A 144,179-nucleotide genomic window follows, 5' to 3' on the forward strand; every position below is an offset into this window, starting at 1 on the left:
AATCTTTCTTACTTTCTCATGGCAGCTCTACAAATGGCCATCATATTACCTAAGGCAATATTTACATTTTATTTATTTTAATCATATTGTTATTTTGAGAGCACAGTGAACTGTTAATGTTGCATTTATGATACTAATGTAGAGCACTCTGAATAACTTGCACATTTGCTTTAAGTGAGCTGCCACATTTAGTTTTAATGTGTTGCATCCTTGGTTCGCTTTCAATGCCATTTTGAACTTATCTCCTTTATTTGAACTTAGGGCTGTTAGCATCTCCTCAGTCAGCACCTGGAAATTTGGACAATGGGAAGAGTGGAGATGTTAAAGGTACTGGGACAGGTGGAAGCAGGGAAAACAGCACTGTTGATTTTAGTAAGGTAAGTCATATTAAATGCCTTTGTTTTTAGCACAAGAGCTATGTAGCAAAAATCGCATTAGCTTTTACTGCAGTCTTAGTTGCATACAAGTTGTGTGTAATATCAGAACGTGGAATATGTTGTATATGTCAAATGTTCTGTAACTCAATGGGACTGAACTTTTAGTTTGGTGGTTGGTGAACTTTTTGATATTTTGGTAACTTAGTAAGTGTAGCCTCCTGTACTATCTCGTGTAGAAGGTGACTTTTTCAAGTCTGCTATAAAGGTGTATAAAAACAGTTTTATAGATAATGTGGAAGTGCGTTCTCCTAGGTGCTTTTATTTGGGGGCAAGCATGTGGCTTTTAGAGGGGATTCATTCTTTGTTTGAGTTTGCTATACAAAAGTTACTGTTCATCTTAATCACTAGGAGTTTATAATATCACATGCTGAATCAAATCTTTTGTACTACTTTAAATTCGTTCCATGCCTCTTTGATAATTAAAATTTGCTGGGTAAGTTGTGTTATGGGCATTACTGTAAAAGTTAGTCTGTAGTGTCATCTGTATTGTGTAACACTAAGAAAATTGGTTTTCCACGTTAAATAATTATGCTTAACAAAAGGAACTTGCACCATAGTTCTCATCTGATGATAGCAGGTGCCATTTATTCCTGCTTCTCTGTCACAGTTTTTGTGTTTTTGCTTGGCCTGTCCTTCTGTACACCTGCCTTGTCTCCTGTTGGGCAGGAGTCAGTCTCCTGGCACTGTAGTTGTGGCACACTTGGTGTGGGACTCAAGAGGCCATCTGTAAGTTCTCTAGATAGCAGTGTAATTGGTGCTTGTGCATGTATGTGTGTGAACAGAGTTCATGTGCTTTTCTGAAATTATGTGCAGAAGTAAAGCTTAGATCTCTCAACTGTCATTCTTCATGGATGAGATGTAAATATACAAATTCTTTTTCAAAATTACAACTTCCTAATATATTTGAAATACACAACTGTGAAATAACTAACTGCATTCCAGAAACCATGAGTAATTACATGAACTCTCCTTAGCTAATTATGCTTAAATTAAGTATGTCCTATCACAGTATGTCTGTCTTGATAATCTTAGAAAGATGATTATGCAGTCTGGAGTCTTTTAGAATATAGTAGGAAGTAGTAATCGTACCTTACACAAAATAATTTATTGTTAGTGATTGGCAGGCTGATATTTTATGCATATGTCTGTCTTTTCTGTATTTTGGAGTATTTATTTTGCTTTTGTATTTTTCTTTGTAGCTTTTATGTCTAGTAAATAATTGATAAGCAAAAATTTTATGTTACAGAGTTTATGTTAACAAATGCACTTGTTTCATTTTCACATGACTAGGTTGATATGAACTTCATGAGGAAAATTCCTTCAGGAGCAGAAGCATCAAATGTGTTAGTGGGAGAAGTAGATTTTTTAGAAAGACCAATTATTGCTTTTGTGAGGCTCTCTCCTGCTGTGCTTCTCTCAGGCCTCACAGAGGTTCCGGTACCTACACGGTAAATAAATGCCTGGGAAGTCTGGCTTTACTTTTTATATAAGTTAACTTGTAGTATAAGTTAATAATATTTCAAATCTCGAGTAGAATCCATACAAAATCACGGATTATCAGCTTTGAAAATCTAGACTTACGTTTAACATTGTAACAGGTTGTTTGATCATAGCTCAGCCCTACAGGAGATAACTTCATTTTCTGTACACATTGATGCACTGTTGCATACTATGATGTTTGTCAAAAGTCTGTAAATATGTGGGTTTTATTTACTTATTTAAGAAATTGCCAAAGTGTGTGTTTGTCTTCATTGTCTTCAGCATATATACTACAGGAGTGGGCAAAAATAATCTTGGCAGTGTTTTCTTCAACATGTCAGAATTTCTAGATGGTAGTTACCAAAAGAGCTCACAGTGTTTCTTGGGAAACTCAAACTCATTGTACTAATGGAGCTAAAATTTTCCTGTCTTAAATTTTTCAGAATTCTACAGACTGGCATATATGGAATAGCATATTTTATTCTGAAGATACAATCTCAATTTTGGTTATCGTAGTCAAGAAAAATAACACTGAGCTTTTAGTGCCTTGAAATGAAAATGCTACTTTTTTGACGTGCAAAAATTGTTTTCCCTCCTAAAATGTCAGTTTCACCTTTTTAAGTAAAAGTAGTCCAAAATGTAGAATCCCTTCCCTTCTGCTGATGCAGGATATTACTATAAGTATGTCTGATGTGTTGCTTAGAAATACATGTGTAATACAATGGATTGCTTGTTGAAATACATCTGTGTACTGTCAGAAATTGAGAGGGGTTTGACTCCATTTAGGGGTGGTCATTGCAAAACTGAGAGCAGGTCCTAAAGCTCTGAGGCCCTGACTGTGGGCTCTTGGCCAGTGAGAATGGCAGAAGAAATACTCATTGCATTGCATCCTGTGGATTTTTCCTCTTTTTTTTAAAAAAAAAAAATTAAATAAAATATGTAAATAAAATATGTATATATATGTGTGTATATATTTTAAAAAAAAGTATGTTTTCATATATATATATATTCAGCTTCTTACAATAAATATGTATATTCAATCTCTTACAACAAATGTATACTTATTTATTATATATTTATAATTCTATATAATTCTATATAATTAATAATTATAATTATAATATATATAATTATATATTTATTATTCTTATTGTTGTAAGAAGTTGAAAAATTATATCTAATTAAGATTTCGAAGTAATTTTTTTCAGTGTTGACTTTGAAGTCTTTTCTTAGTTTTGTGGCAGTGTGTAAGATCTGAAATGGTAATGAAGACCAGCAGATTTTCTTGAAACATTAGTTTGAAAGAAGCCTCTAAATACATTCACATGAGTAATCCGAAATCTTGTTGGCTGATTTCTTCACAGGTTTTTGTTTTTATTGCTGGGACCAGCAGGAAAAGCTCCGCAGTATCATGAAATTGGAAGATCAATAGCAACACTTATGACAGATGATGTGGGTGATGATCTGTAGTTAAAGACTCAAATGCTGCATTTACTGACTTGTTAATAAATGTTTTAGGGAGTGGCATGCTAAAGAAAGGGAATCATGCTGGCTAAATGAAAAATAGTAAAAACTTTTCTTGTGTTAGTGAATTAAATGCTAGTAAAATGTTTTTCCTGCTTTTCTTGTGGAATTGCATAATGTATTTCAGAAAAGCTATCTTAGGTTTGATTAACGTATTTTCATATTAGGGAATAAAGCTATTAAATAGAGCTGCATCTGATAAGAGTGCTGTTATCAAAAGTGACACCAAACTACATGAGTGTTTAAGACGAAATTTAGGGGTGCATTCATTTGAGTCATAGCAGGTATTTTCTATCAAAGTAGGATTGAATAATTAATGTGGGAATTTTACTGGGAATTCGTAGCGATATTCTTAGAGCCCTAATGGACAGTTTTGAAGTGCACAGTGACTCAACTATGGTCATTTTACTGAGCAAAATTAGGATGTTTTAATTCTCATCTTGTATTGAGCGCCATCTACTGAATTGAGAAATACTAAAGCTAAATATCCTAATAATTCTTCCTCTTATAAGTTTGGAAATGTAAACGAGACTGGTAATTTTACAATGGGCAACTGATCTGTGATACAGTGTTCGTTCAGCACGCTTTAATTGCAGATTCTAATTTTTAGGTGGCCTGATTTTCAGGAATATTGTAGATCACTGAAAAAATAGTGGCTAAAAAAGACATATAAAACCTAAACAGGCTTTAATTTATCTAATTTATTGTTGGAAATATTAATGGTTAGGTCTTTGGAGATTAGTAGTTCAAGCTTCAGTATGTGCAGATGCAATTTAGGATCATCTTCTGCAAATGGTTTTTAATAGCAAAACTAGTGGTTTTTTTTTTGTTTTTTTTTTTCCTGTGTGTAAAACGTAGAGTTTGTGTTGTAGTGGCCTGTGAAACAGTATAGCTTAGGTGGGTTATTTATTTATTTATTTTTGAACAGTAAGAAGATTGACTACCTGTGCCTCTTCAGAGGTTTTTAAGGTTGGATTGAGCAGGAAGGGGGACAAACAAAATTTCTCAAGAAAAAAATTTGTTTCTGTTTAAAGCTTGTTTGCAGCTTTCTGTTGTTAGTTTTTCTTGTTTGCTTTGTCCTCATTTACCACAGTATAGCATTGCAGTGACAGTAGGGCAAAATTTTAGGGCAATATGACACTAATTTGATTTACTGGATATTGAAGATGATAATTTTAATTAATTTTAGAAGTTTTTGTTTTTGAAGGTGAAACAGCCTTATTTTATGATCCATAAATGTTTGCATATGCATTGTCTTTAATGTAAAAGTACGCAAGTCTTACTGCTGAGGACCTTTTAGAAATTCCCGTGCTTTTTAAAAAATAATCAAGTGTTCCTTATAATCTTTTCCTCATTCAAAAATTTAAAGAAATAAAAAAAAATGATTGTTGGGTGCTTTCTCTTTGTAGGTTTTCCATGATGTTGCCTATAAAGCTAAAGACAGAAATGATTTATTGTCAGGAATTGATGAATTTTTAGACCAAGTGACAGTACTACCTCCAGGAGAATGGGATCCATCTATACGAATTGAACCACCAAAAAGCGTTCCTTCCCAGGTAAATAAATGGAAAAAATCTAGCAGGAAGCCTCCATATGTTTCCAAAATGCAAGTTAATTGTTCACTAAGTGTTGATGTCAGTAAAGTATCAAGAAGGCTGTCAGCAATTTGTAAGAAAAAGTAGATCATTTGTTCATTTATGAAAAAAGTATTGGATCAGTTTCCTGCTTTGTTTTTAAGAAAATTGTATTTAATCTATTTCCTTTTGAAACAGTGAAATGAGATTCTGAGGTGAAAGAAGAGTTGTAACATTGTACCTGTGTTCATACTATAAATTTTATTATTAACCTAACAGTGGTCAGTAAGAATATTGTAATTGTTATAAAAACTTTATTTGCGTGTTCACCATGGATTGAAAATAAATCTTAATGTATATCAGCTAACAAATAATGTTTACTGAATGTTTATGGTATAGATAAATGTAGGTCAAGAGCCACAAGGCTTAGAATTAAGAACAGTGGAGAGGTGTTGCCTTAGGGAGCCGTGGCTTCTTATTATCTACAACTTTCTTATTGTCTACAACTCTGCAGGGATCAAAAGTAGGGCAGAAGACTGATGCTCTTAATCAGAAGGCTGATGCTGGTGTTCAACTGCAATCTGAGGAGTCAGTGAAATGAAGCAGCAGTACAGTTTATTTCATGAGTAGTGCAAGCCTACCATGTATTTCCAAAAAAAACCCAAAAACAAACAAACAAACAAAAAAAACAAAAGATACAAAGGGTTATGTTTTTTGGTTTTTGTTTTTTTTAATTGTTTTTTGGGAATGTAAGATTGGCTAAGAAACATACGAGGAGTTTGCTGAACAGAAGAATGACTTCTCATTTATACTTCACTAAATACTGTATTTGTTATAAACTGAGGTCAGTTTCTGATACTAGCTGGAGGCTACTGCTCTGGAAATGACTGAGGGAAAAACAACAACTTTGATTTCTAGGCCACATTGTTGAGCCTTTACTGTGTTCTGAAAAGGCAGACTTTGTTTCGTCATATCTCAGGGGAGGTAATTCTTGTAGAAAGGGAAGTTTTACACCATTGTGCAAGCCACTAATAAGATCTTTTTGGGAGCCTTGTACATCTCTGTTCATCTGTATTTAATAAATAATGGGTTTGGCAAATGAAAAAGTGATGATCAGCAGGGGATATGGAAAAGGTTTGGAAGATGTGGAGTTTCTCAACACTCAAATTGTTTTTAGTTCAAAAGCAATCTTTTCAAAATGTGTTTGTGTTGGGTTTTGTTGTTATAGGAGAAAAGGAAGATACCTAAGTTTCCAAATGGATCTACCCCTACAGGAGAGACTCTCAAAGAAGAAGGTCATCATGCTGGACCTGAACTTGAAAGAACTGGAAGGTGTGTTCTCTTCCCTAAATACTAGCTACCACAAAAAAATAGATGTGATAAATCTTCACAGACTTTAATGATGAGATTTGAACAGAAAAAAATACAGTATGCATCCATTTTCCTTTTCAAGTGTTGGGTTCTTGCCTGTAAATGGAAATCTGCTTGAAGCATTTTCAAGCCTGTGGCAATGTTTCTCAACACGTTTGTGAAGGATTTTGTATAAGATGCTGCCTAATTTAACTGAATTTTAAGTATTGATTTTTAATTTAAAATTATCAAGAGCATGCAATTATCATAATTATAGTAGGAATGTACAGTTTTCAATATTGGGCTAGCTACTAAAAATTTCCATTAATGCAAACCTGTTTTATTGAACATGTATGAAGCCAAACAACAAGGAATACAATGTGGTGGGAAAAAAAACCAAAACAGTTTTGGTTAGGTTTCTTTTAAATCTGAAATAAAATGGAAGGAATTTTTGAGTTGAGTTGTACTATTGTTCTCTATTAGTTCTGCAATACTTCCCAAAAAACTCTAAAATACTGGAAATGTATCTGGATAAGATTTCGCCTCATGTCATACAAGTAATTATACTAACTGAAAAGATCTGGAAAAGATGTAAAAAGTTTTTATCTTCAAAATGATAAACGTCCAAGTGATTTGCACCATTCTCATACTTTCACAAGAGGAACCATTTTGGCTTCATTATACTAATTTCTTTCCTTTTTAACACAGTATATGGAGCTGAATGATTTCTACCCACTGTTATCTCTATTTAAAACTATTATGTATTACAAAAGTCTTTAAAAAAAAATAGAATTCCTACAACAATAAATACAGTTTGGTTTTTTTTTTTTTTTTTTTTCAGATACAATTTTTACTTAATATTATATTCTTGAGATAAAAAAAAAAAGCAAAATGCATTTTGATTTCTTGGTAATAACTTTCTCAGTTCAACTGATGAATATATATTTGTTTTCGTGTTTGTACCATTTAGAAATATCTCCATAACCCAAATTTTTCGCTGTTAAATAAATTCAGGTTTATTATCTTTACGGACTTAACCATACCCATGTACAGAATTTGGATCAAAAACAGAGCTACAGCTACCAATTGGAATATTGATATGGAAACATAATTATCAATGTGGTGGTCTTGGTTGAGGTTTAGCATATAACTCGTTTCTTGTTCTGAGTATCATAAATCAGGTTTACCTTTAAACATTACTTAGGTAAATGTATTTGTACAGGTATCTTTTCAGTATCTAGCCCATTATATGCATATCTAGCCAGCTTTTATAAATGTGGATGATCTGTTCGATTATATTTTGGAAAAATACTGAATTGGAATAGATAAGATTATCATGTATATTTAAACTGTGTTATGATTTAATCTGGATAATGAAATAGCTAATTTGTGCTGGCAGTAAGCACTGGCAGTTTTGTGTAGCCCTTAGTTTTGAACTAGCTAGAATCCTTTAGTGTACAGTTTGACGAGTTTCATCTCACCTATTTAGGCTTTTTGGTGGTTTGATACTTGACATCCAAAGGAAAGCACCTTTTTTCTTGAGTGACTTCAAGGATGCATTAAGCCTGCAGTGCCTGGCCTCGATTCTTTTCCTATACTGTGCCTGTATGTCTCCTGTAATCACTTTTGGAGGGCTCCTGGGAGAAGCTACACAAGGCAGAATAGTGAGTACAAAAAAAAATGGTAGTGGCCAGGCTTTTAGACCTTCAGAGGCAAGTCACTGTGTGCATTTGTCTCGTTTATTTATTTTTGTATTTGAAGAATTTACCCACAGCACTTGATTAGCCTGCCCCAAAGCAGATCTTCCCCAAAAGGTAATTGCTGTGGAAAATGTGGGGAACCCATGTGAACAGGAGAAGATGCACAGTGGAGGTAAAAATAAAATTATAAAATTAAATTTAAAAATGTTTATCCTGCCTTATTGGAGAGTATCTTCATGAATTGAGAAAGGGCATTGCCTTCTTTTTGGCTACTTGAATAAAATGAATGAATAGCAGTAAAGGTGCACCATCCCACTAGGCCTACTTTAGGCAAAGTCGGAGGCTCAAGGTGGATAGTCAAGAATATGTACTGGCCTTGAGTAGTAGGCCTATGAGGATGATAATGCCTACAGGGTTACGGGTAGCAGTCAATTCTGTATATTTAAACAATGGACAGGATATGTGTTTACTTTCACTAGTGGTGTGTTATCAATAGAAATAAAAAAAGATATAAGTTTTAAGAGCTGAAAATACTCTTCTCTGAAAGTAACGTGGATATTATCCATAAACTTCTGGTACTGCTACATTGGCAGTGCGTAACACCAACACTTTTTTAACCAAAATGTTCAGTTGCACTTTAGGTTTTGGAGTGAGGAAGGAGTACTCCTATCAGCAACGTTAATAACTTATAGTTTGTGTTAAATCACGTGTGAGTAAACTAGTCTGAAGTGTATTTTGTGTTTCTAAATCTATTGCAAAGAAATAAGGCTCTGTCCTTTTGGGTAAAGGAAAGGGTAAATTCAGAATTGTCCCTTTACAAACTTAAAATTCTGGTAAAGTTTACAATACTGTAAAATTCTTTGTGATACTTAGACCAAATTTTAAACATGTACTCAATTAAAATTTAGTTAACCTTTATCAATTTCAAGTAATGTAGCTGACTTGAGTATTTGTTTATTGATGTATTTCTAAAGCTGATAGTGCACGGAAAAAATGTGATTTACTTCTGCGTTTGTTATTTCTGCCACTGTAAATGTAGGGATGGGTTTTCTTGTGATTATCTAAATGTTGATGTAATATATTAATGTACCCCATATAATTGTGAAAATATTCTCCTTTTAAAGCTTGATTCTTAAATACCTTCTTTCTTTTAGCTATCTGGAATTGTTTGCGGGTTTGTTCCTGCCTTCAGATTCTTGGTGTGCATCATTGAATATAAAACTTAGTTACTGCACACACATGTTCAAGCACTGTAGCTGACACTGTAAGGTACACAGTTTGTGTTTGAAACTTTTCCTCACATTCCCAGAGGTCATCACCTCCACAGTATTCCTGTCCCTGCCACCTTGATTGACAGCCCCCAGGTTAATGCATTGACTATGCCAAAAGCAGTAGTTGAAAGGCAATAGCTAAATAAGAGATTGTATTTATATATATATATATATATATATGTATATATATATATTTCTACATAATGAAAAAAGGATGCATGCTTTTTTATTTTTAATAGCCCCAGTTCAGCAAACACCTTTGACCTGTTTTAGATGTTTTTCTGAACGGGGCTCAAGTTTGCATAATTTTTATTTTCTTAAGCTCATGTTGTTACAAAGTAGCAAATGCATGAAAATTCCACAGCAAACCCTATAATTTGTGATGTATTAATTTTCATAGTTCTAAGTGGTATATTTAGATATTTTACAACAACATCATTTTAGGTTCTAGAAAGCCCAGTCTTTCTCTTGAGGTACATTATAACATTTCCTTCTAAAAATAACATTTATAGTAAAACATGCAAATCAAGAACTAAAATACATACCTTTCTTTGATTAAAAGAAATGCATTACCAGGTGGGACATTGATTTACAGCTCATCTATTTATGGTGTCATGTATACAAAAATGAGTATTGTTCAGTAATTTCCCCTGCACCACCTTGTCGATTCTTTTTGTTTTGTTTTGTTGTTTCGTTTTGTAATGCTTGGCTGACTGATGCAAGCTTGATGCAGCACACTGTGCCATGTTTTAGTACAGGTGTGTTGTAATATGTTTATATATTTAGATATATATATTTTTTTTTTTTACAGGAAGAGAGAACTTTTTCCGTATGCTATGTATTGAGTAATTTTGTTTTTCAATTGGTAGTAATTGTTGGTATGTTTTTCCTCCTTAGTTAGCAGGACTAATAACTTGTTCTCATGGTTTTGGATGGCTTCATAATTCTCAAGAGCAAAGCTTTCCAAACCTTTTGTCCTTGGTATTGTTACTGCAAAACAGTGCTAACAATGTCTCAAACATTAATATTAATTGTAATATTTTTACATCTTGTCTTGTTTCTATGTAAACGCATCTTAAAAATGTATTTATGCAGATGTGATGCTACGTGCTAACCTGAAAGGCAGCATAGTCAAAGCGGTTTCTTTTCCCCTGAACAGAGTGCAATAGAATCCCTCTTTGGAGCCTCGTTAACTGGGATTGCCTATTCTCTCTTTGCTGGGCAACCTCTTACTATTTTGGGGAGTACCGGACCAGTTCTAGTATTTGAAAAAATATTATTTAAATTTTGCAGGTAAGTAGTGACATACCCAGATGAATGGTGTATCCTAAGAGACTGTAAGATACCTGTAACTGAAAACATATATTTTGAAAGTAGATGACCATGAAGATATCAAGGCAGCAGCAAGAAACTGCGCTGTGCATGTGGTTTGGCAAAGCTTTGAAGCACTTAGCTGGTGGGAAAGCCAGTGGTGAACTGGGTGGGACTTAGAACTTACTTTTCTTCTTTTTATGTGGGGATGCTGGCTTTGATTCTGCAGGGGTGGACAGGGATTGATCTTCCCTTGGTGAAGAACTATCCAAATTATTCTGGACAGAACATCCTCATGATGCTTCCTGGGAAAGGCAGTAGCACCCTCAGTCCTAGAGATACTTTGTGGTGTTGTTCTGTACCAGAGGAAGATAAAAGTTTCCACTTTCTTCAAAACTAGAGTCAGGGATGAGTAAAGTTGTGAACACCTGCAGAGCTTGTCCTCAGTATCCATTTTCAAATAGAATATGATAATAAATGATTTTAGACTCAGTTAATTATTTTAATTTCTTTCATACAGGGATTATGGGCTTTCCTACCTCTCCCTACGAACTAGCATTGGTCTGTGGACTGCATTTTTATGCATAGTGCTTGTAGCAACAGATGCCAGCAGCCTTGTCTGTTACATCACTCGATTCACTGAGGAAGCTTTTGCAGCACTTATATGCATCATATTTATTTATGAGGCATTGGAAAAGCTTTTTCATTTGGGAGAAGTGTATGCCTTCAATATGCACAATAATTTGGATAGACTGACTTTATATTCGTAAGTATCAAGTTCATATCTGTTAGTGCAGTATGTAAGGAAAATGTGTATTGTGTAGTGGCAGATCATTTATGAAACTGCAGTGTGTGCCTCTTAGTGGTAGGGCAGGAGGAATGCTGGGGGTGGCAGGAGCATGAGAAATCTCTGAAAAATTCTATTCAGGGTGCTGTGGAATTGAAATTTCTGTTAGCTATGTGTGGTTTAAAGGGATGAGGAGTGGTGACAATGCCTGATTTATCTGCAGCTTGATTAAAGGTCAGCTTACGTTCCATTAGCTAGACGGGAGCTTTGCCTTGGCTCTTCAGGAAATTGTGGTGGCTTCCCTCACCTGGGTGGGGATTATTTCCGGGCAGCAGAGGCATGGAGCTGTGCTAAAATGAGGAGTTAACATATTTAAGCACTGTTGCTTTCTATTGCAATTATGAGGGATATTTGACTTTTTTAGAATTTCTTTTTCAATTTTTCTCCACTCTCTAATAAAAGAAAAAAAATAATATAACCACTTCTAAAAAATATCCTGCCTTAGTAGAGTTACTGTTTCTTTTCATCTTAATAATTAGCAGTAAAACTATCAATTCATTTAAGGAATGCAGTAAGCAAGCTATTTAGATGTACCTTTTCTCATATTTGATTGATGTGAAAGTTGTGCGTCTTAATCTACTTTTCAATGTATAGCTGTTCTGTTTCTGAATTAGGGTAGTTCACTTAAACCGTCAAATCAGCATTAAGTGTCTGTCATACCATGTTCAGTGTTTTTGTATTTTTTGATGATCTGCTGCTTTCCTTTGCAATTCAGTGTACATTTTTCAAGCTTAGGATATGCTTTCATGAAATGCATTAAATTGAATCTAGAGCTTACTACACTTGACAGGAGAGACTGCTACCTACTAATGGTGAAAAATCTGCACAGTTCACATAGTTAAAACCAAACTGGTCAAAGCTGTTCTTTGATTCATCGTCAATGCATAGTTAATTGTCAGATAATGGTGTATTTTGGACCCAAGTTGTTACAAGGTGATATTTGAATTTTTGTCTTATTTCACATACTGCTTCACTGCTTCATTTATTTCATTCATGCGATAAATGAAATAAAATAAAAAATCCAAATGATAACACTTTCACAGTATGTGAATAAAGTATGCTCACTTTGTTTTCAGGTGTTAGTCTGTTTTAACAACTCATCTGCTAGTTTTTAATCAATATCTTATTTCTTCTAATTCTTTAAAAAATATGTATCAAGTTTTTGTCCCATCTGTAAAATCTCTTGTGTGGACTTCTTTGTGACTCTCAGCATCTCTTCACCACCTCCCCACTTGCAATCATAGTTCATTTTATGGTAGGAGGAGACTTGTACTTTGCTTCTTTCATACGATATTGGGATAAACCCTGGCTATGAATGTATTTCTAGTTTATGTTCAGCACTGAATCTGCACCCTGCAGTGGGGCATAGGAAGTGTGGTGTACAGAATCCTCCATCCTCAGTGCTGCTCTCAAGGGGCCCGAGGTCTTTCTGGTCAAGGCTCATTTTTTTTCTTTTCTTTTTTTTTCCCCTACCTCACCTTGAAAACTTTCCGTATGATGCCATATGATAAGGGATATCCTTCCGGCCATTCCCTCACAGCTCTGCTGTGAATGGCCTTGGCTCTGTACAGCACTGCTTAGCAGCAATTATACGCGTTAGTGTGTCATCAACATTGTTTTTCTCCTTGAACCAAAACATAGCGTCATACCAGACACTCTGAATGAAAGAACTCTGTCCCAGCTGAAAAGAGACTGCACTTATAAGCATATCATTTGGTTTGTTTTTTTTCTTTCCTTCCTTGCCCTCAGATGTGTATGTTCTGAGCCTCAGAACCCCAGCAATGAAACCTTGAAGGCTTGGGGGAAGATGAATAAATCTGTGGAAACTATTGCATGGAGTAACCTTACAGTAACTGTGAGTATCTAAAAGGCAGATATCTGTATCTGTCTCTTTGTTTTTATATGTAACACACAAACAAAAAACTAAATCTCACAACACTTAATACTTGATTAATATTTCTTATCTGATTACTTTTTCATAGCATTGTTTTATTTAAAACTGTGTTTGCAGTTCTTTTATTGCACCCGTAATGCTAAGCAGTCATTGTACTGTTTGGGATAATTGATTTTGTGACAGTAAATACTGGTATGCTGAATGGGATTGCTTGAGATAGCTGCATGAATACTGGTGGCAGAGCAGTCTTCTTCCTGAAGTGCAGATGAATATGATGAGCATAAACAGGAGATAACTTCCTTTTATTTCCTGTAAAGGATGGATAAATATTTTTTAGAAAGTGCAAAGGTAGAAATTGAAGTTAGAATGTACTAGCAGGTACACGTCTTTAGATTATGATAGACATAGGTATAAAAGTGTGTGAGAAACTACTTAAAACTTGATGGGATGAAAATAATATTTTGGAAAATTGAAGGTTAAAAGAAAACATGTTTGCAAGAATAAGCGTGGAAGCAGTAATTTCTGAGCTGGATATTTTGCAGCCACATCTGGTTAATCCTTTGCGTGTGATCAGTCACCTAAATGTAGATGTTTACAGCCACTTTGTGTATCCTAGCATCTGCTCTACACTTACGTTTAATATAATTTGCATTTGCTGTAGATTTAGTGTTGAATTTGCTACCTGTGTGTGCCTCCTTAACCCTTCTCCAGATATTTAAAATGGCAGTAAATATCCTTATATGGGCTCTGCTGGTGTCTGAATCTGGAGGCTTACACTGAAATTAGGAGGTGTTCTGCACAGCAAAAATTCTTTTAAAAGCCTCAGTGTTGTACTAGAATTTTACCTGTTCTGTTTTCTGCATGTCACCTGTCTGCTCCTAATCTATTGTAATTACCCAAAAAGGCAATGAATGTAGTATTTAAAACTTATTTTATATTCCGCTATTTATTTTATGTAACTTTACTTTCTCTTGAGCAATTTTATTTTTCTCAGGCAGAACTGATTCAAAATTTTGTGGTGCTTATAATTAAATTCAGTTCTTAGTTGGGATAATTTTTTACATAGCTGTAACTTACTTATTTTCATAAGCCTGTTTAAAAACTAGGCTGTTGAAATATTACTTCCAGCTTTGTTGGCTTCATCTTTCCTTGTGCCCTGTGTCTGCTTCCCTTTGCCTTTCAGTGAGCCTTTTAGATAAGGATGGTTTGACTTTTTCTTTTTTACTCAGTTCTGTTACTTAAAATATTTTTCCGCTACATTAGATTTTTTTTTTTGTCATTTGGATTAATCTTATTTTCTAAGAATCCATTTTTCCTTTAATCATATCAGTATAAAACTTGAGAATAGAGGTGAAACTGAGGACATCTCGTTTTTATGTTCAGCGAGTTGAAAGTGAATAGTCTGCTTTTCCTGAACATAGTTCTCAGCCTTAATTTACGTGTTCAGTCTTTTGATGCATTGAGAATAGAATAGAAATTAGGTGAATGTGATTTAAAAAAAAAAGTTATTTGGTGCTTTTTGAGATCCTGAAAAAGATGAATAATTGCTACCGTGACTCTTCTGGAACAGACAGCTTTTTTGGGCGTTTCAGGCTGAGTTTTCTGATGGAGGAAAGAATTGCCAGATCTCCAAAAGAAGGTTTTTATATGTATTTGCTATTAGTAGGTTACAAGTTTGAGTATATTAAATGACTAAAAATTTAGAAACTGAAAGGATTTTTCTCTCTTTGCAGGAATGTATAGAATTTCATGGTGTGTTTCAAGGATCTGCTTGTGGCCATCATGGACCATATATTCCAGATGTTCTCTTTTGGTCTGTCATATTATTCTTTACAACGTTTTTCCTCTCCTCTTTCCTTAAGCAGTTCAAGACCAAACGCTATTTCCCAACTAAGGTAATTTCAATTAGAGATGACTGTGACTTTGTGGTAAATATGTTAGTATAGAATACATTAATATGGCTTAGTAGGATTGAATTTGTTTTGCTTCAGAACTTTGTTTTGAGAATGTAACTTTAACTGTATTTCCTCTAAGATAGAAAAGGATGTGGTAAGCAACACTTCCTTTAAATTCAAAAAATTAGGATATTAAAGAAATCAACTGCTGCAAATTCAGTACTTAGTATTCTTTCTTGCCATTGGAACAAGATGTTTGGGGTATAAGAATATCTGAGCATGTCTATGTTTTGTACTAATGGCTAGTGGCATCTGGAGGGATTATTTTCCTGGTTCCTTTGCCTAGTAGTGTAGAATAATTGGTTGCTTTCTCCAGCGTGATAATGTCTGAAGTGTGTTGAGTTGTTCCTGAGGGGGATTCCTGTTTCTAATAGAAGACAGTATAACGATAGTCCTTGGGCCAATTTGTATAATATATTTCTACTAGGCAAAATAAAGTGGGTAGATCTTCTCTGGACCTCACCTTGTACCTACAGAGTGTTCCTAATTCTTAACAAAGTCACCTTCAATAACCTGAATTTGTTAAAAAACATATTTCCCCTACAAATTGAACATCAGCTGCATTATTATTGATTTCTGCACAATTTAGTGGTTTTACTAAATTAAGCTCCAGGAGACTAGTTGTGCGGACCCCTCCTCTCAGCCAGGCTAAAAGGACAGAAAAATGAGGAAGAAGTTAATGTGAAGCAATCTGCTTTTTGTACTAGATAACTTTAAATGGGATTATCAGATGAACTATTGTACAGAATACTCAACTTCATGCTATTCTGGCAGGCAGCTTACATTTAAACATAAAAATAAAATGCATGTAATGTTCAGTGATGTATTCGCTGTTCTTCACTACACTTTTCACTATTCACTACACTTCAATATTTATAGGGAAGTAGATTTTCTTTCTGCTGATATGAATTCTGATGATGAAACAACAAGAGTTGACACAGGTTTTTCTCTTTATAGGTGCGTTCTACTATCAGTGACTTTGCAGTATTTCTGACGATTGTAATCATGGTTTTGATTGACTATCTAGTAGGAGTGCCATCTCCTAAGCTTCACGTTCCAGAGAAATTTGAAGTAAGAAATAAAGCCTTTTTTAAAAAAATGCCTTTTAAGTGCTTGCAGCTTCATAGACAGTAGAACAGTAGTATTAAATAAAAACAGGAATTTAACTTTTTGACTTGCGTTGTAGTTAAAGTAATCTCCCCTTTTTGTTCTGAATAGTGTCTCTCCTGGCAAAACACTGCTTCGTGCAGTAGTATTAAGGAAAAGTATGTAGTCTTTACTGCAAACATGCAGAAATAAAGAAATGGAATGGATGTTCAATTTTTTTCCATATCACATTCATATTTAGCAGTGAGTCAGTCTTTAGGTCAAAGCTACTGGGGGGAAAAAAAAATCAAAGCTCGTATTTAAGAGACTGTTTACATGTTCACTGCAGGTAATGTGTGTAGCAATAAAATCTTTACTTTGTTTTAGTGAGTATTTGTTTATTTTTTCTAGCCCACACATAAGGACCGAGGATGGTTCATAGACCCTCTTGGAGGCAATCCTTGGTGGACGCTCCTGGTAGCTGCTGTTCCTGCTTTACTCTGTACCATTCTGATTTTCATGGATCAGCAAATAACAGCTGTTATTATAAACAGAAAAGAGCATAAGCTGAAGGTGAAAGTCTATTCATTTTCACAAACCTCTAGTTTTGTATAAGTCATGTTTATTTTAAATCAGATCCATTCTGAGTCTGCAAAATAAGCAGCTACTAAATAGATGGGTATATTGACTAATATGGAGTGACTATACTTTTGCAGGCACATTAAAAATCTGTAACTTCCATAAGTTATATATAAGTAAGTAAGTAAGTGATAAATCTCATGTCATATAAATAGAAAGTTTACTGAATAATTCATTTCTTTGCTTGATTTCACAGAAAGGCTGTGGTTATCATCTTGATCTGTTCATGGTTGGCATTATGTTGGGAGTATGTTCCATAATGGGCTTACCTTGGTTTGTCGCAGCAACTGTCCTGTCTATAAGTCATGTTAACAGCCTGAAAGTTGAATCTGAGTGCTCTGCACCGGGAGAGCAACCAAAGTTTTTGGGAATCCGGGAGCAGCGAGTGACAGGATTGATGATTTTTGTCCTGATGGGGCTGTCAGTGTTCATGACCTCTGTGTTAAAGGTAGAAGTTTTACCAAAACACTTGGATTTTCTTTGTGCTTTTTATTTTCTTATCGGGATATAATATTTTGTAATGTCAGTGCATCTTCTTAAATGAAGTAATACATGTTTAGATCCATTATCAAACTATGTTTTTGGTGCTGGTTGAATGGAAACAACCAGTGGAGGGAGGTGTGGGAAAACTGAACAAGCTAAAAGTATAATGAGTAGAGAAGAAAGCAACCTCTGTCTGTGTTGCATGATTTTCTTGCTAGGTGTTTTTTGTTGTTGTTGTTGTTGTTTTAGATTCCCAAATCTGTTACCCAGAATAGTTCTATAATTCTTATGTGAATATATAAACAGAGGGAAAAAAGGAGTGTGTTAAAGTTACTTGTGCGGAAGTAATATAATGTGGCCAGTGAAGCAGACAGAAATCGAGTTCAAAAAGTGATAATCAGAAATGACATTGCCTACTTTTCTTTCTTTTTTACCTTTTTAAGCTGCTTTTGAGGTCTTGAAATATAAAGATTCTCTTTCAGAGTGTTGTGAAATGGAGGTGAAATAGAGATTTTGCGAGTCACATTAGGGCCTCTAAATTTCACTTTCTCTAAATTTCTGCTAGTTCAGTGAGCTTCCATTTCATGAACTCCAGCAGTTAGGAAAGAGAAATAAATTAAAAAAAACACCCACAATTGACTTTTAAATGACAGAGTAGTAGTTATGCCATGAAGTGCATAATTGCTAATATCTTTAAAGAACTTAGTAAAAGTCTCTTCAAAGAGAGATCACATCTCAGTTCTCAGATAGCTTCTAAGCTGTGCAAGAAAAGGTCGCAGTAGAAAATAAACCTGTGAACATACAGCCATAGTTCAGTAATTCTAATTACAAGTTATTAATAGTAATTATATAAATATATAACATATATATAAAATAGCTGGCCGTTTGTTGGGGACGTTAGGGATTTCAAAACAATAAGGTGATATATATAAACAAATATTTAGATCAAACAATCTCTGGTAGAAAAGCCACCAGGAGCTTAGCTGTATAACAGACTATCAGAATCAAAATCAGGAATACTAAAATGAATTTATTATTGCTCAAAAGCTGAAGGTGCTGATTGCTGAACCCTGGTGTTTACCCCTCTTTTTAGCAGCTGATTCTTGGAAAGCAAAACCTGCATTTGTTATGGGATCAAGGGTAATATGAATGGGATTACTGCAATTCATTCTGTGAAATACTTTTCTTTTTCACTGTGAGTGACTGTAATTGTTTAAAAGAAGAAAGGAAGACAATACCTTGAACTGCAAACTCTGTGCTTTTGTTTCATGTGTGAATGTATGCTGACTTAATTCAGTAGAAGTTAATGCTAATGAAGTATTAGCACGTCAAATTACGTAGCACATGGTAAAGAAGCCATCTAATACATGTACAGACAGTAATTAATCCCTAAGGCATAGTTTTATTCCACGGTATTTTAAGTTTCAGTGAAGGCTTTTGTTCAGGCTTGATGGCAGCAGTTTGTATTAAGATGTCTTTACTCAGAATTTCAATCAATTTGGTAGCAAAGTAGGCTTCATTTGCTCTGTGTAGGCTGCACATGTTTGATGCAGGTGCTACCGGAATCGGGGGACAGCTTCATTATCTTAATAAGTTTTAAATTGATTTTACTGCAAACTTAGCCCTGAAAAAATTAATAGTTATGGTTTCATATTGTTTCATGTGCTCTGGAAATACTGTGTTAGTGAGGAAAAAAGTTAAACTTCATATGATAGCTTCCCTGAAGTTGGTGGTCCCAGTATAGTTCCTGTCAAATAGAAACATAAACCAATATTGTTAGCATTAATAGAAACACTGGTTGCAACCTAGAAAATGTAATCCACGGGCAGTCAAGACTGAACTACTTTTTTAATCCTGATGACAGCCATATTAGCTCTAGGGAGATGACACAGGTCCTTCTGCAGCTCCCAGCTATTTTTGCTTTTCAATGCGGCATTTATTCCTTCTATAAATAGAGCATTGACATTTGTAGATTTTCACATAAGTAAAATAGGAATTAAGATAATTTGGTTCACTTCTTTCACTACTGTCAACTGCTAAGTTGTATCATGTTGATTCTACAAGTAACTCTGTTGGTATTGTTTTTGTCTGCAGTTTATTCCAATGCCAGTTTTGTATGGTGTCTTTCTTTACATGGGAGTGTCTTCATTAAAAGGCATTCAGGTAAAATCTGACTTTGTTGAACAACTTGCATTTGTTTAAATGAAAAGAGAAATATAAAATGTTATTTTACATCAGAATCAATGAAGTTAACCAATGTTGTCTGAGTAGGATGTAGGATAATTTCTGCAGTATCACATTCAGTGTTTGTTCTTACCACTGTCTCTACTTATTTTGCTTCAGTAGTGTAGCTGAATAGTAAATTTTCTGAAATATTCTAAGAAGTTGTACTAGTAATGTTTGAAAGGAACACTAACACTAGAGAGCCCAACTCCTTGAATTCACATGGATCTTTGCTAGTATTTTAATTAGGATTAATTTGCTTTTAGAGTTTCGTAAAAATGTTGTTTTATTTAAATATTTCCTTCTGGAGAGGAAGAAAATCATTAACTGAAGGATGTTTTTATATTTCACTGCAGTTTTTTGACCGTATAAAATTGTTTGGAATGCCTGCCAAGCATCAACCTGACCTGATATATCTGCGTTACGTACCACTCTGGAAGGTCCATATCTTTACAGTTATTCAGCTCACTTGTCTCGTTCTTTTGTGGGTGATTAAAGCCTCTGCAGCTGCTGTTGTTTTCCCTATGATGGTAAGTGATTTGTTCTACAAGTTAATCATTTGCCAAGAGTGTGTGCATCATCCAACATCTCTTCAGAATGTGTTTGCTACCTTATGAGGGAAGGGACTGAAAAAGACATAAACTTCAGTAGCTGTTCACTTCTGAAACATGAGAACTCCTGAAAGAAAGCAATTCAGTTGTGAAAAGCTACAAAAGGGGAAACGATCTAACTTGGCAGTAAGATAAAACTGGTACTAAGAGAAAAAGCTATGGTTAAGAACACTGAATGTACTGAAAGTGTGTGATAATATTTATTTCAGTGGTTTAATATCAGTGATTCCTTTTATGGTTCTCTTAAGGTTTTAGCGCTAGTATTCATTCGCAAGCTCATGGATTTATGTTTTACCAAAAGAGAGCTTAGCTGGCTTGACGATCTTATGCCAGAAAGTAAAAAGAAGAAAGAAGATGACAAAAAGAAAAAAGAGAAAGCAGTAAGTATAAAAATACTCAAACTGAACATGTTGTAAATTAATAGGAAAACACTACGTGACATTTTAAAATTCTTACACCCAAACATACCTTTTGAAATCCTTTACTAATGAAACTTACTGACTGAGCAACAGTTACTGGCTGTTGAGTCACTATTTTAGTGATGTCGTTATGAATTATGACTCTCCTTTGTAAAACAAAGCAAAGCAGAATGAAGTGCTTCTTAGCGCAGCATTTTGTTATCTCTGTCATTCATCAGGTTTGAAGGTAGATATGGATGGATGGAAAAGCAAAACTGAAGTAGGAATCTTGACTGGTTAGTTTAGTAGAAAAACTTTACCATATGAGGGACCTTCTCCTTGTGCGTGTATGCAGAATGATGGTTAAAACCAACTGCTAGTTGGTAATAATGTGTAACTGAGTTATAGGCACATAACTTCTCAGTAAAAGTATCAGCTGACTATACACCAACTAGCTGAATTTCTTAAGCTTAAAAATGACTTAGCTAGATGTCAGCTGCAGTACCTACAGAGAAGCATTTTGCCCCATAACCCTATTGAAATACTCTGTCAGTGTGCAAACTTGTTGGTTTCTTCTGTATGAAAGAATTTTACAAAATATTTACTTAAAATTTACAGGAGGCAGAGAGAATGCTTCAGACAGAGGACAATGAGAGCGTACACCTTCAGTATGGAGAAGGAAATGTTTTGAATTTTCCTGTAAAAACTCTAAAATACAGGTATAATAATATGTTGGTCTTCTTACTAAGAAGTATTCTGTCAAATGTCATAATTTACTTCATATTCAGTTGGTCATACCTGAGCTTAATTTTTTTCCTCAAGCTAGTAACAGCCCTGATTAAGGTATATCCCTTGGTGCTATGGCAGTGTGGGGCTTTTTTTGTTTGTTTTTGGGTTTTTTTTGTGGAAACACTTTTAATTATAAATTTACATGACCATCTTGAACAGATCTGATGACTCAATTTCGACCAGCTGTTCTCAAGGTGAAGAAGCTTCCTTGGTCAGTTTTTGTGGAATATTTGTGTGCTACTGTGCATGAAAAATTGAGTATTAAGTAACTAATAGCATCAGTTGAGCCATATGTTTACCAGCCACTTGGATTTTTCAGTGGTAGTCTAAACGTGCAGTTCTTCAATGGTTTATTTAAGTGAATGCTAATTTCTGTGACCTAAAAAAAAAATTGTTTTGCAGGCAGTGTTTTTGCTTAAGGAGGTTAATTTCTGAATGTACACTGTAGGACAACAGGTTATCAGCTTTTTTCCAGAAAAGGAAGTGCTGCAGTTTCACAGCAGTGGAAGGTGTTTTGCCTCTGTGTGAGTTTCTTGTACTCGTGTACAGTATTCTGCTTAGTTGTCAAGTATTTTACAGCTGTTCAACACCTGGAAGTTCTGACAAATGAATAGCATGCCAACTTTTTTGTCCAATACTAAAAATCCCTACATTAAAATTCAGGTGTTGGGTCTACCCTGATTCAATCATAGAATCACCAAGGTTGGAAAAGACCTCCAAAATCATCTAGTACACCCATCCACCTACCAATATTTTTCCACTAAACCACATCCTTTAGTATAACATCTAAATTGGCTTGGGAGCAGGCAGGTTTTCAGTTTAGACATATTCCTGCTCAGTCTTATCGTCTGCTCTAAGAGCAGGTTCAGTTCAACTTCAACTGAAGTGAAGACTGCAAAATCATTTAATTTTTTTTTTTTTAAATTGAGCAACTGCTGATTGCTCTCATGATAGAACTATGAATTCATCAATTGTCTGCATGTGTATTTACTATGTATTTCACTGTACTGCAACTTGTGGGGATTCCCAGTGAAAAATAAGCTTTGATGTGTTTCTGTGGTGCTTTGATGTAGTCTTATACATTTGGAGTAGATTCTGAAGCTTAGGCATTGTCTGTATGGACATTTAAGTTTGCTTTACCTTTAAGTGTGTGAAAGGCAAAGGTCAAAAACAGATTTTGAAAGCTTACTGCTTGTGAGACTGAACTTTAATAGGGGGGGGGGGAAAAAGTCAAGACATTCAAATTTCTGCTACTTCTTAATCTGAACTGAGTTACCACTTCCAGAATTTTATTAACATTTGGTTGTTTACTGGAAACAGCTTAAAATAATTCTGCTTTATGAATGCCCTAACAGAACTGTATGATTCATTTCATTATTTATAAATATACAAAACAATTTTCTGAAGTTAAAGATAATTTAGAAATGAGATACCACTAACAGATTGTGACTGTCTGTGACAAACTGTTGATGATACCATGAGATTAAGGTAGCACTAGTGAATTATTACACTTTGAAGTTTTCATTGAAGTACCGTGGTAAGTGATTAATTCAACTTGTGGCTGCGTAAACGTTGAGAGAAGGCGCAACTGATGTGATTTAGGAGTGACAACAAGTATAATGTGTTTGAAGGGCATTGAGTACTAACCAGAAAGTATGTTTGTTCTTTAGCATTGATCCCTCAGTTGTAAACATATCAGATGAAATGGCCAAAACTGCACAGTGGAAGGCTCTGTCCATGAGTACTGAGAATGCCAAAGTAACCAGAGCTAACCTGAGGTAGCTATAATTACTCACATGTTTTCTAACTTTTGTCATGTCTTTGGTAGCTAATTACTGTACTCATATTGATTGAAGTATATGTCAGATTATAAGCATACGTGGTTTATACATGGACTTTTGAGAGGAACTTGATTTTGAGCTTAATTTTTGCTCTCTGCTCTGAAATCAAACAATGTCAAAGGATGTTGTTAAGTGCATTATTAGTATTTTAGTGCTACTTTTAATTTGCTTAATACGGTTGTATGCTACTCTGATAGGTTTAGGGAATCTGAATGCTTTATTAGAGTGTATATGAGCATGTTTGGTCCTGAATATTACAAATGCCAGAGAGAATAAAAGGTAAGTACAGCATTTTCACTGCTGCTTGGATCTTCCACTGGGTTGGTGGGTTTGGATATTTGCCCAACCTAGTTTAGATTTCTAAAAATTAAATTGGCTCAGATAGTATTTTTATTGGATATGAAATGTACTTGAATGAAATACTATCTTGACGCTTGAGTATAAAATGTTTGATGACTAGCTTTGAGAAAAAAGAACAGTATCTTAAATGATTATCTTTGCTTTCAACAGCCCTGAGAAACCAGAAAGTGTGAAAATAAATGTGGAAGATTCACCTGTTGTGAAATACGTGGATGCTGAAACATCTTTATAGAACTGAACCAGGGGGAATTGTGTGTATTTGTGTGTGTGTATATATATCATTGTAGGATATTATACCACTGAAGTGTGATTTCCAATTTAAGGAGTAACTTGTATTTAATTCTGCCATTGTTTAGGGAACTGTAGATACGCTGACATGAAAAGATTTGCTTACAGATCAGTTGAGTGGTAATCACACTTCAGCTATTTATTTTATTGGGAATTTTATTTTCATTTTAAATAGGAATATTGTAATGAATGCCTATTATTTTCAATAATCAATATGTGCATAAACGTTCAGTCAGCCTTTGCTGATGATTACTGGTCCACATCGCTTAGAATTTGCCATTACCTCTGTTTATAACATGCGCTACAGAAGTTTGTTTTCCATGCAGGAAATTACTGCTTGTTTTTGCAGGGTATACCTTTTTTGTGATTTCATAGATCGGATATTAATGTCCTGTTAACATGCATTACTGTGTTTTGTATCTCCACTACATGCTAATGTGTTTTGGATTCTGTCACTCATATTTTACAGAGGAGTCCTTGAGCCCTAAGTCAGATGGCTAAATAACCCTTGAAATACATGTAAATATCCTGTTCTGATACTTTTAAATATACCCCTGATTTTTCATTTTTATCCAGTAGCCATTTAGTAACTGTAGTTACAGTCCCAAGTCAGTATTTGCCATTCTGAAATCTGTGTTTACTCAATATAAATTGAACTTACAGGCAGCAAGTTGTTCTGTAGGAAGTTATACTTGCAACACTAGTGCTCTTGATTTCTTTGGCTGTTTTTATTTACACTTTCCGTTGACTTTGAAAAACTGATTTACTCATCTCTAAGACTGACAATTCAGAGTGTTTCACGTCCTCATCAGAATATCTTTCTTGCTCAATTCATTTTTAAAGTTTATTATATATTTGATTAAACTAGCCACAGTTTAATTCTGTAATAGGTTTATGATCAATATTATTTTATGGATTACAAATTGCTTGTGGTATTTCTGTGTACAGGTCTGATTCTCTTCATTGTAAAGGGCATATGTGATAGCACACCAACTTATTTTAAGCATTTTATTTATTTTAATTAGTATAAAATTTTATCGTGTTAGAAGAATTGAAAAAGTAAATACTCATTTATTGAAGTAAATGGGATTTTGGAGGTTCATTGATTAAAAAGTGCATTTATTGTACTTACGTTTTTGAGGTTTAGTGTTTAACAGTGTAAAATCTGAGATGATGAGAATTTTATGTGCAAGTGAAAAGCTTGGTCAATTACCTGCTGCAGTTTCCATTGCTAATATTTTTTTGCCGTATGCCTTTGTTTTTTGGCTTAAATTTCTGAAGTAGTCTTTTTAGATTCTACCAGCCCTTTCTGGATGTATTATAAAGGCTTTAATTAGAATCTGTGCACATTTCAAACTAGAGCATACTGTTAGCTTAATTCTGTTTTGGTAGATTTGTGAGTTTTACTGTGGACTTCGTGGTAAAATTCTCAGTGAATGCAAAGGAGCAGATTTGGAGGAAGGCAGAGTTCATCTGGAAGTACCACCCGAGTTGGAATTCTGGTATTCTTCAGACGAGTAACAATGAGATGAAAGATAATTGTATATTATGAAAATAAACCCATCAGTTGGAATAAGAAGAAATATTTGAAAATAATGCTTAAGTTATATGGGCTGTTAGCCATTCCCATTACACACAATTTAATAGTTTATTTTTTTGTTTTCTCCATTTGACTGAATTGATAAGGCAGTTTACTGAAAATGCATAATAGAATACAGCAGTATGAAAGATCCAACCCAAATTCTCATGACAAAGGCTCAGTGGAAAAGCAAGCGAGGTCTGCATTACTAATTTGACTAGTACTGTGTATGACCTCTACAGGGTGATGCCCATTTATCCTTAGATAATGGCATAGCTTGTGCCTTAGCTTGAGTATTTGCTCTTTCAGGAAATAGCTATTTTCCCTCTAATGAAACTGAGATGCAATGAAAATATGGCAGGCAGTTGCATTATTTTAAAAAAAAAAAACACAACCAGAAAACCACAACAAACCAACTCATCTGCTCATCAGTTACTGGCTCTTAGCTGGCTACTGGTGAATCTAAGAAGGAAAATGCTGTTTTGAGCAGTTTATACATAATGTTATCCACAATAAGCTACTTCTGTACCACTCTTAGTAGTATTTTATACATCGTATTCAGAGCCCCATGATTGTTTCCAAAAGTCAGAAGATGATTATAAGCTTCTTAGGTTTTTTAACTCTTCAGTGCCAGAAATCAGGGTTCCCTGGTGCTATACAACTTTTATCTGGCTTCTGCTTTTGAAGGGTTAGAGAACAGCCAATACTGCAGGAAGCAGGTGTTTTTCTTGTCAAGTTTAAAAACAGCTAACAAACCACCAAAGTCCACAAGTCTAACTGCAGTATTTCTTTAATTCTAATTCTGTAGATAATTCCATCAGTGCCAGAAATCCCTTGACTTGCAAAGCAGTTTACAGTGACCTTTAGTTCCAGTGTTCTTTGTTAGTAGCGTGTCCTAGCTTGCACTTTTTCCCCCATGTGAATAGAAGACAACGTGGTATTGAGTGCATAAAAACCCATGGATAACGTATGGTTAATGACTTACTGCTCACTGTGTACCACTTTTGCTTTAAATTTGTGCGTAGTTGAAGTAAAGCTAAGATTATCGCGGACTGTATATCGATAAGTTTTGCCTTAATGGGTGTCAAAGAGCAGTGACAATAACTGTGCACTGATTCTTTCATAGGGGTTAAGCCCTATAAAAATTAAGCCAATATGTTTCCATTCCAGCAGTTAGAGGTAAATGAACAGTCCTGCACTTTTTTTTTTTTTAGATGCCTTGGTTTCCCGGAATGGAGCTTAGTGCTACTGTGTATCTGGCTGCAGAGCCACCTCAGGAAGTCCCCAGTCTTCTTTTTTTTTGGTTTGTTTTGTTTTCCCTTTTTCTAATTTATTTATAAATAAGAATGTTTACATGAAGTGTGGGTCTTAATTTTGACCACTCCATTTAAATTATCATCTAAAATATTTCACTTAAAATGCAGTCTTTTGTTTAAATTAAACTCTACAAAACTCCTTCTCAGTACTTCTCACGTATTACAATGACATGCTTTCATTCTGTTTACATATGCCCAAGTTAATTATACCTTCCTAGATGAATTTTGCGGCTACGACAGAATATGTTGTTGTTTAGGGAAATGTTCCAAATTGCCAAGTTAGATATGGTAAGGTCGCTAGGATAGAATTCAATGCCCTGTTGGGGTTTTTCAACCAAATGTACAGGCTGTTGGTTTTTTTTTTTCTTCTGTGAGTAATGAAAGCTTTCCCATAACTTTTCATTTGCTTCACTTGCATCTTTGTCTTTATGTGGTAGTTTCCTGCCTCGTGTCAGGCAGGTTCAGCTTCTGTAAAATACACCTGTGACAAACCTGTGGTGTCCTGTCACAGAGTCTGCACAGTTTTAAAGGATTGTCTTGTACATACGTTCTGTAAATCTAAGATAAATGACTCAAGATTTTCAGTTCACAGTGTAGCCTCTTAGATGAGCATCACGATGATTTTAGTTTTCCTTTTGCTTTCTGTGATTAGTAATGTTTTAATTACTCATTTAGGTAAAATTTATTATAAAGTACAGTACGACCGTGTGAAATACTTTGTTGATACCAACTAATTTATTTTACAGCAAATTTTAAGACTAGAAGCACACAGCTTTGAGTCAGTGTAAGACTAGTGCTATGAATACAAAGCAAATTGCTTAGAATTTTAAGTCCGTTTTATTCTGTAACTTTTTTTTTTAGGGAGAACTTACAGGAACTTCTTAGTTGGCATTGAAGTTAATCTAAAAGACATTTTCGTACTGAATTTAGTATAGTGAGTTTGACAACCAGTCCTTTTCTACTCCACAACGCTGGGGCGAGGCACACCCTTTGCAATACAGCCCCTCTGCTGCGGCTGCTCCGCGCAGCGCTGTCTTCCGAGGTTCAGCACCCGCAGCTGAGCCGCGCTCTGACCTCAGTGCCGCTGGTCGGAGGCGCCATCACACGCCGTACGGTCCCGCCTTGTACGACCGCTTTTCTAACGGCAGCGACGCTTTCGTACTTTGTAACGGAATCCCAAATGTAGAATCGATCTCCGGTTTGTACAGAGAACACCGATCTCAGACTCAGTCTTCAATGTGAAAGATCCAGCCTTCGTTGTTTTTAATTACTGGTAGAATAAAATTATCTTTTGTAACGTTTCAGAAAGTTGGCAAAAGCAATAAAAATCTACTGGACAATATCTCGCCTTCTTGTATTTGTGCCGGAGAGCGGGGCTGCCGCTCCGGCCGGGCGTTCTCGTTTCCATGGCAACGGCGGCCGGCGTCGGTGGTCGCTAGGGTATCCTCGCGCCTCCCAGCACTGCGCCTCGCGATTGGCTGCAGCGTCGTCCGTTGCCGAAGAAGACGACGTGCGATTGGCCGTCGGCTGGGGCCGCGTTCCGGACGAAGCGGTGAAGCGGTGGCGGAGGCTGCGTGCGGGGACTGCCGCGTGAGTGGGGCAGGGCAGGGGTGCCCCAATGCAGCCGCGTGAAGAGAGGCTGTTAGGCCGTGCCATGAGGGCCGACCGCAGGCCCCTGTCTGGGAGGGAGCCGGCCCGCGGGGAGGGCGGGGAGGTCGGGGAGTCAGATGGTGCGGCCGTTGTGTGATTAAAGTCGCAGAGAGGTACGATGTAAAGATGTCAGAGGTGTTAAAAAAACAAACTGAAACGTGATGTTAGCATTTGGGGATGCATGCAGATGTGCTATGTGGTATAAGACGCATTAAAGGTATCAAGTGCTGGGGTGGGCCTGCCCAGTCTTAAGTAACGCATGGGAAGTGTGGGGAACCGGTTTTGTGCTGCGTGCCATCCACCAGCCTGAGGTCACATCCAGCACTGGGTCTCCTCGGTGAGCTAGAAGTAATGTCTCTTGGGTAAGAGCTGCATTGTCCCCACCCTAGAATCATAGAATCAATGGAGTTGGAAGGGACCTTCAAAGGTCATCTAGTCCATCTCTGTGCAATGAACAGTTCAGGTTGCTCAGAGTCCCTCCAGTCTGACCTTGAATTTCTCCAGGAATGGGACATCCACCACTTCTCTGGGCAACCTGTGCCAGTGCCTCATCACCCTATTGTAAATAACTCCTTACTTATGTCCAATCTAAATCTCCTCTCTGTTAGTTTGAAATAATTTCTCCTTGTCTTATCACAACAAATTCTGTTAAAGAATCTGTCCCCTTCTTTCTTACAGCTTTAGATACTTGAAGGCTGCTCTTAGGTCTGCCTGGAGCCTTCTCTTCTCAAGGCTGAACACCCCCAGCTCTCTTAGCCTGTCCTTGTAGAGGAGATGTTCCATGCCTGGGATCATTTTTGTGGCCCTGCTCTGGACACAATCCAACAGGTCCACATCTCTGCTCTGCTGAGTATTCCACATCTGGATGTAGTACTTTAGGTGAGTCTTCACCAGTGCAGAGTAGAGGGGCAGGATCACCTCCTTCTATTGCTGGCCATGTTTCTTTTGATGCAAGCTAGGGTACAGTTGGCTTTCTGGGCTGTAAGGACACATTACTGGCTCATATCCAGCTTTCCATCCAACAGTACCCCCAAATGCTTCTTGACAGGATGCTGTGCTCTATCCTTTCATCTTTCAGCTTGTATTTGTAATAAAGGTTGCCTCGACCCGGGTGCTAGATCTTGCACTAGGTTTCTCAAGCCTGTCCAGGTCTCTCTGGGTGATCTCTTTCCCATCCCTCAGGTGTGTCACATCGCACAGCTTGTTGTCATCTGCAAACTTACAGAGGATGCATTTCATCCTACTGTTGTTGTTACTGATCAAGATATTAAAGGGCAGTGGTCCCAGTACTGACCCCTGAGAGACACCACTTGTCACTAATCTCCATCCAGACACTGAGCCATTGACCATTGGGTATGATCTTGCAGCCAGTTCCTTGTCCATCAAACAGTCTACTTATCAGATCTCTTTCTTTCAATCTGTAGAGAAGGGTGGATTTCATACAGCTACATATGGTTCTTGCCTTGGTGCAAGGCTGCTATCTACCCCCCCAGAAATCTACTTTTCCTTCATCTATGAGCTGCAGATTGGCATTGTGGGCTTAGGCAGAAAATGCAGATACAAGATACGATCTGGAAAAAAGCCCAGAGTCTCACACTGTGTGTGCCCAAGAACGTGAAACAGGCCTGGCCTTTTATGGCTTCCCTAGAACTGGTTTGGTGCAGAGGGAAAAGCAGGGGACTGTGTTTCCATTTGTTGGGAAAATGGGAGCTTCATTTGGAATCCTAGTTTATCTTCAAAGAATCTTCTAAGAAGTGACTGAATGAAATTCAAGAAGAAAATACATGCATATGGATGTTTTCATATAAACATGCAGATTTCCACATTGATTCAGGTGATGCATCTTGTGAGAAGAACTCTTCAAATGTTGTCTGTACATTTTCATGGGTTGGGAATTTCTAGGCTTGTACTGCCCCATGGTGTCTCTTCTGACTGCCGTGCTGTCCAAGAATGAGAGGGATGCAGTCCAGCCCTTTGCTGGAGAAGTAAAAGTACATCTTGGGAGCTTTTTAGTCTTCTTTGGTGCATCCTTAGCCAACATTTGACCACATTTGAAATGTATTTCTAGTGTGCTGATAGTTGCTCTTTTAAGGAGTGATTTTTCATCTGACCTCACACCCAGCTTATGGCATTAGATAAATTCCTATCTAACAACGACATGAAAAGTCTTCTACTCCTTTATCCAGCTCAAGCCAGTTAAACTTCTGTATATAGTTACGTAGTGGAACTCAGCCACTAGAGTGATTAAGGAAGGAGTTTGTGATCAATCAAGCAGCTAGTTAGATTACAAAGCTGTTTGTATCTGTCATCTGCATCCAGTAGTTACTGCTAATAATATTATGAAGAACGTAAGATATCTTTTTGTTCAAGAGTGTTTTTAAACATTACGCTGTAGTTTATGGAAATAATTTATTCTCCAATATGTCTTTGTGGTTTTGTTTATTTGGGGGTTTCTTTTCACCTTCTGAAGCTTTATGACCTTGTGTTGTCTGAGACAGCCTGGGCCACAGATCAAATCTTTGTGGTGATTCCTTTGTCTCCTGTTTCTCATCATGTGGATTTTTTCTGGCAGGGTTCTTGGAACGTTCCTTGTCCTATCCTGCACACCGACACTGTTAGAATGAATCCATTTTTCTATGTGATTGCGTTATGATAGCTAATTAAATGTAATTATCACTAGTTATAATAAATTAGTTAATATTTTTCTCATTTTATTGTTTTAAGTGAAGTTGAATAAGGCTCTATCTGTGCTGTGAGGATATTTTCCTTAATACATTTCTATTTTTTAAAGTTGTCCAGTCTCAATCTTTCTCTACCTGACTGAGATGCAGGTGTTGTTTTGTTTTGTATGCATTACTCATGAAGCCAGCTTACTAGCTAGTAAGATAGTTAATAGTCTGGCTCCATGGAAATTTCTTCTGGCACAAGTAAAGACAAAACACAGGGGTGGGAATGTACTTGATGGTTTCAAGAAGGGCAGGTAACTGTGAATCAATAAGGACATTTTCCACGTCTGTTTTCTCTCAGGGTTATGGCTGGTACATGGAAAACAAGGGGTTGTTTCCTGTGGTACCCATCACTCGGGGTGTGGTGCTTGTGCACCCACATGGTTTAATGACTGGCTCCTGATGAAAGGGTTTTCTGTGCTTCTCTTCTCATAGCTGCACACTCCTGTCCTTTCCCCCCCCCCCCCCCCAACCCCTTCTCTGCAAGCAGCTCATTGGGCTGCTGTAATGGTGACCTAAATTTGTAGCAAACTGCCTGTACGAAGAGAAGCACGTGGCTCTTTGCCTGTTTTGTTCTCTAAACTCTTGGATTTGGACCAGATAAACTGAATAAGTGAAAGGGAGTGGCAGATTTTGTGAGGGGTCAGTAGCTGCCATTTTCACCAGCAGACGGCTGTTCCATCGGTTTAACCCCGGAGGCAAATTGAAGGGCTCAAACGCTTTAAACCACAATGATAAATTCTTTGTTCTGCGTATTATCCCTGCCCTTGTACACCAACGGTACTTGGGGACAAGCTATAAGGTGATCAGGGTTAACACGGAAGATTAGTTGTAACCTGATTCAGCTTTCCCAGTCGAGCAGACGGTGCAGCCTTGTGATGCCATGCTGGCAGATGGAGATTGTGCAGGGTCGTTCAGCAGCTGTGGGGCTGCCCACTTTTCATTCTAGTAGTTACTGACTTGTGCACGCTCAGTGTCCTCTAGGAAACAGAGACAGCTTCAGGATGAACCCTCTGCGTTGGGTGAGGGCTGTGTCCCTGGGTGTGCTGCATTCCTTCTTTCTCAGACAGCAGTGAATGAAATTTGGCTTCACGTTGAGCATCTGCACCTATAACAGCAGTGAGCCTCTAAAATATTACTCAGGTGCTATTCTGTTTCTTCTTGACTAAGGCACCACTTTGTGGTGCAGATCAGTGGCCTGGCAGCTCTAAAGCAAGGTTGAGTGTGATCTGTGGATGTAAGGTTTCACAATTGTGAGGTATTTTGTAGATAATCATGAAGACCTCAGAGTTTTGAATGTAACCTTGACTGTACTGGAATCCTACTGTTTTACATGTTGAATTTTCTAGGATTTATCTGTATTTACTCATGGTTGGTTTGTGTTTGATTATTTGGTAAGTGATTGAAATCTGTTCTTTGTATGTATGTATTCTTGAGCAAGTTGATAATTTGGGAGAGTCACTGAACTGGTGTGTAACTATGAGGTGATGGTTGCATCATGCCATGCCTCAGCAATGTGCCAAATGGATTAGGATACTGGGGAGAGGATAAGAAACAAAAATATTACTAAATCAATTTGTGGAAATCTGTACTCAAGAGGTTTCTTATATATGCCTAACAATGTACCTGACTTCTCGTAACTTTCGCTGCTTTTGAAGGAAATGACATGAATTAATTGAGCTGCCTTCATTTAATCTAAGATGAAGGGTTTTGTCTACTTACTGGTAGAACTGATTATATTTCTTTTCATTCCCTAGTGATAGCTGGTACCATGGGAATGTTCTGAAGTGTTTTTAATATTGGTTTTGTGGGGATGCATGGAAGAGAATAGTGGAATTTCTTGGGGATCAAGATCCATTGTTCTATATGGGATTACCAGTGGTAGGATAAAGGCTTTTTTCGTAGAACAGAAACAGATGAACTGGTCTTATAGGACACTTCCCAGAGTGAATTAATGCAATGCTTGGGTTCATGCTGTCAGCAGTTGCATTTTGGTTAATTTTGTGTCTAACGTGGGAATGTATAATTGAGAAAACAACTCTGATTTTTCAGTAGGAAGCAGCATCTTCTGGTTTGTTTGTATTCCTTTTGTTTCCACTCTGGTTGTCTTTGTTTCTTTGCCTTTATGAGGAGGAGGAATAAAAATCAATAGCGGAACTCTACACTGCAAAAAGAGAGAAGAAAAAAAAAACAACAAAAAGTTGTCAGATTTCAGAGGGAAAGCCCTGGTAAAAGATACACCAGAAGGAACACCCAATCTATCCATATTTAGTGAGTAGTAGAATGGACAGGAAGAGTCTGACAGTGGTGCTATATTTTTATTTTTTAAATCATGGGTGCTCTACCGATATGATTTGGCTGTATATAGTTCTCTGAGTAATTCTTCAGCTCCAGCCTGCTTCTGACCATCTCCTTTTTTTTCCTCTTGGACTAAATGAATACTAAACCAATATGCTGCACCAACATAATTACCCTCACAGCAGAAGGAGATTCCACTTGATTATTTTCTCTTTCTATGACTTACTGAACAAATATGTGAAGGCAACAGAACATGGGTGTTAGTGGGAAGTCAGAGCTACTAATGTGACAAACAGACTGAATGTTTGACTGCAGTGGATCTAATGTATGGTATTGATTCTCCTGAGGCCAAGCCACTACAGCTGTGTTCACCTATTGAAATAAGCTTTATGTCCTACTTTGCAAGAGAAGCTGAGTGCTATGGGTATAAAGCATTCAACTGAAATTCAGAAGAGTCAGATTCCAACCTCTACAGAAAATTTATCTGATTGTTTTCTAGACATGTAATACATCAGCACGAGGTATTACATCACGTATGATTGTCAGATACCTCCTTTTTCTTTCCTCAATCCATCTTTTGTAATTACATAGTTAAGTTGTTGTCTCCTATATTGTCTGAACAATACCTTGTATGACACAAACTTAATGCCAGTCTCTAAGCACTACTTTAACATAAACAAGCCATTGTGAGAAATAATTATAAAAATAAGCAAGAAGAGGAAAAATATGAATAAAAGGGAAGCACAGTAGTAAGACAGCTAGTATTATTTACCTTCACCAAAAACTTGTTGGGAAAGTAAGTCTTCTGTATTTTACATTTATAAATTTCTCGTTCATATCTGGAATCCTAAAAGGTATCCTCATTTAATGCCTAAGGTTTCACGTTTACAGAAGGCTAGAGCTGGTTTTTTTTGTCTTGTTTTGTTTCTGGTTGTTTTTTTTTCTTTTCCTTTTCATTTAGTTGTGTAAGTAGACATTTGGTGCTTAACAGTCCAATGATATAGCTCTATCTTTTTTATTTTTAAGGAAATGAGTGCTTTAGTCGTGTGATGATGAGACTGATGCACAATGCCTGATCAGGACAAAAAGCTGAAGAGCACAGAAAAAGCAACAGACGAAAAACCTCATGGGATTTCTATGAGGTATAGTATCTGATGTCTTACTTTGTTTGAACTTCAGCAGAACCCGTGTGGAATTTGTACTGGCTGCCAAAGCAGAATGCTTTAATTTGAAATGCAGTATAAACATGACAACTGTTACTCTGGTCACAAAGTTTATTTACACCTCTGTTGACTTAAGGCATTCTGGAGAGGTTCTAAATTCTTTTCCATGCAAAATGAGGACAGTAGACAATTTTATTTTCTGTCAGTAGCACTGTTTATTGATTTTCTTTACTCTTAAGAAGTACTTTTATGTAACTATTAATATATATACTATGCTGTTGTGTTTTATTGTAGAGACTACTCTGACCTTAAAAGACTTCAGTCTCTCTTAAATGCTTCATCAAGCAAACAACAGGTATAATATATATATATTTATATAATAATAAATTATATAAAATAATTATATAATTATATAAATAATATTTATATAGTAATAGCTATTATTAAACATGCTGTATAACTGTATAATCACAAATACAGTTGACTAAGGTTTGTAGCACATGCTTGTGATATTGTTGTGTTCCATTATGATTAATTGTGTTAATAAAATCTTGTGTAGTGTATGTGGTGTCCTTTTTTTTCCTTCCCCCTTGGCAATAATATAGCATCTCTGTGAGATAAATCCTACTCAGAAAAGTTGGAAGAATGAAGCTGAGCCAATTCCTATCCTACTCTGCCATAATCTTTATTTAAACAGGAAAAAAATTTATTTATTATAATCTTGAACAGGTTGTATTCAGGTATTAACAGACATAGTCAAGTAGCCTTGTGAATTTATTTTCTTCAAAGCCCTTCCAACATTTCTATAGAAGGTGGGATTAGAGATTTATTAGTTACAATATGTAATAAACTAACATGTAATAAAGTAAGAGTAATAAGGTACAGAAAATTAAAAATCAGCATTTTAATCATAAGCAGTTCGCCTTCAGAGAATAATAATTCAGCTGAAACTCTTCTGGGCATAAATATTATAAGTGCTTGAAACTTTTAGGATATTGTAAAATCTTCACCTCAAATCATTTGATGGAGCTTGTGCTTACCATTTGAAGCAATGAAAACCAACATGTGAAGATGGGTGTGAGTCCTGGGAATATCAAAGCAATTTATTTCTTTCTATTCTGTAACAAGAATATCCCAAAGTAAGGGAACTGTCCATGGAATACAGGAGTTATTCATTTCCTTTCCTGGGTAGAGGCATGGATTGCTTCTGAGCCTAAAGCTGAAACTTCAATTTCTACAACCTAAAAGAAATATGGAAGCTGTACACATAGATAATGTGTGTGTTGGAGATTCTCTTGTTACAAATTTAAAAAGGCTGCTTTCTTTGCATTTCATATATCTCCATGTGTTTGTTTTCCAACCTTGCTTTGCATTGGTTTTCTACCATTTCAGTATCATAGGATGTATGTGTTTGTATTTTACAATGGCAGTTATAGATCAAAGATTTAACAGCATCTATAGTTCAAATGAAAAACTGAGAAAAGGTGATTTTGCTTGTTATCATTTTTGTAATAAAACTGTTTTGCCTCATCAGTGCCTCTTTCCTCCTTAGCTTTCAGCTACACATTTTGAAAATGGTCAAATCAGCACAACAAGATCTCTGCAAAATGTCAGAAGTGATGGACAAAAACTCCATCGTCAATGGCAAGAGTCAACTGAAGCTGTTGAGCTTGAGAACTTTAGGTAAAAGAAAGAGCCAGTATGATGACACTGTGTCATATTTCTGAACATCTTTTTGTGTCTTAGTCTTGTTGAGTTGTGGAAATCATTTATATTTTGTGTCTCTTACTTGTAGTTTCATGTCATCACCCGGGTGATTTCTGTGTGATTCTGTGTGTGATTCTGTGTGTGTGTCAACCTGCTGAGATGTTAATGATGCAATTCTATTTTTTCTAAACCGTAATGTGAATATTTTTGCTTTGTAAGTTTGACATGTGCTTCTATTCAATAGAGGGAACTGTTGAAAGTTAATATATTCAATTTAAATAAAGTAATGGCTTGTTTGGAAAGCTTTTATTATACCGTTATGATAGATTCACATTATGCAAGTCAGACTGTTCTTCAAAATTATTACTGTCTGAAAACCTGAAATTATGTTATTCTATTGCAAGTGCTTGTATGACACTTCTTCATTTTTCTTATTGGCGTTAAGTTTTGACTTGTTAAAACATAACTACCAGCTCAGCATTTTCCTTTTTTTTTTTTCTTTTTCTTTTCTGCCATTAGTGTGACCTACAAGAATGAGAGAAATTTTAGCAAACATCCCAAACACAAGCTGTTTCAAGACATTTTTACTGCTTTAGTTAAGAACAGGTTTAACTGCAGGTCAGTATATTAAACACATTCATTTCCAATGAGGAGAGATCACTCTTTCTTGCCTTATTCAATGAATGAACATGCATGGATAAGGCCTGGTATATATGTTTCATAAACAGATGTCTGTGTGGAAACTTGTAGCTTCATGTTTTTACATAATCTGAGTTATAATTTTAAAATGATGATTTTGGTATTAGCTTTGAAGTCAAAATGCTTGAGTGGCTGGAAGTGAAGAAGGAAGGATGGAGTATTTTGTTGAAATTTGAACGACCAAAGTTCTAAGAACTGCTTGATAGTTTGTAATCTATAGTTTGTTTTTCTAAATAATTTCATTTTATTTTGATTTTTTTTCATTTGCATTTTATAGAAAAAGCTCTTTCTTAGGCTGCTCTCATTTGGATGAGCAGGAAAATTTTGCATGATCTTCAAAAACGGAGGGGTAAAGAACGTTTGCTAAAAAGTACCTCAGAATTTCAGGATTTGTATTAATATTTACCACTGCTATATGCTGTATTTTCCCTTTTTGAATATCAGATACTTTTTATGAAGAATTCTCAGTGCAAAAATTTGAAGGAGGAATCCTAAAGCATTTAAATCTGCTGATATGTAACAAATAGATTTTACAGATGTACTTGAAAAATACCACAAAATTTGCATAGTTTGCTTGGACCCCTTGGCAGAATTAACCATCTTATCTTTGATAATTTAAGTATGATTACAAAGGTGATTTAGTTGCCCTTTGTAAGTATTTTATTGTGGATGCGATGGTTTCTGGTGTTTGGAACTACTGCCACTGCAGTGGGTCAGAATTGTAGAATGGTCTGCATTACACACTTTTGCAGGTGTAACTATGTTGATTGGGATGCCAAAAAAAATCCAGCACGCTTACTTACCAGCATCACTGTGTTGGCAGAAGATAGAGATGGTTCTGTTGGCAAGAAAGCTGTGAAAGCTTAGCTTAAGTTGTTTGGATATGAAGTTTAACAAAGCAAGCAGAAAAAAATCCTGCTGGCATATGCTGAGTATTACACTGAGTTCTCTAGTAACAGGGAATGTTAATGTAGCTATAGTAGAAGAGGCCTGCAAATGTCAACCAGGCTCAGAGAATTACTGTTTCTGCACAGAAATATGACAAATTATTTGCCATTTAAGATATTCACTGTCAAGAGTCAAAATGTTTTGAAAGAATAACTTTGAAGAACCACCAGTTAAAGTGAGCTGAAAATAGTTTTCCAATCTGACATACTAACTTTTGCCTACCAGTATATTGTTGCTGCCCATGAAAATTATGCACTTTTCTTAAATGGCTGTGTATGGAAGCATACTATTATTTTAGGCAGAATGTTGGCATAGAAGGAGTGAGATTTTGCTAGTATCTGTTTGCAAAACATTTTATTTTTATCAAAATATTTTTAGGCATTGGCATCTTTCCCAACTGCAAGTGATAAATTAAGAACTGCCATATCACGTAGACTTCTGTTCCTTGGAATCTTGCCCAGATACAGATTCTGTCCTCTCAGTTAAAAACAACAAAAAAATCCCTGAAGATATCTGAATTTAGGTTTATTTTAGATGGGAAAATGGTGATATATACCTTCAACAGACAATGGAAATAGTTATTCTGTTACTGGTATTTATACAGGACTGCTGTCCCTAGATGCTTTGTGCTTTCTTCCAAGTCTTGGTCTTGAACTGTATACCGAAACAAAAAAAGAGGAAATTCTATTAGGAAGTATAATCCTGTATCGAGAATATTTAAATGTATCACTTTGTCACTATGTTGGAGGATTGCTCAGAATGGGATAGAATTCTATGGTGCTGTATATTCTTAAGTTGTTACAGGTCAATAATCTTATAGTCATTTGCTTCCTGTATCAAAATCTTTTGTATAACACTGATGTGTTTGTACTTGTTTATTGTATTTGCTTTATGCTTAGGACATTTGTTTTACAGGGAATGGGTTAATCAAGCTCCATCCATCCATTTTCTTAGAGTATTAATCTGCCTGAGATTATTAGTAAGAGATCCACACTATCAGGTCTGTATGTCAAAGTATTTTTTTCTTGCATAAAAGGATTCATTTACGCATCATACTTACGGTTCTGTTGTTAAATGTACATATAAATGTGTACATTCTTGTGAATGCATACTTATTGCATATATGTGTGTATATACCTGTATTTCTATGTCTGAAGATCCAAGTGTGTTGCAAACAGGTTGCACATCTGAACTCTTGCTGCTATTGGATAACTTGCTCAATTTCTGATATATATTTTGTAGCTTCTCATGTTGCTAACCCTAATAAATAAGCTTCAAATTTCCATAACAGATAGACTATTGCTCAGAGCCCTAGACTGCATATTTACTTTACCTCTCTGTATAGATATGTAAGACTTTCATAATGTAGCAAGTGAAGAAAACTGAAAGCTGCCTATTTTTTCTAGCAGCCCAGTTCTCTGGGTTACAGACAGCTTTAAAATGTGTTTCTGACGATTATAGCCCTTATTCATATGACTAAACCCCTGACATCTGTTAGGATATTTGTTTTCATGTATTTCTTTTTAACGTGTACCAAAGATTATACTTACTGTTCTGATGCTAGAGCCTTTCAAATTTCATTTCTATAATTTATTTATTTACTTATTGTAAGTAATTCTAAACTCTGAAATTGCTAAGCATATCCAAAATCCATTGTCTTTTGTTGCTAGAATTACCATTTCTCAGCACTCATGACAATCAGGGTACTTATGTTCAAGTGTCTCTTACTGCAGTGTTTTCTGTATTTTGATCCTTTTTTGTTCTTTTTTTTTTTGTTTGTTTCCTTTAAGGAAATCCTCTACAGCCTGGGTGGGATTGAAAATCTAGCTCAGGTAAAATTCCTCATGGAAATGTTGTCTACAAAGCTGTATGCTGCTTTATTATGAGTGGAATGAAATACAACTGCAAAAAAGTAGTGTACATATGCTCTTGTTTTTTGGAAAGAAGTAAGTTGTATTCCTCTGTCTGTATATAACCAGTTGGTGTGCTTTTTCACTAGTTCATAAAGGATCTGTCCTTATAACTTAGCAGTATTTAACCCAAGACTTTTCAGCAGAAGGCTTAACAAAGGCCTCTTGAACTAAGAATTACAGAAGTCAGCACAATTGATTCATTCAAAAGAAACCGTAGACTTTTGTAGGAAGAGGTTTATAAGCCCCCTGAAATTAAGCAAATGACTTCTCAAAGGTAAAAGCATAGCAATAAAATGGTTGAACAGATTGAAATTTGTGAATATTATCGCTAATCAACTGCTGCGTTATTACTGCCTTATGTTAACATTGCTTTAGTTCTGAATTTTAATACTTGTTCTTCAGTGAGTAGGAGCTGCCCATGTATCAGTGAAATATGCTTGAAACTGGGACTGATTGTTGAGAGTTTGCATTCATGAAAAATCAGAATTTGTACATTTTGTTTAAACAAATGTATCTTTCTGGAATGCAACTATCTTTCATTCTTACTTACTGTGCCACGTGTTTATTTCAAATAAGTAGTGGTGTGCTACAGCTCCTAGTTCAGACAGTCACCTGTCTGAAATGTTCTTAATGTTATGGGAGTTAAAGATTGTTTCTAATATAGTTTTCATTCAGGTAGTTTGATGATTTTTGGTGATATGGTTTCACGTAACTGTTTTCACTTTCAAGTGCTTTGAGGTATATTGGTAGAAAGCACTGATTAAATTATTGTTACTGATGATATTTTACATAGTATACTGCTACTGTAATTCTAGCCTCTCTGTACTGAATGCTTGAAACCAATTTAGGTTACCAATACAGTTTTTTGGAGACTGCAAAATGCCACCTCATTAAGGATTTGTCCAATATTGAAGGATTGTAAATACTAAAAAAAAAAACCAGTATGTAAAGACCAACTTGTAAGTGATGCTGGGAATCTCATCATGATTTTGTGTGCTAACAGAAATTACACCCTTGTGATAACTTTCATTTCTCGGATGATTGTTTCACTCAGTAGCTATTAGAGAAATATAAAAAGGCAGACCATCGTTTCCCACCTGTTGGATTTGTTCAACCAGCCCCACAGCTCCTGCTGGTCACCATTGTATATGTTGTGTAGAGTCTGAACCTGTGGACTAGCTTTTCCAAACAGCAGCCAAAAAAATGCTTATGAAAAGCATGAGAATGGGAACATCAAGTGATAATTCAGTTCTACAGAAAACTCTTTTCAAGCTCACAGCTTGTAAAAAAGGAATTTTGGCCCTAGGAGTAATGTTTTTGTATTTGTTGCTATTTAACGGATTTTCCACTGGTGGAAATTTTTCATTTGATTTAGAATTCTTCTATATTCTATACTTGTATACTTCTATATTCGATGCTATTCTATACTTCTAATACCTCTTCTGTACTGTGGCAAGTTTTACAGCTAAATGTGAGTCACATTGCGAACGTACGTTTTTATGAAACAGATGCGCCATCTACCGGCTGTTATCACGCCTAACGCCCTGGATCTATGAATTAATTAATTGATTAATTTGTTTCCTTTCTTGTAGCATATGGAAACAGTAGCAAATGGCTATCTAGATTGTGGAGAAGAGAAACATAATGTAGACAAGTTGGTCAACATGACATGTAAGTGATTTTGCTAACATAAATAGTTAATAAAGCTTTATTAAGATAATAGTTAATAAAAGCATAATAAAGTGCTCTAATGGTATTTTTCTATGAGGTGAAAAAATGTTGAAAATACTTGAAATGCTTGAAATGCCTGTAATTAATATATTAGTAATATGTTACTAGATTCATCGTAGGCATCATCATGAATGTATGAAGAGAACTGAAATTTTTGTGTAACAGCATGTCTTGTTTTGATGCATGTGTAATATGTCTTAAGAAATTAATTGCTGTAAGAAATAAAATAACAGAGTAAAATGAGCTAGTCATGGTTCAAATAGCTTACTCTTCTTTTGTTATGAAATTAATAAAATGAAAAATACTAAGTGGTAAAACTCCAGACTCCCTTTGTTCCATAGACATTCTTCAAAAGATTGCTGCTGTTAAAAATCAAAGAGAATGGGTTATAGCAAGTGGAGCACATAAAGTAAGTGCTTTATAAAATTATTTATCAAAACCAATTAGCTACTTAACTAAATGACTTATCCACTTCAGACTTAGTTAACACTGAACTCCTAATAATGCTAAATTGGTATAGCAAGATAATCTAAATTCTGTTTTCTTGGTATGAGTTAGCATAATATATATATTTTTCTTGTATATGACATAATTGATCTAATGCATGGTTATTAGTTGTTCGAGGTAGTTGAATCCTAAATGTTTCAAATAAACCAATTCCAGTAATTGAGTTTACACTGTCCTGAGCTACATACTATTATGACATAACTTGTTTTTAAATTTCTTCTACGATTATTTGCTTAGACAATACTGTGTGTTGGCAAGGTATTGGCCAACCTTGCTAGAGATTACAGCTAACGTAAGGGTCAACACTTAATGTATTTTATTGCTGATTTCTAGCCAAACTCAGTGATGTTAGGAATAAAAATCAGTGTAACTAGTGATTTGTGATTCTATTATGTTGCAGTTGGAGATTATGAATAGGTAATATTTTTAGAAGATCTAGACAAATATGATTTTTTTAATTTGATATACATAATTAACAAAATGTGTATGAGGTCTTAAATTATGTACTGCATAAATTAAACACAGGCTTAAAAATAGCTTTTTACATCGGAAGGTCTTAATCTAGAGTTTTGAAGTGTTTTGCACAGGAACAGTTATTACAAAGTTACATTAAATTGGACAGACACTTGAACAGTCATGAGAGATACATCCTTAAATATGAAACATCTTTGTTTGGCCTAAGTCTCTTTGTATTTATATGTACCCGGAGCATATTTTAAAAGTCCCTGAAACTTTCATTGTATTCTTTAAGACACTTGTATCTTAATTTTCAAAATTTATGACTTTTCAGTACATCATTATTATTTTGTTTGAGTCATAAAAGAAAAATGTGAAATTTATATTCATTTATCTTGTTCCATATTTCATTTTTTAGACCTTAGTAAATTTGTTATCTGCCAGAGACAGCAATGTGCTTCTGGGTGCTCTCCTTGCCCTGATTAGCTTAGCAGAAAGGTAGGCTCAACTTCACATGCTGTTCACAATAAGCATTTTATTGTTTTGTCTTGATGTAATATTAAAATTGCTGCTTGTGTGGAAGACTTCTTTAAAAAAAAAAAAAGAGAAATCTTGTTCTGTAGAAGTCTAGGAAGTATGTTTCATATTACGTTAAATTAGTAAGAAAGAGAAATTAAAAAGACTTTACTAGCTTCTAAGTAGAAACCTCAGTCCTTGCATTAATTTACACTTCTCACTTGTGCGGAGAAGTTTGCAAGACTGGAGTCATAGGAATCCCTCTGTTGTCCCTGTGCAAGATTCTGTAATTCTTACTGATTTACACCTGTATAAAAATATTGTATATTAAACTCAGTAGAACAGAACTCCGCAATAAACAAAACTAATACTCTTCAGTGTAGTAAATTATCATATAATTGTTTGAGTTGGATGGGACCCATAAAGTTCACGTAGTCCACTCCCCCTGCAATGAAGAGGGACATCTTCAGCTACATCATGGTGCTCAGAACCTGTGCATAAGGAATACATACATCTATGTACATGTATCTTCTCTTTTCTAGTGACCGTTTTAAATAAAAATGTGTGTTTTTTCTCTTTTTCTCCTGTTGTGAGCAGGAATAGCAGAAAGAAAAGGAGAAGATACAGCATCTTTCATTTGTACTAACTTAATTCTTAATGTATTTCAGACTTATATAACAATTTTGTGATCTAAATGAAAAAAAAAAAAAGAGGGAAATTGTAAAACTGAAAAGAGTAATACAATTCCTTGAGATCAGTAAAAAGTTAACGACTAACTTTTCTGTTCCCCCCCCCCCCAGTGTATTTCATTCTATTTCTATTCAATTTATTTCTATTCAATTTATCTATTTCTATTTCAATTTATGGATTTTTAAACTATATATACATTTTAATAGTTGAAATAATATTTCAGTCTTGATGTACCCCATTTGCTTGATTTCTAGCATGAAACAAATTAAATACATTTGCACCTTTACTTTTATGCATTCAGATGTTCACTTTTATGGTTTTTTTTTCTAAGAGAGTTGGAAACCATTGCAGTGACAGACTTGACATAACATATCTGTGCCTCTAAGTATTTGTGATAGTATTAGATAAGATTGGAGGAAGAGATACTGGTCAAAAAAGTGTATAAGGAATGAGAATAAAGAGCAGTATGTTTTTGGTATACGTTAATTTGATATAAATGCCAGGAATAATCAATTTCCAGTCCAGAATGTAGGGAGAAGATAAGTGAGCTCACTATTGTTGAGAATTTGCTGGTGATATTGCGCGAATACGATTTGCTTTCTAAAAGGTGAGAGTTCACTTGTGGATTAATCATGTTGAAGTATTTTTGACTTTTTCTTATTTAGAGATATATTTGTTTACAGGAATTAGATAATGTGCCATTTTAATATTCTCAGGGTGAAGTTCTGAAACCTATGTATTTTCTGTCAGCTACAGTACATGTTAAAATAGTTGATATAGCGATGTATTTTCTATTAATTCTGTTATAGACTCACTTTCTGATGATGTTCTACAGTGCAAATAAATTGTAATGTTACTATAAGGTGATAGAAAAATGTTTGTTTTTTTTTTTTAATATATCTTCTCTTAACTGCTGAAACCTGAATGGTTAGATGGAAAGTATTGAACTCGTATACGTATACTCGTAAACGTGAACTCGAATACATGGAGCTGCTGTAGTTTATGTCAGAGGCTGTGTGAGAACCCACATCACTCTAATAAAAAGATTGTTATGATCCTTAAACACGCTTTAAGCTCAACTGAGCTTGTTAGCTTAGCGTGACATATCTGTAGTAAGAAATAGAACGACTTTCAAAGCTGACATTTCACATATGTTATCCACATTTAAAATCAGAATTTTTTTAAAAAATTGTGTTTAATTACTTCACCTATGTAAATTATTTTGCATATGATTAGAAATAATGAAAATGCCAAAATCTTTTTACTTCATTTCTGCACTTGAAATTACATAGATTATATGTAAACCAAAGGGTTTTAAGAAAAATTGGAATTTGAATGTTGGCAGGATATTGATGAATTTCATTGCTCATTACAAATAATTTTAAGTTCAGGTAGGGATTTTCATGTCTCATCAAACATGAATGCAACTTTTTGGTCTCAAGTGGAGATGGAAATCCCTAACCATAGTTGCTCTAGAAAATCCATCTTAATTACATTGAAATGAATAGAAATGCAGTAGGATTTTGTGAACATTTTATTCAAACCATACAGGTGAAGAATCCAGATTCGGGTTATTCACTTTCCACTGATGAAGTTTACACTTGTACACATAATTTACACATGCAGTACTACTTGTTTTACTTGTAATGCCATTGACAAGAAGTTTTCTTTAAACTCTTCTTCTTCTGTTTTTCAAATGTGGTCTATTTTGTTTTTTAAACATTTGCTGAATTTTGTCCTCTTTGCTGACTATACAAATTAACAATGAATCTCTTACTGAATTTTTTAGGCTTACAGCAGAGTTGTTGCGTCTTCTCTGTGCAGAGTCACAAGTCAAAGAACAAGTTAAAATTTATGAAGGAGTTCCAGTTTTGCTCAGTTTACTCCATTCTGATCATATCAAGCTTTTGTGGAGTGTAGTCTGGATTCTTGTGCAGGTTTGTGAAGACCCTGAGACTAGCATGGAAATCCGGATTTGGGGTGGAATCAAGCAGCTACTTCATGTATTACAGGGGTAGGTTTCCTTTCCTGAGCATTTTGCCAATTACATGAGAATGTGCCATCTTTTAAGATACATTTGACCACTCTCATTTCATCTAATAGCATTGCATCTAATAGTCTTGCTCAGATGTGTCTGATGTCTATAGAAATAAAAAAGCAATTTTAAATATAATGGAAAATCTGGATTTTTTTTTAAGCTATGCAAATTTCATTGGTCTCTTACAGTGTTTTTCATGTTTTTAATTTTAATTTTTTTTAATTATTTTTTTCAGGGATAGAAATCTCGTTTCTGATCGCTCTTCAGTTGGAAGTTTATCTAGTGCAAATGCAGCAGGGAGAATTCAACATCTTCATTTGTCAGACGATTTGAGTCTTGATGAGATACAAGAAAATACTTTCTCCCTTCAAGCAGGTTGGTTTACAAGGCATAGTTCTCTCTTCTGTGTTCACTTACACCTTGTGCACAGGGTTTCAAACTGTTCCAAAATTGAAATTATAAACATTTATAGCTGCTAGTATTTGTACTCCCACCTGACACAGCAGCACCACATCAGCTCTGTTTTTTTCTGAGTGTGCAATATCAGCACATATTTTTAAACACCGCTTTTGTTTTTTTTTTTTAAGAAAGGAGCAAAGGGGTTAATATCAAGCACACAGAAGTCATATATGCTTACATATATGTTCGTAAACATCTCTTATTTCTTAATTTATTTGTTTTAAGCCTGAGATTCATTTTATTTCATCATATTGCTCCCTCTGTTGAAAATTACTGTAGTATGTCGGTAATGAATTGATTATAATGGAACAATTTCAGAGTGGTATTTGAAGAAGAGAAGTGAGGAACTGTTTGCTGACTGAAACCCTCATGTATCATCCACCCTCTGCTTCTTGAGGGATGCAGTGTTAGAAGAGCTGGGCATGAAGATGATTCTGGGAAAAAAAGGAGGAAATAGAGTGAAAGTGTTTTTTTTTTTTTTTTTTTATAATCTCTGTTTCTCCCTATCTAAATCTAACTGGTGAGTCATTAAATTAATTTTCTCCAAAAAATTGATTCTATTTTGCTTGTGATGCTGTGATAATAACCGGTAAGCAATTTCCCAGTATCTTCACCCATGAGCTTTTCTGTCCTACTTTCTCTCTCTCTTCTGTTGAGAAGGAGGAGTGAATGAGTGGTAGGATGAGCACTTGGCTCTTACCTGCTATGCCATCTGAATATCTTTATGAATCTGGCCCTAAATATTACATCTGAATTTTTGTTCTAGCTTGTTGTGCTGCAATTACTGAACTGGTGCTCAATGATACTAACGCTTCCCAAGTAGTACAGGTAGGAAGACTTTATTCAGTTAAGTAGGACATTATAGTTTAGGATTTAATTTAATTAACAAGCAGAATATATTTTAATGTGATTGGACAATATTGCTCTATATAAATTTCATGTACATTTTTCTATAATAGTATATTTTTTCATACATTTATTAACACACAAATATACACAAAGATATCAACATATGTATCAAGATGTTTAGAATAATAATAGATAACTTTTGTTATGGATTATTTTGGTTGACATCTCCTGACATGATTTTGCTGCAATTTTGCTGCAGACCAGTGAGTGTCATCAGGGAATTATCTGAGAAATATGAACTCTTAGTTCCCAGCTGTGCAGCTGAGTGTTATGTTCTTTCACAGAAAAATTTCCATTTTCCTCAGAGTCTGGTGTTTCTGAAAACACCAGACTTCCTGGCTCTCCATTCCCAGGGGGGTGCTTCTGAACAGCATTTTGAAATGTAACATTTTAATCAGTTCAGGCTTCTGAAAATTGTTCTTTAAATCTCTGGTATGTATTGCATGCGTTGCCAAAGACAAAAATATTTAGAACAGTAATTCCAGCTATAATCCATCACCTACATATTAGCTTAAAATCCAGATAGAGATATTCCTAAAGGAAATGAGAGAACAGGGAGTCTTGAATATTTTAGGTATATGTCCAAAATATTGTTCAGGCAGAATGAAATGGAAGTAAATCTAGAAAAAATTATCTATATATTTAAAGCATTAAAATTGTTATTAAACCATAAAATTCCATTAACTTTAAAGCTTCACGTGTTTTAGGCTAGTCTGGTTTCATCAAAATAAAAATCTCTCTTATTTAAAGTTGCTACACTTTGAAAACATTGCGACTCTTGTGAATCCTACTGAAGACTCACTCAAGCTATCTTGTCTGGTGTCTCTCCAGCTTATGATACTGCTTCATTGTATGTTTGTAAGCTGTTTTGTAGTGTCTGTTAAAGTGTTAGGGCAGTCTCATTCTTACATAAGTAAGAAATGAAGTAAACTTCATTTAAGTTATTTCAGGTTGTAAATCCAGTATGGACTAGGAGGCTGAGATTTTGCAAGTCGGTATCAGGTTCTGATTTATCTGAAGAAACAATGTTTTTTATTCATGGTCTCTGTGGGAAGGAATTCTATTGATTCTTTTTCTGTTTCCAGGCAAATGGAGTATATATAATAGCAAAACTGGTTTTACCAGACAAAGAAAAGAATGCTGAAAAAGCTTATCTATTACAGGTAACTTCTTTTAGTATAACTACATGTTGAAATTCCAAAACAGTCCCTGAAGTTTTTTTGGTGTTTTGTTGTTGTTTAAAAGTTTATTCTAGAATGCAGTAGACATCTTGCTTGAAGAGAAAATAGAACAAAATCAGTAATAACAAGTAGTCCAAGGAGTAAAAACTCAATTGTAATTCAGTTTATGGTACTTTATTCTGATCTACTTTGTTTCTTGCACTTTATACAGTGTGAAGGGAAATGAATATTTTTCCTTTGATAATCTCTCCCCTACTTCTTCATGCTTCTCAGCATTAGATCCTTTTCTTGTGTGCTTTGGTCTTCATTGGTGTTCAGTGAAGTCTTGATGTTGTACTAATATCTGCTTCTTTCTGGAGCACCCCACTGCAGCTGTTAAATACAGGAAAACTTCACATGAAATAGAGCGAATTTAAATGTAGAATAAATAAACAGCAAGTAAGTGTAGAATGATTCTTGTTTTTGAAAGAGATTAATTCTCAGTTAGAGGGCATTTCCTTACTTCCACTGTTTCAGATGCCAATACCTTATTTCCATTTGATTTACTTCACAGTCATCTTTCTTTAGTCAGCCATATTGTATAGCAAGTAAAGTAAATGATTCTTGATGCGGAGAATTCAAGATGCATTATATAAAAGTGTATGTATTAACTACCTGTCAGTGGATGTTTTACAAACAAACTTTCTTCAGTAGAGATAATTTAGAAACTTTTCTCCATTTTTTTTTTCTTTTGTTCCCCCTAAATAATCTTGCCTACTTTTAAAGAATAGAATGTACTTAAGAAACTGTTTTTACTCTTTTCATTATCATGCTAACAATGTAATCTACCTAGAAATTTAAGGAAAGAGGTTATTGAACTGTTGGGAATCCCTGATGTTTATCATTGTCTTTTTTATTTATGTATAGATTTGTCATTAATTTTAGCTTTTTCTACGGTAGTGCTATGCTTTCAGAGCCCTGAGATTTCTCTTCAGTATGGAAAGAAATAGACATATCTTCAGAAGGTAAACTAATAAAATGTTTTGTGAAACTCCTTTACAATAGCTTTCAGAAGGTATCATTGCAATCAGAATGTTTTTAAATGCCAGTTATTTTCAGCAAAAATAATAAGTTGCAGGCAACTTCTGTCCAGTCTGCAGACACAGATAGATTTTCCTGCTTTGTATTAGTGCCAGCCTACAAGATGTACACATTCATTGTGGGGACTTCCATTGTTATGCATGCCAGAGAACCTAGCTCTGTAGGGCCTCTTTCTTCTCCTGTGAAGCAAGGTTTAAAATATGTAAAGGACATTTAAAACTGTTAGAGATAAACCATACTTCCATCTGAAGATTATCAGATATAATCAACAGCCCTGGATAGTAACAACTGACAAAATTATATTTTTTTTGCTGCTCAACCCTCCAGTCTTTCACATGGGAAGGATTTTACATGAAGTCAGTTTACTTAAGAGTGTTAAAAAAAGACTTGGATCAATAAGTGGAAAATAATTTCATCAATTAGCCATTTTTTCAAATTAGTTGACAGTTTCACCAGGTAGATTACAAAGGCTGTGTAAAATCTTTTGGGATTAGGGAAGTACTTATACTGCTTATGACAATTACCTGGCAGCAGTGTTTTTGAATGATTTTATTCTATGTTATATATTCCTCGAATTCTAAATAAAACATGTATCTCATTTTTACTTTTTTAAAAAAATGATTTTGTACTGAAAAAGGACCTCAGTTTGCAATCAGTATTGATGGTTGGTGTCAAGTTTTTAAAGTGATAAATCTGTCTGCTTGTTTATGATGGTTTTTTTTTTTTTTTTTTTTCCCCAACCCTAAATGACTTACTTTTCCATATTTTCACTTCTGTCAGAATATTAAAAGGAAACTGATCTCTAGTTAAGCATATCAGTAACCAAAATACAGTGTTGTATCTTCTAGCTTACACACCTTTCTTTTCATATTTTAGACTAGATTTCCTGGGACAAAAATTCTAAGATGCATATTGTGATTCTTTAAATGCAGAAAAATTTTAAACCTATCAAAGGTAGAAGGAGCTCAGATAAGTCAACTATGAGCATAGTGTAAAATACTACAAGAAAAAAATACAAAAGCAAATGGAAGTTTGGAAAGTTCATTGAGGCTTATAGTGTTCAGAGAACTGGCATTTATAGCAATATCCAATCCATGGAGGCTGAAGTCTAGCTTTTGAAAGATTCTTCAGTTCATATATGTGTGTGTTGTGTTAAAATAGTTAATATCTGAATACATCATTCAAGAATAAGTGTGTTATTTAGAAGATTTCGAAGTAGGAAGTAATAATAAACACTTGCTGTAGATTAATAGCTATTGTGAACATTTTCTGAGACACATAAAAATGTTAAATTTTTGTAGACTTTTTCCTCCTGACTTATTTGAAATCTTCATTGATATTGGACATTATGTGCGTGATATTAGTGCTTATGAAGAGCTGGTGTCAAAGCTGAATTTATTAAAGGTAAGTAAAGAGCTTTGTAGCTTTAAGAAACTATATTCTTTGCATATTCTTAGCACAAGAAAGACTTGAAATATTTTATGCTTACGTGTTTGTCATTTAATGTATAATCAGGAAGATGAAGTGAAGCAAATTGCTGAAAGTATTGAGAGCGTCAACCAGAATAAAGCACCTGCAAAACATATAGGCAATTATGCAATTTTAGAACACCTTGGCAGTGGAGCTTTTGGAAATGTATATAAGGTAAGCTTCTCTTTTGGTTCCAGTGTAGAGGTTGGAGAGGAGCCTTCATGATGAGGGTCTGATACCTGTTTTAAGCATAAATTTCCTTTGAATTTCAGTAGGAGAGCGTAGTTTCCAGAAGGCTGTTATCCCTCTGAGCTTGTTGTTAACAGATGTCCATTTTCCTTAGTGTTTGCTGTGATCATGTTTGTCCCTCTTGTATTTATAGGATTGATCGGTACATTTCCTAGATTTACTAGTTTTACTTTGTATTGATTTCTCACTACACAGAGTGCGTCTGTCTTCTGCTGTGTCTGAAACTGAGTTCAAGCATGTTTTATTTCAGAAAAAAACATTTGGTACTGGTAGCATTTCTTTAGACATGATGACGAGTTCACCAGCTTACTCCTAACCTGCATTGTAAAGCTCTTTTGAGTGCTCCAGTTCTTTTGACTAATTGCATTATATACAGAAAAGACTATGATTGCAATATTTGTGAGATGGTTTTGCACTCAGATAACTGATATGATAGCTATAATAATATCCTGTCTGTTCCCATCCTGTATCAACTTTACAAAGGTGTTATCTTTTTTGTAGGTTAGAAAACATAATGGGCAAAATCTTCTGGCAATGAAAGAAGTCAATTTACACAATCCAGCATTAGGAAAGGACAAAAAAGACAGAGATAGCAGAGTGCAGAACATTGTATCTGAGTTAACCATCATCAAAGAGCAGGTGGGTTTCATGGACTCTAGATTCACGTACTGGCAATCTGTTAACATTATCCTTCTCTTGCAGAAGGGCCTCCACCTACTGTTACTGTTTTCATCTGTTTAGTACAATGTTGCTACTTTTAACCTAAATGTTGTCAATATTCCAAAAATTCTTTCTGCGCCATTAGCAGAAGTGCAAGATGTTTGATACAAATAATTCTTCTGTTGTTGGAAGTGCATGAAATTTTATCAGGAATACTGTAAACAATTTTTTGGATTTAAAAGATAGCAGTTTTCTGTAATTGTAAATAAATATTAAAAGAAACTCACAACAATATAGACAAATCATTTGTTTTTTAACTATGAAAGAAAATACTTTGGTGCAGGTGTAATTGCCTTTACACTTCCTTTACTCTGTTCCAGTTGCTAACAAGAGTGTTGGTATGACTCTTGAGTAATTATACATACATACATACATACATACATACATATATAAACTTTATTATATATATAGAGTATTATATTTATTATATATATATGTATAATATAGTACATGTATAATATAATATATAAAATTATATATATATATATAATAAAAGTTATTATTATAATTATTATTTTTTACAAAAACATGTTTGGGGATTGCTGTGAATGTCTACTGCACTGCAGTTCGTAAGCAAGTTTTTGGAATCCTTGTGGGATTCTTTCTTCCATTATGTAGTTAAGCATTATAAATGCCATTCCATCAGTCTTAACTATTCTAAACAACTGAATTTCTTTCCTCATTGTAGCTTTATCACCCAAATGTTGTACGTTATTACAGAACCTTCTTGGAAAGTAAGTATAAATGTAAATAATTACTATATTGTACATGATGAAGTAGAAATATACAATAGGAGTATTTACCTTTTGGAAGGAGTGTATCAAATTTGAGCAGTAAGGTCCCTTCCAGTCCCTACAGCTCTGTGATTCTGTGATTCTACACTTTGGACAGGCTTATAGTTCTTTAAAATTAAAAAAGGATGAGACATAATAATTATGTTTATCTATTAGTCAAACGAATGAGTAAACATGTAGAAAGCATCTATCCTAGAGCTAAAGATCCCAAATTTACAGTTGGAATATTAAGTAGGGTGAAAAGGTTTGGTGACTAGTGGAATGAATAGTAGCATGGCTTAGCCATATTGTCTCCTTTTTCTTTCTAAGGAGTTGTCTACCTACACTTGCCCACTGAGTGATTATTACTGAGTGATTAACAAGCATGAAGTTCCTTCTATTTACTGTGATATAAATGCTTCAGTTCTTGCAGTGCAGTGCAGGAGAGAGGGACTGCACTCAGAGCTCTACTAGTGCTGGAGCTAGAAAAATGACTTCTCTGAAGGGATGGTGAGGCATTGGAACAGGCTGCCAGGGAGGTGACAGAGCTACCATCCCTGAAGGTTTTTGAGAAATGTGTAGATGTTGCATATGGTTGGTGGGGATGGGTTGACGGTCAGATTATGATTTCAGAGGCATTTTCCAACCTTAATCATTCTGTGATTTTATGAAAAGTTGGAAAAACATGGAATAGAATACAAAAAACTTAAAAATCAAAAAAGACAGCTTTAAAAAAATGTTTTAGCCTCAAATACTCCATTATCAAATGCCTTCTGTATAAATGTATTTTTTAATTGAAGTTTCTTTTGTGTAGATGACAGACTGTACATAGTCATGGAACTCATAGATGGGGTGCCATTGGGAGAGCACTTTCACTCTTTGAAGGAAAAGCAACAAAAATTTACAGAAGAAAGAATATGGAATATATTTATCCAAGTAAGTAAGAGGCACACATTTTTTTTTCACCAGGACATGTCTATCCGTGGTTACAAATTCCATTTATGTTTGTTAGGCTAATAATAATAATAAAAAATACTTATATCAAACACTAATACCTGATATTAATGTAATTTGATGTGATTTCACTTAGATTGTCATTACGAATCTTTGTAAGTCTCTTTCTGTTTCTTTGTAAGCTTTGCCTAGCTCTTCGTTATTTACATAAAGAGAAGAGGATTGTTCATCGAGATCTCACTCCAAACAACATCATGCTGGGGGATAAAGACAAGGTTAAAATTAGTAAGTAGAACTCCTTTACTTCAAGAGAATTTCCCTTGATGAAAGTGAGTAGAATTTCTTTACTGAAACTTACAGAAGGTTTCAGATTCTGAGGCACTGGCAACCATAGTTGGAAGCTAGTAAATTATAGTGTTATAATACTGTTTTGTGAAATATTTTCTATTATTTCTATTTCTATTATTTCTATTATTATACACAGCTTTTGTGATCATGTGATCATTGCCTCTAGATGTTATCAGCCATGTTTTTTTGCAGCTGTGATATCAAATATGACCAAGGAGATGATTTAGTCCTAAAAAAAACCCCAACCTAATAGTTATATATGTCAAGATAACTAGATTATATAGCCAGTGCTAATGAGCATGCAGAGTAAAATGACCATCTGTTCTATTCCACTCTCACCATACGACTGTTAGTATCCATCAATTGTTCTGTGATCAGCTGCAATGACATTCTATTTCTGAAGCTATAGTAATGAATATTCTTGTGTATTTCTATAATCTCTGTGCTGTGGAGAAAGTGACTCAGAGATGTGTAGGATTTGAAAGCTGTAGGTGTGTGAGCAGTGCTCTGCTGTATGTCAAAATTTTACTCTTTGAATGAATTAATACAACTAGGAATTTACATCCAGAATGACAGATGATTGAGATACTGTAGATTTTAATGTTCTCAAAGAATTCCTGCATGATTTTTTAATGCTTATGACACAGAACCAAGTAAACAATTGGAATTTTGCAGAGTTACTATGAGAATTCTTGATGCAAAAATTAATTTATCTCCTTTAAAATAATGGAGAACAGTAGATCTATGCATGCACAACCACAAAACTATGATTAATGATCTATAATAAGCAAATCTATTTAGCAGCTGTTATTTTGTAGTATTTATACCTGATGAGTTACATATTTAAATTCATTCGTGATAAATTTGTATTGCTTCAAAGCTCTGAATCTTATAGCTTTGAAATAAGGTAATTTAATGCAACATTTCTCCCTGAATGATAAATATAAATAATCAAAATATTATATTAAAGTAAAATACTATGTCGTTGTATCTTATACCAAGACACTGCCACCGAGGGGCACTCTTGTATTAGTTTAACACCTTTGCCATGGTCTAGCCTGAACGAAATATATAAAAGCATAAATATATTTTTGAATTTAAGCCCAAAATTAACTTTGAAAAACTATACAGCTAGAAAAGATTTACAGATATTGTAAAAAGGGGAAACACTGAAACTTACTTTCTACAGTGATTGGTTCAAAACTATTATGCAATATTTAAATAACCATTTTATTCATACTTTAATTAGTAACAGTTTTTATTGAATTTTCAGTGGGAGCTGAAATCCTTTTATCTGTTTCTTCTGGTACTTTCTGTTACTTACTGGTACTTCTTGCTTTACTGCCATAATGAAAATTAGAAATTTCCTTTCCACTAATAGCAAATATATACAATATGTTGCTGTATTACATGTAACACATGAAGTCCAAAGACTGGGGCATTTATGTATTGTGTTTGTGTACATTATCTGTGATTACTGATGATTTCAAGTGCCTCCAGATGAAAGTGATACAATTGTCAAACAAAGATGGAAGAATGTGCTCAAATATTGCAAAATGTTAAGTTTGCCTCTGCAGTGAATTCAACCTATCAGTTTTTATAAAATAAGAGGATTTTCTCCACAGATCTGCTCAGAACTGTAGTAGCTGCACAGTCATCCTAAAAAATGAGTTTGTTTTTCTGGAGTATTTCAGATCCTAAATCTGTCCCAAATTTGCATTGATCTTTCTAGAGTGATACCTGACTTTGTAATTACGATACAGTTCATGACGGTCCAAATTATTTTGCTTCATAAAGTAAGCTTGTGTATCTCACAATGCTGCTGTTTTTTCATCCTCCTCAGTAAGTCTTTCTGGAAATAACATCACTTATTAATCTTTTGCTTTGAGTATCACATGGCTGACAAAGGCCTTATTCCTTTCTAACTAAAATTCTTCAGATACGTTGTTTTGTTTTTAACAGTATGGTAGTTTAGCCTTAGCTTTGGACACCCATGCTAGACTTTGATTAAAGACATTGAAAGTATAAGAAAAATAAAGTATTAAACTAAAGCAAAGTGCTTCTATCCACAGAGATTTTCATTCCATACTGTGCATGGCTATGCAACAACCCCAACACAAAAGGTTTTAAAAAAGTAGTGGGACACACAGATATGTGTTATTTTTTTTAACATATGTGGGATCTGAGACACTCATGTTCCAAATTCTATGAAGGTGTCTTATACGGATTCTGAGTTTATTTTGGTTGCAAAGGAAAGGAGTGCATAGTGTTGGAGATGTTTCTACCTTGCTATTAGCACATGCAAAGAAAAAAACTGCTGAAGATTTATGCTTGTGTGTCTTAAAAATCACAGAGAAACTGTTGCATAGGGGAGGTTCTTGTGCAAAATTCCAGAATTACTTGGTAGGCAGGGATCTACAGTGAGAGGAATCTGAATGCTAGATCTTACACAGAGAACACAATGGCTGCTGTTGCACTATGTAAGATTAAGCTCTGAGGAGACTTTTCTAGAGATAGTCTTTGAGTGTCACTGCAACAGGTTTCTCACCAAGAAAAGACAGGTTTTCTTCTGTATGTTGGTGCAGCATTTGAATATAATTAACTGACCTACAAATACCACAAAAATAGAAATGTTAACATATAGATATGTCACTCTGAAAGTAGTGCCTCCTATTTATTACCACAGAAACTACAACAGATATGAAGAGCACAATAACACTATTTGATAGAGAAAATTCTCAGCCACAGAATACTGTTTTTCAACAGTCACCACCATTAGCCATGCATTTTTACCAGCGATGAACAAGAGCCTGTGTGCTGTGCTCATGAAAGTCTGCACCAGTGGAGATGACCTGCTGTTTCACAGTTGCTATGATGGCATCATTGCTGAAGTGCACCACTCACCACATTGCTGTGCTCACGTCCACCGTTTGGTCATATTCACCTTCAGCAGTCATCAATGACTGTCAGTGCAATTTTTTTCTGCATGGAGATATTCAGTGACTCACCTTTGCTTCATTTGTACTTCTGCGTCATGTTACATTCTGTCAGACTGTCCCTCTACTGCTGTCTGTCACATGACAACAGCATGTAATGAAATACTGATAGAAAGTTCAACCTCTACTGCCATACCACCAACATCTGCCTCTAACGTTGTGGGCCAACTCAGTTTAATATGAGGAATTACTTGGAACAGGCCTCATACTAACTTGTAATTTCATAAAACATTTCATTCTAAATTGGTAGAAAAGTAATGCTGAAATTGTATTCCTCTGATCAGGTTGAATATGTGATTTATAGTTTTTCATTTAAAAAGATGCAACAACATATCCAGAAAAATTTCAGATGCAACCCAAACAAAAGTTGTATTGTACATGTTTTGAACCCTTATTTACTGTGGCTGTCAGTTCAGTTTGCTGTGCTTTCTCTGTTAATTTAGAAGCTAGAGATTTCTGAATTTAAAACGTGTATCTGTTTTTATTGCAGCTATATTACTGCAGCAATATTTTGTTCCTAGCACAGCATATTTCTGTTTAGAGCTCCCTAGAGCTGTGTCTGTAGGACAAAACAAAAGACCACTCTTTTCTTCAGTAGCATTTACTTTCAGTTAGGTTTGGATCTTGGTGGTCCAAGGGGTGTATATGGAATCACTTTCACTCCTTTCAGATCTGTTATCTACCAGATTTGTGAAGGGTTTTGTATGCTCTTTGGAGTGGCATGCTCTTTTTGCTTTGTAGAAAGGATCTTTATGAAGCTGTTTGAAACTATTATTATTAATATAGTAGTGGAATACCAGGTTTGACATAAATCATCTGTCTGATGTACTAGTTCTAGAATGCAGCCAGGTTGTGTCAGAACAACTGAAACTTCAGGAGTTCCACTAATGCCAGTTGTGGGAAGAAAGCTTCCTGTTAACTACTTCAGAATGCTTGGTTGTTGAGTGCAATTTTTAAAAGACCTATCGCTTCCCAATTCTGTGCCATAAAGGCAGTATCCAAGAAGTAAAGTGATGCAAATAGAGTCTTTTGTGTTTGTCTCTACTCTGTGGAAGTGCTTAAAACAACACTAAATATTTCTGTAATTACATGACTCATTTAACCTGTCTTCATTAACAGAATTACTACTCTTCATGCCATGATTCAAGGAAGTGCTTCTAGTACTTAGTTCTCAAAGCTTCCTTCATAAGTTCAGTGAAATTATCAGCTTGTTTACATTCACACTATAAATCAAATGTTCTAAATGGCACTTATTGCTTGCATTAGCAGTGCAAACACATCGCTCTCCACAAGTCCCATTACTATGTGGGGAGCAATGCTAGTGTTCTTACTGCAGAAGTTACAAAATTATGAAGCATTGAGATTATGAAGCATTGACATTACCACACTGAAAGTTGAATAGCCAGGAAGGTGTTTTTGGGAATGCTGAGAAATGATTTCTTTTCCCAGTGTATTGATGGGGAAGAGTAGAGTAAGTATGTACTACTGTTGATTAAATTTACCTTGACTGTAGGACATGCTTTTATGGAAAATAAAGTTCTGTCTTTATGTTACAGATCTCTGTAACATGGTAACTTAAACATAAAGCCAGTTAAGGCTACTTATTGGTTTCACTTTTGCCAATAATTCCTGTTAAGCACAAGATGTACCCATGTGATTAGTACTGTTGTAAAGAATGATGTTATTTCTGCTAGCAAACACAGTGCTTGATAAGTAAAAATTTTAAGGGCAAATATCCATAATTATGAAGATCACTTCTGATCTTCAGTAAGTAAGTACTTCAGTATATATTTTGTGTTATTAAAATGAGCAGCCTAACATCTCAGGCTGTTGAAGAAAGAAGTAAGAGAAGATGAAAAACAAATACTGTATTTTTAGGATATGGAGCTTGGATAACTTATTATTATTTCTAGTAATGTAAGGATAGATCAGTGTACAAATAGAAAAGAAATTCATTTGTCTTTCTAAGTTTCTAGAAATATTTATTCTTTGACTTTTTCCCATGCAAGTTAATATTTTCCAGAACAATCTTATTTAAAAGACTTCAGTGTCAATTATTCTGCTACCCTAAAGACAACGTAAATGTGTGAAAACAACTACAGAAGAGTGTTTCAGAATCAGATTGTCATTGCATAATTTTGTGTTTATTTTTCTTCCCACTTGAAGACTCTCTAGCATGGTTGTCTATTTCCTGTGACTTAAAAAAAAGAAATAAAATCACACTTGGTTTTCTTGATTCCTGATATACATGCAAATACAGGGAAAAAAAATCACCACTAGACTTAAGTTTTACAATCAGAATGAAAACCTACTCAAATATAATAATACAGAAATGACTCTATGTGTGTTTAATTTCTGGTGAAATTGTATGTTTAATCATAATTTAAGATTTATCTAACAGTAAAAGTTTGTAAGTTTTCTATTGTCTTTGCAAATACTTAAAAATAGTCTCCATTTTCAATGAAAAATGCCAAACTTCCAGGCATAAGAGAAATTAGTGGTAAAGAAATCAAATTATTTCACATTGCCTACTAAACAGAGCACTAAAAACTATTACTGAAACAAAATTATTTTATGAAACTTAGCAGCTAGATTGATGTACCTACCGATCTCCGTAGCTTACAAAGTGTCATATTGTATTAGGATGGCAAAATAAGTTGCAATGAATGTAGTTCACATGAACCTGAGATATTTCAGGTGTTGCTTAAAATCAGAAATAGTGGCATTTTGGCCTGAGTTAGTGTAGGTGTTGTGTGGAAACAGGTAAACAGTCCAGTGCAATACTGTGAAATGTAAAAGATGAATGGAAGAAAAAAAAATCAACTAATAATCTCCCCTTGATGTGTGAAAATTTTCTTTTGTTTCCTTTTTTAATTTTATTTTTTCTTTTTTTTTTTTTGTAGCTGATTTTGGTCTTGCAAAGCAAAATGAAGAAAACAGCAAACTTGCATCAGTAGTGGGAACCATTCTGTACTCTTGGTAAGTACTACTGCATAGAACATTGTGGAACATACAACATTTTTTCTCTTGCCCGTTCTTGTGCATTGGCAGTAATGAGTTAAGTTGGAAGAAAAACGAAATGTCTCCTGTTCACAAAGTATCTGCCAATTAGGAGAAAAACCTGATGCAACATAATATCCTAAGTAAAACTGGAAGTGGCTTCATTCTGAATCATTTCTGACACCAGCCCTGTGTCTGTGGCACTGACAGAAGTTAACAAGCCTTTTCTAACATTGATCGTAAATCTTCTTTTCTGATGACCACATGTGATGGTTGTACACCTACCCAAATTCTTGGCTCATGTCCTCGTAATAGGTTATTAAAAGTTCTGAGCTATTAAAGGGACTACTAGTGGTTCTTCTCAATTAGGAGGAAAGGTCAAGAACTCAGACGTTTGCCATCTGAGAATAATGAACGTTGCCACTTTTGAGACTTTTAACTTGAGATTTCCTAGAAGTCACTAACTCTTAAATGGCTCCAGAAATGAGTCTTTGTAATGTGTTAAATGTTTAAGTCTATACCTTAAAGACTAATGCATAACCTGAAACTGGGTAAGGCAATTGCAGTGATGCATTAATTTGTTCCCTCTGAATTCTCTTGTAGTATAGCACAAATCATGAGCGATGGCTTGGGTAGTTAAGAGTTATAAGATTTTGGTGTGATTATCTCCTTATCATCTTTTTGGAGCTTCTTAATAAAATTGGTTTTTGTTCACTTCTCCCTGGGCAGCTGTTGATGGGAACCTAATGTGCTTTTTTTGGACAAGTTATTTGCAAATTGTTTGCAAGCTACAGCAATCTTTAGAAGTTTCAGGTTACAAACCCTGCCCCAGTGGTCCTCTTGGTCATAAGATAATTTTCTTGTCCTTTTTTCTCCTGTTCACTTCTGTGCAAAATGTAACTGTCTTTGGGTCTTTTCATGTTTTGTGGGAAATTACTCTTTGAGAGTAGCTCTGCAAATATCTTACAGATTTGAATATACACACACACAAATATCATGGAGGCAGTGATCCCTGCCTGCACACCATCAGAAGACAGAACAAGGAAAGGCTGTGTATGTCTTTGTATTTAAAATGTATACTGGCGAGAAATTTGAAGTGGTGGGTAAAGCACTAAAGTCTTTCCAGTACCACGGCCATTTAAAAATGTTGGAAAGGTTTTGCCGAGAACTGAATGCATGGATTGCCACTTTTGATGTATTTGGTTGGTTCTGTGCATGACAGAGGTGGGTTTTTTTGTTTTTTTTTTTTGTTTGTTTGTTTTTTGTTTTTTGTTTTTTGGTTTTTTTTTTAGATATGAACCTGTTCACAAATAACTGACTGTTTTTAACAGAAGTGATGAGGCTGAAGGACAGAAGTCAGAGTATAGAGTTATTCAGTGCTTGAACTTTTTTTTTTTTTCCTTTTCTTTTCTTTTGGATGATTTAAACTGAGGTGAATGGCTTGAAAGTAATCAAAATATTGGGATTGCTTACCTTGCAAGAGCAGCAATATTAGTTCTTGCAGATAAAAAGGTAAGGATGGAGAGAGAGAGCTATGTGACAAGACAGCATTGTCATTTTAGAGTGGCAGAAATTGGTTTCTTCTGAATTGACAGGAAAATGGTTGTGGGGAGTTTGAATTGCAACTTACCCTTCTTGGAGAAGTACAGAAACCAAATAATAAATGTCAAAATAAATAGTGGCTGATAATTATTTTTTGGACTTGGCTATACGTCATTATGCAGGCTTAGATAAAAATATATCTCTCTGTGTACCAAACATGACCTGTAAAAGAAAGTACTGAATCCATTTGTTAATCTATTTTATTAAAAACTAAATCATCACAAATAACAGCAGACACGGTTTCATATTTAAAGAGGAGCTTACAAATTATTTTTTCCAACTGTGATATATTCAAATTCTACTTCATACTATTCTTATTCTAACATCACATTAATTAAATTCCTTTTAATTCATTGTGTCCTTGAATTGAAAAACCCAACAATGTGTCCATTTAGAATACAAAATGTATCAGATGGATTTGTTTACACTTTATACATAAAAAATTGAGTAGATGACTGCTTTAGGGAATTGGTAATGAATTCTGAAGTGATTTTCCAGCTCATAAATCATCGGAAACAATCTGTTCCAAGTTGATGTTGACAGAGTCTTTATTATCCAGCTGTCTTGAACACCTACCCAAAAGAGGTGGCAAATTGTGCATTGTAAAAAGAAAAAAAAAAAAAAAAAAGAGAGAGAACACAATGGAACAATGTTTACTTTCATGTATACCCACCACTCACCACTTATTTGTTTCACAAAGTGGATTATAATGAAGGTGTATCAAAAGCAAGAGGTTATCTACCTTTATCAACTCTGAAAGGGTAGATCATGGCAGGACAAGGGGAAATGGTTTTAAGTTGAGGGGGGGAAGATTTAGGTTGGATGTCAGGGGGAAGTTCTTTACAGAGAGAGTGGTGAGGTGCTGGAACAGCTGCCCAGAGAGGTTGTGGATGCCCCGTCCTTGGAGGTGTTCAAGGCCAGGTTGGATGGGGCCCTGGGCAGCCTGGTCTACTATTAAATGGGGAGGTTGGTGGCCCTACATGTGGCAGGGCAGTTGGAGATTCGTGATCCTTGAGGCGTCTTCCAACCCGGGCCATTCTATGATTCTGTGAAGAGGTGAAGAGATGCAAGTAAAAATTTGTTGAGTCATGTTTATGGTAACTGCTTTTATAATTATATAAGCATACAGAAATTTTTTAGAAAAAAATCTGGGAAACATTGTAAATTTTGAGTTTGGTTGGCATGCAATTCCTTAAGAATTTGAATGATCTTGAGAAGCTGTTGAAAAACTGTAAAGAAGAGCAAATATCTTAGGTGTCATTAAGAAGCAGGTAACAACATTTCCCACTAGTTGTGGTTTTAACATGATCTTTCTGAAACATCGTTATTCTAAAATGTCAGAGAGCAGGTACTCAAAACTATACAGAAAGTTTTCTCCTCCTGGTGTTTTGAGGAAAATTGTATTTCCTTTAATTAGAGGTAATACTGTATTTTTGTATTTTCCATTATTGTTGTGGCTGTGAAAGAGGATTTCTGGACCTTAATTTCTTTTTGTGGAGTACATATTCAGTCTGTATACTGTGTTATATTACCTAAACTTTATTGAGCAGCTGGCTCCTGGAGAGGACATTCGGTTTGATTAAAAGTGTGACAGAAGTTGAATAATTCTTTCAGTGTATAAATACTTCATTTTTATAAGAGGATCTTCTGAAAGGCAGTAAATAGAAGTATTTACTCTGATAATGAAACATAGCAGTGAAAAGTAATTGTGGTAGAGCAGCTTTAGTTTAGGCATTGGTTTATAATAAGATATGTCAGCAAAAAGCTCTGTGCAATTTGAGGTGCAACATGCCATTCCAAAAAAGATAACTAGATGAAATTCAGGGAAGAACAATAAAAGTAATTGACAGTGATTGAGTTATGAAAAGAAACCTAAAATGTCTGAAGTTTATACAATTTTTATAAAGTAACTAAGTTTGACTAAATAACAACAGAAAATTCACATTTGAAATGTAGACAACACCACATCCAGTCTTAAACAAACTTATACACGGGAGAAAATTTTACATGATGTAAAATGTAGTAAGAAAGCTTGAAAACCTCTGTACTGACATCTGGAAAAATGTTTCAATAGAAATGATAGAAGTCCCTACCTAAAACATAATACTATACATGAGAGAATTCTACATTCTTGGACTGGAAGAAAACCACTTTGGAAGTGATGTGAACTAGTTCATACAGATTTTTTTTTTTTCTTCTGTCTACGGATCCTAAGACAGGAAGGATTTTGCTCAGAAATGCTTAGAAGTATCTTATAAAGTCAATGCATAGGTTTTCTTGATGAAAGTTCATGTGAAAACATGCAGGTTAGTTTATACTTGTTTTCTGACAAGTGAGTGCTGCTGATATGGCTTCTAAAGAGTTACTTTAGTACTTGAAAAAATATAAAAGCGCAGAGTATGTAGTGGTCTTATAAACTCAGTGATAGATTTTAAACTGCTGAAAGAACAAGTACTATTCTACCAAGACAATATATTATAAACAAGCAATGGATTTCTTGGAAATAATTTCTTCTATGGGACTTGTATCACAATTCTTTTAATATGTATAGATTTGCTTCTTTTGACTAAATGACTTAAGATTCTGGGTTTATAATCACTTTAGAACAGATAACTATCATTAATACTTTATTATAATAATATTGGACTTTTCATCAAACTCATTTATGAGCTTGTAAACATCTTCTAGTCCAATGCTACTAGTCTTTGTTCGCAAGAGTTTTTTCTCATTCATTTCTCTTTTAAGTAATGTCAAATAAGATGCATTGAGGTGAGCAATATTACTCTGACATCTGAACTGCAGGACATGAATAACTTTGGTGGCTTTAATCATCTTAGGTTAAGTTGCCTTTAATTATATTTTTCATGGAGGCAGCTCAAATTTTCCACACCTACAGTCCTCAAACACCCTGTTTGTGGACAGCCATTCTTCACAGAAGCATCATAAAGAGGATAAATATTATTAATACCACGTGATTTTAGACAGATGTATGTTTGTGTTTGAAAAATATGTCTGTTCTTAAGAAAGTTTCTTTTTCCTGGACTACCGATCAAAATCTAGGTTCTCTACTTATTCAGCTACATGAGCAGAAGTCATTGATTTTATAACAAAAGAGGTAAATGCAGTGTTATCCAGAGAGTTTGCCATATGCCCTCGCTTGCAAGCAAGCAATTGGTATAATTTTATAGAGGTCGAGATGCTCAGTTAGTAAACTGAGAGATGAAACTTGAAAATGAGTTGCTAAAGGCTTTAGTTTGTTCCTAGAAGGAATTTTAGTGGGAATGTAGAGAAGAAAAATGGGGAATTAAATATTTTCAACATCATAGGATCAGTTGACAGTTCAGTTTACATCAGTTGTCCTGTTTTGTTTCTGGACACTTTCTCATGTATGTTAGGTTCCAGGAAATCCAAATACTTAAAGTTATCTAGTTGATATGTTGTTGTCAGACAGTAATCTCTATATGACTGGATTTCATTTTGCTTCGATGTAGCCATCCAAAAACTAGACATCTAATTCAAGTCAAGCAGTTAGATGACTACAGAAAAAAAAATTGTCATTTCCATAATGAATTTCATCCCATCTTTCTTGAGCAGCTATTTTAGGGCGAGATGAATCAAACTCTCGATGTGCTTGTCTCTCTCCATTTGCGACAGAGGGAGCTGGAACACTAACTTGTCATAAATCTAATTTTCAGGAGTTTAATTTTAGGTGAAATTAACACCTTATGTGAAATTGGTTATTTGATATTTAAGTTTATTTTTGAGATGTTATAAAATAGGACTTGCTACTGCTTGTAGTCATATTCTTGCAAATAATTACTTTTTCATATCTCCCTTTCAGTTTTGAATATTCATGTGATTTCTTGTTAAGCTTGGCTGTCTTGTACAAAGTACACTGAATAGAATTTATTCTAGAAGGCATATAGCTCAATAAGCAAAATCATTTACCATTTTTAAGTGTTCAGATTTCTGTTAAATTGAGAGAAGACAAAAGGTTTTTCCTTTTGTTGATCTGTTTGTAAAGTTACAGATTTGAGGCCATTCCCTAAAGCATTTTGTAGGAAATTGCTGTTGTAATTCACTGGAAAATTTGTCTGGTTAGAAAGAATCAGTTCTGAAAACTATCTGTCATAAAATCATTGGATGAATAATCCTTCGAACTGGAAGACACCTTTAAATGTCATCTAGTTCCAGGGGCACCTATAGCTGGATCAGGGTGCTCAGAGCCCATCCAGCCTGATCTTGAATGTCTCCAGGGCTGGGGCATTCACCACATCTCTGGGCAGGCTGTTCCACTGCTTCACTACCCTTATCGTAAAAACCTTTTTCTTATATCCTCTTTTTATCCTTTATATCCTCTCTTTAAGTATGAAACAATTTCCCCTTGTCCTGTTACAGCAGACCCCTGATGCACATTACCAACACCTTTTAGAATATGAATGTTTCAGTTTCTGGGTACATGGGTAGCGGTTGCCCACAACTTACAAATGTAATTTGTCTACAGCATTTCTGTTAAAACTGGCAGCCCAACATTCTGCTAGTTATTTTTATATGCTTAAGAATACTAGATGTGTTGTCCATGGAACGGTGCTTGCCTTCAGTAATACAAATAAAAAAGTACGTTGAAAAGAGATTTTTATTTTTCAGGTTTCAAAATCTGACTTTTACCTCTTCTTGCTGCTTTAGACTTTGTACCATGATGCATCTGAAGGAAAAGTCAGTACAAATTAGCACTTCAATGTGTTTTTCTGCTTTATGTCTCCCAGAAGCTCTGTATGTAATACTGGAACACTAAACTACGTATGGATGGTACTTTGATTTTTCCTTGTATTTACCAGACATGCATATGATGATCTTGAAAATTCAGAAGCATGAAACCAGTTGAAACAATGATACAATTTTGAGCTTAATTAGATATATATTTTTTTACTGTTAATGTGAAATTTGCTTCTTTATAACATATGTTAGTAATAGAAACATCACATTTTCTGATAGAGCCTTTAAGGTTTTTAAAATTGTCTTGAAATAAGTTTTAAAAAAAAAAAAAAAAAGCCTAGAAACATGTAGTAGTTTTGCACACTGGCGGCAAACTTTTTTTCCAAATCAACAAATATAGTGTATAAACAAGAAGGTCAAATTCAGACTTAATTGGATCATTAAAAAATATTTTGCCAATATATCCCCACATTGTATTGTGTATCCTGATGAGAGGAAATAAGATGACAAATACACTTTAACTTTTAAAAAGCTAACAGAAACCCCTCAGCTGGGTACAGTTTCATGGGCTTTTATGTAGAGTTTCAATACTTCTGGTCAGTTTGTAAAAGGTTCTTAAATATTGATAACCTGGTCTTTGCACTGCTTTTTTTTTTTTTTTTTTCTCTACTTTTCCCCAAGGTAGGTAAATAGTACTGTTCTGGCTGGAAAATTCTAGAAGCCCAGAATTTGTTTTTATGTAGAAGTATATATATATATATATATATATATATATATATATATGTTCGTGTGTACATAGATGAAAATATACATAGATCGCTCGGAAAGTAATGCCTCCTATTTCTTTCCATGGAAACTACAATGGATACAAAAACAATAACAGTACTTGATAGAGCAAATTCTCAGCTACAGAACACTATTTTTCAACATTGTCACCACTATTAACCAATTTGCACAGATGAGTAGTCCGAGATGCTCTTTGTTTCGTGGAGTGACAGCTGTGCGTGGCCATCCAGAACATGTCTTATCTTTCACATCACTGTTGCCACTGCTGAAATGCATCACCCTTTACCTCATTGTGCTCACATCCTCTTTTTGGTTTCCAGAAACATTCAGCAAGTATTGAAAAATGTCAATGGGTTAAATTGTTTCAATGTGGAGGAATTCAATTACACCTCTTTGCATCCTCTGCACTTCCATGTCAGACACCATTATGTCAGACTGCCCCTCTGTTGCCATCTGGCAACAATATGTAACAGATATTGATGGGAATGCTCAACCTCTACTGCTCTACCATCACTACCCGCCTCTGATGTTGTGGGCCAATATAATAAAATGGGAGGCAATACTTTCAGAGCTGTTCTTGTATAGATATGTACAAATATACACACACACATCTCTATATATAAAACAAGAAGTGTTTGTACATGTAGAGATTTAATTCAGTTTAGACAGCATGAGGCAACAGAAACAGTGAACATCAGTGAGATTTATCCTCCCATTTTAAAGATACTTTAAAAATAAATGCTTAAGCAATGAAGTGTTTATTTGCTACTGCTCTGTGAGATTCAGAAAGAACTCGCTTTTACTAGCAATGAAGGTTTATATGTGTAAAAGCAGTGAAAATATAAAGTTGCTAGGAAAAGATAAAATATTCTATCAGGTAAATACATGAATCTTTCACTGTCAGATATGCATGCTCTTGTAGGACAAGTACAAAGATGGTAGAACACAAGTATGTACCTCCCTAGTCTACTTTTGAAGAAGAACACAGAAGCCCTCAATGTAAAAGTCTTCTGCTCTGTTCAGCAGATTTTTATATAGATTTTGTGCTCAGAAGAAATATTCTGAAGGTTTATACATATTTTATTAATTTAGTTATATTTTGATTAACTATTCTTTTCTTACTTAGAAAAGGATAAAAAAAAAGTTTCAACTGAACATTATGAACTAAGGCTAAACCTGGCAGTTGTTTCAGTAGAAACTATTTTTATTTCTATTACGGTAACCTCTTGGCAGTTGTTTATTATGTCCCCTCCCTACAAAAACAACAACAAAAAAACGGGGCCTGTCAGCTTCAGTTGTTTTTAAGACTGTGATACAAATTGCTGCAGTGAAATTATTCAAGTTAAAAAATAACTGGAAAAATAAAATCAGCTATGCCACTCCTAGGTCAACACAAATGTGTAAATACACATTGACGGACCAAATTAGAGAGCTTACTTGACTGGAAATAATTAATAATTAGTAAACTAACTTTCTTAATAAAGGAAGGTAATGCTTGCTCTAGAAAATGAAACTACTGAGATTATACTAAGGGGAGCGATAATACACAGGAAAGTTATCTCTCCTAGCTGACTTCACCCATTTTGAAATTACATTCACCATCTGGTGGCAGGAGGATTTATTACACTGTAAAATGGCAAACCAAAGACAGCAAGTTTCATCCCTGCCCTTGTACATTTTAAATATTGGTGGAAATGATTAATTTTCTATAGTCAAAGAGGCTTAGGATGTTTGAAGGAGTGTGTTTTGCGAGGAAAAAGCATATGTGTAATAGCTGTGTATAATAGTCTACAAATATAATTACTTAAGAATTTCTAATGAGAAAAATAAAAATGCAAGTTGGTAGATAATGCAAGAAATTACTATAGAATACTTTGGCAATAAATTTCAAAATAGAGAGCTGTGAAGGCAAAAAAAAAACTAGACACTGAAAATGCTGTTCCAGCTTTGTCACTCCAGGGACAGACAGAATAGACTACCTCCAAAAGGCTGCTTCTTGTAGGTGAGAAAAGCAAGTAGCTTTTAACAGTTTTCACAGAATCTCTTTTTTGAATTGTCAGTTGTATGGCTCCTGTTCCTTCTTTTGTTGCTATTCTAGTAATTATGAACCTACCATACGTACTAAGCGTGACCTATAGCTGACGGCAAAACATCCAGAGAAAAGATTATTATGAGCAACTTTTTCATTTTTCACCTTTGGGAAGCTAGGATGAGTAGCTTTTCTCTCTCACCACCTACTCTTCTGTGATTCAGAGGACTGATTATAGAGAAGCTATGTTCTTTTCATACTACTCTCCAAATACTCACAAAGCATTCTGCAGTAGTTTAGTGAAAAGCAGAATCTTTCATGTGAACTTAAATTTAAGTTCCTTCTTCTATTTTGCTGTAATGAGTTCTACCAGCAACTGACAACAACTAAAAGGGCAATCCGCTACAAGCAAGTATTATTTTATAGATCTTGCCTTAATAAAGAGATCTGAATATCTGAAGCTAATAGAAGCTATAAATATTTTTTCATTATATGGGACAAAAAAAAAAAAAAAAAAAAAAAAAAGTAAAGCTATCTTGTCTGTCATCTCTCCTCTTGTCCCATTTCCATCAGTGCCAGTTTGTATATCTCCATAGGGAAAGAAGAATGGGATAACCATATTTTGTACTCTTCTTGCCTCCAACTATATATGGCTTGGGTAGCTTCCTGAACCACATATGGTGCCTATGAGTATTTGTAGTACCACCAGTAGCTGCAGAAATGTCTATCAGAGTGTACAGGATGAATTGAAAGAATTGTTATGATACAAGCAATAATTATCATTCATTCCTAAAATCTTCTGCAGTTGTATTTGCTTTTATTTCTTTGACATTTTTTTTTAATATCGTAATCACCTTTCTGGGAGGTTAGTCTTGAGGATTCACTCTTTAATTAATCCATAACTGTCTAGTAGAAATCATGTCTTATTTGAAGGTATGCCTCGTATTACAGAGTCAAATACACCAACCTGTATTTACATCTGTCAGAAACACTGTTAGACTGAGCAGTGAGCAGTGTACCAAAACAATTCAAAATTGGCTTATTGAAGTTCTCTGCAGCATGAGAAATCTTCACCAGTTGTGTCTCATGTAAAGTCAGCCTGATAGTACTGAAAACATTTCTTAGAAGCTTTAGAAGCTCTAGAAAATCAATGCTGTTTTGAAAAAGTAATTCTTTCAGTTCCTTCCTTCCTTCCTCTCCAAATTCAGGACTTCTTCCTTCATACTGGAACATCTATCCAATAAAAACTAATGTGATCATGAGCTTATCCTGTGAGAACAGTCATATTTCATGTAGATATGTGATAGTGTTAGTGTAGAGAATCCGGAATCTGCTTGTGAAGTTCTAAGTATTCTTCAGTAGATATCACAAAATAGCATCAGTGGCTAAAGTTATAAAAGCAAGTTTGATTATAAAAACGTCTCCGAGGCTATATAGAGATGATTTGCTGAAATGGTTCTGTTTTATAAATAGAACCAATATTGATAAGATTTAATTTTTATTTGCTTTTTACCCTAATAAAAAATATTAAATTAGCTTCTAAATTGGGTCTTTAATTTTGCAAAAATAATTCAGAAGATTAAACAGATAACTCTTTGGATTAATTGATGACATAATCAAGTTCAAGACTCATTTTCAGGCTGTTTGTGTAGACTGTCATTATATGTGGATATGATGAGCAGGAGTGAGCTTTCTGAGAAGCAATTATAGATCAGTCTATTCAAGGATACTGAGAATTTAGAGAATTATTCTGCGGATGTATTTCTGTGTCTCTGATTGAGAAGAATTTAGCCTTGCTTTTGCTGTGGACATTCATTCAGCGAAGGACTCTCCTTGATACAATGCAGCAAAAGTAAGCTCCTGGCGTGAATATACAATCTGGAAATGAGCAGTGATGTGTAAAGTTAGAAGAAAACTGCAGTGAATATTATGAATAAGTTAATTGCAAGCACAAAGTGACTAATTTTTAAAGTATCTGCTGCCTCTCTTAATATCGGACACTGTGGGTATCATAGAGTATAGCATTTGCACTGCTGCTTTGCAGCAGTATGATCAGCCCCTGAAGCAGTGGTAATTTTTTATCAGCTCTCAGATTTTCTCCATTTAAGTATTTTATTTTTACACTGAATGCATTTTATGATGTGGACATCTGTTTGCTAGAAATTTGATTAGTGCCACTGTTCTATTTCATCCAATCCAGATCTCTTAATCTAAGAATCAAAGACCCGCTTTTACAAGTAAACCAGAGACCATACCAATGTCACTCCCTTAAATCATTATTCTGTACTTTTTACTAAGACAGACTTTTATAGGATTTTTATGGTATAAATGTCAGTCTGGTTCTACTCGCTCTTTCTGGTCTTGACCAGACAGTAAGAGTTTATACACAGTTGTCAGCTGAGTTAGATAAACTGTATGTGTTCCCACCATGCTCCTGTTAGTGGGCAGCAGAACACAGGAACAAAACTGGGATCTTTCTGTTTGACATCCCTCAATAGTATAGATCCAAATGGTGCAGCTTGACTGCAAAACTGTTTTACTAGTCAACAAGTACTGTACCTCACCCACGTTTCTAACTAGCAGATGGTGAGGTTTGCCTTTAGAACATGGTGAGGAATTTCACCACTTCATCACTTAGAAGTAAATAAATAATATTCGAAATTTCTATTTAAAATTCAAAAGTATTGAATTCATTAGCTATGAAAGCATAGCATCATATACATTTAGGATTTTAGAACCTCTGTATCACTTTTGTGGTCACATTATGTAACTTCAGTCATTTGCATTTTTCTTAAGTATTTCTATGAGACTGCATGTACATTAAGGTGCTGGCCATCTTCACGTGCTAAATATCAGACTTTTGTTCTGGAAGAAATGACCAAGTAGTATTCCTCTGTAAGTCCTGCTTTTGATTAAAAAAAAGAAAAGAAAAGAAAAAGGGATTAGATAGGTATTTAGAATGGGAAATCTTTCAGCATGAACAAACAGACCACATATTTTCAATAATTTCAATCAATTATATGTTCTTGTGGAACCATGTTAAAACTACAACCTTCATAAACCTATCAGCGCTGTATTTTTTTCTGTAACTTCCAAATCATGGTAGCAATAAATGTGTTTTTGCTAGCCACCACCCCAATGGGCTGATGTTTACTCTGACAGTCAAACTAGGTTCTGCCTCATACATTAATACAAGATTCTGCTGAGCAGGTCATGGTTTCTTCTGTATGTCTCTATGGCCTTCTGTCTTCAACATATTATTTCAGTGACTGCTATGCAAAACCACACTATCACCATCTGTGTGTTAAATTACCACATCAATCCTCACTCAAATGGACATATTTAATGTATCAAAATGAAAGTTCTTCAAGGCCCTCTGAAGAACTGGTATCACAGTGAGGAGTAATGACAGTCCAACTCTACAGAACGTGTTATGTTTTAACATTATGTTCAATGCCCTTTATTCATCTCCATTGCTCTACAATAGCAGCAGCAAAATTAAAGGGAAGTACCTAATGACTTTCACACAGGAATCTTTATCTTGCCTGATGAATTTCATCAAAAATGTCTGACCTGTCAGACTACATCACTTCCCCACAGTGACCTCCATTCTGAATTTGTGTTCTATTAAGATCACTTAATATCATTTCCACATAACAATTTATCTAAGAAATGTCAGCTAATTTGTTTAAATTTTTTTTTTTCATTTGTTTTGAACAAACTGGCAGCACACCTTCTAGCACCATATCCAGTCTGCATCAGTAACTGAATTTGTGCAGTACCTCTTAACTCCAACTATAATTTTGTATTTTCACTTAAAGAATTCGACTAGTAAAGGAAATGCAACCTTTTGGAAGTAACTGTATAAGCTCTGGAGGTATATTGCAGTGACTAGTGATTTTTTATTTTTATTTTTTAATTGAGGCTAATGCTAGGTGAAAACTATTAATTAAATACTTATGGTTTGCACTGCTTTTCACTTAGCCCTGAAGTTGTAAAGAGTGAGCCATATGGAGAGAAAGCTGATGTCTGGGCTGCAGGATGTATCCTTTATCAGATGGCAACTCTGAACCCACCATTTTACAGCACCAATATGCTCTCCTTGGCAACTAAGGTATTCAGATTTGCCAGATCAACTCACCCATTATTCCTACATGTGATCACAAGGTCCATGAAAATTCGTGTTTAAGGCTGTAGAAGCACAAAATGCTTTCTGCTCTGATGTGTGAATGAGCAGGAGCATTCTTCACAGAATCAGTTACTGTTTTTCCATTCTACTTGCAAAAATTGCTTGTAAATATAAGTACTTCTCAGACTGATATATTTTTATTGCTGCAATATGTGATAGGATTTTTAGATATAAAAATTCTTATCACTATAATATTGCGTTTTCTATAGGGTTGTGTATTACCCTGTAGAGTTGTGTGGACGTTTGGATATGATTAAAAATAAAAGAAGAAATCATTGTTTTTTGTAACTGTTTCCCTTACTCAGATATTACAGTCCCCTGATCTACAGTGGCTATGTACATTAATGTGGATACCTGATTAGAAGTGATATTTTGCATTAGAAGATGTGTTCTGAGTTATTTTGCAAGTTAAAGTTGATGATGTAATGCCTACCCATCAAATTGTTCCAAGAAGTATGTATTGTATGAAATTTCTAAATAAAACATTGAATTTTTTTTCAATTAACAATAGGTATTTTATTTTACAGATAGTAGGGGCTGTGTATGAACCTGTGCCGGATGGACTGTACTCTGAAAAAGTATCATTTACCATTAAGAGGTAAATCTTGTTTTGTTCTTGCTGCAATATTTGTTTTATTTGTATTATTTTTTTGGCTGACTTCAGCAACTGCTAGTATTTGTCTCTGAATATGAAATGTCTACTGATTTAAAGTAGTATGCTAGTAACATATTCAGTATAGGTGAATCTAACAACTGCATGACAGTGTAAGACAGTGCATTTCAGAGAATCATAGAATGGCTTGGGTTGGAACAGACCTTAAGATAATTCAATTCCAAACCCCCTGCCATGGACAGGGCTGAGATCTACTGAAACAGTCTGCCCAGGGCCCTATCCATCCTGGCCTACCTCCAGGGATGGGGCATCCACAGCCGTTTGGGCAGCCTGTGCCAGGGCTTCACCAACCTAGAGTGAAGGCTTTTTTCCTACTATCTAACCTAAATCTAACCTATTTTATTTTAAAGTTTAGTCCCCCTTGTCTTGTCATGGTCTGCCTGTGTAAAAAGTAGATCTCCCTCCTGCTTATAAACGCCCTTCAAGTACTGGAAGCAGTGTTTCTCCAGAGCCTTCTCTTCTCCAGGCTGAACAAGCTCAACTCCCTCAACCTATCCTCGTAAGGGAGATGCTCCAGTCTTCTGATCACCTTCCTCTGGACCAGCTCCAGCAGCTTCACATCTTTCTTGTCTTGGGTCCCCAGACCTGGACACAGTACTCCAGATGGGGCTTCACAAGGACAGAGTAGAGGGGGACAATCAGCTCCCTTGCCCTGCTTGCCAACCTTCTATTGAGGCATCTCAGGATACTGCTGGCCTTCTTGGTTGCAGGTGCACACTGATGGCTTAGGTCCAACTCTTTGCTTATCAGGACCCTCAAGTCTCCACAGCACTGCTCTCAAGGCATTCTTTTCCCAGTCTACTTGTTTAATTTCATTCAGTTCACAAGGGCCCACTTTTCACGCCTATTCAGGTCCCTTTGGATGGCGTCCTTTCATTTTTTTTTTATATCAAGTGCACCATTCACCTTAGCATTGTCAGCAAACTTGCTAAGACTGCACTCAATCACTGTCCACTGTCCAGGCCATTGACAAAGATATTGAAGAGCACTGGTCCCATTATGGGCCTCTGGGGACATCACATACAGCAGACTGGACTCAGTACTGAATTTTAATATGCCAGTGCTCTAGTTAATCCACTATACATCAGATTATTTTTTCTTCCATAGAATTACAGCATTTTAAGTAATGTTGAAGTACAGTTGTAGATCACTATATGATGACATTCACAGTTTTGTGACTGATAGTAGTACATTTCCTGCTACCTTCTAATTCTGTTCATGAAGAGAGAACATAGTAGTGGAGGAAAAGAAGAACCTGTATTTGTTTCACTCACTCATCACATATTTCGTTTAGTTACAATTACATGTTCCTGGTGTTAATGTAATAAATGTGTGAGGCACACTGTGTGAGTATAGAAAGTGAGTTGGTAAACTAAAAGATTTAGCTCCCTTGATTGCCCATTTTAGAAAAACTCCAAAAATAGCTTCAATAGCTTTCTTTTTCAGTCAGATGTTGAATTCCACTTCTCAAAAGCGCTTTAATAGTGCAAGGAATGTAATGTTTTTGTATTATATTTTCTGCATAAAAAGGTTTCTATTATTTAAGGACCCTGAGGATGAAGAAAAACAAAGAGCATAGGAACTAGTAGAATAGAACTAAAATTTAGAAGGTCATTAAATGTTTTGAATATTTACAAGTATGTGTATTTGGAATAACTGGATTTACTAATTAATTACTCACCATTTAAGAATAAAGTAGTATTCCCAAATGTTTCCAGAAAATACCTTCAAGTCAAGATACATATCAGTATTGATATGTATGTGAGAATCTGTTCCCTCTATCTTCTCCTTTTCATTCTTGATGATGACAAGAAACTCAATAGTGGAAATTTTTAAAGCTTTTTTTGAAGGTCAGCTATTGATTTACTCTTTATAAATATAGATACAGACATGTATTAAGTAGGCCTACTCTAAGTCCCATATAATTATGAGATTGGCTGATATATTAATTATTTACTAAGATTAGCTGGTTTAAATAGATGATTAAATAGGTATCTGCATGTAAAATTAACATTATTTTTCTCCTGTAATGTAAGCATTTTCCAGCTTTTCTAAAAAGCAGTGGGTAGCATGAAAAGTTTGTTTATTATCTTACTATGGATTAATCCTTAAATGAGATACTATGTCTAGCTATTAGTTTATTTTTGTGAGATACTTAGGTAGAATAGAGAGCATGAGAGAAATTCAGCAATAGGGAATTCTTACTGATAGTACAGATGAGAAAACATCAGAAATGAAGAAGTTAATTTCTGAGTAACTTTAACACAATACCTGTGAAAGATAAAAGGAATACGTTTTTTAAAAAAAAGTTATAAGGATTAGAAAACATTGAAAAGTTCATTTTATAACTGAAAAATTGCATTCAGTATTGTCATTATTCAGTATTATGGTCATTATTAAGATCCAATTTTATTGGATTAAACTACTTTAAGAGCGTTCTTTTTTTTTTAAAGAAAGTAATATTTTAGAAATAATACAATTATTCTGTGATACTTTCTTTAAGAAGGAGTGTTGGGTCAATGTATGCTAATTGGTAACTGTTACTCTGCATGCAAATAATAGAAAATTATCAGATCACCGGATTTATTAGATTTAAGACAGTTTATAGTGCATGAAGAAGTGTGTCTATCAGCTTTCAAGCCTTCTCTAAGTAAGTAAATGCTTTGAATGTCTTGAAAGATGGAGATCCTACAACCTTCCTAGACCCTCTTCCAGTTCTTGTTCACCTTTTAGATTAGAAGTAGTAATGCATCCTCATATCTAGTTGGACTTTCCTGTTTTGCTGCTTGTGTATATTACCTCTTTCCCTATCCCCTTTTAGAATTCATTCATTTAGCTTCTATGCTATCCCATCAAATAAATAGCAGTCAGCTCTGTGTATCCTGCTCAGGTCCCACTGATCAAGGTTTATTATCTCTCTCTGTATCAACTGCTCCCAGCAATTCAGTTTTCATAAGCTCTTTGAGAATTCATTCAGTTGTCTAGGCTATTAATAAAGATGTTAAAATTCTTCAGTCCCTGAAGAATGCTACTTTCAGCCATCATCTGGACTTTGCACTTCTGATAACACCTCTTTGAGCCAATAATTTCAGGCAGTTATTTACCTAACCTATAATCCTGTGGATACTGTGGAATATCACGTCAAAGACTTTGCTGCAGTAAAGGTATCCACAGCGTATACTGCTCTCCCGCTGTCTACAGAGCAGCTATCTCTCATCATGGAGAGCAGTCACACTAGTCAGATGTGTGATAATATTGTGTGACAAAAAGTCAATGTGTGATAACTGTGTGACAATAAATCCATTCCAGCTGTTTCCAGTCACATATTTGTCTTTTGTGTCATAAATACAGCAAGTATTTAAAATAATGACTGTCTGTTCCTGTAATTCCTGCCCATAAGCTCTTGACTATACCAAGCCAGCTGTTGACCGGCAAGCTGATTCCTCCCTGGCTTGACATTTTTCCCCTCATTGAAAGAATTGAGGATCGCCACTTCAGCTCCCTGTCCTTCTCTCTTCTATCCCAGTGCTCTGAAGTCACATTTGGTATTTTCAGAATTAGCCCTAGGGATAAATTGGTGTCTGTATGGATGAGCAGAAAGGGGGTAATGAGCCAAGGGTCAGATGAGTCTTGGTAGTCTTTCCACAATGGCCTTTGGTGTGTCAACACCAAAGCTTCTGTGTCGGACTGTCCCCTATAGGCTTGAGCAGAGCTTCTGGGCCCCTGTGTGTCCCTGCTGTGCTATCTGTTGTGACAACTTCTACATCTCTGTTATCTTGCTGTATTTGTTGCAATCTCAAATGGGAAAATATTGCTTGATAAATTTCTCACTACGAAGACTTCTGAAATAACATTTTTATAAGCTAGCAGATGTTCCCTCTTCAGTCTTTTTGTGTAAAATTATTTATGCCTTTCTGAAGTGCATCCATTTTTAATTTTTGAGAGTTTAAGAAATAAAAATTGTTCCCTTGCTAAATTTCTGTTTTGTCCCAAGTGCTGGCTGCCATGGTTTGATAATTATCAATGGAGGAATGCAGTGGTAGCAAAGTTTTTAGAAGGAAGTAATTAGCTTTCATTAGAGAATGTTTCTTTTTATAGGTGCTTGACCCCTGATGCAGAGAAACGTCCAGACATAGTGGAGGTCAGTTCGCTGCTGTCTGATGAGATGATGAAATATTTGGATGTTTTATCTATCTCCCATCTCATGTTGGAGAAGAAACTGGATCGGGAGAGAAGACGAACCCAGAGGTACTTCACGGAAGCAAACCGAAATGCAGCAGCCTGTCAACATCAGCTTTCTATTTTACCACAAGTAAGTGCATGCATTAAGCTTTATTTTTGTTTATCACTGTTTGCCATATCTTAGAAAATAAGGTAAAAAAAAAAAAAAAAAAAAAAAAGGAGGTAGAAAAAATAAATAAAACTGAAAAGACCAATTCTCTTAAAACATTTTCCATGCTGGATTTTTAATTTATTTTCAACTAGATATTCATTCACTGTTGTTTTTTTTTTTTTTTTTTTTTGTGGGCATCCTCATACAGCAAAAATAACAGTACCTTAAAAGTGCTTTCATTTCAATTGGAAAATGAAAATAGAAGTTATTATGGAGGTGCTTCCTGTTTTGATAGAATGTGACAGTATTTAATTACTAATAAATAGCTACTAATATTTAATTACTAATAAATGTTTAATTGCACTTGTGAATGAGATTTCACTACAGTGGAACATTGATAATTTTGGGTATGATTCTCAAATAATGGAATCTAGAAAATGGAAAATACATACATGATTTTAAATTATAGATTTAAAGAGCATTGATGCTGGTATTTGTTAATAATTCCTTACTGTCTGATACACTTCTGTGAATATACCTCTTAATGTTCTTTTATTTGCTACAGGCTGTTTTAAGCACTCATCATGAAGTAAATCAGTGTTTTACATGATGAACCAAACTTCTATGTGATCCTGGAGAATTTACTTAAAAAATACAAGCACAATTTATTTGTGTGCTAAAACCTCACTGTGATAATTATTGTTAAGAGCAGTTATAAAGTAAAATTATAATTTACACCACTGCTCTTGTCTGTCCAACTGTTATATCACTGTTAGAAACACTGACTCCTTTGATCATGGGCCAGTAGTTTGCACTGAAAAACCTCTGTGTAGCAAAGAGTTTTTCAGGAACACATTGTCCTGCACTCATGGATTTTTTTGAATATGTTTTCTTCATGTGTCTGATTGAGACTGTAGAAATTGTTATTAAAAGTACAAAATTTTTGTTTGTTTTATACCTTGTTTTCAATAAAATGTTGCCAATGGCTTTTAGGGAAGAATGATCTATCCAAATACTTGTATAATATGATATGACTAATAACTTTACATTGAACTTAGATTTGTATAAATGCATAACAAAATAAATGAAAAAAAAGATACACCTATGTACAAAAAGAGAAGGAAGGTCCCTCTGTATTCTAGGGTAAAATGGCTAGTCTTCTTAAGGAAGGAATGCATTAATTTTATTTCCACTGCAGTGGATATTTTATTTTGTATAACAAATGAAACAGATACAGCAGGAGAATCTGGGAAAGATCCAGAACTCCATGGAAACTGGGAGAGTATGGCTCACTAATGATAAGTGGAAGACCTGGCTGTAAGTTGTTTTAAATAAGACAGTATATCAGGATGGGATTTTTCCAAATATCTTAGGGGTGTTACAGTGCTTAGAATTAGAAGGAGCCAAGTTATTTCCTTGCTTTCAGCACTGAAGAGAAACTTTATGAAGTTGGAGGATTTCTAATAAAAAGAATAATTATTCCTGAAAATTTTTACTTACAAAAAAGGACAATATCCTGACTTCATTTATTAGGAAGAATTTCAAGCAGCTGATCTTCAAATAAAAACTGTGAGGTATGGACAGCCTAATTAATCTTAGTCAAGGCTCCAGCAAGTCCATAGCTAGGTAATTTGTCATTTTTCCAGGGTGTCAGAGAATTCAGTGTTTCTGCCATGTAGTTCAATGCTTTGTTGAAGCCAGCTACCTTATACTTTGTTTTCTCTCTACTGAAATGTACTTTTTGCCTCCTTCTTCATCCCAATTGTGTCATATTGTGAATGTCTCCAAAATAAAGAGCATGCTCTGTGTCCTTGCTTATGGAACTATACACCATATATCTTTTAAAGCCAGTATAGAATCTCTTTCATACATAGCTTAAGTCCAGTATAGAAACTGATCAATAGGCAGTGTGACAGACTGGTCAGCAGATGATGCTGAAGAAGCATAGACACCTCGCCTGAAAAATATGGCATAAAATCCATCCTTGAAAATAATTATAAAAATAAACAATAATTATCAGCTTTCACTTATATGATTTTATTTTTCATTGTCTTCCATAGACATTGTTGTTGATGTAATAATAGGTGCAGTTGTAAGGATAAAGGGTGTTTAATATAATTAGTGTTTTCTGTTCTGAAAGGTGAAAATTTGCTGACATAACACGGGGTACAAGGACCTAATACAGTAGTTGTAATAGTAGTAATTGTCTCTTGGATGGTACCTTTCATTTCAAGGTAGTCAGTATTATATTTTTGTACCCTGGGTAGGAAAAGATGGAGAGGAAAAAGGTAGTTTGTGCAAGGTGATCAAATAGACTAGTGGTAAAGTTGAGTTTCCTGACATCCAAGCCAAATCTAAACCCCAATAACTAATAATAAAAGTATATTTTTTATATTCTCTTTTAAAGATGTAGAAGAGTAACAAAATATGATTTTGATAGCATTTTTTGAGAAAAAAAAAAAAGCCCTGTAAATTTTGTGATAGGAATTTGTCAACTATAATATGTATAAGAAAATAAAAACCACTTACTCCTCCTGCTACTCTCAGCAGCCAGTCTATCAAGTCTGCCCATTTTTAACATATTTTTGGGGAGAAGCTTCCTTTTCTCCATTTCTGTGGAGTTCGTCTGGAAACAAATGGAGTTTGTCTGGTTTGTCTGGAAATAATGGAAGAAGCAATATAGCAGAACATTTAAATTTAAAGAGCCAATAATGGCTGAGGCAGTTTTCTGTCATCCATGGCATGAGTAATCTACCTTCATAATCCAAATGTAGATAATTAGAATACTGTATTATGTCTTTCCAAGACTGGTTTAGAAACACAAAGAGCATATCTAAATTCTACAAATAAGTTGAGACTTCTTTGTATTTCACTTATATCAGACCACAATGAAAATAACTGTGATGTATTTTGTAGGAATACCTCTAAATGCAAAACATGTTACTTCTCCCATTTTTCTATATCCACAGGAATCAATTCTCTTTATCCCAATCTGTTTCATCACTCACAGTGATGTGTGGCCAAAAGGGAAGAGTTAAGACTCATAGTTTACAAATCCATACCTTTGTAACCACTCTGCAGCCTACTAGCAACTCTCGTGATAAGAAAAACAGTAGTCAATCTATCCAGCTTTAAAAAAAGGAGGACAGGCTCACAGCTATTTGAAAGGCAAAGGAGATCAAAATGATTCAGCTGTTTTCATCTACTCGTTTTCCTCCACACCCAAGTTCATTTCTGCACTGTTGGCAGTTTGACCCTGCTAATAATAACAGTAGTTTCTAAGCATCACCACCTGCATTACAAAGTAGTACTCAAGTAGTTTAGTTTGGACTCATCTATTTTTCTTGTCAGTGTAGATACAGAAAAAAAAAATGGACCAATGTTAATTTTAGTCTCCTTTTTCTCTGGATGTGTATTTTATTTGTTCAGTCAATCAGTGTGTCCTGAAAGGAGGTGAGGTAGAGATTGGCATCTTATCCTGCAAAACTGGAGATAGAATGAGAGGGAATGGCCTCAAGATGCACCGAGGGAGATTCAGGTTGGATTTTGGGAACAATTTCTACTCCAAAAGACTGATCAGGTGCTGGAACTGGCTGCCTAGGGAGGTGATTGAGTCACTGTCTCTGGAGGTTTTCAAGAAACTTTTAGATGTTATACTAAGGGACATAGTTTAGTGGAGAAGCTTTGGTGGTAGGTGGATGATTGGACTGACGATCTTGAAGGTCTTTTCCAACTTTGGTGATCCTCTGAAAATGCATACTTTTTACTTTAATTTTTCTTAAAACAACTGTGCGTGAACACAGCGAGTGTTTTTGTATTGGTTGAAGCAAAGAGAGGGATTGACTTTAAATCACCCAGAATGTTACAGGTTATTGATGTTGCAGCAATATGGCCCAATCATGGGTGAGGTCACAGGGATGTCATGGATGCTTAGCAGTCTACAAGTCTTTTCTTCATCCACCTTTCACTCCATTGGTTTTGTTCTGGCATCTTGCTGTTTTGGAATTTATGTAGCAGGCATTGGAAAAAGGAACAGTTATTGCTTTTAAGGACGCTCCCATTAGGGATGAACATATTATGTGTTTAATTCAGCTTCAATGTATACGTCAAAGTACTTCAATAGAATCATGGAATTTGAGACAAGTCTGCAGTCCTTAGAGCTGCCTATCACTCTTGACAGGTGTTTCACCCTTCAGTCATAAAAATGTTTAGTGATAGAAAGTCTCTGTCATGCCAAGGAGACTATCGTGGGTTAGGGAACAGTTTGGAACCAGAACTGAATGAGTAGTAACTGCCTTTACTGTCAGTGATTGTATATCTGTCTCAATCTTTTATTCCATCCAAAGATAATGTGTGGAAAACTATGAACTGTCCTGAAGTAATTGGAAATCCTTGGCATGTCCATAGCACATCTGCACTATGCTATATGTTGTATCTGCAGTTTGTGTCTTTTTTTTTTTTTCTCAAGAAAATGTTAGTCTCATATTGTATGCTTGACACTTTCTATCTTTGTCTTGTTTCCGGGAGATATTAAATGGACATAAGCATGTACATAAGATGGACATCCCATAAATATGTGGGATGTATGATCCTGAAATTTCCAGATCCACTCTTAACTGTCATACAGTTGTTCTGAGAGCAGTAAGTTCAGCAAGTCCACAGAACATTAGATTTACAGAGCACATTCAAACCTATTACACAGTGTGCCCACTTCTCTTTGCAGGATTTCAGATGGTTAAGTCCTTCCTTTGTCTTGGGTGATCTTAAAGTCTAACTTAAATTGCACTTGTTACAGCTTAAGCTGCTTGATTTCTCTCAGTGGAAATCATGTGGAAATATGTCTCCTCTGTCATTTATTTTCTTTGGGCTAAATAATCAAATTCCATCAGTCTGACTTTCTAATTCGTGTCTACTAAGACCTCTGATTATCCTCATATCTCTCCATTGGTATCTCTCTATTTTTTTTTTTTTTTTTTTCAAGTTTAGTCAAAACTGAACTCAGTTACTCCTACTGAGAACCTTATTGGTACTGAGTAGAAAGATTATATAGTTCTTAGAGATTATTCTCCTCTTCACATATCACAGTGTGATTCTTTTTCATAACAGCATGGTATTGCTGATTTATGCTTTATATCTTACCCATCAAAATCCCCATATCTTTTCATGTAGAGATGCTGTCTGGCCAGTCCTTTTCCAAGCCTGTGCACACTGTTTCTCCCTGTATAGATCTTTGCGTTTTTCATCTTTAAAATTAGTTATTTTTTTTCCCCCAATTTCTCCTTTATGCCAAATTTGGCTTCAAAATCTCTCACTTGCCCTGATGCAACTCTGTATATGGTATGTGTGCTGTAATATGACATGATATGCTTGTGTGTACATTCAATCAACATTCCATCTAGACTGTCATTGGAATTCAGTGACTTGCTCGACAGTTTTGGACCTACGTCAAAAGAGATCCTGAAAAATTTTGCTGAATACCCATTTTCAGTTTAATAAACACTTGAAGTACTTAACAAGTTCAGTATAACTTTTCTGTCATATATGTTTACAATCTCTGGCTTGGATGCAGTTAAGAAACAGTAGTTTTCAGGATGTGCCTTCTGCTGTGTTCCAGTAAGGTAGAAATGCTTCATTGGACTGACTGGGGAAGAAAATTGCCTTACAGTCCAAATTGCTATTTACACACCTAGCAAGAACAGACTTACTTAGAAATGTATTATATGCTTCTTTTAGTATTGTCAGCACAAAGTGTGATAAAGAACAAGTGATAAATTATGAAAATCTATCAGGTTAAACAAATGACTATCTTTAATATTAAGGTAATGTCAGGATATAGAATAATAGAATCACCGAATGGCCTGGGTTGGAAAGAACCTCAAAGATCATCTAGTTTCAACTCCCCTGCCATGGGCAGAGTAACCTGATAGATTTGCATAATTTATCTCTTGTTCTTTATCACACACTATGCTGGCAATACTAGAAGAAACATGAATTTATTGATACACAACAGCAATAATATGAGAAGACTTGAAATGATTTATAGAGAGATCATAAAAGCAGTCTGCTTTCAAAATTTGTTGCATTCAAATAGGAGAAACAACAAGGATCAAGTATTCCTATTCTTTCCAGAGAAACTATAAACAAAGAGAGCAGCAGAAATAGAATTTTATATTCATTAAAGAACCCTTTGCTACAGATGAGACTTAGTTCTTAAATGTGACAGGCAGAGCAGCTCTGAAAGCAATGCCTCCTGTTTTATTATGTTGGCCCATGATATCAGAGGCATGTCTTGGTGTACAGCAGTAGAGGTAGAGCCTTCCCACCAATATTCTGTAACATTTTGTTGCCGTGTGACAGATGGCAGCAGAGGGGCAGTTTGACAAACTGGTGTCTGACATGGAAGTGCAGAAGAGTAGAATTGTATTTCTCCATGCAGAAACAATTGCACCCACTGACATCCACTGATGCTTGCTGAATGTTTCTGGAGACCAAACAGTGGATGTGAGAGCAGTGAGGTGCTGGGTGATGCATTTCAACAATAACAGTGACATTGACATTCATCTCCACTGGTGCAGGTTTTCATGAGCACAGCATGCAGGCTCTTGCTCAGTGCTGGTCAAAATGCACAGTTAATGGTGGTGACTGTGTTAAAAATAGTGTTTTGTAGCTGAGAATATGCTCTGTCAAATAATGTTGTACATTTTCTTGTGGTTTCCATGGAAATAAATAGTAGATAATATTTTGGAGTGACCTACATGTATCCCACATTTTTATTTTCTTAGCTGTGCTTTGGTAATGCCAGCCAGCATTTGGTCCTTTCAGCCTTGTGCAATCTCTCTGTTGTGATGTCACATCCCATCACATCAAGTTCACTTCATATTTTATTACCAGCTTGACTGCTGTGCAGGCTTTGTGTTGTCTAGAACTCAGTTGCTTATTATTATTTAAGATAAGATAAAGCTAATTTCCCATATATCCCATATTTTCCCGTATATGAGATCCTACTATCTTTATCTTGAGTCACGACTCTTTCATTTACAGGTTTTCTGATAGGTGCTGTATAAGAACAGTGTCTAACATTTCCTTTTTGCTCTTTGTTGTCAGAACCATTATGACAAGTTGAGACTTCAAGGAAGCACCATTGGAACAGTGAGTTGCCGAAGTGATTTTTCAGAAAACCTTGGCATCCGGGCAGAGAATTGTCATTCTACATGTAGAAAAGATGAAAAGAGAACATATGAAGAAATCCCGATAGAGGACAACAGCAGTTTAGAGAACTCTGAGAAAGGTAGTTGTTAGCAAAAAAAAAAAAAAGCATCGGAAATATCAGTATACTGCTCAGAAGTGGATTAAAAACAATTTGCTTTAATTTTTATTTGCAGATTTGTTCTCAGAATTAGATGATGAGCTCGATGTATTGGACAACTCAAGTAGTTCCAGTTCAAGTCATTTCAAAGAGTCTGCTTTTGGTAAGGAACTTTAAGAATGAGAGGGTCCAGTGCTTTCTAATGGCAAAATAGTCACTTATTCTAAAATGCTAGGTTGTTTTATGATTCATTGCAAGGTCACCAGCTGTTACGGCCCTAAGTAAAAGAAAACTAAAACAATTGTACCTCTATATCATGCTATATATATGTATAATTCATTTTACATCACATTTTCTTTATGTAACTCATGCTTGTATTTTCAAATAATGGCTATGAAACCCGGAATATTATTGAGAAACTTGACAATGAATTTGGTTTTAGATTTGAAGCATAAAATAATTGGAGTGGATAAGAAACAAGAGACATAATGTGAAAACTTTTGTCTCAATAACAATAATTCTATGCATATGAAGAAATGGAGTGCCCAGTTAGTGGATGTAAAAAAAAAAGTTGATAGAGGCAAGATTTAGCTGTGTAAGTTCATTGAATGCTATTGCAGGAATGCTTAATGTTTAGATTTGAAGTAAGAAGGAGTTATGTGACAAAACACAGCATTCATTCTGCCTTTATTTAGGATAAAAAGTTAGGAGTCACCTATGTCAAGTGTTAAGTAATAGATTTTGGATTATACTCAAAGTATGAAAAAAAAAAAAGTGACATCAGTAGTCACTGTTGGCTGCTTGCTCAAATATGACCTAATTATTAAATCCATGAGCTAATTATTAAATGAGGTAGGATTCTGATTATGTTAGTGGAAATTAAAGAACGTTTTATACTAGAAGAACAGTGATATTAGAACTAAAAATAATCAAAGAATGCCATTAATACCATTAAGTTCTGACACAAAATCTGTGGATCCTTTAAAATGTCCTTTTAAGTGTGAAGGGATTAACAAATTTAATTGGTACGAGGTTCCAGGCTTCGAAACCATAAAATAACTTAATCTGTCTGTAGTGCCATTTACTAGCTGGACCTCCTTCAGATTTTGACCCAGGTACTGAAGAAATGTGACTGCTATGAATCCAACTGTCTAGCTATTACTGCAGGGCTTATGAGTGAATTCTACTTAAAATCCATTAACATCATTTTATAATTTGAACCAGAAAGCCTAACATTCTGCAGGCTGCATGGCTGCTCAGCCCAGAGTTAATAACCAAATTATTCTTGGTGAATTTTTTTGTTGCTCTACTGTGCTAAGACTGTAACAGCATAAGGTTACCAGATAGAGAGAGGCATAGTGTGACACTTAGGTAGCACTTAGATCTTAGATCACCTGTAGTTCTGTTTAATACAATGAATTTAGCATCAATTGCAATAAATGCTGGCAAATTTTTCTTCTTTTCATGGAAAAGGAAAAGATAATATTAACAAAATTACTATAGATTCCAGTACAGCTTGGGTTATGCTCCATTGATTGCTAGTAGTTGGCTCACAATGTATAAATTATCAGACATAGTTTTGTCAGTCATATCAATGTTACAGGGGAGAATGTGACCAACTTTATCTAACTAACTCAGAAAGTGCTAACGGGAAAAGATGAGTTTAAATTACAGGTGTATTGATTGTGATCATAATCACTAAATGTTGAAAAATATCCCTCTAGTTCAGAAGTAGGTGCTATTTTAAAAAAGATGTGCTATGCTGTTTTGTTTAGTGGTACAGAAGCCGATATGCAGATAGTTTGCTTTTTTTATAGTCCAAAAATTGTAACTGTTTTTTAATAACTTAATACCTCTGCTTTTTAATTATGCTTTTAGAAAAAGACTTTTTTTCTTAGTTTAGAAAGCACAGTTCCACAAGATCACTTTCTTTAGCAATTCCTAAAATTGTCAGAATCAGTCTGTATAGAATCTGAATAACATATTCATGCTCCTTGACATGATTAATTCTACAGGAGCAGATTATGCACATTTCAGATGTATAGAGGCAGTAGTAGAAGAGGTATTTCTTCCCACTCCCTGAAATCCTTATAATTTGAAAAGATAAAGGAACAGAGGATAAAGTCATTGAGTCAAAAAGCAATAAAAAGTGATGGTAGCAGCTTATTGTTTGTATAAATTTTTCTTATTTTAAAATTAAGAAGTTTCCCAGCTGCATCTTGACTTAATCATAATTCTTTCTCGTTATTTGCTTTTATTTATGGTGTAACTGTACTTCATTTCTACTAGCAAAAGCAAACAGCAAGAAAATATGTGATATATTTTAATGAATAGTAGTTCACTAAAGCTGGAATGTCAGTTGACAGTAAGAGAGAATTTAAGTGTATATTTCTGGGAAGACCTTTTGGAAAAAAAATTTCTTTCCTTGAATCATGTTCAGTTGCACTGCAGTGAGGACAATGTACTATTGTAAATAATGCTTCTGAAAGGCATAGGAAGACTAGTTGTCTGCAAAATATGCTATTAAAAAATCCTACTTCCCAAGTTTGTAAATATGCCTGTCCTCTGACCTTCCTCACAATAAAAAGTTAAGCATACAACAGATCAATTTCAGAATTGCTCAGTTCCTAGCTTTTCATGAGGCTCAGAAGATTTAATGCACACATAGTGCTGTCACTATTCTGTATCTTGCTCAAGACTGTTTCTGTTACCTCGTACCATTTGTGCATCTAGCACTGGGAGGAATCCTTGCTCTTAACTGGCTTGTGACCAGTAATCAAAGAAGTTGAGATTCATGACTCCTTTTTCCTGACAAAATTTCTGAAATCAAATAGTATTTAGAATTCTTATTCAAGAGACCACAGATCTGCCAGAATATTCTAGTAGAATAGCTTTCTAAGACTCTCCTTTGAATTTCTTCGAATGTTCTGAAAAACTATTTATTCATACAGTACTAGAACTTGAGTCTTGCGCAGATAATGCTCAAACCAGTCGAAAGAATACAGTTCAGTGATTGGAGATTTCCAAGACTAGGATACTGTCAATATTAGAATTCTACATGTACATAGCAAATGATGGGGCACTGAAGTAGTCATCCTTTAGCTCTGACTTTATTTTTGTGAGCAACAACAAACTTGTTAGGAAATAAATACCTATTCGGTGATGTCAACTGCTGTCTGGAGCTGTACTTGCATTTACAATCTGCACTTAAAAAGCAGCTACCTTGTGTCTTGTAAGTTCTCTGATCACAGAGCTTTTTGTATTTTTCAGAACAGTTATAGTTCTGAAATACATATATTATAAAATATATATGTATAGTGGTGGATTTCATGATTTGAGAAGTTACTGCTTCTTTAATTAAGGCTGTTCATTCAGGAAGATGGTCTGTAAATCTCGATTTAATTTTCCTATCAATGATTACACTTGAAAGTATTCTCAGAGGGTTTTTTCTTTTTTTTTGTCACAGTAAAGTGAAAGCCAAAGCAAAAGTTTCTATCTTTCCAAGTTTTTTTCAACTCATATCACATTGTAAGCTCTTTTCTTGAAATTATGTGATAAGATGCCTGCAAGAGAAAATACTGAACTATATTGGAACATGTCTTGATTATTTGCTCTGATGTCAATGAATGCTGTGAAGTTACTTTTATTATATAATCTGTTAAACACTGAAGTACCACTCAGAAAAATTCTTGGTGACTCATCTGATTTTTTTAAATTGTCCTTAAGGGATCTTCATAGAGCTATTCAGAACAGGAAGGCTTATGTGAATCAAAATCTTTGGTTCTTGTGTGTCTTTTGCATCCTAGCAACGATGGGCACAAAACAGGGAAGACGCAGAAGGTCTATGTTTCATTTTCCAGGAAATAATCAACTGAGAAATTCCCTCTTGTTAAGCATTTGAGCAAAACAGAAGTTGCCTTACTCTTGCCATCCATTATAAAGGAGTAACCATGGTGAAAAGAAATATGATCCAGTTAATACATTGCGCTGAACGTCAGAATTTACTATGTGCTCCATTACTTATGCTAGTTAACTTTCCTACACATCTGTTTTTTCTTTCTGTCTGGCTTAATCTGATTAGTATAACTCACACAAAAGACTAAGGATTATAACCAAAGTCGATAGTGTTTGATGGGTGCACGTACACACATGTGAATATGTGTTGTAATGGCTTTTAGATGTGTCAATCTCCTTGTCCTTAGTAAATGAAGAAATTATTCCAATATGTTTTTGTAGTGTCTAACATGAAGAGACTTCTCTCCCTGTTGTGGCTGCTCAGTGGGGTTCTAGCATGAGTGATAGTAAGGGAGCTGAAGGGTATTGACTGGTGTTTAGTGATATTCTGCAGCATGATTTCTAGTTTTCTTTGGTAAATTTTAATATGTATTTTCTTAACTTCAGCATATGAATCAGAAAATACTACATCTCTGCCATGTACAGTGAATGGTGAGGCAGTCTCTGGTGTGAAATACCATGTGCTTGTAAATATAAGCTGGCAGATTTGCAAGTCAAATGTTATGAGTCAAGTAACTGATCAAGAAAATTATATATAAGCTTTTTACTGGTAAAGACCATTTATTTGAAACAGAGTATAGTATTTCAGATCCAATTTAGTATATGAGTACTGGAAAAAGGGAGTTGTTTTTTAAAAATTTCAGGAAACAGCTGTGTTCAAACTTAGCATTCTAGCCACGTGCCTTCCGTTACAGTTTTTCTTCTACATACATTTCCTAAATATATTATATTTTTTGATATAGGAAAATGCCTTTTGAGTGTAATTCAAAAGCAATCTCAAAAAGTCTCAAGCAATGTTATTCAGGTTCAATAGGAGATTTTATTTTGTATTTGTATTATGGCTTCTGCATCCAACACAGGTAAATTATGTATTCCATTAATAGGAACTGTCATAGCTTTTTCTTTTGAAAGTCCTTGTTTGCTTTCTAGATACTAGGCGCTGCGTTTTCCTATCTATTGTGTTGAAGTTAATTGAAATATCTTTACATCTAGAAGGGAGTACGTTGTTTGCTATCGTGTATAGCAAGTACTCTCACAAAACCTTTTGGTCTAACTGCTACGGAGTTTCAATGGCTGTTTTGCAAACATGAGCAAGGAATAAAATAATGTTTCTTCTTTCCTTTCTTTCTTTCAATCTGTGTGTCTCGTTTTAAGCAGACAAGTTTGATTTAAATAAAAGGTAAATAATTTAGGGATGGGTTTAAATGAATTCTGGGTGACAGAAGCCAGCCTTCTGCAAGATTTTTTTTTTTTCATTCAAGACAGAGCATCTTAGGTAAGTAGGAAAAATAGAAGATTTATATTTCAGTTCACATCTGAAAATGTGGTTGAACACAAGAAGGTTTAAGATTCTCAGAAATATTTGCTCTCTGAAAGCTATTATTGTTCTAGAACTAATGACTGTAGTAGTAATACCAACAGAAAGTAAAATAGTGAAAGAAGTTTGTTGTCTTTTTCCTTTTAAACCACATTTGAATGACGAGGTGGCACTATTCTTGTTTTATAGGAATGCTTGTGATATTATTAGTGTGGAAGAACATCTTATGTAGTCAAGAAGGTGGGGATTTGTATTGAAAATTATTGATTGTATGGGAAAAATAAATTTCCTCATTTTCTAGTTAGACCTTTGGCCAGATGAAATATCTTTTGATTTAAGCATATATTTATTCCTCCCCTTTCAAAGTGAGATACCATGTAGGATAGAGTGGCCTCATGTCAAAATTAGTGTCAAATAAATGGTTTTGTAGCAATATGTAAGTCTCAGGCTTAAGATAGTAGCTTAAGACAAATGCTTGCTTTAAGACAATACTTTCCAAGTGCATAAATAATCAGTTTCACCAAATATTACTCACCTTTTTCACATTTTTAGGCAGTATGCAATACATGACATATATGTTCAGGTTCAGTTTTATTGCTGATTGGGTGTTTGACCAATACCTCATCATACTCTTGTCTTAAAATCAGTATAATTATTAAAGCAGTAGGTTTAAATAGTTAACTAATAGACTAGTGGCAATAAAACTCTGGTAAAACAAGCTTTAGAAACCCATCCAAGGTCCTCCTAGAAAATGGGCAAATATTTTATATTCTTACACAGACTAGAGATGCTGTTGTGACTATGGTGATAGCAGTAACTGAGTTGAGTACTTAATGCTAACCCAGATACATCTGTGGTCCTGCAGTCTGCATGTGTTCTTTGTTTCAGTGAAAATCTGTGAATTCTGCAGGGTTGGAAGTAAAGCACAAGCTCATTTTTGACACGTCAAACAGCAAATGTGAATCTAGTTTGTCTACCCCTGATTTTTAAAAGCTATTTTCAAAGCATATCTGAGAAATAGAAAGAATTATCTTAGATTTATATAATTATTTTTGAATGCAGAGACAATATTTATGCATTTGTTTCAGGTATCATAAAACAAAACCTTGGTACTTCTGAAAGACAACCTCAGATTAGGTACGTACTATTTATAATTTTAATATAGATTATATAAATTGTCATTGTTATGATCACTTACAGTCAGTAAATTCACAACAGAAAAGCTGCACAATTACCTCCATTAAACAATTCCTTATTCATTGTTACAACTTCATTTTGTATCAGCCTACAATATTTAGAGTGCTTTAAGACCCTGAACATGCTTGCGCACAGAAACTTTATGTGAATAATTTAAGGACTGGCATTAAACTGATGAAGTTTTATAAGCGGACATTGCTACATCATCATTAAAATGATATAAGTTGATTAGAAAATTCTGGTTTTGAATCTTTTCACAGCTGTTTTTTCCATGCAAAATTGTGTTTACATGTTTGATATTGTCAAATAATATCACATCCCTTTGATTTCATGTAGACCTTCTATACAAACTTAATTTTTTTGAATTCTGTAGTGCTGCTCATTGCTTCCAAAACATAAATGAAACAAAACAAAATATTGTATGGCCACTCCCATTCTCCCTGCAAAGATCTTTCTTTTCCTGATGTAATTAGTTCAGAAATGCCTCAGATGCATTCTTTATCAATCATTATTTTTTCTGGTGTCTTTGTCCTAATCCGTAGATTCTGTTCCTTATAGCTTAATTACAGTTTTTCTTTCACATGCAAAAAAACCTCCTGATTGTTTTCTTTTTAACTTTTAACTTCCTTATGATAACTGCATTGATCCCTTTCCCATTTCTGTAGGCCCAGTTGTACTTAAAAAATATTACTAAACATTTCTTACTAAGCTACTTAATAACCTCTTCCAAATCAGGGTCTGTTTTCTTTATCTGCTATTTACCACTGGCACTTAATCTAAAATTAATCTTCTTAAAACAGTGTTTTTCTGACTCTATTCTCCTATTTTTTTAAACTATTTTTAAGGACTTTTCCAAGGATTGCACATGGCTTTATCACCTAATCTGCTGTCTTCTTAATTCTGCATCTTTTCTTTGCATATTCTTATTCATACCTGCAAAATCATGCTACAAACAATGAAATTAGCTTTATATCATAGCTCATCTCTGTAAGCTCATCTCTGTAAGATCTTTTTTTTGACCGTGAAGCTTACAGTTGAGTTCTGTATAACTACAAGGAAATTTGTCTGTGCTTCTAGTTCTACCTATCCTGACCAATAATACCTTGAGATCTGAGCCTCTGCTTTAACCTGCATGTCTCTCAGACTTCTTACCTTCAAGAATATATTTACATAAGAATATATAAGAATAATATAGATAAGAATATATATTAATATATTTATCTAGCTGTTCTGCCTTTACATCTCTAAGATATAATCTTTGCTACTGAGTAGTCTGCTTAAATTGATGCTTGAGTTCATAGGACTGTCATGCAATCAATATCACTGTTGCACTGCATACATTTTAGTCACTCAATTGCCCTTCAAGAACATGTTTACAAGGCACATTTCTATACCTTTACCTTCAACCCTATCACCATCTGTGCACCCTTTTTCTAGCTGTGCTTTACCTATCGCTTTATTTTTGCTTTCAAAGATGTTCCTGCTAGGAGCATAACCATCCAGTTGGTCACTTATCACTCCCTAGCTTTCCAGCTTTTGTCCTGTTATAATCAGTAGTGGCAACCCTCAAGTGGCTGAGTGCTGAAGCAACCACCTTTATTTTTTCTCCATCTCTGCCCCTTTTTAAACATTGGCAACACCATATCTTTCTTCATAGCTTCTTGAAAATTTTATTATTATATATTCTATAGGAAAATAAATATGTCTAATATAATAGGAAAATAATATATTTTCTATACTTTATATACTTTGTAAGTCAAGCTACTTGGGACAAGTAAACTTTATTTGAGTTCTGAATGAACAATCAAAAACTAGTGAAATGGGGTAGACTTTGTTTAGAGGAAACATGAGTAAGATCCAGCAAATATTAATATTTCCTCTACAGCCTCTAATGCCCAGCATAACTACAACAATTTTGCTCTGAGTTCTTCTTTGTTTTGTGTTGTTGGTGTTTTTTTTTTGTCCCTCTTTTGTTCTATTTTAATAATAGAGACTATATTGAAGGCCTGGGATCAAGACTACGACCAGGTAATTTTACACTTAAAATAAAATAAAATTATAATTGAAATTAAACTTAATAATTTCCAATTAAATTTTTTTTTTTTTCTGTTGCTTATATAATATCTACTCTTTTATTTCTTCAAATTCACTTCCACTTCATCTCATTCTGAAAGTGCCTTTACTCCTGAAACTGTCTCTACTCATGCACAAGGCATGCACTAAGATCAGAGACAAGGTGGCTGTCCTGTAGTCTTCCATTTGTAGTTCTTTGCAATCAGAAAAAATATGATATTATCTAATATGAGGGTTTTAAAAGGATAGAAAAGCAGAGACATTCCAGATGAAAATATGTTGTCTGAAAAATTGTTATGGAAATTTTAAGTAAATTTTAATGCTACATTAGTGTGACTTCATTTTAATGTTTGTTAACCTAGCTCTGCTTCTTCTAAATGCAATTGGAATTTTTTTTTAATGAAGGGAAAATTTATTAGAACTTTTGTAAATTATCCTGTATTTATCCATCAACACTGATGAAACAAATTTTGCAATTATGATACTTTTCTTTCATACTGAGAAGCTTCAGATACTGTAAGTTGGTAAGCTCTGACTTTGTAGTACTCGATATTCTCTGAATTAAATTGTAGTTGAAATAAAATTATTTTGAGTAGCTGGAATATTGATCTTTATGAAAACAGTACTGCATGTGCATGCTAACTTCTATTTCACAGCTTTTTGATGCAGAAGTTGCATTAGGAATTTTCACTGCAGAGTACAAATCAAAATTTGTCCTCCACTTTTAGCACTTTTCAGTACTGTTTACTGATGAGTGCTATTATAATAACAACACACACTTCAAACCAACTATCCCACCATAATCCATCAGAGCTATAATGATCTAGAGACAAACACATTAGCTTTTGGTAATGATTTTAGTCCTGTAGGTAATTTAAGCAGTTTTGATATCTTTTGTCAGTAATGTTTTCTTCTTGAGTAAAACAACACAACTTACATAAGGTCTAACCTGTTGCCTTTGCTTCTGGATCTAGATATATTTTAAATAAAATCTACTTTCTTGTTAAATGAAAGTTCAAATAAATATATTGATTTATTGAAATTCTCCAATGTACTTTAAGTTTTGTTATTGTCATGCTCTTAGAAGCATTGATTAAGTTGTGATCAGCCTATTCATAAGCACTTTTTTTCATTGCCCAAATAATGCTGTTCTTTATTTAAAAACAACAAAACAACTACTGTAGAGTAGCCCAAAATAAATGACTTTATGGAAACTCCTGAATTTCTTGAATTTCTTAGCTAAACTGAGGACTCTACCTGACTTTGAAACACATAGACATTTTAGGTGTTTTAGGTATAGAAATTGGTCCACTGAGACCACTAAGTCCAATTGTTGCTGGCATACTAGAAAAGGAACAAAGCTCTATCCACTGAAGATCAGAAAAATACATGTTCTGTTCTGTTCTGCTCAGCCATTTCCATTCTCATATTAAGCAGATTTCCCTAGGAAAAAAAAAAAAAAAAGCATCTTAGAGATGTAAAAGAAAGGGGACTGATTTATTTGATTTATTTGCTTTTTTTTTTTTTTTTTAAAAAAACACAAGCCAGTAGCAACAAAGAAGTCAAATACCACAAGATAGGAGCCAGTGAAAAAGGTAATGTGTTGAGGAAATAAGTTTTTATCGGTGTCCTAACAAGAACAGAAGATTCCAAGACTGTAATGACAAGACCATGCTATTGCTGTGAGAACTTAATCTATTATTGGTAAAACAGTTGGCAGATTGCTGAAAATGAGATGAATAGAGCTAAAGAAAAAATTGTTCTATTTGTGGCATGTCATGTATTAGATTGTTACAACATAGCTCTCACCATTACCTAGCTGAAAAACGAAGCTAAATTCTTTAAGTAGCTCAAGGGAAATGCTCTCTTTCTCTTTTTGGTGGTTAGGAAGGGACCAGAAAAAATGCAGAACTGTAATGCCTCTCTCAGCCTATCTGCCAAAAGGCGTTGCAACAAAAAATCTGACAATAGAAATGATGTCCCTGTCTTCTTGATCATACCAGAAGTGCCTCTTTGTCATGGAGAATTATATTGTCCATACTTCTTTAGTTTGTGGCAGGCTTCGACTCAGATCTGGTTAGTCCCTAAAAACTTGAAACCTGAGAATGTCTTCCTTCTGACTCTTTTTAGAGGAGTCAATGGAAAAAGAAATTCAACAGGAAGAAATGGTAGTAGTTCAGTGATGGACTAATTAATTTTAGTATTTCTCCCTCTCAGTGGAATTTTCATTCTTGTTACCATATCCTTTTAAAAAAGCCAGCAATCTCCGTCGGTATATTCTTATTTCTTCTTTTGGTAGGGTTATCTCTCATGGGGAGGAATTTCTGAGAAAGAAAAGAAAGTGCTAACTTTCTGATGCAATACAGAGAAGACACAGAAAATTCATAGCTTCTTGCAAATTTTCTACATCTTTCTGTCAAAACAAGCTACTGCTAGGCACTGGAAACAAGAAGTAGCTGTGATAAAACAAAACACAACACTACAAGGCAATTTGAAAATAGATTTTAATATTCTCCAAGTTAGATATAAGATATAATTGAATTCTTAGTGGTAAAAGGGGAATTAATTTCATGACATCAAAGTACTTTTTTTTTGGAAAAAAAGTGTTTTATTCCGTAGAGAAAGATAATTTTGTTAAAATAATTTATGTTTATAGTATCTTTAGATTCCCTTATGAATAAATATAGAAAAACTTTTATCATTAGAGAGGTATGTTAATATATATATAGTTTTTTTTTTAGATAAAGTAAATTTTAGTGTAATGAATCAGAGGTAGGGATTTCCTTTGAAACCCATTGTTAATTCCATTATCTAAACTTTTAAGTTTTCAGATTACTCTTTTTTGTTCTTGTTGTTCCTAACGCCACTAGCAAAACAGGTCATGCATAAAAACTCAATATTTAAATTTGCAGGTTTTAAACAGTGCTCACTATTAATATGTAAAGGCAGTAAAATGAGCTGTCCTGATTTTAGTGTTGTCATCTACAGCATCGGCAGGAATTGCTGTATCACAAAGGAAAGTGCGTCAGATCAGTGACCCTGTTCAGCAGATTCTTATTCAGCTGCACAAAATTATCTTCATCACTCAAGTATGCATTACTGTTGCTTCTGACATTCTATCCATTTCAGTTATTTGCTGTTGTCAAAGTGCTGCTAATTTAGTTGCTGTTCGTTAAAAACAACAGAACTTGACATTTTTGCAGATGGCAGGATGTTTTAAAAATACATCATTTAAATGAAGACTAACCTCAAATATTAGTGTGTGGAGGATGGCAATAATTGAGTCATGAAAAAAATTCATTGGTTCCCCTCAGAAAAACGGATTGTACGGTGATTTATTTTTATAACATTCTGTCATGTCAGCAATATGAACATTTCAGGTGACAATACTGCACACTGACATGAAGAGTACATAAAATTCTTTCCTTTACAGTCGTATTTTCTAAATAATAATTTCTATTATCAATATGTGGTAATAATTTCTTAAGAAATATTACACTAGATTTACTATCCTAAATATTGAATTTTAAATATTTTAATATGTCAGTATGTATTTTTTCAAGTTTCAGACTTATTTTAAAATTGTTTGAATGTTTAATAATGAAAGAATGTTAAAGTTATTTCATGCTGATTCCGAAACAAAAATGGAGCTGGTATAAATCTGCATTGAGCTCTCAGTTAAAAATGTGATAGAAGATTTTTGTTTGCCAGAAAGATGATTGTCATTCAGTTACTTGCAAAATATGCTGTTCATAAATAAACATCTTCTGACTTTGTAAAATGAATGGTTTGTATTTGGAAGTGATGTTTATCACCTCAGGGCATTTCAGATTGCTGAGCCGAACTTGTTTAAAACATAATAGCATAACTGAAATTAGATGCATTGGACATGTCTTGAGTGTTTTCTTCAAACTGTCAGATCTATTGAAAGAGATAACAGGAAATAAATTATTATAACAAAGAAAAAATGGTAATTTAAAATAACTGGATTTGGCATAAGTTATTGCAACAGTAAGCCCATTTCCTGCTAACTGAAATGAGGCAGTTCAGACTTTATGTGCTATATTGTTGTATTACTATATTACTTGTTTGTGCCAGATGCATATTAATGAACTTACCCTCTATCGTGAAGAAGATTTTCTCTAGTGTCCTACTCGTCAATGCCAGTTCTTGTAACTGAGAACTAAGAGTAACTCAAAGGCTCTCTATCTAGATTGGCCACTGAGGCAGTGGTAGCACCTTTCAGTGACAGTTGGTCTCAGAGTTAGAAGGTAGGGGTACCAGGATCCAAATCTCTACTTGTTCCTTTGTGCAATGGCTTTTTGAATGCTTAGATTCTTGCAGATATAAGGTGGAATATTTTTTATAATACATAGTTGTTTCTACAACTCCCAATTACATATTTGAGCTGACAATTTGAAACTGAACTTTACAAGGCAGAGTTCTTTGCTGTTAGTTCTTGGCAATCAAAGCAGCCTTCCCAGTCCAGTTTCCATGGGAACAAGAGCCAGACTGATCTGTTGGAAAATAATTTAAGAGAAAGCTTTTAAAAAAGCACAATGTAAATCGTCAGCCTTTTAAATTTTTTTAACTGATCTGGTTTCCTTAAAACAAAAGCTGAAATTGAACAGTACTGCATAGAGCACTGCTGATTTTTTCATGCAGTGAACTAGTCCTTTACCACTGTTGCCTCAGAATGTCCCAGCATTGCCATGGTACATTAACTGCACATGGTTTATTGCAGTGGTATGTAGTCTATAGAGAATCTTGCAGCCATTTCTTTTGCATCATGTTCTTCCCCTCGTATATAGGCCTGAAAAGACAGTAATATTTATCTGCAACAGAAAACTGTATGCAGCCAGCTGTCTGATGAAGTTTTAGAATTTAAACTCAGTCCGTGGTTTGCCAGAGGAAATTAGGAGTGGCTCCTGTGAGGCCAATGTAACATTCCAAATTTATAACTATCTAAGAACAGTAGTTTGTTTCAGAAGCAAAACAGTCTTTCTTTGTAATTTACGCTGTGACAGCGCTTTGAATGTGAATCAAGGGCAAAAGCTTTCTTATGTAATTAAATAACTTGCTGAATTCGATGTAGTTGCACTATGTGAATTTACATCAGTGATAGTGATTATAAAGTGTATACTAAATGACAGAAAATTATTGTTTTACAAACACTGTCTGAAGATAAACTATGGAGAAACAGGAGATTTTCTCCAAAGACTAGCGCATAGCATGGAATGGTGATCAAGTGGATTGGTGACAGATGTGACTATCAATATGACTGCAGTGACCAACAGCTGAAGCTATTGAAGCTCCAGCATTACTGTTGGAGCATAAAAATGATTTTGAAATCTCAAAGATCAAGGAAGCAAATCTGGCATTAATTATACTACGCTTAATATAATGGCTCTTACCTTTGAGTCCAGAAGGACTAAGTTGTATAATCTGCCAAGCCTAACAGAATCAACGATCTAAGGAGAATTATTTTAATATATATTTAAATCAGGTTTTGTACTGTTGCCTATTACCAGGCTATTAAGCATTAATGTTTCTTCTTGCACTGTAGCTACTTTCTCAGTAATGGTACTGCTGATTAGCAGTTTATGGGAAGTGTAATTGGGTGGTGAAAACATCTGTTTCTCTGTGTTATGTAGCTTCCTCCAGCTTTGCAGTGCAACTTGAAAAGGAGAGTCATTGAGAGATTCAAGAAGTCCCTCTTCAGTCAGCAGAGCAATCCTTGTAATCTGAAATCAGAAATGAAAAAGGTGCAGTATACTAATTACTATTTGTTGTCTCTTCTTCTATTTGAATTAAGCTATCAATATTAATATCACAAGAATATGAGTGTAATAACTGCATTTTTTCAAAGGAAATTTAGCATATCCTTTATTGGGAAAACATGGAGCTCTCTTAAGTAAGCAGTTGCTACATAATGATTTCAAGTTTATCTCTGATCAGTAGAACACATATTGTAAATGATAGGCCCTGCAAAACAAAATTTATCTCATCAGAGTTCAGAAAGGGAAAAGGAAGAAAAAGTAAACTTTTTAATGGCAAAAGCTGAAACATATTTTGTAAGCTTTTAGTTTTTGTAAGCTCTTCTTCATTTATAATTAGATCGCTACTATTATTGATATTTTGGCATGACTTCCCTCTCAAACTATGAATTTTGAGAAAGCTCATAAATCATCCATTGTGTCCAAAATATAGAATGTCCTACTGTGGTATAGCGTGTCAGCATGAGTGTAGTACCATCAGTTTAAAAATGCTACAGATTTGCAAGAATCGCGTGACTGAAGAACCATGCCTTCATGTTTTGCAGTAGCACTGGAAAAAGCTGGAAAAGAGCTAATGACTGACATCAGAATTTCTAAATGTTCTTTTTAATCTCTAAAGAAGACACAGTCAGGAGAGGTTTCAAAAGCCGCATTCTCAGCTTCTGTGTTTTGTGGGAGATGGAAGCTGTTTCATTTTTGAATTGATGACAAATCAGTTGTTAATTAGTGTATAGAGAATTTGATGACAAGGACAATTGCTTAACATCCTTTTCAGATATGAGACATAATACAGCCCATCTAACCCGGTCTGGTTGTCACCTATCCACAATGGATTGTGCAATCTTCTGAGTCACTGTTTGCTATGGATGGACTGACTCTCACCCCAAGATAATTAAAGATGCTTCTTTGAGCTATCAGTTTCAGGGATGTTTGCTGTTCTGTAAATCAACCTGCATTTACATTAATTGATTCTTATGTTTTAACCTTAACACTGAGTCTAACAAAATGTTTTCTATTAATTCGTTACTGAGTGGGTGTTGCCAGGAAAGGGTGCCCAAAAGGATGATATGTAAAGGAAATGTTTATTATAACATTTAATCTAATTTTCAATGTTACAAATTCTCTCAGCTGTAAAGATTTTAACTTCAAAACTACTGTACTTATAACTGAGGAAAATGGAAGAAATGAAGTATTTATAAAGTGAATGGTAGTAAATTGAAGGTGTTAGAAATACTGGATGTAATTCTGAGCATTTCTATCTCAAAGAAAATAGAAAACAGCAAAAAGAGAATGATAGGGAATTGATAAGCGTGAGGAAGTGGCACGTATTTTGAGTCAGTAAGAGCAAATAAGTATTTATATATAAGCACATTTTGAGAATTTTACCATAATCACTACTACAGCTATGTTGGATAACAGTAATACAGTTTGGAGGCGACTCAGTGCTTTATGCAACGTGCAGGTTGGGAGCTTGCAGTGTTCACTGGATGACTCTGGAGAGAAGAAGGTAGAACATTTGTACTTGTGTTCACTACTGTTTCATTAAGCTAAAATGTGTTGAAATCTTTTTTGACTTCTGGTTGTGTAGGAAACAGAAAAAGGCAGACTGCCAATCAGAGATTTATGTAGGGAAAGCTGGACTGTTTTACAGAAGTCTCAGGAAGAGTGGAGATTTTAGGTGTCCTTTGCTTTTATCTTTTATTTCTTTTTCCTTTCCCCCAGCTGCTCCAAGGTTCTCCTGAATTGATTGATACCAACTTTTTTACAGCAGATTGGCATATGGTACTTCTCTCATCTTCTTGCAACACGTTAGTTCCAGAAGATAGAAAAGGTAAAGAAACACAACCTCTATAGTGGCATGTATTTTTCTAATAAAAGATATGGTTCAGAAATTTTAGGGATGGAATGCCTCCCCTGAGAGGACAGGCTGAGAGCTGAGGCTGTTCAGTCTGGAGAAGAGACGGCTTTGGGAGGACCCAATAGTGGCCTCTTAGTATCTAAAGGGGGTCTCTGAGAAAGAAGGAGACAGACTCTTTAGCAGGATCTGTTGTGACAGAACAAGGGGAAATGGTTTCAAACTTAAAGATGGGAGATTTAGATTGGACATAAGGAAGAAGTTTTTTGCAGTAAGGATGGTAAGACACTGGAACAGGTTGCCCAGAGAGGTGGTGGAAGCCCCATTGCTTGGAGATATTCAAAGTCAGGCTGGATGGGGCTCTGAGCAGCCTGAGCAACCTGATGTAGCTGTAGGTGTCTCTGTTCATTGCAGGGGAGTTGTATTAAATGACATTTAAGGGTCCCTTCCATCTCAAACAATTCTATGATTCCATATTACTATATTACTATATCTACACAGTGTAAAGCGTATACATGTATTTTAGAAAATAAATAGAATCAAATGTAATTTGGACTAGAAATACTCAGTGACAAATTATGAACTCCATTTTTAGTCAAAACTACTATAACTGGAAGCAACTATGTTGAGGAACCACAATCTCTAGTTCAGAGACATGTTCTGTCATATACCTCAACAGTGCAAAGAATGTATTGAAGGAACCTAAGAGAAATGTGCAGCTGCATTTCATCATTTGTGCCATTTCCATTCTTCTAAATGCAGAAAAACATATAGCTATGAATGCACTAGAGGACACAGTAAAGTTAAAAACTATAATTCCAGAAAGAATGGTGAGAAACCTTGGTTTTGCTGGCCTTTGTCTTGAAACTGGTAATTTCTAGGCTTAATGCAAAAAATAAGAATAATACTAGGTGTCGAGGGTGACATTTGGATAAGAAATGAACACCTAACATTAACTTAAAATGTAAAGTTTGTTTTTTTTCCCAGAGACAACTATACAAATTGATGAGACATTCAATGTTGGTAATTTTTAAATCTCCTAATCTGTAAATAATACTTTCATCAGAATTTACTGCTGACTATGTGCCCTTCTCACTTTAAACTGTAAGTGGAAAAGAATGTTATGTTGCTGTGTTCTTTTGTATTAAACAGTTAAAAGAAATCACTATTTTTCATCAATTGAGACTCTTTTATAATGTGGAAATATCTTGCGACTCAAATGTCCACATCATGCCATGGAATCCCTCCTGCTTTTGCAAGGAGTCATTACAGTCAGTGAAATAAACTGCTGATAACCAAAATTAACAAACATCCTGTGTCATTCTAAATTATGAAGAATTGCTAAGAAACTGATAAAATAACATAAACCCCAGGAGTATAACATTACTTGCCTCTTACTTTAAGGTATTGCTGGCACTTCTGAAATAGCAGAAGGGATGACATATGAGCAGTTACAGGTAAGCTTTATATGTATGTACTAATGTATTTTATGGCTTATAATTAAGGTAATTTATTGAAATGAATTTCTTTTAACTTGCAGACCTTAATTGAGGAGGTTCTAGAGGAAAGTGGTTATTACAATTTCTCTCCGAACAGGTGAGTTTGAATATTCAAATTAAAAAATATTTAATTATGATGTGTTACACATAAATGTATCATCTGCCTGTTTAAATGACTGTCATTTCAACTGAAGCTTAGTGTGATACATCATAATAATACTTGGATGCACAGATAGGAAGAATTGGTATAGGTGTAATTAATCTAAGCTCTTTTAGCTGCATCGGTTTTCTTCACTCAGGCAATAGAGTGCTACAAGCTTGACAGCAGTCTCATCAAATTCTTCCTATTAAAGCCATAGATGAAGAAAAGTTTCATTTTAGGAGATGTATGTTTAGTAGGGGTATATTCTAACATTATGGGGTTAAAAGGATGAAGTTGGCCTGCTTATTAAACATGGAAAGCAGAAAAACTGATTGCTAGCGCAGAAGTGTAGAGGATGGAAAAAAACTGAGGTATTTGAAACAAGGCATAGTAAGTCTTTGCTGCAAGAACCCTTTGAGGAACACAAGAATAGAGAGTGTTTGAAAAATTTCCATGCTGTCCATAAGCTAAGCATTTCTTATTCTCTTACCTGCTAGCCTGCATTCTTTAGTAGAAAACAGTGCTTCCACCAAGTCTGTTCCTTGTGTTTTCAGTAATGAACATGCCCACAGTATTGCAGTTAGTCTTTTTGTTAGTTTGTTTTAAATAATAATTAAAAAATTACCCCAGATCCAAAGGTATTTCAAGAATCTGTAGGTCCTGATGCTTCAGTGATATTTTTCAGTTCTTTGTTACCTCTGCTATTTTTTTTCAATGTGAAACTATTTATAGACTCCAGCTTAAGAAGTTTCAGATGTTACTCTAAGTATTTCTATAGCCTACTCACTATATTGGAATTCCAGCTTACAAATGTCTTGCAGCTGCAGCTGTAAGTACTGCAAAATCGTGATTCAGAACTCCCTAAATAAAATAATAATTTGGTCTTTAAACTCCCAGAGTACACTTGCATTGCAAAATCACTTTTGCAACCATGATGTGTAATGAATTTGTTTCTTAATGTTCTCAGATATTGAACATTTTTGTTCCAATCAGATGCTTCCAATATTTGGGGCATTAGAAAAAATATTGAATATTATATGATCAATGAAAAAATGATGGAAAAGCAGGTCACTTTTAACATTGAGATCCAGCAGGACTTAATGTAAATGTAGAAATGTGTTGAACAGGCATTTAAGTTACAGGCTGGCAGAAAGGATATTATTGCAATTTGCTGTAACAGAAGCAGGTGTGTACTGAATATGGACATGAGTATTTACACAAACTTCTATAAAAATAAGATACCTATTAATGGAAAGGTAAAGGACAGTTAAAGTTTACAGGAAAACATTCTAGTACTTTCCACCTGTAATACAGGAGTGCCACATGAAAGTAACAGCAACATGGTAATTAACATTGTTTTTTTTTTTTCTGGTGACAGAATTTATTCAGGACTGCTTATTTTTTTGCTATGTTGCAATTCTCCACAGAGTAGCTGTTCTTTAGAATCGTAAGACATATTTGTGCATTTTTTGAAGTTTTGTTTTAGAGGAAACATATGAGAACATTCTTTATTGCCACTCAGGTTAGCAGCGTAGTGTAGGTTCTTTTCCTTATGTGATGTTTATCCTACAAGGGAAAAAGAGCAGGAAATATATTTCCACACATACACACTGGCTGGGGAAGAAGTCTGGTGTATGCTTAGCATCCTTCTTCACATTGTCTTTCCCCAAGTCATGCAACTTCTTCAGCAGTACTGATAACATGCTATCCACTCAGTGCTGATTTGTACTTTGTTCACAAAACCTGTAGCAAAGCCCAAACTGATTTTGGATTAACAGAAAGCAATGAAATGAAAGTTATTTAGAAATTTAGAAGTATTGTCTAATTTGATCTTTTTTTTTTCTTCTTTTTTTTTTTTTCTTGCTTACAGTTGTTAATATCTGTGTGTAAATGGAGTTGCATAGACTTTGACCTCCTCCACTGCACATGGGTCACTCTAGTGTGTTCTGGCTTTGGCTGGCAGATACACAATAACTACACTGCAACTCAATTGTTGATCTATCACCAGTAACAATACACTCTAGATTTTTCACTATACTGTCAAATTCTATTATCTGCTGTGATGCATAATAACATTTAGTTCCCCTGTCACTGTTATTTCAGTCTTCTTTCATTTAATGTCCTGCTCCCAAATAAATTAGTATTTTTCCCTCTCTTTCAGAAATTTGGCACACCATGCTTTGCTTTGGCTGTCAAGAATATCTATCTTTTTTTCCAGAAGATTTATCATGTATTCTAAAATATGCTTCACTCCATGCCATTAAGAGCTTTCAGCACTTTTTTTTCATCTCATACTCTGTCCAAGTAACCAAGCAATCTAGTCTCAATAGCTGAGACTGAGTGCTGAAAGATTTATTTGGCAAGCTGTTGTGTGTCATCAGGATTTGCCTCAAATTCTCCAAAGAGAATCCAGCAAGACAAAATTTATCCTATAACATCTCTGGGGAGGTGTGGTGACTTTCCAGTACTTAAAGGGGACCTACAAGAAAGCTGGAGACTGACTTTTTACAAAGGCATGTAGTAATAAGACAAGTGGTAATGGTGGTAATGATTTTAAACTGGAAGAGAGTAGATATAGATTAGAAATAATGAAGAAATTTTTCACTTTGAGAGTGGAAGGCACTGGAGCAGGTTGCCCAGAGATGCCATAGGTGCCCCATCCCTGGTTCAAGGCCAGGTTGGATGGGGCTTTTGGCTTGTTGGTCTGCTGGCAAGAAGACTGGACTAGATGATCTTCAAGGCCTTTGCAACCCAAATCATTCTGTGATTCTATGATAAGGCTCAAGATTCCACAGAAGACACTTCAGAACACCACTGACTTCATTTGTAAAATTTTTAAGGCTTGTTTCCTCTTTTTAGGACCAATTTCTGTCATGATTGCTGGGCAATTTAATTTGACAGTGTTAGTGTTTCAAATCTACAAGAATTCTACTTTGGAACAAAAACTTCTACAGCTGCTGTGTATCAACATGCTTTTAGATTTTACTATAAGATTTAGAATAAATGGCTTTATGACATTCTGACTAATTCTAGGGGGAGATGTATAATATTTCTTTCCCACCATTGTTGCCCCTTGCTCTGATCCCAGAATTCACGGAGTATATGATGGAATACGAAATTTCACCTGGGGTCAGTGACATGAAGACTGTAGTAAGATTAATAAACTGTATAAAGAGTTAAAAATGATTCAGGCAACTTGATTGAGTGATGAAAAAAACATTAATTCTTTAGAAAATGAGGCAGGTTCATAAGAAAAATGTCATGCTTTTTTTTTTTTTCTCCCCAGTTTCATTATAATAGTAATTACTATGTCAATACCAGTCATTTCATGGGAATTAATGACCAGCTGAGGATAATGACCATCAGCTTTATCTTGAATAATCAACTTGTGCCCATTTATCAGTAATGTCCTAAAATTACTCAGCACTCCAATGATGTTTCTTGTACAGAAATTCCATAAACATGCATAAAAAAGGTTGCGTTTCAAAATTATTCTATTCACACCCTTTGTGCCATTCTTTCTTATTTTCTATCTTGATTTAATATTATACTGCACCTGGAGTAGGCTACTTCTTGTTTGCAAGTTCTTTTGTGACTATGAAAAGGAATACTAGTTTCAAACTTTCAGCATGTTTCAGCACATTAGAGTAGACATGTAATACCCAAATTGATGGGGAAATCTATTTTTAATCAATTGCAATTAATAACTTAATCCAAGCAGTAACTCAATTATATGAAAAAAGATTTGTTACAAATAAAAAAATAAAAATAGCAGTGGTCTGAGACAGTGGTTGGGTTCAACTGAGTGATATAGCTCATATGATATAGGAAGTCTACTTACGAGAAAAATGTTTCAGCATTAATTTTGTAAGACAAAAACAGCTGCAAAACAAATAAGAGTAGAAGAAAAATGCTTCCATAATTAGGTGCATGCATTAATATGTTGTCAGTTAAAATTTCATGCCTTTGTTCAGTGCAATCTTTGGCATTGTTATTGAGGTTTTAGAATTAGAAAAATAACCATTCATGTACTTAGAGCTATTTCATAAAGAAGAACGCTGTCAAATCTCCTTCTAATCATTGCTATACATTTTTAACTACTCAAAGAATAGCTCAAGGTATTCCTCACTGAAGGATAATGTAACTCAGGAATTCTGAATTTTGCTTGTTTGAAGCATCTTCATTTGTATTGCAGCTATGGTTCATAGGTGTTCATAGGCTGAAAATAAAAATGCATTACTGGCTCTTTTACTAGCTACAAATTCTCACTGTCTTCTATTTATTCTTCAACATTAATATATCTGTTTAATTGCGGCTCATCATTATTAGAGAATTCAAATTAGTATTTAGCTTAGTCAATATTTTTTAATGTTCTAGAACAGACCAAACTAGCCAGTAGATGAAAGTATATAGCTCCAGCACACCTGAAATCTAAAGTGATTTTTTTTATTTTGTGATATCTGGGAGACTTAACATCTTCTGCTACATTTTATTCCACTTTCAGTTAATGTTGCCTTACATTTTCTGTTGTTTTCTTCTTCTGAATGATTGTCCACGTTGATTCTTACTTACTATGTCTCATAAACCAAACGTAAGATTGTTTTACCAGTAATGTTTCTTAGAGTTGTACCAGCAATCTGTTGGCTTGCACTTCTCTCCAGTGTGGTAAAAAAGCAAAAGCTCAGTGGTCATTTTTATTTTGTTTTATTTTATTTTATTTTATTTTAAACATCTATATCTGTACAAGTCCTTGATGTAACCCCTTGTAGGTCTGCCTGGCACTGTAAGTATGCAGCCGTTCCCAAAGGCTACATCTTTTAAGCGAGCTATCCTTCCACTAAGAGGCAGTATTGGCCTACCTTTACCAAATCACAGATTCTACAAAAATTAGGAAAGGACGCAGCGTGAAAACATGGAATCATAATTCCATCCAACTCTTAGGATAAGGCGGTAATTAATTCTTGTCACACTGGTGAATAGAGAGTGTTCCAATGACAACAAAATATGTGGGCAAGCGATGAATTAAAGACACTTACTGGATGGAGTTCATCATTGCACATGGCAGTAGTCACACTGCATTTGCTAGACATAAACTTCTCATTGCTAGAGAAATTAATTTTATTGACTAATTACAGCTGAATCAGTATTGACTAGACTCAAAAGAGAAGATACAAGAGAAATGCCAATGATAATGGTCAGTGAAGCTTTAAAGACATATTGACTCATAAAGTGAAAAAAATATATACCTTAAATGCTAGGATATTAGCAGTTGCACATGTCAAAATCAGATGGCGAATCTGAAATAGTTACTGCTAACTGGATCTTTAAAGAATTTCACAAATGTTTCTATTGCTTCAAGAATGGGCAATTCCTAATGACACGGGAAGATTTTCATTCTTCTGATAATATCAAAATAAAAGACAGTTACCCACCTGGATAGTAAGTCAGCCCAAGATCTTTATTTCAGACCATTTTTTGGTGAACCAGAACCATGGGAGCTGTAACAGAAAGTATTTATGGTTCTAGTAGTTAGTCAGCATCAAGACTACTGGAGTTGGATAGTACCAGGTCTTCTGTGTATAAATAACTTACATTTAGAACCTGGTTGTAATTTATGAGATTGTGCTGGGTGGAACAGAGAAGTGAGCCAGGTATCCATCTGGTGTAAGTACCAAAATAGTAGATCCTATGGTATCAAAATAGATCCTATGATATCACTGTCATTGATACAGAACATCTCACTTCACTCAATATGTTGAAAATTCTCTTTAGTAATAAGGCAGGTAAGAAGGGGCATTTTAGTCCTTTCATTGAAAAAGCAAAGGAGTTGAGTCTCAGCTATTATAGAATTTTGGGTTGCTGTTATGTATTGGCTCATTGATACAGTTCAGTGATGAATTCACAAATCAAGTGGTCTCCAAACAGTGAAAATATCTGAAGTCCATCCTGTGTAGAAAAAGTTTATGAAGCTACCTGTCAGCCTTTGGACTGTGGGAATGACTGTTTTCAACGCTAGGCAGATGGCTCTGATCTCTTGCAGAGATCATATGCTCTGAGCTCTCAGACATACATATATGAGCTTATTGTTAGAAGCATCTGTCATCACAGACTTAATAAGGGCTTGCTCTTGCTTCTGCAGTGAAGCTTTCTATAGCTTAAGGAAAAAGATTTACCTTGGGACTTATTTATTTTTGTCCGTGAGATATCTGCTTGGCGGAATTCTTGTATAGAGCATAGATAAATCCTGCTCAGTAACATCAAATAAAAAGGCAGTTACTCACAGAGACTCAGAAAACTCATTGTAATCTGGAGTCATTCTTGTGCTAGAACTCTTATAAACTACACGCTTTGAGTAGAAGTGAAGGGGAATTATCCTTTGTTTTGTTTGAATATTTTTTGTTAAAAATATCTCACTGCTGTAGTGGAGAAAATGTTGTTGTTGTCTACAGTTAAGTAAAGAATGCTATAAAGTAGAAATGCTTTTCTCTGCAGTGGCAATCATAACTGTTGAAAATAACCAGAAGACACTTGGTGACTTAGTTCTGCAAACTGTTGAAAATGATTAACATTATATTCATCATATAACAACCAGTGAGTAGTTAAATACAGAGGGCTGTTCTGCACTCTTACAGGGTACAAAGCCATACCCTCTTTGTTTTTTGTCCATTTGTTTGATGATTTGGTCCAGCTGGGGCAGTTTAGCTGAGATGAATGGAATACTTTTCCATGTTGCAGCAAGATGCAAATGAAAGGAGTTTTAGCGACTGGCTTGTATTCTTAAGTGTGGGATGATCTGAAAGCTTTCTGACTGACAGAAGGCTTGACTGATCTCAGTGTTTAAAAATCACATTCATACAAAGATAAAACCTTTTTAACAGCATCAAGATATCTTTGGTGGGGGAAGACTGTTACACAAATCGTTGTTTTGATACAGCAGTGTAGTATACAACGAAAGCTGTTCTGGTATGTCAGTAGGGTTAGTAGCTGTTACAATGTTCCACTAAACACTGTAGTTGTGTCACTTGCCCTTGAAGACTGCCTTTTTTGCTAGTAGAATTTCCACTTACAGATAAGTGGGAGTCAGATCTTCATGATAATCCTTAAGATAATTCTGAGACCTCAGCAAAGTGTCAGCTCATTTTTAAATTCAATTTCAAACCTTCTACTTAAGACTAATCATCTGAAAATTATGGAAAAGGCTGTTTGTCTTTCTGGAATTTTCTACCTGTAAAAACACTGTGATCTCCTGAGTTTTCCATGTTTCCATGGAGTTTTATATCTATAGATATCTGTACTACTGAAGGAACTGAAAGACTTGAGCTTTAAAGCACTGGATGAAGGCATTAAAAATATGAAGCTTTGCCCCACACTTCTTGCTTTTGATAAAAATAATAAAAATAATCCAGTGTCATTTTCTTTATTAAGCTGTGAATTAGAGCAACGATTTTGAGTTTGGCCATGAACGTACCTCTTTTGTCAGGATTTCACCTGACATTTCCCATTCTCTTAGACATTTGAGCCAGTGTAACCAAGTGTAATTTTGAGAAAAAAATCACAGTATGTACATGCTGAACACTAGTTTTGACTGATCACAGAAATGCTATAAGATTGAGCCAAGACATCAGAACAGAGAGTCAACCTGATCATTAGGTAATATCTGAGCAAAGAAATGAGAAGTAGAAACTGCTGAGGTAAAGACTGGAAAATGAGAAGCAGATAAATCCAGTACAGAGTCAAGAAAAGCAGGAGACAAAATGTAGGAATCCTGGAAGAGATACTGCTATGTGGAAGGAAAAATCAGTGACTGGTACTGACCAGGTGAAGAGAATGGTTTGCAGCAAAGAAAGGTGGTTGGAATCATAGGCCTAGAAAAGAAACATGTAGGAAGGAAGGCAAGCTCAAATGGAGACGTTACATCAGCAGAATAAGTTAAAGTTGGCCCACAAGTGCAGTATGTTGTACTCAGGCCTCATTGATTAGCTGTGGGAGACCACTGCAGCATGCTACTTCAATTCTATTTGTGTGCAGTACAGACAAATCCATAAATTTTGAGTCAGAAGTATCATTAGGCAAACCAATTCCCTGTGTATAGTATAAGTGATAAAATTTTGTCCAGATTTCTGCAACAAATTCTGTTCTAAACTCTGAATTAAAACATTGATTTGGAAGACTTCTGAGATTTCCTGGCTTGTGCATTATAGTCACAGCATGATAGCTTTCTGCTGACAGGGCAAAGGTTGATCCCAGGCCAGGTGACTGAATAGCAAGGAATTTTTCCCACACATACTAACTACCAATATTTTTTTCCCCCAGGTATTTTTACTATCCAATAAAGAACTATCCAGCAAAAGAAGAGAACTCATAATTCTGATCAAAAGGTTCAGAACTGTTTCCAGTGAAGACAAACTGCCTGTATTTCAGCTGATGCTTCTGATTTCCGAAGAGCAGAGTTTTGCTCATCAAACATCAACCTGAAGAGATTTCAATGTTGAAAGTCTTCAAGAAACCTCATGATTTTTCAGGATTATACTTGCAACTTTAGCTTTGTTTACAGCATATGCACTTTACAAAGAACACTGGGAAAAATGCTTCCAGGTTTATACATTAGGAGAAAAGCACAAATCCCAGAAGTACATATCTCCTATTTTTACATACTTTTTAAAAATAGTTCTTGCATAGTTTCTGGAATACTAGTTCAAAGCCTGTAGCCTTATTCATGTCCATTATGTCTTCTATGGAAAGAAAAAAAGCTTTCTAATATCACCAGACAGAAAATATATGTAGACTCCCTGCATGAGAATTAAGAACAGATTAAACATCATCAGTGTGATTTTAATATTTAGAATTCTTTTCTGCTTACAATTGGATAGAGGCAAATTCTAATGCCAGTATGACATGTAAATAGCAGCTGGTGTAGCACCTGAATGTTCTGTTATTTTTAAAAATATTGTTTTTATTGCTGTTTGAAACTGTGTTTATTATATGACAGTCAGGCATATTTTGTATAGACACATTTTATATATACATTCAATTATTAGCAGACTAAATTAAATACATGCTTTGCTGCTAATCAAAACTGTAGTACTTAAAAGCACTTTGAGAATTTCAACATTTATTCACTATATATTAGATGAGATAAAAATATCTCACTGCAGTAGTGGAGAAACTTTGCTGTTGTTGTTGTCTACAGTTAAGTAAAGAATGCTATAAAGTAGAAATGCTTTTCTCTGCAGTGGCAATCATAACTGTCGAAAATAACCAGAAGACACTTGGTGACTTAGTTCTGCAAACTCTGTTGAAAATGATTAACATTATATTCATCATATAACAACCAGTCAGCAGTTTTATCAGAGGGATGTTCTGCACTTTTAAAGGGTGAAAAGTCATCCCCTGTCCTTCCTGTTCCAGCGTTTGTTTGTACCTACCAATTGCTAACTAGCATTAATTTCCTATAAATTCAAGAGTATTATTTCACCTATAATGAATGACTTCAACATTCCAAATTGTGAAGCTGAGAAAAATGTCCCTCTTTTCATATACATGATGTGTAGAAAGTCATCAGGTACTGTATTTCCACTTACCTAATAGTGTAGTTGTGATAGCAAAGGTATATTAAATGCTGCTTTAGAAATCAAATTAAAAAGGCAGAGTTGGTCATGACATATTCTATGGTGAAGATACAGATAAAAGTGTTCTGAAGAAGGAAAATAGCATATGCAGTCCTTGTGGAATGGTTAATATAAAGGAGAAAAGACAGTTTTGTCTTCAGTCAAACATTCTCATTTTAGTAATTACCACCATTGCACGTCCTTTAATTATCTCCTACTTTCTTTTCTCCCTGTAGCTACTGGCACAGCTTATTCTAATCTCTTTTTACGAGTGTATCTCCTTATGCCTGTCTGAAGGAGAGTGCCACCTAATATAGTCAGTGATTGATGGTGACAGTGTGCCATGCCTACTACTTTATCACCACATCTTACTGAATACAGACCTCAACTTTAAATTATATTCTTTATGTCTACTTTTAGCCAGTAAACTTCTATATGTCATCTGTTTTAATGACAAAAATTAAACATTGTATATGCAGTATCTAGGCCAAAATGAAAAAGAATGTTTTTAGTCTGGGTATCCTCAAAAACAGTCATTTTCTACCTGGCAAACCTGAAGATAGCCATGGTATGATTTCCCCTGTTTTTTTCATGTATCTTTAGAAAGCTAAGGCAAACTCCTTTATATTTTGGTGTAAGAAAGTACTTGCATGTTTTGCCTGACCAAGACATACAAGATACCACCAGTTAGTGTTTTCAAAATAATTTTATTTGCTGTAGATGGTGCACTTCTAGCAATGTTACCATTAAAAGGTCTGAAAATGTTAAATTGTCAGAATGTAATGAATGCACTAGAAATTCTCTGGATCTTATTCCAAGCGTGTTTTGAATTAGCATTGTTAAATTTTTGTCAGGATATGTGTGGTAATATAGCACTCATTCATACTTTATGAAATAATTTTTCTTCAGAAACAGAATGACTCCCATTTGTTTCTTTTAGTATATTTGGAGTGCTGTTAATGTTGAAGCAAATTTGTGTTCATTTTTAACTGTTAAGATAGAGTACTAGATAGTGGTCAGCAGAACAGAAGCTTCTTCCAAATAACAAGACTGGATGTGGATGTGTGGTGTATACAGCTGGACCTGCCATGTCAAATGAAAGCAGAGAATCTTTGGTCTTCTCTATGCCTTCAGTGGAGTTCATATTTTTTTTCCCCTGGTTGCAACTGAATTGACATGCTGGCTACCATAGAAAAGAGCTGATTTTTTTACTTCAACATTTCTGTGCTTCTTGAATTATCTAACTTTGTCTCATTCCAGTTATTGGAGATGGTTCGAGATGTATATATACATATATATATATATACCAGATCAAGATTAAGACAAAAGCAGGGCCAAATGTTGTCCAATTGGTTTATTACAAATTCTAAGCAGTTAAGGAATGATGGGAAGGTGGGGAGATTAGAAATGGTAAAGAGAGAAATTCTAGTGAGTGGGTCACCATCATGGGTCCAGTGGTGCCGTACTGGTCTGTAGTGGGCTGCAGGTCAGTCAGCAACATTTTGTTGACCTGTATGTCTGCAAGTTTCTTGGAGAGGGTACCCATTCTACTTCTGAACTCTTCACGTTTTTATCCTCTTTGTTCTGCTCTTGTGCGCCTCCAGTTGCTTGGGACAGCAGCTCATGATCCCCACACTGGGTGATCTGCAGTGATCATGTAGCAATCAGGTGTCTGCCACCTGGCAGGCTGTTGGGCATGAATACTGACTGCATGGTAGTCACTTTCTCTAAAACAACTCTAGAAGTCAGCCTGACCTGCAAACATCAGCCAAGAGTCAATTCTTTCTGGTCACTCAACCACACTATTTCCTCTTTCCGGCTTGATCATGGTCTCAGGTGGGTCACTGAACAGACTTTGAGACAAGAATGCTTTCTCTCAGCTTCTCACAAACCTACAGCTATTAACCACTCTTTGATCTTGTGCTGTTACTGATTTTAAAACCAACAGTTTGGACAAATTGGTGTAATGATAAGGAAAATGGCTGCATTAAAATGGTAGATTGTTGGTGTAATGCATCTCACTTGACCCTGTGTATCACTGTGCGTACCACCAATGCTATAAAGGGTCAGTGTTGCTAAATGAACACACATGGATATTATATTGCCCTGAATAGTGCTGAAATGAATCATTTGATTGCTTCCAAACTGGAAATGGGGATTTCTTAAAAACAAATATTCATGAAGAACTATAGAAGTAATTTAGTGGTGGTAAATACAAAGAATACTTTGTATATTGTTTTGGCTAGTTTGTGAGTTCCTATTCTCTTATGACATTTTCTTATAAATAAGAATTTACAGATATTGTTTGGGCATGATTTTGTGAAAATGAAATATGTGTGCATCATTAGATTTAAACCATATATACACTGCAAATGAGATTTTCTTAGTGCATTGTATTTGTGATGCAATGCTACCTGCAAAGAACAGCAAGCAGTTCAGAGAATTTTTATTCATCTTGATCTCTCTTTAAGGCCCTTAAAATAATATACATGAGATGCGTGTCACTGAATTCTAACCCATGTATCTCTAATACTGGCACTTTTGTTTTAGTTTGAAAACAACAACAAAAAAAGGGCAATTAACTGCCAAAGAAATTTATTTGTGTTAGCTATTAATTACTTAACGGCTTTAATAAATAGATATTTTCTGCTGATAATCAGGGCACGTTGTATTTTATATTGTTTGTGAAGTAACGAGCAGTTTTGCCATGAATATTTTCTGTATGGCTAAATTCTTTATAGAAAATATACATATAGCATATTTAGGGAAAAACAAAGAACAAATACAAGTTGCCCAGTATCAGCAGAAAAATTTGAGAGCATGACTTACGGCTCCCAGGTTCCAATCCAATGCATAACGTGTGTCCTTAAAGTGTGTATCTTTTATTTTCTTGTATGCTTGTAATCTTTAATGTGACCTGTGCAAAAAATGAGAAAAAACAGGTGTAGCTGTAATTATTTAACTACTTGAAAATTTTTCCATGACTATTGCTGCTAACAGTGTTGAGGACACTGTACTAACTGCACACAGCTAACTTTTGGTTATTTGTGAGTTAATCTAAAATGTAGCTTATACAGGCATATCCTTCCATTTTCTTGGCTGCAGTGAAGCACCTGTGATTATGTAGTGTTCTGCTTTCTATTGTTCATGCTTTTGCCTACTTTTTATAGTCATCTAATTGCAAATTCATTCTCAGGAGTATGCACTCCCAGAATGTCATGCAGCCTGATTTACGTATCTTTTGCTCTATCTGACTCATTTCTCAGTCCTCTGTCATATTCCTGAATAATCAAATGTTGACAGTACATAAAATAATGAGTTTTATTCCATATGGGAATTCCTGGTAACAGTCACAAAATAACATATGTAAAAGATTGTATTTCTTACAGACACTGTAACTTAAAGAAGTACTGCCTCATTATTGGTATTTCATATCAAGCAATTTGGCAACTAGCTCATGGACTTACAGAATTATGCTAATTAAAGAAGAAAGGCCAATCACACTCATTGTTAAAACCAAGAAACTCTTTGTGTCGACTTTCTCAAACTCAATAATATACACATTTCTAGCATGTCTGTAATTTGTGGGAAATTCTAGCCTGCTTTTGGGAAGAACTGGCAATTAGGAATCTCAGGAGAGGTGAAAGGAGAAAACCACTTGAGAATTTTCATTTTGACTGTATGAAGTAGCCATGAATTTGCATTTAAAATCTTCAGATCTGAATGTTACATTGTTCAATTTGACTACAAAAACAGCAATTGGAAACAAAAAGTCTTCTGAGTCATTTTGTTTCTTAACTTTGAAGGAAGCTTAATTATTCAAATCCTCTTTATTCTTCTGTTCTCAACAGTAGACGGTGAGGTCCACAACAAGAAACTACTCATTTACAAATATTTGACAGCTGAGTCCTCAAATTCCCTATGAAACTGAAAACTTGCATCTATTAGAATTTTGATTCCTTGATTAAACAAAACTGCCATGTTTTGCCCTAACCTTTTCCTAGTTTCAAAACAGCTCCAGTATGTTTTTAATTTCACCAACTACAACATGTTCCTTGACTTATTCTGCAACTGGACTTACTCAGTTTTGCTCAGAACTTTGATGTATCATTAGCTACAGTATCATCTTTTGTCTGCCTCCATGTCCATTGGTATGTTACACAAATATAGATGTGTTGGGAGTTTGTCTCAGCAATGAAATCGGTAGTCTGCTACACTCAAGATCTTGTTTATGGAAAGAGGCAGTAGAACATTTTTATATGTTTGTGTAGAGATATGTATATACGTAGAGAGAGAGCACCATGATTTTTTTTATTTGTACAGCTGAAATCTTAGCAATCTAACTCGAGAATTATAGTTAATCTAAAGCTGGTACAGAAAAAGAAAAAATGAAAGAATAAGAATTCAGCTAAAATTGCTTTGCAGAAGTTTCTTGTCTTCTCATTTTGAGGGGGTTCTTCCACCCTCTCACTGCTTCTGTGTTTCAGTGGTTTAATCCTGTTGGGGATGTTACTATGAGCTGTCAACATCTGAGCCCCATGCCAGGAGGAACATGATATTCATACTGATGTCTCCTTCCTCCTCATTCTAGGACTTACCACTAACAAGCTTTTATATCTTTGCTTCTTCATTATCAATGAATTATTGATCAAACAGAGAAACACACCTGGTCAGTTAAAGAAGTCATGGGTACACCAAATAAAATAAAGGTGTAAGCAGATCAAGACATGTTCAGATAAAGCAAGCCTGACAAGCCTTGCAAATTCAATGTGAAACTTGTGGCCTGTAATTAGCAATGGTACAACTGTATTTTGGAATTATAGGATTACAGCTTTAAGAACTTTTTAAAATGCACCGATGTTTGCCTATGTAGCCTGTATACTGCTCTTAATGCACTCAGAAGGTTTTTAACATGCTAGAAATATTCCTATGCATCTGAAAGGAAGGCGTGGTCAGTATGCTTACAAAAGCGTGGTCAGTAGGGCCTGGCTGATGCAGGATCAGCTATATTCTTTTGAAAGGAGGCAGTGCTTTTGAGCTTGCCAAAATGTGCATTGCTGTTTCTGACTGTGACTATGTGGCTGAATAAGTGGGGAGTTTTCTTTCAGAGCAGCAAACTGCCATGGTAGAACAAAAAAGAAAAAGCTAAAAACAGATCTATTGTGCAGGAGAGAAAATGATCCTCTTTGCCAAATAAGTGATCTGAATACTGAGGACTTGATGCCTGTGTGTCTGGTGCAGCCTGTGCTGCAGTGTTAACAGATGGGAAGAGAGCACTGTCTTTGTGAACTGGACAGAACACAACCTTCCACTGCTGTCTTGCAGCCATCCACTGGGCATCTGGGCTCTTTCAGAGTGGGGCTCCCTAATAAACTATTCAACTTCTAGCTGCTGAAAAGTGCATGGTCATTATGAAGAAATATTATCGGAGGGCTGTAAGCCAGACAATCTTCCCTTTAACCCTGCTAACACTTCTTATCTTTTCTACCTGATCCTCAGGCAACATAGGGATAGAAATGGCCTACAGGATACCTTTCTAACTGAATTTCTTCAACAGCATAACACATATTTGTTCTACAAATTCAGCTCTATCTTCATAAATTCATTGAAATGATGCATTCATCTTCCCTCATTTAGAAAGATTTTTTTTAACAATATTTTAATAAACAGTATCTGGATTTGGAGATTTACATTTCTTTAAATTGATCATAATGATTCATTCTTCTCAGGTCACAATACAACGGAATTATACAGGATGATGAATGTTGGCATGCCATGTCAGCCTGACGTAGTGAGTGTAAGTGCTCTGGCCCAGAGCGGATGACACAGCATCTGCCTGGAGGTTTATGTATCTACTATCTGTTGTGATTCACTTGTGGTTCAAATCCAGCAAGTAAAAATAAACTAGAGGGAAGGAATGCCAAGCAGAATAAGGAATGACCAACTTTTCACTTCTCAGCAGCGTTGGTGGTATGAGCGGTCCTCTTGTGAAGTTCTCCAGGAGCCAGCAGCACAATAAACCACAGAGATTTTTGTAAGTTCTACAATGCAATTTTTTAGTCTTAAATTATGCTGTGCTGAAAGAATAATTTCTTCAATTACTTTTGTATTGCAGACATAGGCATAAAATAAATGAGGGAGGTGTAGCACTCTGTAACTACGGACAGCTATTTTTAAAGATATCTTCAGTCAGTCTGAAATTAATGTTGACCTTTCTGTCGTCTTTCTTTGTCTGGGACAGACATTCCCCATGCTCCTTTACATACAGTTTGAATATCCTTTCAGTTTGAATGAAGAACCCTGGCAGTCAGTTAGAACTTTGCCTTCAGTGACCTGCCCATTTTCTTCAGAAAGAGCTTCTCCTGAGAGTTCATCTTTAATTGATGATACACGGAGTGTAATTTTGTATTGAATAACTACACAATGATGGAAATAGATGTTACTGATATGAAATAGTAACGGACAATGGTACTATGTTCCTGTACAGGAAAATCGACAATGAACATATTTTCCTTGTCTTGCTCATAGTTAAAATTGACTGATGAGAGATTTGCTGGTGGAGATCAGTGGGTATAAAATTTTTCCTTCTGTTAGGAAATTAACATTGCATCAGATTCCCTAGGTGAAACCGAGTCTACTTGACAGAGCACAGTTGTTGGACAACTATTGAAAAGGTCCAGTAAATGCAAAGTACAGCAATAATAAATCAGCTGAAATCACCATACATAATGAAACGTCCTTCTTTCTAAATTGAGGAGATATAGATTTGAAGGCTGGAGTATCCAGTGGATATTGCAACAGAATCAGTTGAATGGTTGAATGGTCATAGCCAGGGAATTGTTGTCAACAGCTCTGTGCAGATGGAGGCCAGTCACAAGTGATGTCCCCCATTGGTCTGTCATGGGGCTGGTACTCCTCCACATCTTTATCAATTATACAGACGATGGGATTGAGTGTACTCTCAGCAAGTTTGTGAACACCAAGCTAAGTGGTGCAGTTGACACAACACAAGGAAGGGATACCATCGAAAGGGACCTGGACAGGCTTGAAAAGAAGGTCCATGTGAACTGAAGGAGATTAAACAAGACAAGTGCAAGGTGTTGCACTTGAGTTGGGACAGTCTCAGATAGAAGTACAGACTAGGAGAAGAACTCATTGAGAGCAGCCCTGAGGAGAAGGACCTGGAGATCCAAGTGATGAAAGGCTGGATATGAGCCAGCAGTGTAATCTTGCAGCCTCTGAAGGCCAACTGGAGGGCTGCATCTGAAGAGTAGTGGGCAGCAGTGTGAGGGAGGGGATTATTGTCCTCATGAAGCCCCAGTTAGAGTACTGTGTCCAAGCCTGGGAGCACAAGAATGGTGCAAAGCTGCAAGATCACATCCAGAGGAGGGGCCGTAAAGATGATCAGAAGGCTGGAGCACCTCTCTTAACAAGAAAGGCTGAGGGAGCTGGGCTTGTTCAAGTTGGAGAAGAGAAAGCATCTCATTGCAGCCTTCCACTACTTGAAGGGAACTTATAAGCAGGAGAGAGACATATTTTTACACAGGGAGATAGAGATAGGGGGACTGGTTTTAAACTTAAAAGAGAGAAGATTTAGGTTAGCTATTAGGCAGAAATTATTTACTTAAAGGATGGTGAGGTGTTGGCACAGGCTGCCCAGGGACACTGTGGCTACCCCATCCCTGGAGGTGGTCAAGGCCAGATTGGATCGCCTTGTGTTCTAGTGGATGGCACCCTGCTCACGACAAGGGGGTTGGAAACTAAGTGATCTTTGAGCTCCCTTTCAACATAAGCCATTCTATGATTTTATAATTTTGAATATCTGATCAGGCTATCTTTGTACAATTTCTTTTGTAGGGCATAAGAGCTCCCATTCTCAGTAAGTACCAAAGAGAGAAGCCTTATTCTTACCAAGAATAGGAATGTATTATTCTCCTTTGTGATTTTCTGGACCCTGTGGCCTTCACCTTGTTGGATCTAGCACTGAAGTCACACACACTGAACAGGGATACGTTGCTCTGAAATCTGGGTATCAAAGGATTCTTACAGGAAAAGGATACTAGCAGTTTTTTCTTACAAACATAATTTAGAAAAATATGAAATACTTCTGCAGTGGTGAGCAAACACCCAGCATGCTGACACTACCCTAGCAAGTACTCAAGAGAGCTTGCTTTGTCGAAGCTACTGCTATAAAAGCATTTTTGTTTTCTTCTTAGAATTATTAATAATGGATAATGTCAATATAAATCCAAACTCTGCTCAGCTGTTGTGGTATCTGAGCTTTAATTCTGATTTTAAATCAATTTTTAATTTTTTATTTTTGTGATTATTCGACTTTTGTTTCGATTGTTTCATGTATTCTTGTCTTGTTTTTGTCTGCTCATGGAGAGAACAGACAGCATACTTATATGTAGAGGAGAGACACATTTCCTCAGGCCACTTTCCAAGGTTTGCTCTTTGAATTTGTGTATTTCTCTGTAGCTACACTGTTCTTTTATACATTACAGAAAGATCTAGTGCGTATTCTTAGTTCTTCAGCCAAACATCCTTGACAACATGCTGAATCTTCTCTTTAATGAAGAGGGGTTACCCATCATTTTAGAAGGTGGTCACCCTGTCTGTTCTCATTCCTATTTAGTAAGAATGCACTCTACAAATGCACACTGCTTGCTACTTGAAAGAGAAAAGCCCAATGCATTACATTCACATAAATGTAAAAAAATATGTATACTGAAGGGTATCCTAAAGCATGTTTCATTAGTTAAACCATGATCTGGTTTAAATGTCCTTACCAGTAGTGGCTAACACCCTCTAACTTTGATTCATTTGAATGTTTATTTAAAAAAAAAAACCTTTGGATCTGTTGGGTGCTTTACTATTCTTTTATATTTACGGAAGTTTTTTTTACTATTTTTTTCCATTCTGTTTTAGAAGAAGGTGAAGATTTTTAATGTCTTCACTGGAAGATGAATTGGAGGAGGAGGGAAGAAGACTAGGAATCATTACTGATGATTTGAAATTTCTTTGTGCATCTGAGAACCTAGCAGTATCAATTCTGTTCAAATGGGACAAGGCAATTGTATTTTTGTAGTACTTGGGAGAACCTACTAGTAGTTTGCGTTCCTGTACAACTTTTCTTTTAAGGCTCTGAAGTGCTTCACAAGCAATAACGAAGTAAATCTCAGCACCCAACAGAGTAAAGATTAGGATCTGTTTTTTATAGATACAAAACATACAATGTAGAGGAGCTAGAAATAACTCAGATTTTTACCCGTAGACCAGAACTGTGGTGGCAGTTTTTGTAGAGTGAAATACCTCATATCTTAGATTCTTGCAAATTGGATGTGAACCTATTTCACTCCAAGACATTGGATTGGCTCTTAGTTCTTTGATTTGTACTTTAGCCTTTGAATCATCTTTTTTATTTTTTTTCCCTCACAAAATACTTATAAGAATAAATAAATTCTTATAACTTCTTACTTGCTTGAAAAGTTTTTTTAGCTTATTATATCCTAAGAAACTTTTTGATAGAGAAATTAATATTGTGAGGAAAACATGTACAAAAATTAATAATCAAGATTTTTTTTATTGGTGGCTATTTATTTTTATGAAAATGAAAACAATCAACAAAGGGGAAGAGAATTGTTACCATTCCAGAGTAAAAGAGAGAGAAATATTTCCCATGATCTGCTAAAGAACTGACTGAAGTAAGAATGTTATTTTTTTACAAACCAGTGTTTTAAACAGAAGTAGAACGGCAAGGTAGTCACATCTGTACTGAAGACAACAAATTTAGTGTATTAATAGGACCTTTTGCATTTCTTTCTTGACTTCATCATTCAAGATTTTTTGTTACTGTGGCATTTTTTTTGGTCAATGTCCCTTTTTTTCCTCTCTATTTTTTTGGTGTAATTACATGTGTGTAACTGTTATAATTTTAGAGATATCACAGGAAGCATCTGGAAGCATTCAGCTCTGGTGATACGGTAGGAAAGCATTTTGTGTGGTGCTGGAATGTACGTAGGGTGCAGGTCTGCTGTCTTCTACCTGAGCTGCTCGGAAAACCATTGGTACACTGCACTCATTTGTTCTTTCTATTGATGAATTGTAAGTTATTCATACTTGGAATCAGAAGTTAGAAAATTCATGTCAGATATTCTTTCACCCTTATTTTTCAGTGCATGACATGTGAAACAGACAAGCAAAACTATCTCCAGTTTTAGTCTCTTTTTTTGGCAGTTCACAGTTACTGCACTATACTGTGTTTCTTGTACACACACCTCTGCTTTCTCATCTGGCTGTACTTATCCCTCTCAAGCTCTTCCTACCATTACTTTCAGATTGGTTATTTCTCAGCTAAAAACCTTTGCATAATTCTTCTTTCTAAATGTTTGGAATATTGCTTATTTGGTTGAATTAGATGTATAGCACTTACGTTACAGACTCAAAGACAGTTCTGTTCTCTGTTAGCCAGAAAGGCATATCAGTTGGACTCAAAACACTGCCAACATTTATACGTATTAAAATTCAGGGTAATTACTCACAGAATTTGGGGATGTAACTAAGCTTTATCGGCTCTTGGTGTAGCGTGAGCTTTTATTTATGCCTTCTAGAAATGTAAGGTAGGGATATAAATGCTAACATTCCAGCTGCTTTGGATTTTGTTTACTTGCTAATACTAGTTGATTATACTAACAGCAATGTCCTTTTAAGTGTTGACTTTCTACAAATATCTTCTAGCTCGTTAGCATGTTCCTCAGGTGCAAATGTAATTATGCCTTTTAAACACATTTAGATTTTTTTTTCCTGTTTTTGATTCCAGACAGTATAATTTGCTTCCTGCTTATTAGCTCCTTTATTTAATATTCTTCAGCCTGAAACATTCCATGACAAATGCGTTGAAAGTGAGTTTTAATATATTTCAGAGACTTAATAGGTATTAATAGAGCAACAACACTCCCACTAATAAGCAAAAACTAAATCTGTAGCTTTACATCTTATAAATTACAGCCAGTGTAGTGAGAGCAAACCACTGAGAGATCATTTGAACGTTAAAGAAATTGTGATTGCAATCAGGACATCTGCCAAAACTATATTCAAAGACATAAAAGGTCTTCTTCCAACACGCTTCTTTTGCTGCATGCATTTATACAACCCCTGATATCTTCATCTGTCAATACTTAATTGAATTAAGTATTTTAAAGTGTAGCCAGAAGGATAATTACAACAGGAATACTAGACAAAAATACAACAGAATATACTCACTCACTACAAGAAAGATATTGAGCCCCTGCATTGTGTCCAGAGAAGGCCAACGAAGCTGTGAGGGGTCTGAAACACAAGTCTTACCAGAAGCTACTGTGAGAGCTGGGATCGTTCTGTCTGGAGAAGAGGAGGCTCAGGGGAAACCTCCTTGGTCTCTACAACAGCCTGAAAGGAGACAGTGCCCAGGTGGAGGTCAACCTCTTTTCCTGTATAATTGGTGATAGGATGAGAGGGAGTGGCCTGAAGTCATGCTGGGGGAGATTCTGGTTGGCTATTGGATAAACTTTTTCTCAGAAAGAGTGGTAGTGCAATGGAGTAGGCTGCTCATGGAGGTGGTGGTGTCACTGCACTTCGAGGTGTTTGATGAACGGGCAGGTGTGGCACTAAGGACATGGTTTCTAGGCATGGTGGGGTGGGTTGACTTGATGATCTTAGTGGTCTTTTCCAACCTTAATAATTCCATGATTCTGTTATTTTTTGAATTCCCATGGAGGATTGTGTTTAACCTCTTTTTGTAAATTTATTCTTTTTCTGCCAGTTTCGTAGGTGAGCTTTTAATGAGCACCTATAATGAGCTAAATACAGGTTTTGCTATGTGATAGATGGCAGCAGAGGGGCAGTCTGGCAGAATGATGTCTGCCATGAAAGCGTATAAGAAGCAAAGGTAAGAATACCTCCAGACAGAAAAAATAACACCTGCAGACCTTCATCGACTCTTGCTGAATATTTATAGAGATCAAACAGTGGATGTGAGCACAGTGAAGTAGTGGGTGGGGAAACACTATGAAACAATGAGTCACCTTCACTGTGCAGGCTCTTGTTTATCAACAAAAAAAATGCACAACTTATGGTGGTGACTGTGTTGAAAATCGGTGTTGAGAATTTGCTCTATCAAGTGGTTAGTGTACTCTTTGTATCTGCTGTGTTTTCCAAGGAAATAAATGCAAAGAGGTGTTACTTTCAGAGCAACTTGTGTATTAGTTACAGCAATGATATTTAGCTTTGCTCCTGTTCTGGCACAGTAGGATTGCTCATAAAGCATAAGTGACTCTGGGAACTTGTAAACGATCTACAGTCTTTCATTAAATTAAAAATTGCTTAACAATTTTGTAAATAAACTCTAACAGAGTGGTTAATGTCAGAATATTTTAAACGCATTTTCTCTATTTGTTTTGTAGAAAATTGTCACACAGTTCTCAGTTCATCTAAGTACAGAGCCTATTTTACTGGTTGAGAGTAGAAAAATTTATTAGGTCATGATCATTTCAAAGAAAAAGAGCTTAAAATACGATTGGTACTCTTAAGGAGTCAGAAATTTGTATGAATGCTGAAGCTCAGGAAGCTAAAGGCAGATGAAAAGCAACATGTCATATTAAATGCTTCAGAACTCTTATGCCAAATGATTATTGATAAAATACTAAGATTGGAGCTCGAATTCATCAGATAAGATCACATTTGAGTAGTTATGGAGAAATAACCTGCTATGGCAAGTTGAAAGTAGAACTGTGTCGTTAAGGGGAGTGCTTTATGGGTCTAAACAGCAATGATACAAGAAGTTGTGTAATGGTAGATGAAAGATATATCAAGAGGTGTATGAAGATACTTATACTCAGTTGAGGAACCATGCTGAAAACTTGCTGGGCAGCAAGAGTGGGAGAACAGTTAGATATTAAAGAGAGTGACATTGACCAGAGAACAGGTTGTCAGCACAGTATCTTGGGATAAACAATATGTGAGAAATGGAAAAATCAATCAGAAGAAGGAAAAGAACAAGCTAAGGCAGAGTAAATGGAAATGTAGCAAGAAGTGACGACATGAAATGTGGCATAGAATTACAAGCTGCGGAAAGGGATTATAAGTAAACTCTGAAGCAGAGACACTACCCAACCAAGCAAGCATATCACCGTATTTGATACTGTGGATTTACAATATAACATAAAGTAATAGATTGAACCATTTTTCTCTACTTTGAATTCTGCAGTTTTTAAGATGTGTAAGCAGAAGCCCTAAGAAAATTAAGAAGCCACATCCAGAAGAACACAATCCATCAAATGCTATTTTTGTACTTTTTAAATGTGTACATGTGTTCTGGAACAGTAAACAAATATTTCCTGGTTAGAAAATGCTAAAAATGGTATGGGTAGATATTTTCAGAGTCAAGTTTTTGTAGTTTAATGATGAGAATTGGAAAGAAAGGAAAAGTAAGACATTATAAGTCTTCAAACCACATAAGTTGATAGCAGCTGTGAAGAAAAACTGCACAGGAGATAAAATAGCATCACATGCTAACATAAAGGCAAAGAAACTGAATATCTTTCTGGAGAGCTTTAAACAAAACAGAAGCATCAGATTTGAGTCCTCCAGGCGTTATTCTTACTAGTGCTAATTTTTGCTCCTATTGTTGTTTAATGTTTTTGAAGTTGTACATTCATGCTACTGAGATGAGTTCAGCAAAATTACTGCAATTCAGAAATATTTTAGCATACAAATTTTTATCACACTGTGAATTATTCACAGTCCATTTAATTCAGTGTTCAGAGTGCAGCCTGCTACAAATCTGATGGCTTTTTTTGGTGGCTACTTCAGTTAGACTTCCACTAAGACCTTGGCTACAGTCCAAAGTAAGTCTGTGTTGATGACATTTGAGCCCCGGTAGTATAAATAATCATCATGCAACAACTGATTCAATGCTCGAGTGAGAAGTTCATCCTTATGACATGTGTGTACAAGGAGAAAGAGGAAAGTCTTCTGCACATTCAGCAGAAAAAAAAATCAGCATACCAGTAACTTGTTGCCTATATTGAATTTCACCTGCCTCAGAAGGTCTCTGTTCAGTAAAAATACTCCTCATCAGTTTAGGACTGTTTCCATGAAAACAGAACCTCTGGACCTGCAAGTTCTGTTTGCTAGGAGGCAATCAATGCATAGTCTGTTTCAAACTCTCTGACACAGGATTTGTTTTGTTTTCCAGTGTGCTTCCTACAAAAGTTTTCTTGCAGTGTAAAGCCTCTGCAATAGAGATAAGGCCAGACCCAAGCTGCTGAACAAATCAGAAAAGGCATTTTTTTCAGCAGGAAGAAAGTTATAGTTGTGAATTTTAATCCAGATCTGCATTTCTATCTGGAAGCTTGAATCTATCTCTACTTTACATGCATTAAAAGTCACAATACCTGAAAAGATTAATATTTCTTCAGGACAAATGAGGTTTGGTGGTTTCTTTGCTTGGCTTTCCTTTGGAGAACAACTGACTGTAGCAGACTTTCGTAGCTTGCTCACCAGAAAGCTTTGCTTGGGTGTGTGACCCTGTCGACAACTGTCAAGAACATTGCTGCCATTTGTCAATGCCTTTGATGCTTCATTTCTGAATGTTTTGCTGTGAACTGGTTATTGAACTTCTGCTGCTGCCAAGAGATCAGTGCTCTTGAAACTGGTGACACAGACAGATGCCTGTCACCTGTTTGCACTGGGGAGCATAGAGCCTAGCAGGACATGAATGATCTGAATGCTTAAATGAGCAGTGACAATCATAAAGAGCTGGCTGCGGCAGGCAGGATTGGCAGCTCTGGAGCATGTAAGGGCCTTTTCCTCTGGCAAAAACAAAACTCTGAAAGTGAGAAGCACTCTTTGTGCTGCAGTGGTACCCAAGAGACTGATTCCTCCTCTGTACTTTCATTATTACAATTAACATAAAATCATGTCTGTAACAAGATTAGCATTTTATGTGTGCATGTGGCATCAATTTGCCAAGACCCACAAGTAAGCATTTATATTAGAAACTAATTGTTTTCATTTGAGAAGTCTGAAGAACTACTAGCAAAATTAATCGTTTGAAATTTGACATAATCTATAGTAATTAGATTTAATAATCAAGAGGATGGGTTGAACCCTCATCTGAGTGTTGCTTGCAGGTTAGGTGGTTTCCGTGAATCTGGCAATACTTGGTGTAGATACACCTTGTAGTACAGTCTGTATGTCTTCATTATTGAGACTGAAATAATGGCATGAAAACCTTGCTTGGAAATCAGGACACAAGAGGGATGATGCACCTGGTGGTGCCATGGAACAACTGGGGTAGTGAACCACAGAGTATGGAAGCATTTGCATAATCTGTAGGTTGACCTGGGTTTTTAGACATGCTGCCTCCAAATTAGCTGCCTTAAGAGTGGCCTCAGTAGAACTAGAATGATTGGGATGAAGTCAACTTTAATCCTGAAGGAGGCCCACCTAGATCAGAGTTAGAACCCTGGGGAGATGGGAACTTCTCAGTAATTTTTGCAGTTGTTCTATGGGTAAAAGGAGGTTCCCTCGGCATCCACTTAACACATTCTATAAGCTTTCCATCAGTTTGAGAAGTAACTAAGAATAGTATGTGCCAAGATAGCAACAAGGTGAAAAATCAGGTTCTTTCAGTGAATTTATTAATTTTACTACAAGTATTGTTACTTCAGCTGTCACCATGGTATCTAAATAATTTCCAGCAATATGTTAACATGTGTGAATAATCTGGCATAAAAGATTGTTTCCTTCTTTTCATCCCGAGAAAGAATAGAAAGAATAAACGGAAATGCAGTTTTTTTTTTTTTTTTTAAAAAAAAAAAAAAAAAAAAAAAAAGTATACATAAAATATCATGTAACAATATAGAAATACAGATTATGTATTAGAATGTATCTATATATACACATGTATAGATTTTCATCATTGCATTTCTGAGGATTTCTCAGGCTTTGAGAAGGAGTTGTTGTTTAAGGAAATCATCAAGCACAATGAAAAATTTATATATGAAACAAAGATGGCTTGACAGCAAATATCCAGTCATCTACATGACCAATATCCAGACTGAGGCTATGGGCTAGATATTTTTTAAAGGAAAGTAGAAAAAAAGTGGGCTCTGCTTATGCAATGCAAACCAATTTAAGACTTTTGAACAGTATGGGGTGAATACAGCTTTGCATTAATCTTGTGCCTGTTAGTGAAGAAGAGGGGTTTGTCAACTATGGCAGTAAAACTTCCAAGAGAAAAGAACACTAGGCAGTACCAGTGGTCTAACACTTAAAGCTAATGTTTTTATCAAATGATTTTCTTTTTAATGATAACTCATTTTTACTTCCCAAGAGTATGGAAAATGTTAAATACGTGGATACAAAACTTCATGGTTGTCTGTTTAGGATATGAATGGGAAAACAAAGAATAACTGGTTGTATGAGTTTTCAGTGTGTGTATGTTTGTGACTGTGCACAACAGAGGTAAAACAGGAAGAGAAAAAGAATCTATATGTGTTGGAAAATGACCAAGATGAATAGGAGAACATGCCAGCTGCTTGTTTTGTTGCTGTGGGAATATCTGATATCCTGCAGTTCCCTAGAAAATTACCTGGCTTTTTTTTCTTTTATCAAATTTCATACAGCAAAACTGAAACTGAAGGACTACTGAGTGTAACAGGTATTCAAACCCAGTCATCTCCAACTCTCCTGCTACCAAATCCAGTTTTAGAAGACTGCCAGACATCAGAAAGACACAAACTATTTTCTGTTTTTATTTTTTCTTTCCTAGAATATCCCTTCAAAGAAAACAGAATTTTATTTAAGGCACAAAATATTTCTTCTGTTTCCTAATGCTCTCTTCTGCCAGCAAAAAAGTACTGAAGGTGCAGATGTGTGAGCGAGTTTTCACATTTCAAGAGACGTTGGGTAGTTTCCCAATGTCCACTCTGTTCTACACTAAAACTTAAATTTTATGAAGTAGGTATTTATCTAAAATCTCTCTTGGACTCTATAAAATATGAGAGAATGGATTTCTGATTCCCAGAAATCTGATAGGCTCAGCTACCAAAGATGGAGCTTAGTCACTTGCCTTGAATAAGTCACTGACAGATGATGAATAGAACTGCCCAGTTTCAGAGTTTGATTTAGGACTTCTTGTGGAAAAAAGCCTGAACATGTGAAGCAAACATACAAGGAAATAGAAGGATAAATTAGAAAATCTAATATTTATTTTTAATTAAAAACAGATTTAACCAAAAAATTACAACATTTCTGATAGGCCTGATTCATTGGCATTACATACTTCAAGCATACAAAATTGAGCGTAGGTTCAGATGTATGACATGAAAAACATTTGTAAAAGAATTAACTGTAGTACAGTGATGGCCGAACTTGTGCTTTATCTGCGTGTGTTCTATAGTGACAGACATACATCATGCAAATAGAAAAGGGCGATGCTGGCCTGGAGTCCTCGGAACAAACTTGGGTTTGTAGAAACAGGCTAGGCAGCAGAGCAGATGATATTTCCAAGATGGCTGGGAAAGTTACTTTTTGTGTCTGAAATACCCACATGTCTTGTGGCTCTTTGAAAGAAAATGGGAATCAATTCATCAGAAAATTTGTTTTTCCATGTTGCTTAATTTCTCACTTAGATAATGCATATTCTTAGCACTTCAGTTTGCATTTTACTAATTTTTCTCTTCCTGTGCTTATCCATTTTCAGGGTAAGCTGGAAGATGCTTCTGTCAATAGTTTGCAAGATTAGTGTTTTATTTTGGAAGAGACCTAAAGTAATAATGATAAATATGATAAGAGCAAGTTTCCAGGTAGCTGAGAAACTTCACCAGCCATTAATTATCAGCTTAATCTATTGTTCAGCTTTTTGCTCTTGTTGTCCACCTCTCACAGAATAGTTACGCTAACTCTTCCCTCTGTCTCTCTCTTTTCAGCTCCTATATTTCTAGCTGTGGGGCACTGACAAAGAGACAGCCGAAAGCATGGTGGTGCTGAACACAGAAACTGCTTTCCCCTTCTTTTTGTCCAGAAGCCAAGAGAGACATATGTCAACATCTGTACTGATCCCACATGTTCCAACCTCTGTTGGACAAAAAAAGTTAGGAAGTCAAAGCTATTATATGACTGCTGAACCGCTTTCCTGAAAAATGGGACTGAATGGGCTAGTGCTTGCTAGCTTGAAAAAGTGGTGGTGGGGAGGGGAATGAAAAGTTTCATTAAACAATTTCTGATGTGGAGGTGATGGACTAAGCTGCAATTACTTTATGGCTGGCCATAAAGGAAAGCACTGAGGATGTGTGATGAATCTCCTCCTCCCCACATTCCCCTCCCTATCCCTTTCTCCCCTGGAATAGAGAAAGGAAGAGAGAAAGAGAGAAAGAAAGAGGGAAGTATTTATGCTTTCAAGAAGTTGTGGCTGCTATTGCTTGAGGAATGTAGCAGTGATGGAAAGTAAAGCAAGGTCTGGGAGAGCTGGCATGGGCACAATTAACAGATGGCTCTCTGTCTTGATGGGCTGGATGCTGCTTTTAGTAGAGAAAGACACTAGCACAGATGTTAAATACATGCTCCATGAAGAGGTTCTGTAGGCACCCAGTCAAGTCTGTTTTTTGAGGGAGGAGACTAGGCTGGACAATTTTTTGGCTTACCCTAGTTAGATCATCCTTGTATCGTTAGGCAAGATGGTGTGGTAGACCACAGGACTTGTCCTCTCATGGAAAGCATTTCCCAGAAGATAGTTAAATCTTATTTTTAGTTATTAGTTCTGGCACAGTGAGCATATTTTCTATTGAATTCAACTCAGAACAGCATTTGTTTGTGAGAGGATATTGTCAAATCTCATAATGTAATTAGAATTGTATTAAGGTTGGATAATTCGTTGCCAGAACATGGAATCTGTAGAAAGTGTCAGCAGCAGGAAAAGGTTGTGATAGTGGTGACATGTCATCCTTTCTCCCTGCTGTCATTCCTTCTGTCTTTAAGTACTAGCATCTCAATTTTTTAGCATCACAAGACAAATATTAATTATTATTATAATTATAGTAAGAAACTGTGAATGTAACGTCTGGAGTCTGCCATATAATCAGTATTGCTTGGCATGTTCTCTGTATTGCTTGCATCATTTTTTTTTTTTTTAATAGCATCTCTCATCTTTACATGTGGTGATGATGTCATTGAATGGTTAAGCATCAAAACCCACTAATTATAGGACATAATGTGGAAAAACTCCCAGATAAATGTCAGTCTCCGTTTCACTATAAATAACGAGTAACCAGAAACTCAAAATATGTTTGATTCATTGTTTTTTTTTCTGCCTCTTTTAGAGTCTGTTTAATTGGTTCCTGATAAATGCTTCAAACTTGGGAGACATGAATCAGTCAAATAGAAAGATCATGACTGGAGAGATGCCAGTTTGTCTGAAGATAATTGTCTAGTCTGCAAACAAATATATTTGTGGGGTCATGAGTAGTAGTGGCACTCTAGTGATCTTTTCCATTTCAATGGACAAGTTAGAGAATTCATGCAAGTTAGGGGTATAAGAAAACCCGCAATTAGTGTTTTCTGAAGCACTGAAGCAAAGAATAACTGTGTTCTGATGCTGTGTCCAAGTTAGAGAATCATGAACCTGATCAGAGCTACTCTACCTATCAAGTGTCTCCCTTGAACTGTAGTACTAAACAGATCAATGTACTTAGGAACCTCTACCTGATTTGATTCACCAGAGGAATGATTTTGCCTCCCTACAGGCATCCAAAGATCATAGAATCTTAGATCATAGAATTGTTCAAATTGGAAGGGACCATAAATGTTGTCTAGTTCAACTCCCCTGCAATGAACAGGGATGCCTACAGCTATATCAGGGTGCTCAGAGCCCCTTCGGACTGACCTTGAATGTCTGTAGGAACACGGCATCTTCCAAGTCTGGGCTACCACTTCCTCACCACCTTTATTGTAGAAAACTTCTTCCTTATTTCCAATCTAAATTTCCCCTATTCCAGCTTGAATATATGTCAACAGCTGTACTCGTCTACTGGTACTAAAACATAGGGGAGATTTCCCTTGTCCTACCACAACAAACACTGTTAAAGAGTCTGTTCCCTCTTTTCCTGTAGTCCCTCTTTATTAGATACTGAAAGGTTGCTACCAGGTCTCCCTGGAGACTTCTCTTTTCCAAACTGAGCAGCCTTAGATCTTTCAGCCTGTCAATCAAGATCTCTTAGCCCTCTCCCAACCTTTAAATCTTCTACTAGACCTCAAGCTCTTTCTCTCCTAATACATAGTTCTTAAGGTGCAAACTCTGACTCCCTCAACATACTAATCCCTTTTGTGCTTTCCTTTCTGACTCCTCACTCTTTAACCAACTGTCATTACGCTAAAATTGCATGCACTTCATCATTCATAGCTCCTTAACTTGCAGCACATGCATTCAGCAGCAGATGGAAGAAGGAAGAAAAGTCATCTGAACTGCTGGATTTCATTTCCCGAGGCAGGCAGAGGCTATAGATCAGGAAGGATAAAGAAACAGACTCAATGGGAAGATGCACACAAACTTTGTTTTACTATAGAAGTTGTTTGAACAGCTGTAAATAAGCAAAGACCAGGGCGGTTATCACATTATCAGAGAGGACAGAAGACTTGTAGTGAAATTGGGAAAGAGTCTGCAGGCTGTGACAGGCAGAGATTAAAAGGAATTTCTATGAGTAAGCTGAGTTTTCAATGATCACACAGACTAAGGTTTGTCTCTAAATAATTCCTCCTTAGTTTCTGCTGTTCTTCAGCTAGTTGTTGAAGGATTTTCCTTACTGGAAATTAAGCAAAGTGGCAGTTTTACTCCTTTTGTTTGTAGAATAGCTACATTTTTAACATTATTTTCCCAAAACTTCCTGGGATATTAGAGTATTGGCCTGTTGTCCATCTCAGAGACAGCTTCCTTTGCTGTTCTATGTCAGCCAGTCAGTGTTGAGTTCATGCAGGACTAGGGACACCCAGTAACAGAGTAGAGACAACTCTGATATAGACACGAAGACCATTTCTGCCTTCCTGCAACGGGGAGGCTCGCCCTCAGCTTACATCTCATGATTTAAAAAAAAAAAAAAAAAAAAAAGACTTTCCTAAAGACTGAAGACAGAAGTATTCTATACCGCAAATGCTCTAATTACTGGAGACTGTAACAGAGAAGTGTTACCTCTCAGACAGTTAAGAAGTTGCTAATAGGCTAGTCACATACAGTAAATGGTGACTAGACCCTTAAAGTAACTTTCCCTTTTCCTCTCTAGTTTTAACCCTTCTCTTGTTATCTGTTGAATAAAACAAACATGACACTCCATGGACAGGCAGCTAGGGCAGGTCAGTACAGTACCTGTGGCAATGGAAAGTTCAGATCTGGCAGTGTTGTCCAAGGAGGGCATGTAACCAGGAGAGCTCCTCAGCATTCAACAGAAAACATCCAAGTCCCTCAGATCAAGATCCCTTCCCTGAGAATTGTTAAGCTCTGCACTGCATCACTACATAACAGGCACCCTTGCTGCTGCTCGAGAAGTGGTGTGCAAGTGCAGGACAACATCAGAAGACCTCTTTTCTCTACTTAATGTGGGTGAAAGTGCTGTATAACTGAGCAGAGTCAGCTGAGATGAATCAGAGCAATGTCAATTTAAGTCTCCCAGGACAGGCAAAAGTGCTTAGTTCTACATTCCCTAATGCCTTTTCTTACTGACTTAATGTCTTCAGTGGCTGATAAAGTATGAAGAGAGTTAGATTATTCCTTGCTCTTGTGCAATGGGCCATTTTAAAAGGAAGCCATTATTGCTGGCAGGTAATAGCAGTTTGCAGTTTTGCTGTCCCCAATGTCTTGGAGGTGGGAGTAGATGTGTTCTTCACCTACCTGTAACATCCTTACTAAGCAAGCAATAAGAAAGAGTACTTGCTGAGAGGAAGCTGAGATAAAATAACAAAACAGGAAAAGTAACCAAGGATGTCTTCAAGTGGTCAAAGACAACTTCACAAAGTACTACACACTATCCTGGTCCATGGCTTTTGGATGCCTCTGTAGCAGCTTGAAGAATCCTTCTCTAGCTAAGTTCCAGAAACTTGCCTCAGGATTTGACCTAAAAATAGAAAATGCTCCCATATAATGGTCACTGAAGAAACCTGATTTTCAGCTGCCCTGTCACATCTATAAATTAGGCCATTAGCCTGCTATTCACAATTTCCTTCTGCCATTTATAGGCAGCGGAGAACGGCGGGGTCTAATGTAATATGATATGGAAAATTTTGAAGTAGATTTAAATTTAAAATGGAAAATGAAATGATGGTCGTGTGTATAAGGGGTGATGTAATAGAAAAAAATGTGTTCCCCTTGCCTAATGAATTTACTGGAAAATATATTGCAAATTATGCTCAGCTCTCTCTGCTAAAAGTCACCAAATAACAGCTGTGGTTATTTAGAGAGCTGGCAGTGTAGGGCAGATGGGAAGAATGGAGTGGAAATGCAAAAGAACCTGTAAGGCAGACAGATGCAATATAAAGAGGAGATAAAGAGAAAAGGCCATTTTACTGACAAAGACAGACTGACTACTGGAGAAGCCATGTTACAAATATCATCTTTACATGGGTACTTCTTGAGAGACTTCTGGCAGATGCTTCATGCCCTCAGCATTTTACTGACAAGGAGAAGGTTAAAAGCTATTTAATTGGTACTGCTGTTCTGTTGTCAGGATCCTCCGTGTGAAAATCTTGGAAAATAATTCTGATTTTGCTTTGTTTCTTGTCAGACAGCATTTCTGAATAATGTGTACATATAATGATATCGTTTCTGGAAGACAAGATGAACCACACTTTTTTCCCCAGAAAAAAATTCTGTGGTTCCACAACAGAAGTGAATGAGGCTCTCCTGAAAAATAGCGTGAATGAAATGGAGAATAACCTACAGTAAAGGGCTTTCTGTGACAAACTGAACAGAGCCTAAATGAGGTATATAAGCAGAAGAAAAAGTGTGCACATCCTGCTCTTCGTTGTCCCACTGCTGCACAAGGACTTTGTTACAATTCATTAATCTCACAAGAGTCCTGCTGATAAAAGGCAAGTTTCTGAAACAAGCCAATGCATATTGAGTCCTGAGCCCATAGCACAAGTTCATTCTCCATATTTTATATCACTCAGGTTTTTGGCACAAAAGCTAAATTTGCTGGTTTAGTTGGGTTTGATAACTCCTGGCTAAGGCATTAATTAACATGGAATGAGAGCCCAAGAAAAACAACCTCAAGGATGGAAATGAACTTGTGTAATCTACTTTTACTAGCAGAGCAGCATACACAAGAGAAAGAACATTATGTTTAAAAGGTTTGATTATGAATTTGCGATAGTCTGAAAATGAAACAGACTTGAATGTGACTGTAGACACTATGACATTCAGTATTCAGAAATCTTCTGCCTTTAACCTCACACCTGAAATCAGCATTCTTTGATTACTTTATGGATATATATTTTGTATATAAGCAAAAAAGAGATTTGACCCAGCTTTGTGAAAGTTACAAAGTTACTATTTCTCTAGAGAAATCTGTGATTGTTTGATGGCTGTATTACTTCTCTAAAAATGATATGCTGAGCTTTTTCCAAAGTTCTCCTGCGTGTTTTTCCTAGATAGATTCCTTGCATTTGAGAAGCTTGCTCACCTCATTCCATTTCAGTTGTTGGAACCCAAATGCCTTTAACAACTGTCTGCCACTGTAGCAGGTAGGCCTTTACCTTGATGGGTTTGGAATTCTTTTATGCAATACTTAGGAAATAAAAAGTTCATTCTGTTACAGTGTTCTGGCATGCAAATAGTTTATCAGCTTCAGTTTTCAAGCAGGTCTTAGGTCTCTAATTTGCCTCAAAAACAGCACTCTCATTTGTTTTCAAAAGCCCATAATATTTCATGACTATGTGACCTATTTATTTCTACTTTGAGCTCTGAGTGGCATCCTGCTCTGGGCAAAACACACCAGTGTTTGACCATGAGTGGGAGGCTGGTTTCTAATTCAGCAATATCTTGCCAGCATTACCAATTTAGCTTTTATCTCCTGTCTCTATGTGTCTGGAGAACTGCTTTCCAGGGGAAGTGTCTGACAAAACAAACACATGCTGACATATGTGCGTGTGAGATCCTAGAAATACCACATCCACACAGGGAAGAACTTTGCAGAAAATCCAGGAAATTTATTATAGTCATGTCAGTACTGCACGGAACTTGGGCTCTGAACAGGTCTGTGCGGTATAGGAACAGCACAACTTTGATCCTTCTTTCCCTTTCCTAATGCTGGACATGGATCTGTCTCAAGAACCTCCAGCCAGCACTTTTTTCAGATGGGTGGAACTGCCCCATGTGTCACACGTGAGGCTGCTCTTCTAGAGATGTGGTCTAAGTGGGAACATACATGCAGCTCTAAACCTTATATCACTGTATGCACTGTTGATGTCTCCAAGCTGATTCTGCTTCTAAGGTTTTGCTCTCAAAAAGAAAGATTTGCAGAATGATTTTCAGAAATACTAAGAAAAAAATTGTTCCCATTAACCCCAATAGGAACAGTCCTGAAAAGAAACTGATATTGACCAGCACCTTCCTATACTTTTCTTAATGCTGAAGCTGAATTTTATTAACTGTAGGACAATCTAGAATACGATAGACTAGGATGCAGTAAAAGTAGCATGTGTATATATATCAAATTGCTAATGACACCCCTGCCTATACTTCATATTGAAACGGTTCCAAGATGTGTCAAAAAGAGGAGGTGTATAGTAACTGACAGCGAAGAAAGCAATGTGAGATTGAATCAATCGTCATTCTTGCATCTATAAAGTAAAATGTGGTTATTGTGAGGCTAACTAATGAGTCTAGATTCATGAATTTGAAGTAATATCTGGCTTGAATGGATCCTCACAGTGTCCTATCAATCTGAAAATGAAAGAAGTCAGTATGACAGTGCAAACATATACAACACTGATTAGAGACTCTTCTGTTTAAGCAAACAAACAAAACAACAAAAAAGGAAATCTGATGGACTGAATGCAATGCATGCAACATCTCCATGTTGTCTCAATACATCAGAGGTATTGTAAGATTCAGTACTTGCAGTATCATATTTGCTTATTCTAGTTCTTTTAATTTTGGTGTTTTGAGTTTTCTTATTTGATTTCAACTCAGAAATTATTTTTGAAAATCACTTGGTCAATTGTTCAAGGTAAAGATGCACTAATCCACAAGACTAATCTGTTTCTATAAAATGATATTTCTTTAAAGATTTGCAACATCAATAAAAATATATTCTGCAGAGTTCCACTGCAGCTATGGCCATTCCAGTGTCAGGAATATGTAACGTCAGTCAACCCAGTGATTCTCTGCCTTGAAGGACTAAAAACTCCTCAACTCATAGAAAACACAGTCTAAGCAGAAATGCCAGGCAATAGGCAATAGAAAAGTGATTGAAGTGTCTTATATATGCATATTCCAATCTCTGTGGGGAAGCATTCACTGTCCTTTAGAGAAGGTTTGATCACCTCCATCTGGACTGCTGAAAATGTCATAGCCTGCAATTTAGCTCACTGAGAAATACAAGATGTTTTCTTCCTTCTCTCCTGTAGAACTTTCTATCACCTGCCATTTTTCTCAGCCACTTCTAGAAACTGCAAAATTAGGAATGACAAAACATGCAAAAATGAATCATAGGTAGAAGTGACAGCTCAGAAATATCAGAATGTGCTGTAGGTGGGACTTGATTTAAAATGGAACATGAAAAAGAGCAGGAATTCTTTCAAAAAAAAAAAAAAAAGTGGTATGCAGAAAGTAGAAATTGGAAGGCTCCAAAAAATCCTTGTGAAAAAAGACATAGCAAAAAAGTCAGCATAGCCAAAGAAACACTGCAGAGACCTCTGTAATTAAACCAGCAGATGTAATAGGATTTGCCAGTTCATGTTGCACCCAACCATTGCCTTCTGAGTCAGACTTGTCTGGGTGTCCATTATTTCTATCTCAAATCTAGGAAAAATTACATTGGCTCACATTTATTTCCACTTCACAAGTTTTTGAGCTTTTGTTGATTTAGAACTCAGTAACTGACAGTGTGATGCTTTGTTGTTATTGGTACAGTAGTTAAATCTGAGTCAGCTGCTTTAAAAATAATTTTACAGGGCTAATTTCTTGTTCTTTATGACTAAGATTTTTTTCCCCTTAACCTTGCTCACAAACATTTACAGTGAAGTCTTTGAGACAAAGTGATCAAAGTAACTATGAAAACCTAATCTACTATAACTATGGAATCTGTCATAGTTCCAAAGCCCAAATGCTTCTTTAAATGACAACATGGAAGTACAGCAAGTGTATGTCCTTAGTGCAGCTGGCAGTCAAAGTAATGTTTTGTGGCATGCTGTACAAAAATTGCATTTATTTCTTTTTTATAGGACACTCAGACCTCATTCTGCTGAAACAACAACTTTGAATTCTTTCCCATAAAAGAGCAAGGCCTCATTTGTGCCTTTCTTGGTTTCATAAAGATTCAACTCAAAGCTACAAAGCTGGAGAGTCAGTTGTAGAATCACTTGCCTGACTGCTGCATCTGGGAGGAAAGAAGAGAGAGAGGAAAGCAGAAGGGTACCATGATTCTGAATGCTTCCTTATGAGCTCAGCTTAGGAAACCTCTTGAATGGAGAAGCCGAAGAGAGTTATCCTGTAAGGGAGAAGGTGAAATGTTGAAAAGAACGAAGAATAGTTCTCCATATGATGAAAAAACTTGCCTGAATTTCCAGGCACCAATCCAGAGAGTGCTGATAAACCTGTGGCAATCTGGGAAGTCACTGACAGTTGCTGGACCAAGAGCAAGAGTGGAAGAAAAGATCTATTTTGCAAGAATGCAGTCAGTGCCAGGAGGGGGGGGAGTGATTTATTTTCCATTCATTTTATTTTCATCTATCCCTTCCAATATTCCTGCCTGAATTTTTTGTTAGAAGAGTAACTTTGTTCCACCAGAAATGAAAATGAAACCTATTTTTGTTCTTGGTGTATATTTTCTTTGGGGAAAGTACTGGCAGATCCATCCCAAAGCCCAGCTTAGGTCATGTCTCAACAGCAGAGACTACATGCAACTTCAAGAAACAGTTCCGTATGTTAGATATTGTAGCTTGGCTTCTGAAGGAACAGAGGCTCAGGGTATGAGAGAAGATAGGAAACATATAATGTAAAGCATCTGAAATCAAAACAAGTGATACCAAATTAAAATATAGACCTGAGACTTGGAATAATCTGATTAAATTTCTGCATTTCAGCTTCAGCGATCTCATGTTCTGTTTGTGCCCCTGCAAAACAGAAATGAATGTATGTCTCCTTGGTGGGAATTCTGAGATGCTGAAGTGCCACCTGAAAGAGTGATCAGAGTGCCTGTGGCACATGGCTCTTTGGTGCTCAGGTCTACGAAGAACTGGGGAAACCACAGACTTTATGTGTAGGAAGGTGTAAAGAGAACAGCTTTAGTGACTAGCTGTATAATGCATACAGAGATGCATAAGTTAGGATTTTCTCCTAAGTGAAACCCTTGGGATCCTTCCTATCTCTCTCAAAAATACCACAACACACACATTTTCTGAGAACTGTTTGCAAAGAAGACAGTGTTAGTATTAGTTCTGTTTGAACATCAAGAATTTTTACTCAAGGAAAACTTCCCTCTCCTTCCAGCGTACCTGCAATCTGAAGAGAGGGACTTTAATGGTGAAAAGTGATAGAATCAGTCCTTCTGTTGAGGGTAATTAGGGTATCTGTAAACAGGATATACTGAGCACTTCATACTCCCTGCTAATGTAAAACAGAAATACTAGTGATTAACATACTGAGAAGACTATTGTATAATGAACATGGGGCACTGAAATTCAGAGGGTGATAAAAATAACTGCTTCAAATTCACCTGAGATTCATGGACACAACATAGTTTATGAACTTGCTATTAAGCTCTGCCCTTCCTTTCCTGGATATTCAACTGTCCCATATTCACAAAGCCTTCCCTCAGCCTTCTTATCAGCAAGCTGACTCATGATTATCTTGATGTCTACTTTTCTGCCAGGATGTTTTCCATATTGTGGCTTCCACCTTGTACTGGTGCCTGGTGATCCTCCCCTGGATCAGGACTTAGCATTTCCCTGTGTTGATCTTTATGAGATTCCTATCAGCCATTATCTCCAGCATGTTGAGATCCCTCTCAATGGGATCTCTCTGAACCCTCTCTCAGTGACAACTCTTTGAAGTATCAGCCAGTTCTTCAGGACGTAGCCTGTTTCAGCAGAAACCTGTGCTTTGTCTCATATTCTGTTTAGGTCACATCCTGGATTAGCACCACTTCTGAAAACTTAGAAAAGCAAACATTAAAGCCAAAGGCAAACAGCAGTAGCCGTATCGAAGCCTCTCACTATGAGGTAAGGATAATCCCAGAAATCAGTGAGAGGTTTTGTTTCTTTTGGCATTTTCTGCGCTCCTACCTCACTCATAAATCTAAACTCACCTTCAAAAGCTCCAGCTAACTTTTAGTCTTAAGGCTGCATTTCCACATACAAGTATTTCTCTGACAGAATTCAAGATGGTGTAATATTAGAGCTTGGAAGTACTGTATTCAGAGGTCAGATTTCCTGCATTGTAGAATGGGTGTAAACTTGCTAGAAGTGATTAACAGAAAATCTCTTCCATGCTAAAGAAACAAATAGTTGAGGAAAAGAAGAAAGACTGACAAACAAGGAAAGATAAAATTGAACTAATTTCGTATTCTATCATAGCTGGGATGAAAGCTGTAGTGGTTCAGGATTTGTCTCATGACCAAGGCTTCTACTTTCCAGGTGACTCCTTTAGGGAGAGACAGGACAGAGAACTGAAAGCAGGAACTATTTTAGTGAATTTTAATTCACTGCTGCATATCTATCAGAGGCCTTGGAAATGCATTGCACCATCCAGAACATAGGAGAAAAGGATCAAAGTTCAAGAGTTTAGAGCTCTATGCTCAGGAATGCCAGGACACTACTGCTATAATGTTAGAAACTCTGGTAAGTAGGGGGAGATGGCTGCAGACTTACAGCAAGATTCCTTCAACAAAATTTATCTTGTCATTCAAGCCTCAGAAGTTCTGTAGGTCTTGTCAGCTTTTTTTTGATCCCTGATCACCTTTAACTCAAATTTCCCTTTAGGAAAATAAAGATCTTTATTCTGAATTTGGTAGACTGTAAATTCCTTGAAGAAATAAAACTTGGTGTTTAAACAAAAAGAAAATGCTTGAAGTGCCAATTCTATTTCACAAGAATTTCAGTTCTGTTAGAATCTGGCTTCAGCACAGGGATAATTTCTGGCCTGTGTTAATTTGTTGAGATATCTCTTACTCATGCTAATAGCATCTCAGCTCAGGTGCCTTGGTGAATTCTGGGAGATGTGTTCCAAACTGCATCCTGACAGAACAGATGCTATTAAATGTGAGTAAGAGTGTTGGAATCTATGTCTTTATCAAGGTAAGAGTCTTGACTGAAAGCCCTCAAGAATGGATTAAGCTTTTACAGTCTTTTCCTGTGTTATCACTGATTGTTTCTGATAGCTACCACACTGCTTATCTGTTCTCTGTGTTTCTCCTGCCACACTGTTCTGCAGATTTAGCATTCTGTCTCCTTGCCCCTACTCCTTTTCATCTCCAAGGCAATGCTGAGAAGTTGAGACTCTCTTTATCTAGACTTAATATATTCAGTGACAGCTGAATCATTCTGGAATATCTCAAAAAATTTCCTCTCACCCTGAGCCATTTACTGTAATTCTGTATTTGAGGTTTCCAGATCTGCACTGTGGCTACCAGAAATAAATTTTGTAGAAGCAGAAGTAAATAAGACACCTTTAGCCTGAAACCACTTGCAAAGGATTATAGTTGATTTTCACAAGAAAACCTCGTTCTTCAGCACTGAAAACTCATCTTCAAAGAAATTTAGAATCTCTCTCACCTTTACTTAGACTAAAGCAAGGCTATTAGTGTGATGGATAGCTTATTCCCTGGAGTGCTAGACTGAACAGCAAGTGCCTGTTTGGAACCGTGCATTTCAAAGGGGCTTCATTCACTTAAATCTTCTGCTAATTCTGTAGGTCAAAAGGGAGTATGTAAGGCCATACTGTGAACTGTGCTGGATCAGAACAACTATCCATCTAACCCAATTATCCTGATACCAAAGTATCTGTGAAAGGATGACTAAAGAAAAATAAGAAATGGCATTTGACACTTCCCCCTAAATCTCTCAGGCTCCTCCTGACTTGGATATAAGTTTTTAGTGTATTTAGCTATTCCTATTATGTTTTTCTTCCATGCACATGTGTAATTTTCCTTTGAACATATGTAAATTTTAGCACTCCCAAATAATTTAACAGTAAGTTGCACAGCCTCCTGTGGATAATCAATACTTGAATCAATAATTGAATTATTTTGTTTGTATTGGACCTGGCTCATGTTATCTTTATTTGCTGCTCCCTGGTTCTGAATAATCAATCCCTACCCATCTATAGCACACTTATTTTTTAAATATATGCCACATCACTCTCAATTTTCCAAGTGGCAGTGTCTCAGGCTGTTAGTTTTTTCCTTAAAGTGTTGAGCCTTTCTTACCCGTGATCATCCTTGTTGCCTTTTTCTATGCCTTCTCAAATTCTCTAGTTTTTTTTGTCTGAAATGGGGCCAGAAATAGATGCTGCATTCAAATTGTGGACAAACATGGATCTGTGTCCAAACAGATCCATGTCCAATCACAGAACATGTCCATCCAAACATGTCATGTCCAATCACAGAACAATGTTCCATTTTGCTCTCCATTCCTCTTCTTATAATGCCAAACGTTTGAGTTGCTGTGTTGATCAC

General features: G+C 35.5%; 2 protein-coding genes across 4 annotated transcripts in view; both read left to right on the forward strand.

Annotated features, from left to right (window-relative positions):
• SLC4A7 (solute carrier family 4 member 7) overlaps positions 1-28,297 on the forward strand; it is an 83,597-nt gene extending 55,300 nt beyond the window's left edge. For all 3 annotated transcript variants that reach the window (XM_042816849.1, XM_042816851.1, XM_042816850.1), the window contains 19 exons: positions 262-377; positions 1,728-1,885; positions 3,281-3,368; positions 4,850-4,996; positions 6,243-6,346; positions 7,854-8,028; positions 10,495-10,628; positions 11,167-11,412; positions 13,243-13,348; positions 15,121-15,282; positions 16,300-16,413; positions 16,840-17,001; positions 17,264-17,515; positions 19,645-19,713; positions 20,130-20,303; positions 20,633-20,764; positions 21,401-21,501; positions 23,242-23,349; positions 23,923-28,297. In XM_042816849.1, coding sequence (XP_042672783.1) covers positions 262-377; positions 1,728-1,885; positions 3,281-3,368; positions 4,850-4,996; positions 6,243-6,346; positions 7,854-8,028; positions 10,495-10,628; positions 11,167-11,412; positions 13,243-13,348; positions 15,121-15,282; positions 16,300-16,413; positions 16,840-17,001; positions 17,264-17,515; positions 19,645-19,713; positions 20,130-20,303; positions 20,633-20,764; positions 21,401-21,501; positions 23,242-23,349; positions 23,923-24,004 — 2,630 coding nt within the window. In that variant the 3' untranslated portion in view covers positions 24,005-28,297. The remainder of the gene's footprint in view (positions 1-261; positions 378-1,727; positions 1,886-3,280; positions 3,369-4,849; positions 4,997-6,242; positions 6,347-7,853; positions 8,029-10,494; positions 10,629-11,166; positions 11,413-13,242; positions 13,349-15,120; positions 15,283-16,299; positions 16,414-16,839; positions 17,002-17,263; positions 17,516-19,644; positions 19,714-20,129; positions 20,304-20,632; positions 20,765-21,400; positions 21,502-23,241; positions 23,350-23,922) is intronic.
• Positions 28,298-34,697: 6,400 nt separating this feature from the next.
• NEK10 (NIMA related kinase 10) lies at positions 34,698-112,149 on the forward strand. Its single transcript, XM_042817162.1, has 36 exons — positions 34,698-34,771; positions 35,087-35,147; positions 36,345-36,475; positions 37,019-37,117; positions 39,062-39,146; positions 39,937-39,978; positions 41,652-41,730; positions 42,132-42,199; positions 43,172-43,251; positions 44,480-44,566; positions 45,749-45,973; positions 46,233-46,372; positions 47,223-47,284; positions 48,451-48,528; positions 49,486-49,550; positions 50,928-51,030; positions 51,142-51,270; positions 51,847-51,984; positions 52,754-52,799; positions 53,653-53,774; positions 53,975-54,077; positions 60,040-60,115; positions 66,386-66,454; positions 73,254-73,383; positions 73,986-74,056; positions 78,230-78,443; positions 85,569-85,752; positions 85,847-85,933; positions 92,191-92,239; positions 94,290-94,327; positions 97,361-97,461; positions 100,027-100,137; positions 101,872-101,980; positions 103,409-103,461; positions 103,545-103,600; positions 111,959-112,149. Exons 1-36 carry the CDS (start codon positions 34,698-34,700, stop codon positions 112,008-112,010), a joined length of 3,417 nt encoding a protein of 1,138 aa, XP_042673096.1. The 3' UTR covers positions 112,011-112,149.
• The last annotated feature ends 32,030 nt before the right edge of the window (positions 112,150-144,179 follow it).

Source organism: Centrocercus urophasianus, unplaced genomic scaffold, assembly GCF_019232065.1.
Source record: "Centrocercus urophasianus isolate 14NV4802_14NV808 unplaced genomic scaffold, USGS_Curo_1.0 seq_16, whole genome shotgun sequence".
NCBI classification, from domain to species: Eukaryota; Metazoa; Chordata; class Aves; order Galliformes; family Phasianidae; genus Centrocercus; species Centrocercus urophasianus.

Excerpts from the sequence above, each read along its gene's own strand:
- NEK10 (XM_042817162.1), top strand. The coding sequence starts at position 34,698 with ATGCCTGATCAGGACAAAAAGCTGAAGAGCACAGAAAAAGCAACAGAC. Across the intron at positions 51,271-51,846 it reads CTTTTGGAAATGTATATAAG|GTTAGAAAACATAATGGGCA; the intron begins GTAAGCTTCTCT and ends TCTTTTTTGTAG. Across the intron at positions 85,753-85,846 it reads TTTAGAGAACTCTGAGAAAG|ATTTGTTCTCAGAATTAGAT; the intron begins GTAGTTGTTAGC and ends TTTTATTTGCAG.